The sequence below is a fragment of the Jaculus jaculus genome, chromosome 12 (genome assembly GCF_020740685.1).
Source record: "Jaculus jaculus isolate mJacJac1 chromosome 12, mJacJac1.mat.Y.cur, whole genome shotgun sequence".
Lineage (NCBI taxonomy): Eukaryota > Metazoa > Chordata > Mammalia > Rodentia > Dipodidae > Jaculus > Jaculus jaculus.
In genome coordinates this window covers 79,632,699-79,776,877 of record NC_059113.1, presented here as the reverse complement: position 1 = coordinate 79,776,877, position 144,179 = coordinate 79,632,699, and the positions used below count along the sequence as shown (strand labels likewise).

Here is a 144,179-nt window from a genome sequence, read left to right as displayed (position 1 = left end):
AAGGATTTAGAACCTTGAAAGGAGAGCCAGTGGAATTTACATTTAAGCAATCTTCCAAAGGCCTTGAATCAGTGCAGGTAACAGGACCTGGTGGTTTGATTCAGGTGTCCGCCATAAATTAGGTATTCTGAATGCTAGGTTCCCAGCTGATGGATATTTGGGAATTAATGCCTCCTGGAGGGAGTGTATTGTTGGGGGCGGGCTTATGGGCTTTATAGCCAGTTTCCCCATGCCAGTGTTTGGCATACACTTCTTTTGCTGTGCTCTACCTTATGAGGGCCAGGGGGTGATGTCCACCCTCTGCTCATGTCATTGTTTTCCCCTGCCATCGTGGAACTTCCCCTCGAGCCTGCAAGCCAAAATAAATCTCTTTTTCCCAGAAGCTGTTCTTCGTGGGTGATTTCTACCAGCAATGTGAACCGAACTGCAACATAAGCCTAGTATAAACACTTATCCAGACATCAGCAGATACAACCCTTGGGCTCATGACTACCCCTGTTTTAAGTTTTCAGAATCAGGGATGTATTCCCTCCCTTGGAGCAGGCCTCCAGTCCAGTTGGAGGGAAGTTGGTTTCCACCATGACAGACATGCCACTCTTGCACCCATTGGCTCATTTGGCCTGGCTGGCCAATTATAAGCCTTGCAGTGTCCCCTGTTGAGTATCTTCACTGGTGGTATCTCTTTCTTCCATTGAACTGCATGTAAAATGGCTTCTTCCAGCTTTCTGTCAGCTGGTCTACATGGAGGAGGTTATCAGCTCAGTTCCAGCAGGATTTCTCAGTGGCCTTGCAACACAAGTATGTGGAGTCTTCAGCAATAGGGTCTTACCATTGATTCCTGGTGGGAAACCAAGGGCCTCGGCCATGGTCTACAATGTTTTGGAGATATCAGGGACATCCCTGGCCAACAACTCACTGGAAGGTATCCCATCCTTGGCACTGAAAATTTTCTAGCAATGATCTATGGCTCTTGAGTGTTCCATTGTCCAAAACCAGAGGATTGCATATGATTTATTTATATCCTCTTAGATTTTCATTAGCCCTCCCTCCACCTTTCCTTTACTCAATCTCCTCCCTTGACCTCACTTTGGGACTTTTCACTCCCGGTAATCTATTCTTCTACTTACATATATACAATACCAACCTATTAAGTACCCTCCTCCCTTCCTTTACCTTCCCTTTTTATCTCTTTTTTAGCTTACTGGCCTCTGCTACTAAGTTTTTTCCTTCTCAAACAGAAGCCCAATCATTTGTAGCTAGGACCCACATATGAGAGAGAACATGCAGCACTTAGCTTTCTGGGCCTGGTTTACCTCACTTAGTATAATCCTTTCCAGATCCATCCATTTTTCTTCAAATTTAATAACTTCATTTTTCTTTACCACTGAGTAAAACTCTATTGTGTAAATGTGCCACGTCTTCATTATCCACTCATCAGTTGAGGGACATCTAGGCGGGTTTCATTTCCCAGCTATTATAAATTGAGCAGCAATAAAAATGGTTGAGCACAAACTTCTAAGGAAATAGGATGAGTCCTTAGGATATATGCCTAGGAGTGCTGTAGCTGGGTCATATGGTAGATCAATCTTTACCTATTTTAGGAACCTCCACACTGATTTCCACAATGGCTGGGCCAGATTGCTTTCCCACCAACAGTGTAGAAGGGTTCCTCTTTTTCCACATCCCCGGCAGCATTTATGAACATTTGTTTTCATGATGGTAGCCAATCTGACAGGAGTGAGATGGAATCTCAATGTCGTTTTAATCTGCACTTTGCTTATGACTATGGTTGTAAAACATTTTTTAGATGCTTATATGCCGTCTGTATTTCTTCCTTTGAGAACTCTCTATTTAGCTCCATAGCCCATTTTTAAATTGGCTTGTTTGATTTCTTATTTAACTCTATGAGCTTTGAGTTTATGAGTTCTTTGTATATCCTAGGTATTAATCCCCTATCAGATATATAGCTGGCAAAGATTTTTTTTTTTTCCCGTTCTGTAGGTTGCCTTTATTCACAGTGTTCTTTGCAGTGCAAAATCTTTGTAATTTCATGAGGTCCCAGTGTGGTTTTATTGCCTGAGAAATTGGGGTTGTATTTAGAAAGTCTTTGCCAAGACCAATATGTTGAAGGGTTTCCCCTACTTTTTCCTCTAGCAGTGTCAGAGTTTCAGGTCTGATGTTAAGGTCTTTAATCCATTTGGACTTCAGTCTTGTGCATGGAGAAAAAGAAGAATTTTTGTGAATCCAAATGAATTTTTGGATTGCTTTTTATATTTCAATGAAGACTGCCTTTGGAATTTTGGTGGGGATTGCATTAAATGTGTAGATTGCTTTTAGTAAGATTGCCATTTTCACAATACTGATTCTTCCAATCCAGGAATAGGGAATGTATTTCTACTTCGTAGTATCTTCTGCAATATCTTGCTTGAGTGTTTTAAAGTTGTCATTGTAGAGATCCTTTACTTCCTTGGCTAGGTTTAGCCTCAGGTACTTTATTTTCTATAATGCAATTGTGAATGGGAGTGATTCTCTGATTTCATCCTCTTTGTGTTTGTTGTTACCATATAGGAAGACTACTGGTTCCTGTGTATTTATTTTATCCTGCTACACAGTTGCAGGTGCTTATCAGCTCTAAAAGTTTTCTAGTAGAGTCTTTAGGGTCCTTTATATATAGAATCATGTCATCTGTAAATAATGATTACTTGATCTCTTCCTTTCCAGGTTTTTTTTTATTCCCCTTTTATGTATGTCTCTTGCCTTATTGGTATGGCTAAGGCTTCCAGAACTATATTAAATAAAAGTGGGGACAATGGACACCCTTGTCTTGTTCCTGATTTTAGTGGAAAAGTTCCAGTTTTTCCCCATTTAGTAATATGTTGGCTGTAGGCTTGTCATAAATAGCCTTTATTATATTGAGATATGTTCCTTCTATTCCTAGTCTTTGTAGGACTTTTATCATGAAGGGATGTTGGATTTTGTCAAATGCTTTCTCTGTGTCTAATGAGATGATCATGTGATTTTTGTCCTTCAATCCATTTATATAATGTATTACATTTATTGATTTGCATATATTGAACCATCCCTGCATCTCTAGGAAAAGTCTTCTTGGTCAGGGTAAATGATCCTTAGCATATATTCTTGATTTCTTTTTGCCAATATTTTGATGAGATTTTGCTATCTATGTTCATGAGGGAGATTGGTCTGTTATTTTCTTTTTTTGTTCTTTCTTTGCCTGGTTTTGGTATCAGGGTGATGCTGGGTTATAGAAGGAGTTTGGTAGAATTCCTTCTTTTTCTATTTTATGAAAAAGCTTAAGAAGCAATGGTGTTAGCTCTTCCTTAAAAGTCTGGTAAAATTCAGCAGTGAATCCATCTGGGCCTGGGCTTTTTTTAGTTGGGAGATTTTTGATGACTGTTCAGATCTACATGCTTGTTTTAGGTCTATTTAAGTGATTAATCTCTTTTTGATTTAATTTCTGTAGGTCATATAAATCAAGGAAATCACCCATTTCTTTCAGATTTTCATACTTTGTGGAGTATATGCTTTTATAGTATGTCCCTATGATTTTTTTTTTAATTTCTCTGGCATCTGTTGTGATGTTAACTTTTCCATCTCTAATTGTATTAATTTGTGTCTCTTCTCTCTTTCTCTTGGTCAGATTCACTAAGGGTTTATCAATCTTGTTTATCCTTTCAAAGAACCAGATCTTTGTTTCATTGATTCTTTGGATTGTTTTATAGTTTCTATTTCATTAATTTCTGTCCTAATCTTTATTGTTTCTTCCCTTCTGCTTATTTTGGGTTTACCTTGTTCTTCTTTTTCCAAAGCTTTAAGGTTAAGCATTAGGTTATTTAGTTGTGACCTTTATAATTTCTTAATATAAGCACATAAAGCTATAAATTTGCCTCTTAGTACTGACTTCATTGTGTTCCAGAGATTTTGGTATGTTGTATTCCCATTATCTTTTGACTCTAAAATTTTTTTGTTTTCCCTCTTGATTTCTTCATTAACCCATTCATCACTTATTAATGTGTTGTTTAATTGCCATGATTTTGTGTATGCTCTATAGCCTTTTTTGCTATAGATCTGTAATTTGATTCCACTGTGGTCAGATAGAATGCAAGGAATTATTTCAATTTTCCTGTATTTGTTAAGATTTGCTTTGTGTCCTAATATATGGTCTATTTTAAAAATGGTTCCATGTGCTGCTGAAAAGAATGTGTATTCTGCAGCATTTGAATGAAATGTCCTGTATATATCTGTTAGGTCCATTCTTTCTATGACCTCATTTGTCCAGATGCCTCTTTGTTTACTTTTTCCTGGGATGACCTGTCAATTGATGAGAGTGGGGTGTTGAAGTCACCCACTACCACTGTGTTTGGTGTTATCTGGGATCTTAGTTCTAATATCATTTGTTTGATGAATACGGGAGCCCCCATGTTAGGTGCATGTATGTTTAGGATTGTAATGCACTCCTGTTGGAGGGTGCCTTTAATCAATATAAAGTATCCTTCCTTACCTTTCTTAACTAATGTTGGACTGGTCTGCCTTGTCAGATATTAGGATACCAACCCCTGCTTGTTTTGTAGGTCCATTTGCTTGAAACACTGTTTTCCAACCTTTCACCCTAAGATAGTGTCCATCCCTTGTAGAAAGATAGGTTTCTTGGAGGTAACTAATTGGGATCCCACTTTTTAACCCAGTCTGCAAACCTATGCCTTTTTGTTGGGTCATTGAAGCCATTGATGAAGAGATATAATTGAAAACTATGTATTCATTTTTGCCATTTTTTTGTAGTTATTCTGGTTTTACCTTTGCTGTGTTGTGTTAACTAGTATTTGAGTATTGTCTGTTTTTTCCCAGTTCCTTATATGTGTGCCTTCTTTTTCTCAGCATGGAGGATTCTTTCAAGTATTTTTTTTTTTTTATTTGAGAGCGACAGACACAGAGAGAAAGACAGATAGAGGGAGAGAGAGAGAATGGGCGTGCCAGGGCTTCCAGCCTCTGCAAACGAACTCCAGACACGTGAGCCCCCTTGTGCATCTGGCTAACGTGGGACCTGGGGAACCGAGCCTCGAACCAAGGTCCTTAGGCTTCACAGGCAAGCGCTTAAGCGCTAAGCCATCTCTCCAGCCCCTCAAGTATTTTCTGTAGAGCTGGATTTTTGTCATGGAATGTCCTTATTTCTCCATTTATTTGAATGGATAGCTTTGTAGGATAAAGTAATCTTGGTTGACAGTTGTTATCTTTCAGAACTTGGAATACATCACTTCAAGCCCTTCTGGCTTTTAAAGTATGTGTGGAGTAGTCTGCTGTAATCATGATAGGGTTGCCTTTGTAATTAACTTGATTTTTCTTTCTGACTTCTTCCAATATTTTTTCTTTGGTTTCTATGTTTGGTAGTTTGATTATAATATGGCGAGGAGAGGTTCTTTCCATGTTTTGTCTGGCTGGTGTTCTAAAGGATTCCTGTATCTGCATTGGCACCTCTTTCCCAATTTGGGGGAAGTTTTCTTCTGTGATTTTGTTGAAGGTACCAACTAGGCCTTCGGAGTGAAAATCTTCTCCTTCTTCTATACCCTGAATTCTTTTATTTGATCTTTTCATAGTGTCCCAAATATCTTGAAATTCCTACTCAGAGTTTTCTATAAGTTTGTCTTTCTCTTTGTTGGACTGTATTAGATCTGCCACCTGGTATTCCAGCTTAGATATTCTGTACTCTCCTTCATCCTTTCTATTGGTGAGACTTTCCACAGAGTTTTTATCTCATTTACTGTGTTCTTTATTGCTTGTCATTGTAACTGGTTTTTCTTTATTATATCTATTTCCTTATTTATGTCTAGTATTGACCTCTTTATTTCATTAAATTGGCATCCTGTGTCTTCTTTGCTTCCTTTGATTTCTTTTTTGAGTTATTTCAGTATATTTATAATCATTCCTTTGGAATCTTTCTCAGACATTTCCAGCTTGTTCTCACTGGAGGTCATTTCTGATGCATTAATAATTTCAGTGGATTTATATTGTCCTGATTTTTTGTTTCTTGTGTTATAATGTATATATTTTTGCATCTTTGATTATTTTATGTTTTAATTTTCCAATTAGCTGGGTATTATGAGTTGTATCAATCAACCTGATGTCATATATCTTCAGGGTAGGAGCTTAAGGTGCTAGGTGTGGCTCTGAAGACTTTCACAGTATTTAGAAAAGTGACTCTAGGTGTTGTGTATGCCTGCTATGAGAGTATTCAAGTAGGCTAAGTGGAACAAAATACAGGCAGATTCTAAAATTTAACTAAACAATGTACATTTTCAATGAAAAACAGTACAGAGTATTTATCCAAGAGTAGGTATTATGATAACCAGATCTTCTGTCTGTCCCTTAGGTTGTGTGGTGCCTCACCCACTCCCCTAAGCCTGACAACAAGGCAGTTAATATTTCTGGTCTGTAGAGGGTTCCAAGTCAGCTTGTGACCAGGTGGGACCCTTCCCTAATGTATAACAGAAGAGCAAACAAAGCTACTATAATTCAAGAAGCAATAAATAACAAGCCCAAAATACAGCTTATTTAAGAATGGCAAATCTGACCATCCATCTGATTTAACATATAATTTATTCTGATATGGAAGGTGCAATTGGCACTTCTGGTTCAAGCATATATACCAGGTTTATTAGGCAGGTATTGACCTGGTGTAATCCCCATTACCTTTTGGGATGATTTTGGTCTCAGCTGTGTTCTTGATTGGGTCCCTCCTTGGTGCTCTGTTAGTTCAAGTAGGTGTGGCCGGGTCTCTGGACAACTGCTCTGTTCCCGAGGGCTGGGCACTGACAGTGGGGAAGGGGAGGGAGCTGATGCTGCTCTAGTTCTCCCGCTGTTCCATGCATTCTTCTACCTTGAGATCTGCTCCTCTGTTGTTCACTGCCATTCTCCCTTCACATTTCTTAAGTTTGCGGAGAGCTCCAGTATGAGTGGAAAATCCCCTTGCCTGGCTTTTCCTGTGGCTCAAGCTGAGTCTGGCAGCTGGCTTGCATGCTGCCACTGCCGTAATCTTGTATGCAGATCCATCCCACTAGAGCAGCTTCTGGCAGCCTGTGCTGGCCCTGGATTCTCTGGATCTCTCCTACTTCTCTGCTGCTGTTTCAATTTCCTATACACCTCACTTTTTAGTAAAAGTGTGTATTTTACTTGTTTTTTTTTTTTTTTTTTTTTTTTTTTTTGGCTTTTTCCTCCCTAGGCTGTTTTGGTGTGGTACCTATGACACCACCTTAACCGGAAGATCTCATGCTGTTTATATTACTATGACCCTGTAGTATAGCTTTATATCAGGAATAATGATGCCTCCATAGGTGTTTCTTTTGCTGAGGATATGTTTGGAAAATCAAAGCCTTCTGCCATTCCTTATGAATTTTGATATCATTTTTTTCTAGCTCTGTGAAGAATAATGTTGGGATTTTTATTGGCATTTCATTAAATCTATATATTACCTTTGGCACGATTGCCATTGTCACACCATTAATTCTGACTATCCAGAAGCATGGGAGGTGTTTCCACTTTCTCAAGTCCTTCTCAGTTTCTTTCTTGAGTGTTCTTATATTTTCATAGTATCAGTCTTTCACATCCTTGGTTAATATTGTTCCAAGGTATTTTATTGATTAATTGATTGATAGTGAATGTGGGACAATGTCACCTATTTCTTTTTCTGTATATTTGTCTTTTGCATTTAAAAAAGCTACTGATTTTTGTGCATTGATTTTGTATCCCACTGCTTTGCTGAAGGAGTTAATCACCTTGAAGAGTTTTGAGATGGAAGTTCTCAGGTCTCTATGTATAGAGTCATGTCATCTGAAAATATGGCTAACTTAACTTCTTCCTTTCCAATTTGTATCCTTTTATTTCTTTCTCCTGTCTTATTGCTTGAGATAAGGCTTCCAGGACTATGTTAGAAAGCAGAAGTGAGAGTGGACACCCCTGCCTTGTTCCTGATCTAAATGTAAATTCTTGCAGTCTCTCCCCATTAAAAATATTATTTGACCTTAGGAGCTCAAATGATCATTATGTTTAGTTATGAACTGTCCATGCCCATTCTCATCTACGTTTTGGTCATGAAGTGATGTTGTATTTTGTCAAGGGCATTTTATGCATCTATTGAAATGATCATGTGGTTTTTGTGTTTAAGTGTGTTCAGGGGGTATATGTATTACATTGACAGATTTCCATATGTTGAACCATCCCCTGTGTTCCTACTAGATCAAGGTGGATAATGGGATTTTGTTCAGGATCTTTGCATCTGTGTTCACCAGGGAAATTGGACTATAGTTTCCTTTTCTTATAGCATATCTGCCTGGTTTTGGTGTTAGGGTGATACTAGCTTCATAGAACAACTTGTGGAGCTTTCACTGTTCTCTTATTGTGTGGTACAGTTTGAGAAAAAATTGGTTAAGTTCTTCTATGAAGGTTTCATAGAATTTGTCTGAGAAGCCATCTGGTCATGGACTTTTCTTTTGGGGGAGGTTTCTGGTTACCTTTTCAATCTCTACAGGTGTGATAGGTTTGTTTAGGAGATTAATGTACTCTGAGTTTAGCTTTGGTAGTTGGTATGTGTGTAGGAATTAATCCATCTCTTCCATATTTTCCATTTTTGTGGTATGAAGGTTTTTGAAATATGTCCTGATGACTCTCCCAATGTCATCTATGTCAGTTGTGATTTCTCCTTTTGCACTTCTAATGTTAACTTGCAGTATCTCCCCCCCCCCCCTCTCTCTCTCCCCCCATCTTGCTCTTGTGTGATCAAGCTGGCCAGGGGTTTATCAATCTTGTTTATTTTTTCAAAGAACCAATTATTTGCTTCATCAATTTTCTTAATCGTTTTCCTAGTTTCGAATTAATTGATTTCTGCTCTGATCTTATTTATTTCTTTCTGTCTGGAGCTTATTGGGTTGGCCTCTTCTTGCTTTTCCAGTGCCTTTAGGTGGATGGTTAGGTTATTGATTTAGAATCTCTGTGTCTTTGCTTTGAAGACATTTAGAGCTATGAATTTTTCCCCGAGGAATGCCTTCATTATGTCCCATAAGTTTTATTCAATGTGTTCTCATTGTCATTCATTTCTAAAATTTTGCAATTTCATTTTTTATTTTGTTTACTACTCATTTTTTGTTGAAAAGTTTGTTGTTCAGTTTCCAGGAGCTGATGGCATTCCTGGTGCAACTTATGTTGTTACTTTATAACAATACAACATTGTGATAACATGCAGGGAATTTTGTTGATCTTCCTAAATATGTGGAGGCAGGCTTTATGACCCAGTATATGATCAATTTTAGAGAAGATTTCTTAGGCTGCTGATAAGAATATGTAGTCTGTGGATTTGGGGTAGAATGTTCTGTAGATGTCTATTTGGTAAATTGATCTATGATTTTGTCAAGCTCTCTCACTTTCCTGTTAATTTTCTGTTTGAATGTTAGATCTATTGCTGATAGTGGAGTATTGAAATCCATGACTATGATGATGTTGGTGGTTATTTCTATTTTGTTTTAAAGTAGGTTTTGTTTTATTAATTGTGGTGCACCTGTGTTTGCTGCATAAGGATTGATGATTCTGATATCCTCTTGATGGATCATTCCCTTGATAAGTAGGAAGTGGCCTTTGTCTTTTTGATTACTTTTTGTTTGAAGTCTATTTTATCTAATATTAGCATAGCTATGCCTGCTTGTTTCTTATTTCCATTTGCATGGACTATAATTTTCCACCCTTTCACCAGAGAAGGTGTCTGTATTTAGTGGTGAGGTGGGATTCTTGAGAGACAGAAGATTGAGGGGTCTAATTTTCTGATCCACCCTGTAATATTATGTCTCTAGATGGGTGAATTAAGGTCATTAATATTTAGGGTAATGAGGTTTGATTTAATCCCTGCCATATTGTGGTGGTTTGTGTGGTTTGGTGTCTTCTTGGACTTTGCAGCTTTTTGTGCCTTCTCTGAGTTTGGCTTCTATGATCTGCTTCTTGTAGGAACTTGAGGATGTTTATTTGATTCTTCTGTGTGGAGAATTCCATGAAGTACTGTCTGCAGGTTTGGCTTTCTGTCCAGATAGTTGTAAAGCTGGAAAATTCTTACTGTGGAAAGTTTTTAATTTTTTTTCTTTTTTTCTTTTCCTTTCTTTTCCCATCTGGTATGAAGGATACTTTTGCTGGGTAGAGAAGTTGGGGTGAGAAGCCATAGGTTCTTAGACTTTTCAATGTTTTATTTCAGGCTCTTCTGGCTTTCAGGGTTTCCATTCAGAAGTCTGAAGTAATTCTGATAGGGTTTCCTTTATATGTAATGTGTTGTTTCTCCCTACCTGCTTTTAAAACTTTCTCTTTGGTATCAGTGTTTAGAGTCTTAATGATAAAAAGTCTTGGAGAATTTTTTATTTGGTCCAGTCTGTTTGGAGTTCAGTTAGCTTTTTGTATCTTTTTGTTGTTGCTGTTGTTTTTGCTTTTTGAGGTAGGGTCTCACTTAGCCCGGGCTGAACTGTAATTCACTCTGTAGTTTCAGGCTGGCCTCAAACTCACAGTGGTCCTCCCACCTCTGCCTCCCAGATGCTGGGATTAAAAGCATGCACCACCACGCCTGGCTTAGCTTCTTGTATCTTGATGGGACGTTCTTTTGATAGAGTGGGAAATTTTTCTTTGATAATTTTGTTGAATAACCCTTTTGTACTTTGGTCTGTCTATCACAGTGTAGGAATTTCATTTAATTTATGAAGAATCTGTAGTGTATCCTTGAATTATCTTCAGTGATTATTCCCTTTTTTGTTTGAACTAGGCTTCTGATGGCAATTGGGCTTGCCTGCTCAGAGGGAAGGAGCCCATGAGGCTCTGGGGGCTTGGAGACCTGCTGCATGGGCTTGTTGTTCCATGATTTAGGGTATGGGACTACATGGTTAGGTGGCCTGAGGGGACAGGGGTAGGAGGGAACTGGGTGGAGGAGCAGACTGGTATTGTGGCTGGGCTGTAGAGTGGGGGAGGATGGGAATGTGTGGTGATTCCACAATGCTTACTGGTGAATGAAGAGATGGGATAGTAGGTCCCCTGGGTAACTGTAGCAGGGGTTAGATGGGACTACTGAGTCCTGTGACAGGGCAGGCTAGGGATATGGGACTGCTGTGTGTCACATGGCATGCAGGGGTGTAAGTTGAGGTCCCCTGTTTTGGGAGAGCCTAGGAAGGGAAAACCCTAGAGTGCTGGCCTGGGTCCATGCACAGAGAGGGAGTGGCAGGTGGAGGACCCTGGTGGTGGCAGGGGAGTCCACGTATGGACATGCATGGTGGGATTGGGCTCATGTGTGGAGGTCCCCTGGGGAATGTTAGCCTGCTGGCCTAGGTCTGCATATGGGGGTTGGGCAGAGTTCTCCTGTGGAGCTCTATGGTGACAGGAATGTGTGTGTGGGAGGTCACACTAGCCTGCTAGCCTGTTTCCACGCAGGGGTATTGGAAGCATTCACAAGCCTGGAGGCACACATAGAGCTCTGCTGGTCTGCTGGCCTGTGATTAGTTCAGGAGGATCCTCCAGCTGGGACTATAGCTAGGATATGGGCTACCAGAGAGTGTGGGAATGAGCGGATACTAATAATACAAAAAAAATTACAATACTCCTACTGAAGCACAATGTTATAAATTTATAGTTATTCAGAGATGTGTATTTATTGTTTGTAAATTATGTCCCAACAAAGTTACAATTAAAATGCATAATAATTGTTGATTTAAAAGTGGACATGGGAGTTTTCTGAATTCACAAAACTTACAATGAATTGGCCAGACTGATAGATATACTAACTAATGCTAATCCATATTTATTTTTATTTACATTGGTCATCCAACACCTATAGTTATTTCATCTATCTATCTATCTTCTATCTATATATCATCTATCTCCCATGTATTTTCTTTCATCTGTCTATATAACAACAACATATATCTACTTTATCTACTATCTATCATCAATTAATTTTATGTATCATCTGTCTTTCTTTCTGCAATCCATAATCTACCCATAGTCATCAATGATCTACCCTCCTTTAACTCTATTCTCCTTTTCTTTTCCCTCTCTTCCCTTCTCTTTCTTTTCCTTTCTTTATATTCTCTTCTGATTCTCTCCCTGCAGATGCGCAGTGAAGCACAGAGATATCTCAGAGATCATAACACATAGACACTCATGCTTACATACTATTTGTTTTCTTGCTGCATCCGGTGGTGTTTTTTTTTTTTGTTTTGTTTTGTTTTTAATTATCACAGTTGCTTTTCCCATGGGAAGTAAAGTCTTAAGTCCCAATGAGCCTTTAGTCACATTGTTTTCATTAAGGAATTATCATCTAAGCTTGTTTTATGTATTTCTATTTAAAGATATCTCATATAACACAGTTTGTTAGTTCATTAATATTGAACTAATGATTGAACATTTCCCCAGATGAAAAGGCTATAGCATATAGTTGCTTTGTCAAGCATATCACATCTGTGTATCTATGATTGCATGTTAGCAGTATATTTTACTTTTTTGTTTATTTTTATTTATTTATTTAAGAGCAAGAGAGAGAGAGAAAGAGGCAGGGAGAGAAAGAGAGAGAGAGAGAGAGAGAGAGAGAGAGAGAGAAAGGGAGTGATTGGGCGCAGGAGGGCCTCCAGCTACTACAAATGAACTCCAGATATGTGCATCCCCTTGTGCTTCTTGCTAACATGGGTCATGGGGAATCAAGCCTCGAATGGGGGTCCTTAGGCTTCATAGGCAAGTGCTTTACTGCTGAGCCATCTCTTCAGCCCAGCAGTACATTTTAGATTCATTCAATTAGTGAATTCATCAATAAGAGAAACTATGGTCATCTTAAACCTTTTGTTATCAGAAAGGACTCATAATATATGACTCACATGATTTATGTTAAATACTATTCATAGTGTCCTGTGGTATGTAAGGCTTAATATTATTATATACTTCATTTGTACACATATGTACAATTATTGGATTCAGGATGTTTTTGGAATCACTTGAATGTATCTCTACAAAGATGTTTTATTGAACATATGCAGTAGCACTACACTCTGATTTTCAATACAACACAATTTAGTCAATATTTATCATTAAAATAGATTAAGATAAAATTATACAAAGCAGAAGAGCAGTAGAGTTGGCAGGTTGTTTATAATCAAGATGGCTAAAAAAACAACTGTGAAATAATTATGTTATTTCATTTTTCTTTTGGTTTAGGATTGGTTTCATGTGACAGCATTCCCCTGTGTAGGCCAGGCAGACCCCAAATGCCTAATTCTCCTGCAACTGCCTCCTGAATTTGGGATTACAGACATGTCTTATAATGTACAGCATGAAATTTATTTAAAGAGTATCTTATTTGTTTACAAAGATAGAGAGAGAGAAATAGGCCCAGTGTACCTAGCTGCTGTAAACAAATTCCAGATGCATGTGCCGCTTGGTATATCTGGCTTTATGTTGGTACTAGGGACATTAGGCTCTTCTGGCAAGGACCTTAACTGCTGAACTATCAGCCATGACAAGATCATATAAATTATACCTATTGTCATCAGATAACTACCAAGTTGTGAAGACATATTTAACCAAGATGACAGAAGTTAAGAAAGCCAAGAAGGAAGAAAACTTGGTAATAGGCACTACTGATCAACTCAGAAATATTTTAATCCAAAAAGTATACCTTAACTCTGGAAAAATAAGTAAAATATTCCAATAAACTTTATAGATATTTCAAGTGCATCATTAAGCATTGGACAAAATCAAAATTTAATTTTGAATTTCTGTTTTCCATTTATTTGACCAAGGGAGAGAGACAGATGTAAAGAAAGAGAGAGAGAAAGAGATTATGAGAGTGCCACAATCTCCTTCCACTGTAAATGAACTCCAGAAATATGCACCACTTTTACATCTGGCTTTGAGTGGATACTGAGAAATTGAACCCAGGCCACATGTCTTTGTTAGCATGTACCTTTAACCACTGAGTTATCTCTCCAACCCCAAATCAAATTTTAATGAACTCAAAAATAGGAGAGAAGCTATATTAAAAAAAAAGTTTAGAATGGTAAATATGAATAAAATTACTCTAGGAAAAGGAAATACTAGTGTGTAGCACTATTTGATGCAGATCTATTCAAAGATGAAAAAAATGTTGGTGTGAGGAGAGACTAGAGAAAATGACATCAATATTCCAACCTGACATTCACCTTAATATTCTTTATTTCATAATAACATTATTCCAGATCGAAAACTCTTTCTACTTATTTATATAAAATATCTAATAATGCAAATCATTAGCCATTGAGGAAATGACTTCAAAAGCTATGCCCAGATACATATACACTAGATATAATAAATTAGTAAAAACTAACTGTATTTTTATGTTCTACTCAATAATTGGAAAGCAAAACTTTCTATCAATAAAAAGAAGAGCATGTAGAAAAATAATTAACTGAAAAACTGCAAATTAGATTTTGTTTCAAAAATAAAATTATGAATCCAGTGATTTGTTTCATAGGTTTCTAAAATAAAGATGTAACAAGAAGTGCTGGGCTGGAAGGTGATGTAGGCTAGTACACAGCCTGAGACTCAGTAAGACAATTGTAAATGATAAGAAAAAAAAAAGAATATATACCAAATGTCACATATTAGAGCAGATAAATTAAAATCAGGATTACAAGCAAAATGTGATCAGGAAGTACTTGTTGAAGAAATGACGATGTATCATCTCTGAAGCTTATGACAAATTCTACAGAATATATCATGCTAATTGCACAACAATGCATTTGCATAATTTTTTATTAAATAGTTTCTCAAAGTGAATTAAATGTATAAATTTACCAATCAAGATTAGATTAAGGAGAGAATATGAGGGTGGGTGTGGCAGTGTGGACTGAGTAGGCCTGAACCCTGCTTTTTGGCCCCTCCCAGCATCCTACTCTGGGTTCCCTCCACCTGATTGTGTGTGGGTGGGTATGGCAGTGTGGAGTGAGTAGGTCAGACTCCTGTTGCCTGTCTCCTCCAAGTTCCCTGGTCCATGTTCCCTGGTCAGGATTGTGTATGGGCAGTCGCAGCACAGAATGAGTAGGCCATATCCCTGTTTCCTGACTTTTCTAAGTCCCCTGGTATAGGTAGGTCCCATTGTGCCATGCTTGGGGAGGGTTGGTCCCTTTGTGATCTGTGGAATCAGGCATTGTGATCTAGTATCCTGACTGGTCACTGGGCAGAATCCCTGTTCACCAGAGTAAGAGAGTGTGTGGGCCAAAGGACAAAACTTGCATCCTCCTAAATAAAATAAAGAATCTCCCTGAAATGAGTAAACAAAAATGCAAAAAAGCCAATGAAAGTCAGAAAACTGAGAGATCATCACCAAGGATGCCCAGTCCTACAAAGGAATCCTCCAAAGAAATCAAGAGAAATTTATTCCCAAAATAAAAACACAACAACCAATGGTACCCTAATCCAAAAAAAATTGCTGAACTGGAAGCAAACCATCAAAGAACCAAGAATTGTATCACTGAAAAAATAAACAGACTAATACAAATTAAAACAACTTTGAGATCCCACATTATCCCAGTAAGGATAGCAAACATCAAAAAATCAAGTGAAAATAAATGCTGGCAAGGATGTGGAGAAGTAGCAAATCTCATCCACTGTTGGTGGGAATGTAAGATGGTACAACCACTTTGGAAAGCAATATGGAGACTCCTGCAAAAGCTGACTATAGAGATACCAACAGTCCCTGTTATATCTACACAATGGAATTTATACAGCAGTAATAAAACATGACATAATGAAATTTGAGTTAAAATGATTGAACCTGGAACAGATCATTCTCAGTGAACTTACCCAATCACAGAAAAAAAAAAAAAAACTCACCACATAGTCTCACTCATCTACAGCATCTAGCCTGTATCTACTCAAGATGCCTTACATACCCAGCAAGCATCTTGTGGACTAGACAACAGGTTGGGTGGGGAGGGAGAGGAGGGCAACAGAGGGGGTGGGAAACACAAATCTAGACCTATTTGACAATTGTACCATAAAATTCTACATCCTAAAAGGCAGACCAAATGGCTGAACCTTCACCAGGCCCTTGGAGGAAATACCTGAGTCACAAGGCACTGGAGAGGGTATGATGAAGACTGACCTTAATTTTCTACAGCTTCTCTCCCTCCACCTGTCTCTCTCTCTTTCTTCTCTCTCACTCTTTTATGTTAGTTATCATTTTCTTCCTTTTCTTAGTTGTCACTGACCTGTAACTCCGAGTACCAGCATGTGGCTATCATCCACAATGAACTTTTGATCAGAGAAACCTACAAGGTTTCCTACAAGAAAGACAGATTTCTGTAAAGTACTCGATGACCCACCAAAGGTTAGTGGTAAGACCCTACTTCTGAAGACACCTTATGCAGTTGACACGTAAAATGGAATGGCATGGCTAGAAGCTGGAAGAGAGTCAGTCCCCAGACAGCCAGCACGTCTAGTGCCAGAAGGCGCTATATGGGCAAAATAGGGAAAATGACCAATATCTGTCCAAGCAACTCATGGTCTAACCCACTTAGCAGCAAATAACCTGTCCTGATTCTCACACAAGTGCAATAGTGGCACACAGCCATGGTAGGAAACCACCGGATTTTGATTCAGCTAACTGATCCCCTCACTGGTACTATGCCCATAGCTGGAGCAGGGAAACAAGTCAGAACCAAATACAATCATAATCCAACTCTCCAATATCTAGCTACCATCAATCATGGGATACAAGAGGGCCTACACCTATTAAATTCTCTCTCTATATAAGGGTTATCTCATTTGTCTGGTGCTAACTTACTCTCTGTTAGAGAATCTGCTTCTCTTTTTCAGATAGATGTACATCCTAAGGAGAGAGCCACATCATCATACCTCAAAAGGGCTCTGGCTGAAACTAAGAACAATTGGTGAAACAAGCAACAGTGCTGTTTTCTTGATGAACCAGGTACTTGCACAAGGTTGAAGGATATCAACACAGAGAGAAATCAACTCCTACCAAATCAGAGATCCAGAGACCCAGAGGCCCCCAACACCTCATCAATGAAGCAAACCAAAAATGAACTCAACATGGCTCAGGGAAATGTTGCAGAAGAGGGGCAGAAAGAATGTCAGAGCCACATGTTAGGTCATGATATGCAGAGACATTTATCTTACCCATAACTGTGGGCTAACTCCAGAATGCATGACCCATATACCTCAACAAGGAGGTGTCAAGAGGAGGGGGTAGGTAATGGATAAGCCTAATAATGGTACCAAATTGACTGTATTCATGGAGTACAAATCTAACTAATTTTTAAAAAGGAAGGAAAGAATGTAGGAAGGAAGGAAGGGCCAGGGGGAGGGGGGGTGGAGAGGAGGAAGGAAGGAAGTAAATAAGGAAGGAAAGAGGAAGGAAGGAGAAGGAGGGAGGGAGGAAGACACTGCATGAGAGAGTACCCATGAGAGCTGGTGTGAACAGTGGGAGAGCATGCTCTGAGCAATGGCTGGCTTTCCTCAGGAATGCAAGTTGTGTGCTCTTCCTTCACATCTTTCTTGTTTTCATGGGACACCAACAACTGTATTCCAAACATAAGGCATGAATCAGAACTAAAACACCGTTTCTTCAATTGACAATGGAAAACCTATAGCGTTTACATGAGTTATTTTTATCTAGATTACAAGGATAGTCTATGAATAAAACACACACATTTGGAGAGGGGGAGAATATTCATCTTAGAGCTCTGTGCCAACCCCAAGGCCATTGGAACTGTCTTCATGACTCCTCATAATCAAATACATAGTACCAGCCAACTAGAGGTGTTTAGTTGTGTGTTCCCACCTACCTGACGTGACATGTATGTTCAGCTGCTTTCAGTTAATAAATGGAAATAGATTAATTTAAACCCATGAAAAGAAAATGAACAGATTCATCTCCTAGGGCATTCAGTTTCTGACAGTAGGATTAACATAATTGATGAAAATGTGAGAACCCTCCAAAGTGATATGAATAAGTTGAAGGTGAGTCAAGAAATGGAAGATATCAACAACCAGTTAATTAAGATCAAACATCTGGACCATGGGTATACCAGAAGGAGAGGAAATCCAGACCAGAGGCATGGAGAACACATTCAACAACATTATTGAATAAAATTTTCCCAAGCTCTCAAAATAGAGGTCCATCCAGATACGAGAAGCATACAGAACACCAAACTGAGAGAACACACTTTTAAACAATGAATGAGGCATGAAGAAATCAAAGAAGAAATTGTCAAATTCCTAGAATTGAATGATAATGAAAACACAACCTACCAAAACTCATGATACACAAGGAAGGCTGTCCTAAGGGGAAATCTCATAGCCCTGAAGGCCTTCATTACAAAGACAGAGAGATTCCAAATTAATAACCTGATTTTACACTTCAAGGCACTGGAAAAAACAAGAAGATGCCAACTCAAAGAGCTCAGATTAGAAAGAAATAACCAAGATTGAAGCAGAAATTAACAAATTGGAAACTAAGAAAACAATTTTAAAAATGATGAAATGGAGAGATGGTTCTTTCAAAAAATAATCCAGATGATTGACAAATTCCTGAAAAATTTGCCCAAGCAAAAAGAAAAAAAGAAAAAATAGAGAGAAGCCTCAAATTAACAAAAACCAGAAAGCAAAAAGGTGAGATCACAACAGCCTTCAGTGCAATTGGTTGAATCATCAGGACATACTTCCCAAACCTCTACTGCACAAAATTGAATAATCTGGAAGAAACAGAGGAATTCCTAGATACATACCAACTACCAAAACTAAATTTAGAGCAGATTAATCTCCTAAACAATACTATCATATACATGGAGATTGAAAAGTTACTCAAAAACTTCCTCCAGAAAAGTCCAGTACTGGATGGCTTCTGAGGTGACTCCTATCTAACCTTTATTGAGGAACTGAATCCAATTTTTCTCAAAGTGTTAATCAGAGACCAGGGCATCCTCCCTGACTCCTTTTATGAAGGTAGCATCACCCTAATACCAAAACCACTCAGAGATGCAACAAGGAAAGTAAACTATACAACTATATTCCTAATGAATTTAGATGCAAAGATCCTGAACAAAATCCTCACAAACTGAATTCAACAACACATCAAAAGCATTTTCCACCTTGATCAAGTAGGCTTCATACCAGGGATGCTTGGATGGTTTAACATATGGAAATCAGTCAACATACTATGTCACATAAATAAACTGAACCATAAAAACCACATGATGATCCCAATTGATGCATAAAAGGCCTTTGACAAAATACAACACCACTTCATGATCAAAGCACTGGAAAGAATAGGCATGGAATGTTTATATCTCAATACAAAAAGGCTAAATACAATGGTCCTTAAGCCCAAATCATACTTAATAGGGAAAACTCAAGAAATACCCACTAAGATTGGAAACAAGACAGGGATGCTCACTCCTACCACTTCTGTTAAACATAGTACTAGATATACTAGCCCAAGCAATAAGACAGAAGAAATAAAAGGGATTCAAATTGGAAAGGAATAAGTCTAATTTGTCCTATTTGCAGATGACATGATCCTATTATTATAAGTGACCCAAAAGTCTCCATCTCAAAATTTATAAAGATGATAAATTCCTTTGGCAAAATGTCAGTATACAAAATCCATGCACAAAAATCAGTAGGTTTTCTATATGCAAAGGACAAATATACAGAGAAAGAAATCAGTGAGGATGTTCCATTTTCTATAGCAACAAAAGAAGTAAATACCTTGGAATAACACTAACCAAGGATGCGAAAGACCTATATAATGAAAACATTAAAAAAAAAAAAAAGTTAAGAAAGAAATTGAGGAGGACTTGAGAATATGGGAAGTCCTCCCATGTTCCTGGATAGGTAGAATTAATATTGTAAAAATGCAAATTGTACCAAAACAATATACAGATTCAATGAAATACTAATAAAAATACAACATCATGTAACATAGTGGGAAGAGGGAAGGGTTTCCCTTCACCCAGAGTTTCCTTATAAAAAGTCCCCTTCTGAGAGGGGCTGCTGCTCTGGGGAAAGGGCTTACTCTGGAGGAAGTCCTTCCTCCTTTAGTTAATCCTTCCTGGAAGTAAGAGACCCACATGAATGGGTTTTCTGTGGATTACTAAAGAGTTCAAGTTGACAACACCTTAACCATCACACCCAGTAAGGATAGCAAACATTAAAAAATCAAATGATCTCTCAGCCATAATGTTTTTATGTCTACCAGTCCTGCACTTCATGGATTTTCATGTACAACAGCAACTCCGAAGGTAGCAAAATTGAATAGAAAACGATCCATGTCAGAAAGTGACAGTGAGAAAGTTCAGCCACTTCCAATTTCTACCATTATCCAAGGCCCCATGCTGGGGGCATCTGCTCCTGTGACAGTGAAGCAGGAGAGCAAAATTTCTCCTCAACCTATAGCAACTGTTCCTAAAGGAGGCACGACACCCAAACTCAGCAAAACTGTACTTTTATCTGCTAAAAGTATGAAGAAGAGTCATGAACATGGATCCAAGAAGTCTCACTCTAAAACAAAGCCAGGTATTCTTAAAAAGGACAAAGCGGTAAAGGAAAAGATGCCTAGTCACCATTTTATGTCAGGAAGTCCTACTAAGACTGTGTACAAAAAAACCCCAGGAAAAGAAACGGTGTAAATGTGGGTGTGCTACTCAAACTCCAAGTGTTCTTACATGTCATGGCTGATGCTGCCTTACTACTCTAACTGAAAAGCCTGCTTAGATTGTATATGTCGTGGCTGCCAAAACTCCTATATGGCCAAAGGGGAGAAGAAGCTGGAGGCATTTGCCGTGCCAGAAAAGGCCTTGGAGCATACCAGGCTCATTTTGGGCATTAATGTGACTAGCATTGCTGTGCATAACACCAGTGCAAGCACCAGTGTAATTAATGTCACAGGGTCCCCAGTAACAACATTTTAGCTGCCAGTACACATGTTGACAAAAGTTTGGATGAAGCTATAGACACGAGATTTGACTGTTAAATCAGTGGGTCTTTAAACATACCTCTGGTAGGTAAATAGCTACAGTTCTACGGCAGCTATGGTTCTGTGGGTTTAACTTGCCAGAACTCCTGCATATAGATCACTTGTATTAAGTGTTTTCATAGCTAAGTTATATGTGTTAGTGTTGGGGAAATAGTTTGCAGATAATGGAGGAGTAACCCTACAATTATATGTTCTTAGTTCTTACAGAACCTCATAGATGGACAACAAATGCTGATGCAACTGATTTATACAGAATGAACTTTGGCAAGGAAAATAACATTAATCTCATTGTCTAAGGTCATGCTTTGTGCATAATCAAAGTTTATGATTTAAGTGCAAAGGAGTGGTATCTTGTCAGTCCATAAAGATTGTGCAATTTTTTGTGGAATAAAGTAGCCATTAGTTTATTCAGGAGACAGTGCTGCTTTTAGATGCCACATTGTTGTTTCAACTGTAGAGAAGCTGATGTGTCCAGCTCAACCTTTGTGCTCACAATACCATTTCTGATCATGAAAATTGGCTACTGATGTATGTAGCAGTTCTTAAATCAGGAGTATATGAAAGAAATCTCCATCATTAGAATGTTTAAGAAATCTGTTTTTTTAAAAGGTAAGCAAACTGAAATTCTGTCAGACTACAAGTGTTTAGCTATTTATGCTCTAAATTTATGAATTCAGCCCTTTTTAGTTGTCTGACTCATTTTTAGGGGAAAAATCCTAAATTGTTCCTTCCCTGAGCAGTGTTCTAATTGGATAACTAAAGTGAAGAACAGCTTAATTCTGAAGGTAATTAAGTTTAGATTATATAGCACATGACAGAGCTTTTAAAAAATTATAAAAAGATTTTACTTAGAAATTGAGATTAATAATTTCTGGAATAATGCTCCCAAACTTACCTAGATTTATGCATTATATTTACTGTTATTGGTCACTTTGATTTTTATATCCTCTATTTGATACAGACTTTTTGTTGAATATGCTTCTATTATTTTTAGGGTGCTATTCATTATGAAGACTTCTTTATTGCAGTCTAACGAAGACGTCTTTTTATGAAGCCTGTGTGTTTAGGTAGGTTTACAGCTTGGAGGGTTTGCTTTAGAATGCTCTTTTCCATGTAAAGGACAAACTGTGTTTCAGTTTTAATGTATTTATCCCTGTTAATTTTTATGGGGAAGACATTCTGTTGAAGGGAAGTCTAGTTGGTTGAAAGAGCACAGCCCAAGTCAAACAAGGACTGACTTGATGCAAAGAGATAATTTAGAAGAGTTGCTGCTTTAACAGTGCTTATTTAAAAAAAAAATACTGCTGGAAAAGTTAAAATTGCTACTATGTTCACCATCTCTAGTGAGATCTGATGTGCTGAAGTTATGTTTTGATTCGGCACACAGCATGTTCAATGATGGTTACTCACTTCATACAAGACATGGAGAAGAATCCTTTGGACACAGAGCAGATGCCACCTCCTGTTTTGTAGTGTATCCTGGTGTCATTTTCTGTGAATGTGGTCAGGTAGAGTTGTTTTTGTTGTTGTCATTGGTCTTTAAAAAAATTTTTATTTTGGTCTCTTTTGGTGGGGTGGGGGTGGGGGTGGGCCAAAGCCATAGGAAGAAAAATGTGATGTGTGTGTCCAGTATGTAGTATTTTGTTTTTGTTTTGCAAGAAGAGTTGAACTATTTTTGATAACAAGAGTAAATGGTAGAAAATGCTTCTTAGTTGTCTTGTCTTTATTTGCTTACCAAGTTTTGAAATCTTATTTAATCCCTTTAAGTGTTAGCCATGTATTATGAAACATGTATTTACCTAAAGTTTGTAACAGTTTGTGTTGAACACAGATGCCCTGCTATACAAACTTGTAAATCTGTGTTTTATTCACTAATGAACACTGAAAAAATGACTAGAAATAAGGTTGTACACAATGATGATTAGGATATAGTTTGAAAATATCCCTAACTTTCCTAAAATTATGATCTTAAGATTCATAGATTACTTCATTGCTTCCCAAATTTGATAATCTTACCTTTGTGTTCTTTTGATGCATGGGAGGTTGGCAATGTAGACAAAAGTGGAAGTCAGTATGTGAGGACCTTGATTGTTATGTAATATTGGCAATGATGAATTCAGGTTGTTTTTAGCACAAGTTTCTCTTTTATACTGGTATTCTCACTACCACATTTTTGGAAACCTGTACTACACCTTAAATCTATCAATAAATGATAGTTTTCTTAAAAAAAATCAAATGAAAACAAATGTTGGAGAGGATGTGGAGAAACAGGAACACTTATTTACTATCTGTGGGAATGTAAGCTGGTACACTCACTATGGAAATCAATATGGTGACTCCTGAAAAGGATGAATATAGAGTTACCAACAGACCCTGATATTCCCTTACTGGAACTTTACCTTAAAAGCTCCCCATGCCAGTTCAGAAATATTTACTCAACCATGTTTCTAGCTGCTCAGTTCCTAGTAGCTAAGAACTGGAATCAACCCAGATGCCCATGATTGGACAAATAGGTAACCAAGATGTGATATTACTACCTGATGGAATTCTACTCAGCAGTAAGAAAATATTACACAGTGAAATTTGTAGAAAAATAGTTGAACATGGAACATATCATTCTAAGTGAATTCACACAATCACAGAAAGACATTTTCTCACTCATCTGTGGTTTATCAACTGGATCAGCCTGAGTTGCTGACATACCTGAATGGCATCTCAAGGCTTGGACAATTGGGAAGACAGGGCTTGGGGAAGGGGAATGGAGTTGGGGAGAACACAGAACTGAATCAAAATTGAAGTGGTACCATATATTCCTATATCCTGGAACTTATATCAGAAGAAGGGACCCTCAAAAGAACCTTGGGGGGGGGGCATCTGAATCAAAGGGCCCTGGAGAGGGTAGGATTGAGTCCAACCTTAAGTTTCTCCCATTTCTCTTTCTTCTCTGTCTTTTTTGTTCCCCCTTGGTGCTGGCCTGCAACTCCCTTCACTACCAGGATGTGGTTTACATGTGCAATGAGCTGTTGATCAGGGACACCTACTAGAACTCCCAAAACAATTAAGACAGACTTGTGTTAGAGCATGTGATTACCCACCAGAGGTTAATGGTAAGTCTCTACAGCTGAACAAACCATACACTATGGGCACAAACCATGGAGAGACCTGGTTGTAATCCACAGGACAACAAGTCCCCAAACAATTAGCCCATCTAGTGCTGGAAGGCACTACATGAGCTACCAGGGGAAAGTGGTCACATCTGTTCAAGCAACTCAAAGACTACTTGGCTCTGAAGCAAACAATCTGATGTGATGCTCACACAAATGCAAAAGTGACACAAAGACATGGTGGGTAACCAACTGCTGTTGGATTGGCTAACAGAACCACTCAGTGGAAAGTAAACCATATCTGGAACAAGGAAACAAGTCAGAATCATATCCAGATAATGATTCTGTTTCCCATTGTCAAGCTCCCACTAATCTCAGACTATAAGAGGGTTTACACCCTTTAAATTATCTCTAAATTAATAATGGTGATCCCATTTAACTAGTATTGACTTCACTCATGGTTGGAGAATCTGCTTCTCTTTTTCAGATGGAAGTGGGACCAGAGGAGATAAATGACCCAACACAACCACCATGGCCCAGGTTAAACCACAGAGGAATTGAGTAAATGAGCAAATGTACCGCTTTCTTAGTGAATCTGATATCAGCACAAGGGTGAAGGAGATAGACACTGAGGACACTCAACACCTACCAAACAACAGATCCAGAGGCTCCTAAGTGCTCATTACTGAAGTCAATTTAAATGCTCCCAGCATGGTTCAGGGAATTTTTCAGAAGAGGGGATGGAAAGATTGCTTGAACCACAAGTTGGGACATTCTGCACAGAGACATTGTCTCTCCCTCATAACTGACTGCTGTCCCCAAAATCCATGACCCACAAATCCCATGGGGTTGACCTGCATCCCCAATGAGGGAGGCCTCTTCAAAAATGGGCTGGGAGTAGGGAAAATATTATTCCAACATGTGTTGTTTATATAAGAAGTATGCCCATATCTAATAAAAATAATTTTTTAAATAAAGATTAGATATAGTCCTCAGGAAGGGAACTGAGGGTACATGAAATAGATATATAAAATGAGTTTTATTTTATATAATTTAATAAGCTATATGCATTACTTATGCAGTTATTTGAGGTGGTTTATTCATATGAGCTTAGGTTACATGTGAGTAATGCAATAAGCATATGCATGTATGCAGGCAAGAGGCAATCTCAGATGCTGTTTTTTGTTTGTTTTTAGCATAGTCTTGCTTTATTTGAGACAGGGTCTTTCACTCACCAAGTAGATTATACTAGCTATTCACAGTTCCTATCTCTGCCTCTTCATATTTCAAGCTTCTCCCACCACACATCATCTCTTTAAAAAAAATGGGTTCCCTCCTCATATTTCAAGCTTCTCCCACCACACATCACCTCTTTAAAAAAATGGGTTCCCTCCTCATATTTCAAGCTTCTCCCACCACACATTGCCTCTTTAAAAAAAATGGGTTCCCTCCTCATATTTCAAGCTTCTCCCACCACACATCACCTCTTTAAGAAAATGGGTTCCCAGGATCAAGCCCAAGTCCTCATGCTTTCAAGATAAGAACTTTTCCCAAGTGAGCTATATCACCAGGCCTGTTATGAAGTTCTTAAGGGGTATCTCTTATGTCAATATTATTAAGCCCACATAATCTATGCCATTATTCCAGCTTCTAAAGTTATGTCACTAAAATTAACACCTTGACAAAATCTTATCTCTAGAAAAATTCTAGTAAAGCTGCAAAACAACTGACCTTATCTCTGATTCCACAAATCAATAGCCATCTTAACAAATAATATTTTGTGTGGCTCCTGGAGAAACAACTGTTGCTTTGCTAAGCTTGGAGACTTGATTGAATCATGAAATCATAGGTTCTTAAAAATGTAGAGTAAGAAAGTTACTCCAAGATCCTTTGAGTTCTATCTTCACAGCTCAACCTTCTCTCATTCACTTCATCCTCTGTGGCAAGAAAATTCATTTTTTTTCTCTCAATTTGTTTCTGAAAGTACCAGAAAAATACATAATAAATAGTAATGATAGATAGAGTGCATGAAAACTCACTTTAGAAAAAAAAAACAATGTGAATTATTCCACATGTCAATTGAGGACTAGGCTTTTAAACCTAAATTCAAACATAATTATAGTAATGAAAACATTTTAGTTAATGATATCAAATAAGATATTGACCCTTGTTAAGTGAAATAATAGCAGAAGTTAAATAAAAAATCAGTAAAACTATCAGGTTTAGGTTACATAAGACAACTGAAAATGGAAAATTTATGACATTTTAAATTTAAATTACTTTATATCTTTTTGAGACTGTTAACTCCCATATATTTTCATATATTAATGAGATAAAAATTGAATAAATATATATGGAATAGACCCTATGATTGTTCTTTATGTACAGTTATTTTGTATTTACAAATGACAAATTCAGTTTTATAAGGTAGGTCATCTTAGAATTTCAGGTCATTTTTAATTCATGCAGAGTCATGTATTAACCACTTAAGATGTGGATAAGTGGGATTTAAGATTCTTCCTTTCTCATTTATAGGTAATTGCTTTAATAACTTACTTTCTAGCTTGTGTTCATAAAAGCAACTTTCTAAATTAGTCATCTACTGGAGATCCTCATGTGAATACAATGTCAAATTTAGTATTAATTGAAGGGTATTTTTTATCAAAAGAAGAAATCCCAATGGTGCTTATGTCCCATGCATGACTGCTGATATATATTTATCATTCATATCTACAATAGCTATAAGTTGAAATACTTGACAGAATAATATTCGTCTCTTTAATAACCATCTAGAATATGTCAAATAATTTCTATAAACGGTCAATACTATAAGTACTTAAAATTATATATTTATATTGAAATATACATTATATTGACATTCAAATGGTAATTTGTACTTGTAATCCCCTTTTATTCAAAGTGTTTTCACTTGTTTGGAGAATCTTTTCTATTCTACAGATGGAGGAGAATGAGGGGGCAGCAATGATACATCAATACATCAAGAAGAGAGAGCAGACTGTCTGCCAGGAGATGGGGTACTTCTACTTCGTCTACTCAGGAGCAGAAGTCACTATAGAGGTAGTGATGAAACAGATATTGCTCTCACAGAAAGCCTGAAAACCAGTTCCATGGAAATGGCAATAAACACTTTAATCACTCAAATCTCATTAGAATAGAGATCCAGATTCTACAGAGAAAACAACACTAAATCAGATGTCTATCTTGTCTATCGATGCTCAAAGAGCATCATGGAAGAGGGGCCTAAAACATTTAAAGTTCCTCAGGATGGGTGTATATAGCCTGAGACACCATGTTTCTCTCCTCCCTGTAGATAGTGACTGAAGCTTCTTGGTCCCCACAATGAATACCAATAACCCCAGTGAAGACTGTCAGCAGAATTTGGGTAGAGACAAAGGAGTCTATGTGTGAAAACTCTTTAATAAAAAATCAATAAATTAAAAATTAATAGTTTATCATGCTAAGATTGAAATTTAAATTATATTTTATACTCATTTAGTGATTTTCTATAGACATATAAACTAAATTAAAATTATGAATCCTCAACAAAGTATTTGACTAAATTTGAAATATAACTTAGAACTCTAGCTGTAATAAGACTGAGATTTGAGATTCCGTGTCATGAATACTCTCCTTGCTGCAATCAAAGTTTCATAAACTACTAGGACACAGATTTGATACTCCCTGAATTGCTTCCTTTTAGTGCCAACAGGATGTTTGGAAATTATTTGTTTTTCAGACATGTTCAGACAAGTATTACAAGGTGGGCTTGAACTTATGATCTTCCAGCTTCTGCCTCCTGAGTATTATCAAAATTTCTCATATTGAGCAAATGGAGGCAAACATGGCCTCAATACTCTCATCCAATATGTTCCCAGTTTCTGTCTCTGACTCCATATATAAGTATCTCCTCACTATTTTATTTTAATAAGCACAATTCATGTATTTTGCTCTACACTTTATTACAAACTTGATATTATGAAATTGAAAATAATACAGATATAGGAATTTTCATATACATAAATAATACATCTTCAGTGCTAATCTTAATGCACTGCTACAATTTTTATAATTACATCATATAATGCCAAAATAACATTTACACTAGGGAAATATATTGACACAACTAGACTGATGATATAAAGAAGAAATTGTGTAATTTTATGCAATATTTTGACTTGATATACACTAAACATCTGGTGAAATGGCTATGTATATTTTATTTTATTTTTTTTCTATAATAGTCAGGGCTTTATCCAGGAAAAAAAAAAAAAAAACCATTGAATATAACTTCAATGACCAAGAAAAAAAGTTAACTGTAAAATAAACACCAAGCTCATACTTATGAAAATGTTAATGCTTTAATTAATTTCATTTATGGATGATATGTCACTAAAGAGATGAGTTGGATTTTATTTCTCCCAAAATTTGTATGTATTTCTTTGCATACAAATAAAGCCACTGCCACATTTACTTCAGTTTTAGTACTGTGCTTCCCAATAGTACTTAGCTTCATAAGAATATGAGTCATGGAAGTTTAAAACTGTTTTATGCTAAGAATATTAAAACATTTTCCCTATTCTACATATCTATTTTTGGAAGAATACATTTGAAATAATTTAAAATTTGCTTTTTAGACTACATATTAATTATGTACTTATTTGAAGAAATAGACTCCTGAAATTCAGAAGAAAAATGTCAGATAATAATTTATCTTATATTGATTGGATTCTAGTATGAATTATATAGATACTGTATAAGAATAAGAAATAGGTTCCATCTCTAGGTCTCTATAATGTATCTTACCATAAAACAGTAGTATTTAGAGATGTTCAATTAGAAAACAATATCATACACCAATTGGTAACAGATATAATTAGTGGTGGGTTATTGAAATGGATACTATATAAAGATGAATATATTTGCAAGAATAAACTGTGAGAATAAGAATAATAAAGTAAGCTTTCTCAAAAATGAAAGCAATGTAGAATTCATATTATATAAACTAAAAACTATACCTTAAAAGCATCTGAACTAAAAGTTTTAGTTTTACATACATAATTATGTCATAGAAGATATCAAAATGAAAACATAGAGTTGAAAAAGACTGTCTCAGGGAAGTGCTTTCTCTGATTAATTCCTATTTCCACACTTTGGAATTCTTTCAGTTTCTGTAACCTATGCATTCCTTCTTCCATATCCCATAAACTGCTGGATAATGAATCTGTCAATAATGTCCAATCCTAACTTACTAGTGATATTTCAGGTTGATTCTTAAAAGAGGAGGTTTCTCCTATAAACTAGGTATTTACTTTTAAGTGACATCTTTCTTATTTGAAGACATTCTTCCCAGGTATTTTGCTTTTCTGACGTGGAGTGACAAGGTAGCTTGTAATAGTGATAACTGTCTGGAAGGTTACTACTTCCTATCTCATTCTGAATGAGATTTATAAGCTTCAACCATCATTCACATTTTCTTAATTATTGCTTCATTGTCATCATCATCGCTGTTAGTTGTGGCAGCAGCAGCAGTAGTGGTAGTAATTATACTAGTATTTATGGAACTGAATATTGAACCCTGAACTTTGCACAACTGGATTCAATGTTTTCATACTTATGGATCCTATAAGCCTCTTATTTAACAATTTTAGGGACCACAGGTACATTTCCATATTTCTGCATTTCTAAGAAGAAAAATATTAGCAATATTTAATAGTATAATACAATTATAGATGATCAAGGAACAAATGTCATTCAGAAGACTGAGCTTGCTCTTTTAAATAGCAATATAATCACTTTTGTTGCAATAAGATTAGGTAATATACAGACATGATTAAGAACTTTCTACCTGCTCCTGTTTCTTGAAATAGAATATTTTTGGTAATAAATAATAATTTAATACACCAACCAAACTGACATTTATACCTATTAAATGCAATCAGGTTAAAGTACATAATACAAGTATAACAATGTAAAAAACAAAGATATTTTATGCAGAATTATATTCCTAAAATTAAATAAGCTGACTTCCAGTTGGTTTGGTGTACAACTTACAGTGAAGCTCTATTATAATGATTTCCTCAATTCACTTGGATGATATGCTGGTGTCTACTCTCCATTACTATAAAATATACCACATCCAAATCATCTTACCTTCTGATATTGTGTTAGTAGGCTCTGGATAACAGACATTAACAAATATAGATTACATAGATCTTGGTCCAAGACCCATTCCACCATGTAAAATTACACTTTACTTTGTAGCAAGGACAAGTATAAAAAGTTTTCACTATCCATGTGTACGTACATACCAAACCAGAAACTATTTAAACATTTACAAGAGTAGAATTAATAAATGAGCTGCTACGTACTCATATAATGGCATACACAATAACCTAAGTATGATGTAACTCACAGAAATCACTTGCTATACTGTCAAACAATTTGCAAATATTCATTGTTTCTTTAAGTAATTGAACACATAAAATTTCAGGTATATACTGTTAGATTAATATTATTTTTTCCAGATTACATGTGGTACACTAATGAAAAGTTGAAAGATCATTTGGGAATGTAGAGACAGCTCAGAAGTTAAAGTGTAGCTTTTCTTATAGGAAGATTTCCAGATAGAAATAATTCTAGGATTTCTTTTTCTTTTTTCTTTTTTTTAAATGATTTAAAAAATATTTAAGTTTTTATTTATTTGACACAGAGAATTACAAAGAAGGAGAAAGAGAGAGAGAGAGAGAGAGAATGGCTATGTCAGGGCCTCTAGCAACAGCAAACAAACTCCAGACACATTGCCATCTTGTGCATCTCGCTTATATGGGGGCTAGAAAATGGAACCTAGGTCCCTGGGCTTCACTGGCAAGTGCCTCAACTGCTAAGCTATCTCTCCAGCCCCTTCATAAATGAATTCTTACCTAGCATGTTTTTAGTTTAAAAATAAAATTGCTGGGTGTGGTGGTGCACGCCTTTAATTCCAGCACTTGGGAGGCAGAGGTAGTAGGATCACCATGAGTTTGAGGCCATCCTGAGATTACATAGTGAATTCCAGGTCAGCCTGTGCTACAGTGAGACCCTACCTTGAAAGAAAAAAAATAAATTAAAAAATAAAATAAAATAGCTAAAAATTAATGAAATTTTTAATATTTTAATACACTTCAATACTTCCAGTTATTTCTCAGAATCTTAATTACATAAATTAATATCTGAAAAAAATATCTTGACATGATAATTTTATTGATTAATGGTATATTCAATACACTGTTATTCAGAGCTTTAGAGTTGCTTGTAACCTCTCTTATAGTTAAAACAAAGAAGCCTTCTTTGGGGTGGAATCCTTCTGCTTCCCTCTAAGCTAAACTTCCTCACAGCTCATTATGACTCAGCTCTGATTGTGACCCCTAAATTATTTCACAATTTCTTCAAGCATAAACCTCAGGACCTTTGCACTTGGCATTCTCTCTGCAGGTATCTCTAGATCTGTTCCTCAGTCCTTCACACTATTTTGGGGAATTCTCATTAGATGCTTCAGGATTTCATTATGTTTCTGGAATTTATAAAATTCTGCATCCTAAAAGGCAGACCAAATGGTTGAACCTTCACCAGGCCCTTGAGGGAACACCTGAGCCACAAGACACTGGAGAAGGAGTGATGAAGACTGACCTCAATTTATAGGTATTAACATTATGCCCAAACACAACGATTATATAAATATGCGAGTTTGTGTTTGTCGCTCAGAACCCCTCATGATTTCACAAGTAGTAGTTAAACATAGTATATACTCACCTTGTCGTTTATAAATTTAGTTGCTATTCTGATTAATTTTCAGATGTCCTAAAAAGTAAATAGTTCATAAGGAAGGGCATAGGAAACTGGAGAGTCACTCTTTACTCTCTGTTCTCTGTAGCCATAAGGAAAGAGGTCTTTTTGCTGTTAGCTTGTTGGGAGGTTGGACAAAAGCATGTGATAAAGTGCTATATCAGCTTACTGTACTACCATAAGTCTAATAAGTAAGGTTATCAAAAAAATGGAATTAGACATTTCATGAATATGCATGTTGTGACAATTGGGCAGTAGAATAGCACATGCTGTTCTCAAAAATTACATTTTTGTTCATCTTATGGTACATCCTCCCCAGTGTGGAGTGGGTACCTATATGTTGACTATAGTCACTTGCAGACAATTTGCCCCTATTTTTCAATTATTTTTCAATCTTTTATGACGTAATAGTCCATTTAGCAGCACTGTGCTTATATTGCAGACATTGCATAGGTATCATAGTGAATGTGTCAGGCAGATACATATGACCCTGGTGACGCACAATCAAGAACATGATAAAGAGCTTGCTACTAGGAACTCTTCCAACATACCAGCTGTAGACATATATAGACCTGTAGAAATAGCAAAACACTGGGCCTGTAGCATAGTCTAAGCCATTAAGGCATTTGCCTGTGAAGCCTAAGGATACAGGTTTCATTCTCTAGACTCACATAAGCCAAATGCACAAAGTGATTCATACATGTAGAGTTCATTTTAAGTGGCTAGAGGGTTTGGTGTGCCCATTCTCTCTCTCTCGCTCTCCCTCCCCTCTCTCTCTCTCTCCTTTCCTCCCTCTCTCTCTCTCTCTCTCCCTGCATCTTTCTTTCTCTTTCACCAAAAATAACTAAATATATTTAAAAAATAAATAACAAAGCATTAACTGAATGGAATAAGAATGTACCCAAAGTAACTTCATGCCCATCAATAATACTTGCAGGTACTTTGTATCCCAAGATATTAAAGAGAGTCGATTGTTTTCATCAGTATGAAATTGTCTTTTATTTTCAGTGACTGCTAGTGAATGAAGTCTTAGAAATGAATCAATTTATACCAAAGTAAAAATGAGTATTTCTCTGTGTAATTTCCATGTAGAAAACTATAATTCATATTCCCTGAGGCATTTCTAATATTAAACAGATAAAGGAATATATTTTCCTGCCAAGGGATTACAAATGTATGGGTGATGTCTATACAATCTGTGTCTATCTCAGTTTGAACTTTCATGTCTTAATTTCATGTAATCTCTAAACAATTACACTTCAATTATGTAAATTTATCTACAGATACATAGGAAGAAGAAACTAACAAGCTAATGAGAACACATAAGGAAATAAAGATTGACATATACATTTAAATATAAGTTATGACATGATATTAAGCATAAATAAAAAGAATATGTTTTAATATATATGTGATTAAAGGGGAGGAGTAGCTGTTAAATGATCTCTACTATGTAGTCTGTGATTATCTAAATTTACCATGTGGAATCCATGTTTTGCAGAACAATGGCTTGCAGTAATCCACTCATACTCTGTGTGCATGTGCTGGATGGAAATGATCTTTTGTTGTGAGAAGAAATGGATACTGATGTGTTCATTTCACAGAAAGTTTGAAGTGTCATTCTTGACTTACTTCTTTACTATAGATACATAATGTAACAGACTATTCTTGAGGTGAAAGATAAAACTAAATGAAATTCAGTTGCATAAAAGAAATGATTGCTTCATTCAACCATATAAACTTAAAACATAAAGTCCAGTGACAGGCTTTGAAAAAAATTGTTTATTAATAGTCATTATAAAGGGATACTGTCCAATTCCAGAAACATATACAAGTAAAGTAAAAATAAAAATCATAAGATGTTATGTTAACATTTATGTAGTCATTTCTGATGTAAATTTTCACCCTTTAGGTCTTTAGGAGTAGGAATTTGAATTTATAACATAGATACTATTTTTAACTGTAAACTAGAAAATCATATCGTTAACATTCTTTGTGAGTCTGTAGAGAAATCAATACAATCATACATATTTCTCACAGTTCAAACTACTATAACCACTACAATGTGGGATTTGACACTGATCATTTCTTTCTTATTGTTTTAAATATTTTATCTATTTATTTGTAATGAGAGAGAGAGATAGAGAACAGAGACAGAAAGATAGAGAGAATGGGCATTCCAGGGCTTGCAGCCCCTGGAAATGAACTCCAGATGCATATACAATTATGCATTTGGTTTTATGTGGGTACTGCAGAATCAAACTCAGTTTGTTAGACTTTTCAGGTTTTGCAGACTATTTCTGCAAACACCTTTCATTTGTCTAAGCAGTTCCATCCATAGTAATTTATTATGTGTATTATATATCAAATTATATTTGTCTAAGTTTATTGAGCAAATAGCAGCTGTTTCATAGCTTCTTGTACCAGGAAACCATACATGCCCTCACTGTTGTAGTCAGATTCCCAGTAAATTCCATGATTTCCTTGAAGAAATGAGGCATCAGTGGGATCTTATGAGGGAAGGGGGTTCAAATGGGGCACAATTCCTTTCTCTGTCATATGTTCACATGGGTGTTGGTAGGATTTAATTCCTGGTACCTTGTATGATTTCTTGACTCCCTATGTGTGAGAGTGCCCTGTTTTTTCAACGTGAAGGCAAGAAACATGGAAAAATCCTATGTCATCTAACCATGGAAGTGGCAAGATGTCACGTTAGTCACATTGCATTGGTTACAAACAAGTGCTAACTCTCCATTTTAGTCCATGGTTGTAAAGAGCTCGGATGTGGTCTTTAGTTCATTAAAAAAAAAGAAAGAAAGAAAGAAAGAAAGAAAGAAAGAAAGAAAGAAAGAAAGAAAGAAAGAAAGAAAGAAAGGAAGGAAGAAAGAAAAAAGAAAAAGAAATAAAAGAAAAATCTGCATAAACTGAAATTTGACACCTTATTTGTAACCACTAAAGTTTAAAAGAAGTGAGAGTGGGTGAAATTAGAACATTTCATTTAATATAACCTCTTTACAGATAATTGGAGATTTGAACCAAATAAATATTTGTAGAATAGTTATATAGCATTAAGTAAATAAAAGTTAAATGAGTGACTTTTCCCACATGAATGTTAGACATGTATTGAGACTGACTCATGGTTGACTCCCCAGTTCCCATCTAAGCCAGACACACAGTGCCAAGAATGCAAGGTCGCACATGTGCACAAGGGGACACGCATGTCTGGAGTTCGATTGCAGTGGATAGAGGCCTTGGCACACCAATTCTCTTCCTCCTTCTCCCTCTCTCTCTCTCTCATACACACACACACACACACACACTGGCATTTAAAAATAAAAGGCATGATGAAGAATGGAATTTCAAAGGGGGAAGTGTGGAAGGGGGAGGTATTACCATGGGATATTTTTTATAATTGTGGAAAATGTTAATAAAAATTGTGAAAATAAAAAAAAACAGGAAAAAAATAAAAATAAAAGGCAATCTGTTGGGCTTGCCTAAAAAAAAAAAAAAAGAAAGAAAGAAAGAAAGAAAGAGAAAGAAAGAAAAAAGAAAAAAGAAAAAAGAAAAAAAATTCTTTGCCAAGATTCAACGAGAAAGGTTCTTGTTCTTGTTAATTCTCTTAATTCTCTTACATTCAAATGCTGCTCTGGTCCACTTACCTGTCTTTATACTGGCTTTGTACTTGCATATTAGGCTAGTCCTTCTCTCTATGGGATCTGTCTTCATTCCATTAGTTAATCAGGTTTAAGTCACTGTAACAGATCCACAGCCATAACAACTTCTAAAGAAGAAAGCTTTATTTATTTTACTAGCAGTGTTGGAGGCTTCAACCTGATCAGCTAGCCCTGTTGGATTTTTGGACTTTGTTGGCATATCATTAATATATTCTATTATACTTTAACTATTAATGTTGCTTAAGATTAATAAACTTGTGGTACATTTTAAGACAGAGTATGGAAAATATCTACTCTTAGGTAATAATGATGTTTAAAAGAATTTATGTGGCATGCTCAGTAGTCAGTTAAATATTAAAATACAAGCTAAAACTGGGCATGGTGGCACACAACTTTAATCCCAGCATTCATTAGGCAGAGGTAGGAGGATAGCCATGAGTTCAAGGCTATCCTGAGAAGTCATACTGAATTTCATGTCAGCCTGGGCTAGAGCTAGATCCTACTTTGAAAAACAATATAAAACAACAACAACAAAAAAACCTTCAAGCTAAAAGACAATGAAAAATTTTATATGTTAATTATAATTTCTTAGTTTGAAATTAACTGTATGCAACCTTTCATATAGACATAAATATAAAACATCCATATTTCTAATAGTATATACACTGGAGATTTAAAAAAAATTATGTTGAGAATAATTATTTGTTCTTGAAATATTTAAATAAAATAAAGCTTAAATTGTCAAATCAAGACAATATAATATTAAAATATAGAATTCTCAGATGCTTTATATAGTCCAAAGAATATCCCATCTTGTGAAAATGAAAGCACCATAATATTTTATATTGTAGAAACTATGAGCTATGATTCAGGTTACCAGAATAAAGGATCAATAACTAACTCAGCAATGATACAGTTATAGAAATTTACCCTGCTTAACATTTTGTTTCCAAATTGCCATCTTTAATCAAAATAATGGAAAGTGAGGCAGCTCTAAAATTTTCAAGTCAAGTAAACTCATGTAATAATAAGCTCAATTAACAGACAAATAAAATTTTGATAATATTTTCTGTATCCTAATATCAACCTGAAAGCTACATTTATTTTAAAAATATTAAGACAACCATAGTGTTTTATAATTTGCCTTTCAGAAAATTATTCTACCAGCTTTTGTAAAACTAATCATCATACCATTGTGTCAGATGCCATCATAAGTACATTGGTTTGAAAGAATATTTTATAAGAAAATATACCAAAAAATAAGGATGAGGAGGTGGCCCAGTGGATAAATGTACTTCCGATGTATGAGACATTATCTGAAATTGGATATCTGGAGCCCATGTGAGACACAGGATAAGATAGCAGTAGCAGCAGTCATGCATATCTCAGGCAGTAGGGTTGGCAGTGTAGACAGAGGATCTTAAGATGCTCCCTGACCAGCTAGCCTGGGGTCAGCAAAGGTGAACAAGATACTCTTCCTTAAACAAGGGAGAAGATGAAGACCCACATGTCAGCTTGTTCTCTGGCATCTTCATGGACATTGTGGAACCTGAAATTTATTCTCCTACCCAAATACTCATCATATACATATATATACAAAGATTTTAAAAATATTTAAAAAAAATTTGAGTCACAAATAAAATGTAAAAACATTGTAGAATTTTACATAACTCATGACCTGGATTCAAAATTACATATTCATGAAAATTACATACACATGACAATTTTATTACAGACTGGCATGTCATTTGTATAATTGTAGAGCATCTTCCTGATGCCTGCAGAGTTTCAATATTCTTCAACCCTTACCAAGATACACAAAGAGCACAATTGAAAATGAAGCAATATATTTTTATTTTATCTGGGTCAGTGTTAAACCCTATTTACATGCACACAAATCATCCTCGATAATGTAGCTTATGATTTTCTATGGTAAGTTTTATAAGTTGTTTGTTAATATGCAAATTTTTCACTGTGAACTATCTACTTTAGGAAAAAATAGTAACTACTATAAATTTGTTTCAAGTGTTTTATTTTGAATTTACACACACACACACACACACACACACACACACACATACCAGACAATTATCTTAGAAATGTCAGATTTTTATTTTGTTTTACTTTGATTTGATCAATGATCAGCAATAATATTAATATGATATAATATAAAGTCTTCAGTGTTGTATATTAAACAAATTGTTCTTTTAATTAATTTCATTATGCCAGACCAGATCTTATATTTTAAAATAAGCCAATGTGACATAAATACAATTTTTAAGCATTATTTTTAAGATAATGTCAGCAGCATTTTCTGAAATACCCCATTGTCTATAATAACGAAGATTAACAGAGATTATTGTCACAAACCAGAGGTACTGTAGGTGTTTTAATTTTGAAATGATTTAATTTAACTCACCCTGCTGAGAGGTATGCTAAAGCATCTTTATGGGGGATAGGTAAACTTTAATAATATGAATGACAGCCATCCTATGTTTTACTGTTGAAATAATTCTGAAAATCTCCTCATATAAAACTAAATTTTTTTCCACCATGAGGATTCACACACATGTACACACACACACATATGCACACACAATGTGTATATGAGTTTTAGAGTATTCTGGTGGTTTACTTGGAATGTTATCATGACTGAATTAAGAAGCAGTTAGGGTATTAAAAAGTTACATTTGATGGGCTGGAGAGATGGCTTAGCGGTTAAGCGCTTGCCTGTGAAGCCTAAGGACCCCGGTTCGAGGCTCGGTTCCCCAGGTCCCACGTTAGCCAGATGCACAAGGGGGCGCACACGTCTGGAGTTCGTTTGCAGAGGCTGGAAGCCCTGGCGTTTTCCCATTCTCTCTCTCCCTCTATCTGTAAATAACTGTAAATAAATATCTGTAAATAAATAAATAAAATTATTTTTTTTTAAGAAAGTTACATTTGAGCTATCTGTGGGAGGGTTTCCAGAGAGAATTAACTAAGGGGGTGATCTACTCTGTATGTGGACAGCATCATCTTATGGGCTGGAAGAACAAATTCATTTGCAAAAGTAAAATAGGAGAAACTAATGTGATTTCCAGCTTTCTGCTTCTAGTTCCTGTCAGAAATGAAGGGATATCCACCCTCCTCCTCTTTGACCTCTAATGTCCTTAGCACCTGCTGCTGCCATGCTTTCCCCAACATACCAGATACGTCTTAAAAGCATGAACCAGGGAATTCCTCATAAGATGGTGGTGTGGTGGCCATGTCAAAGCACACTGGGGTAAATAAGTGCCAAAACAGAATATGCTTTTGTACCAAAAATGAAGTTGTATTAGGAATTATCAATTTTCAGAAGAGAAGGAAGAGAGGCTCCTAGTTTCTTGCAACTACAGAAGCAGGCAGAATCAGCTGCCACAGCAAGGCTGGATCCTTTGTCTACCAGGCTCTTCCTGAGCTGCAAGAGAATCCAGGTGAAGGGATTTTCCACTCACATCAGCCTCCTCACAAACTCAGGAAACCTGAAAGTGAAGACAGTATGGGAAACTGAGCAGCTAGTGCGGAAAAGGATCATGGGGTGCAACGTCAGGCTCCCCCCACAGCGTCCCCTTCCCCAGTCACCAGAGGTAGCTGCTATTGAAGACCTGGGGAATGGAGATCAACTAAACAGCATCCAGTACAAGTGATCAGAGCTGTGGACCCGCAGACCCAGACAGCCTAGCCAAGCCCACATTGCAGTAAAGAGGGACCCCAGTGGCCACACAACATAGCTGAGACCAAAAGCATCCCAAGAGATAACAGGACATGTCATAATACTTGGGATATAGGCCTACATGGAAGTGCTACTCAACACTCCCATACCAGGGCAAGTTATGTGTTAGATTTCATTGATTGTCTGCATTGCCATTCTTAAATATGTTGTATTGTGGGATTGTCTTTTACTGCTTCCTGTTTATAGTGCTTTTGTCATCTTCTTCTGTCATTCTTGAGGGCAGTGTCTCACTCAGCCCCAGTCTGACTTGTAATCTTTTACAGACCAGAAATTTTAGTATCCTAGCTAACAAGGTTAAGGGTGTGGGGCAACCTGCATCCTTAGGGACTTTTACTTTGTTAGATTATTATTATTTTTTTTTGATACCCAGTCTTACATAAATACTCTTTTCTGGTTTTGATTGAATGTATACATTGTTCAGCTGAATTTTAGAACCTGACTCTATTTTGCTCCACCCAGCCTACTAGTATACTTGAATATCAGGCAAACCCAACACCTAAGGTCATTTCTGTTGTTACTCTGGAAGTAATATAAGAGCCACACCTGGCACCTTAACCTCCTGCCTCAGATAAATAACATCATGTTTACACATCTAAGAATACTGCAGATAATTGTAGAACCCAAGCATCAAGTTAACACAAGATGCAAAAACTTCTACAGCATAATACAAGAAACAGAAAAGAATCAAAACAAAATAACACCAACCAAAAGGATAAATCCATCAAAAATGACCTCCAGTGAGACAGATTTGGATGAATGTCCTGTGAAAGATTTTAAAAGAATGATTATAACTATTTTAAAGAAATCAAGGAAGTAAACAAATTCCTAAAGGAGAACACAGGAAATGAACTAAATGAAATAAGAAGGACAATACAAGACATAAGGAAGGAAATAGAACTGCTGAAGAAAAAACAACTAGAAATGTTAGGAATGAAAAACAGATTAAGTACAAAAGAAAACAAAACTCTGTAGAAAGTCTCACAAATAGAATGGGTGAAGGAGAGAGCAGAGTAGCTTAACAATATCACCAGGTGGCAGATCTAATACAGCCCAACAAAGAGAAAGACAAGTTAATAGGAAGATATGAATGGGGGTACTATGAAAAAATCAAAATAAGAATTCAGGTTGTAGGGCTGAAGAGATGGCTTAGCAGTTAAGGTGCTTCCCTTCAAAGCCAAAGGACCCAGATTTTATTCACCAGAACCCACATAAAACAGGTGAACAAAGTGGCACATGTGTGTGGAGTTCATTTTCAATGGCTGGATACCCTAGTATGGCCATTCTCTCTCTCCTCCTCTCTCTCCCTTTCTATGCCGATGCAGAAAATGCATTTGACAAAATTGAACATCCCTTCATGGTAAAAGTCCAACAGACACTGGGAATATAAGGAACATATCTTAACTAAACAAACCTACAGTCAACATAATACTGATTGGGGAAAACCCTGATGCTTTTTCAATAAAATAAGGAACAAGAGTGTCTGCTGGCCCCACTTTTATTTAACATAGTAGTCAAAGTCTTAGCTATAATAATAAGGCAGGATGCACATATAAAGGGACACAAATTGGAAAGGAAGACATCAAATTATCATAACTTAGAGATTATATGTTTCTACACATAAAGTACACTAAAGAGTCTACCAGCAAACTATTAGGCTGATAAACACTTTTAGTAACATAGCAGGATACAAAATTAACACAGATAAATCACTAGACTTTCTATATACTAACAACAAACATGCTGAAGAGGAAATCAGACAATCATTAACATTCACAATTGCCTCAATAAATAAACAAATAAATAAAGTACCTTGGAATAAACCTAACCAAGGAAGTGAAGTATCTGTACAATAAACAACAACCACACTGTAGCTGAACTGGACTCCCACTCAAAGGGAGGGAGTACATGCCTGGTTCAGAAAATGCAGTCAGAACCTTATGATGGGGGAGGAGATGAGCCCTAGGGGTGTAACACCAGCTCTTTTCTGGATAAATTCATATATTATGCTCACAAACTGCCATGTAAGCACTTTTCTTAATGTTTATACCCATATATTAATGACAGTCTTGTTTTTAGCTAAAGAAGCTTCTCTTTTCAGATGGTGGTGACCACTGGGATGACCCAAAAGGTACCATACTGCTGAGAAGTGACAAAGGAGTACTCAGCACTAAAATATCTCTAACATAGCTTCCAGTGCTCAGGGTCCAATGCAGAAGAGGTGGCAGAAAGAATATAAGAGCCAAAGGAAATATAGTACTTCTAACAGTGCAATCCTTCAGACAGAAATTGGTCTCAATATCCATGACCTTGCAGTGCCTAGCACTACCTTCACAAGACCCTCAGAATAGGAGGAAAAGATGATGACATCAAAAGGGGAAATAGGAAGAAGAATGGATTTATGAAGAGGAAAGTAGAAGTGGGGGAGGGGAGGGAATTATCATGCTTTATTTTCCATAATTATGGAAGTTATCAACAAAAATAATTTCAAAAACTATAAAAAATGAAGCAAAAAAAAAAAAAAAGAATCCCTCCCTGAATAAAGCTGTGACTTGGGAGGTATTTGGTCACAGAAATGAGAAAATCACCTACCACTAATTATAATAGCCAATATGCCATTTAGAAATAGCTTGCTATATAAGGGGATAGCTAAATTCCATGTGCCATTAATATAAAATGATTTCAATGTGATGGAATATTAATATCCTAAAATTGTTGGCCTTATAAGTCCATGTCATTCATCTATTCCTCTAAATCATCCACCTGTATGTATTGACAACAGTATGCTGTAATCAACTGTCAAATTTAACATGGATTCATATGGAACCTGGCAAGTTAACTGACATATTTTCCTCACCATGTGTTCAGTATCTACATTGCCTCTGTAAAAGACCCAAATAATATGGGCACTTGAATTCTCTGTTAGTATCCATCACACCCAGCATGGAAGACAAAACTCTTCCTCTTATATTTTCTCATCCTTTTTGTATGATATACATGGCAAGGAAGTTGCCATCTTACAAATACCAAGTTCATCAATATGATTTTAACAACAATGATACTGTACATCAATTACCATCCAGTTCCAGAACTGTATTAATTTTTCAAAGTATAAACTCTATAACTTAGCTATTAATAATTGCTCCTGTTATCGAGAACCTATCATTCTGCTTTCACTCTATGCAATTTTTGGCGATTTTCCAGGGAGTCAAACAATATCTGTATTTTCTGAAAGAATATTCACTGGTAATTCAAAGTTACTATATTTTGTAGCAAACTACAAATGTCCCTTCATTTTTAATTTTTTTTTATTTTTATAATTAACAATTTCCATAACTGTAAACAATATCCCAATGATAATTCCCTTTCTTCCCCTACTTTCCCCTTTGAAACTCCACTCTCCATCATATCCCCTCCTCCTCTCAATAAGTCTCCCTTTTATTTTGATGTCATCACCTTTTCCTCCTATTATGATCTTGTGTAGGCAGTGTCAGGTGCTATGAGGTTATAGATAGATATCCAGGCCATTTTGTTTCTGTAGGAGCACCGTGTAAGGAGTCCTACCCTACCTTTGGCTCTTACATTCTTTCCACCACCTCTTTGACAATGGGCCCTGAGCCTTGGAAGGTGCAATAGAGATGTTGCAGTGCTGAGCACTCCTTTGTCACTTCTTGTCCCTTCCTTTTTAAAGGGGACTAGCATTACATGATAATAACATACAATTATCTCTCCATTTATTGCTTAGCATCTGAGTTATTTCCATATTTTAGTGTTGTACATTGCTCTTTGAAATTAAGAATAAAGTATCTACTTATAATTATATTTTTAAATATTTTGGCCAGTTGCCAAGAAATTGAATTCTAGTTTAATTATTTCTTGTGTAATACATAACCTTTAGCTTATTTTTCATTGCCTCAATCAGATTCTAACCCTTTGGCCTTCCTGAGAAGGCATTCTACTCCACCATGGCAATAATAAGCAACTACATCAGAGATGGTAAGTCCAGAGTCACTGGTATTAATTATAAAGGTGTCACATAATGCTACAATAGCAACTCCAGGCATAAAAGATACATGGAAATGGTGGATCTAAAGTTTCAATAAATCATTCAATACTTAATTAAAATTAAGTTTAAAAAATTGAAACCAAAAAGGAAAAGGTTATCTACTAGTTTGAATAGATGTCCCAGTCCAGCTGAGCTGAAAAGCAAGAGAGAATTTATATCCCTAGCCAACAGTGTTTAGTGGAATAGCTTATATAGTTCTACTACAGTTAATATATTTGGGTATCTATTGTAAACCACAGTTCACCATCCAATGGCTTGGTCACTCTGTTAGGGTCATCATGTACAGTCTCATTACACATCTCAGCAGTGGCTCCTGGAACCAAGTGTATTTTGTGACCCACTACACACTTTTTTTTTAAATGCTTTTAAAATCAATACCAGGTGTGTAGGAAACTACCATATTTTTAAAATGTGGATTATCTTTTCTCAATTTTCCTCTTTGGTAATAAATATAATATATCTTTTAATTTCATTTGGTCATTTAAAATCTGTTTTGATTAAATTATAAAAGATTAGATTATTCAAAATTATAAAATATATCTGCATTTCTCAGTGAAGTATTTTGATATTGTGACTTTTAGTTTCTGACATGTTCTGTAATATAGCCACTGGCATACACAATCATAGCATTTTATAAAAGACTCTCTCAAAGAGAAAATTTCTCCTTAAAAAATACATGAACACATACATGTAAGTATAATATTGCAATATACAACAACATAATTTCCTTTTGAAATACTACCCATTCTGGTGAACATTTTTCTCATCAAGATTATTAACCAGAATGCTAGCACAATTTATTAAATATCAGATGTGTCAGTTATTTTAGATGAGGCCAAATAAAATAAAGTCACTATTAATCACTATTTGTAATTGTATATATATATATGTATATGTATAAATATGGTAAGAGAGAGACTGTTAATCTCTGGTTATGACAACAGACTTGAACTACAGATGTTTGATGTTTGCTTCACAGTTATTAGTTTACATTGTTCCAAGTCTCTCCTTGCTATGCCTTACAACAGTTAAAAATGTTTACTCTGTGCCTTTATATGTTGAAAGCATATAACTTGTTTTGATCATATAGAACTCACAGATAAGAGACTATCTTAAATCTCAGATGAGACTTTAGCCTGTAGAGCTATATTGAATTGATAAAAGCACTGAGGACCTTTAAATTTGGAATCAATACAATATACAATGTGAGATGGTTATGTACCTAATGGGGACCAGGGGCAGAATGTGGTAGTTTGAATAGATACCCTCTGATAGATACAGGAATTTCATTGAAGTTTGTATCTTAGATCTCTAGGTGCCTTACTGGAGGAAGTATCTCTGTGGGTGGATCCTAGTGTCCAGCCCAAAGGTGTTTCTTGGTTGGATCTGAATTCCAGTCTAAGATATGCAAAGTGTTTGAGTTTGGCCTTGATTTCCTGGAATATGTGATGTTGTAATGCTAGTAGTGGCTTTTCTCTCTCCCTCCACCTGTGAAAGTGGACCAGCGTCTTCTACCATTATGGAACAACCCCCCTGCCCATCTGTTAGCTTCAATCAATCCCTTCCTCCATAGCTGTGCCTGGTTTAGAAGTTCATCCAAGCAAACTGAGGCTGACCAACACACTAGGTCTCGTAAGAATAGTGGATTCTTGATCATTTGGATAACATATAGTTTTTAGAATTGATTCAATAACACAGAGTCATTTACCCTTCTAAACAAAGTACAATTATTTTGAATATCTGGTTTGATGCAAAATAATAATAATAATAATAATAATAAACTCCTATCTGATGTTTGCTATCCTTATTGGGGTAAGGTGAAATCTCATAGTTGCTTTAATTTGCATTTCTCTGATGATTAAGGATGATGAATATTTTCTTAAGTGTGTGTTTGCCATTTGTGTTTCTTTCTATGTGAACTGCCTGCTCAGCTCTTTGCCCCATTTTGTGAGTGGGGTGTTTGACTTCTTACTGTTTACATTTTTGAGTTCTTTGTAGATTCTAGAGATTAGGCCTTTATCACTTGGATAACATGCAAATATTTTCTCCCATTCTGTAGGTAACCTATTGGCTTTGCGTATTGTATGCTTGTCTGTAAAGAAACTGTTCAGCTTCATGTGATCCCATTGGTTGGGTGACTGTTTAAGATCGTGAGCTACTGGGTGTTGTGCAGGAAGTCTTTTTCTCTTCCTACATCATGGAAAGTACTTCCTAAATTTTCTTCCAGTAGTATTTGAGGTTTTGGTCTTATATTGAGGTCTTTGATCCATTTGGATTTGAGTCTAGTGCACAGTGAAATGTGTGCATCAAGTTTCAGTTTCCTGCATGTGGTTATCCAGTTTGTCCAGCACCATTTGTTGAAGATGCTATCTTTTTTCCAGCCTATATTGCTCAGGCCTTTGTCAAATATCAAGTAGCTATAGTTGCTTGACCCAAAATCTGGGTCCTCAAGTCTATTCCATTGGTCTATACTCCTGTTTTTATGCCAGTACCATGCTGTTTTTATTACTATGGCTTTGTAATATAGCTTTAGATCAGGTATGGTGATGCCACCAGAGGTATTTCTTTTGCTGAGGATATGTTTGGATATGTGAGGCCTTCTGTTTTTCCATATGAAATTTGAGATCATTTTTTCTATGTCTGTGAAGAACACTGTAGGGATTTTAATTGGAATTGCATTAAATCTATATATTGCCTTTGGTAGGATTGTCATCTTCACAATGTTAATTCTGCCTATCCAGGAGCATGGGAGGTCTTTCCATTTTCTCAAGTCCTCCTCAATTTCTTTTTTGAGTGTTTTTATGTTTTCGTTGTATAGATCTTTCACTTCCTTGGTTAACATTATTCCAAGGTATTTTATTTTCTTTTTGTTGCTATTGAAAATGGGACTATATGCCTTATTTCTTTCTCTGAATCTTTGTCATTTGCATACAGAAATGCTACCAATTTTTGTGCACTGATTTTGTATCCAGCTACTTTGCTATAGGAGCTAATCACCTTCAAGAGTTTTGTGATGGAGTCTCTTGGGTCTCTTACATATACAATCATGTCATCAGTGAATAGAACTAACTTAACTTCTTCCTTTCCAAATTGTATCCCATTTATATCCTTCTTCTGTCTTATTGCTTGAGCTAGGACTTCCAGTACTATATTGAAAAGCAGAGGTGAGAGAGGACAACCCTGTCTTGTTCCTGATTTTAATGGGAATTTCTCCTGTCTTCGGAGCTTTGTATATTGCCGTTATTATGTTAAGATATGAACCAACCATGCCAATTCTCTCCAATATTTTGATCATGAAGTGATGTTGTATCTTGTCAAAGGCCTTTTCTGCATCTATCGAAATGGTCATGTGGTTTTTATGTTTAATCTTGTTTATGTAGTGTATTGCATTGACAGATTTCCACATGTTGAACCACCCTTGTGTTCCTGGGATGAATCCCAATTGGTCAAGGCTTATAATGCTTTTGATGTGTTGTTGGATTCAGTTTGCCAGGATTTTGTTCAAGATCTTTGCATCTAAGTTCATTAGGGAATTAGGCTGGTAGTTTTCTTTTCTTGTGGCATCTCTGCCTGCTTTTGGAATTAGGGTGATACTAGCTTCATAAAAGGAGTTGAGTAGTTTTCCCTATTCTTCAATTGTGTGGCACAGTTTTAGGAAGATTGGTTTGAGTTCTTTCATGAAGGTTTAATAGAATTCAGCTGAGAAGCCATCTGGTCCTGGACTCTTCTTTTTTTAGAGGTTTTTTATTACTTTTTACTTTTTCAACCTCCATGAGTGTGATGGGTTCATTGAAGTGATTAATCTATTCTGAGTTTAGCTTTGATAGATGGTATGTATCCAGGAATTTATCCATCTCCTCCACATTATCTAGTATTGTGGAGTAGAGATTTTTGAAATAAGTCCTTATGATTCTCCCAATTTCACTTATGTCTGTTGTGATCTCCCTTTTTTCATTTTGAATTTTGTTTATTTGAAGTTTCCTTTTTTTTTGCTTAACCAAATTGGCCAGGGGTTTGTCAATCTTGTTTATTTTTCCAAAGAACCAGCTCTTTGTTTTGTCAATTATCTTAATTGTTTCCTTGGTTTCCAATTCATTAATTTCTGCTCTAATTTTAATTATTTCTTTCCTTCTGGAGCAAGGATAGCAAACATTAAAAATCAAATGAAAATAAATGTTGGCAAGGATGTGGAAAACTCTGAACACTCATCCACTGTTGGTGGGAATGTAGGATGATACAACCACTTTGGGAAGCAATATGGAGGCTCCTGAAAAAGCTGACTATAGAGATACCAACAGACCCAGTTATTCCATTACTGGGCATCCACACTAAAACCTTCAAACCACAGGCCAGAGAGATTTGTTCAACCATGTTTGTAGCGGCCCCATTCATAATAGCTAAGAGGTGGAATCAATCCAGATGTCCATCACTAGATGAATGGATAACAAAGATGTGGTAAATCTACAAAATGGAATTCTACACAGCAGTAAGAAAAAATGACACAAAGAAATTTGAGGAAAAATGGTTGAACCTTGACAGATCATTCTCAGTGTACTTACCCAATCACATTAAAAAATTTGCCACATAGTCTCACTCATCTAACCTAACCTGAATCTACCCAAGATAACTTACATACCCAGCAAGTATCTCACAGAGTAGACACTAGGATGAAGGATGAAGGAGGGAAGGTCATCAAGGGGTGGGAAACACTAATCTAGACCCAAATGGCAATCATACCATAAAACTCTACTTCCTTAAAGTCAGACCAAATGGCTGCACCTTCATCAAGCCCTTACGGGAAACACCTGAACCAAAAGACACGGGAGAGGGTAGGATCAAGTCTAACCTAAATCTTCTACATCTTCCTTCCCTCCCTCTCCCCTCCCTCTCTCTCTCCCCACTCTCTAACTCTTGCATATTAGTTATCTTTTCTCATTTTCTTAGTGGGCAATGACCTGTAATTCCCAGTACCTGCATGGGGCTATCATCCACAATGAGCTTTTGATCAGAGAAACCTACAAGGTTTCCTAAAAGACATATTTCTGTCAGAGTACTTGATGACCCAAGGTCAGTGGTAGGACCCTATTGCTAGAGACACCATTTGCAGCTGACACGTAAAATGGATTGGCATGACTGGAAGCCAGGAGAGAGTCAGTCCCCAGACCGTCAGCATGTCTAGTGCCAAAAGGTGCTACATGGGCGACTGGGGGAAATGACCAATATCTGTCCAAGCAACTCGTAGTCTAACCTACTTAGCAGCAAATAACCTGTTGTGATAACCACACAAGTGCAATAGTGGCACACAGACTTGGTGGGGTACCAACTGTTCTTGATTTGGCTAACTGATCCCCTCAGTGGTACAAGACCCATAGCTGGAGCTGGGATACAAGTCAGAACCATATCCAAACATAAGCCCACTCTCCAATATCAAGCTACCATCAGTCATGGGCTACAAGAGGGCCTACACCTATTAAACTCTCTATTAAAAAAAGTAAGGTTTATCTCATTTGTCCTGGTGCTAACTTACTCTCAGTTGGAGAATCTGCTTATCTTTTTCAGATAGAAGCAGATCCTAAAGAGAGCCACCCCATCATACCTCAAAAGGGCCCTGACTGAAACTAAGGAAAATTGGCGAAACAAGCAAGGGTGCTGTTTTCCTGATGAACCAGATACCAGCACAAGGGGGAAGGAGACCAACACAGAGAAAAATCAACTCCTACCAAATCAGAGCCAGAGCCTCAGAGGCCCCCAACACCTCAGCCCTGAAGCAGACCAAAAATGAACCCAACATGGCTCAGGGAAATTTTGTGGAAGAGGGTGTGGTAAGATTGTTAGAGCCACATGTTGGGTTTGATATGCAGAGACATTTACTGTACCAATAACTGTGGGCTAACCCCACAATGCACGACTCATATACCTCAACAAGCAGGGGCCAATGAGGAGGGGATAGGCCATGAATGAGCCTAATAATGGTACCAAACTGCCTGTATTTGCTGAATACAAAACTAATAAAAAAATAAAAAATAAATAAAATAAATTTTAAAAAGATGTGGATAACCTTGTTCATAGTGAAGTTGACCCTGTGTTTGTGTCTGTGTTTAAATTTGAACTCAGCCAATTGCCAAATATGAGACCTCTGCAAGTAAACTAACCCCACAAACTTCAATATCCTCAAACATAAAATAGAAATCAAATTCTAATACAGTACTGTGAATATTACATGTGTTAATTCAAATTAGAATATTCTTAGAATACTGCTGGTATATGGAAAAATGCTTTGTTGCTTGCTGTTTAAATCTACCCACAAAGGTCGAAGAAGTAAAATGAATTGGTCTGTCTCATATGCATAGTAGGCTCCATATTCTGATAGACTGGACCATTCTTTGTTTTCTTTCCATTGGCCATATGTTTGTGAATTAAAATTGTCTTCAGGTTAAAAAAAAAAAATAACTCCCATCTGCTGTCTAGCAATTAAAGCAAATCTGAATGGCCTGCTGGTATTTAACACATGTGGTTATGTTAGTGCCTAGCTCATGTGTGGATGTATGTGTGTGTGTTTGTGTGTGTGTGTGTGTGTCCATTCACTTGCCCACAATAAAGTTATTTGTTCAAAAACCAATTGGAAATTTGTTTTTTTTTCTCAAAATTGAAAACAAAGTGGAATTACAAATAGTGACTTTATTTTATTCAACCTCATCTAAAGTAACTGACATGTCAGATATTTAATAAATTGTGTTAGCATTCGAGTTAATAATCTTGATGAGAAAAATGTTTCACCAGAAAGGCCAGTATTTCAAAAGGAAATTATAATATTGTATTATGCAATATTATATCTACATGTGTTCATGTACTAATTAAAGAGAAATATTGTCTCTGATATTCTTTTGTAAGATGTTGTGATTGTGTATGCCAGTAACTATATTACAGAACATGGCAGATACTAAAAATCACAATATCAAAATACTTCACTGACAAATGCAGATATATCTTATAATTTTGGAAAATGTAATATTTTATAATTTAATAAAAACAGATTTAAAAATGACAAAATGAAAAGATATATTTATTACCAAAGAGGAAACTTGAAAAAAGATAATCCACCTTTTATATTTTATGGCTTCTTGTTTTGCAAATAACTCTATCTCTTCCCCTCTATTGTTACAATTTTCTGCAGTCCTCTTCTCACATGAATGCTTAGTGGTCCCATTGTTCTGTTTGCCCACCATTTTGCCATATAATTTCCTATAAATTATAAGGTGACGATGTTACAATATGAGTCATAATTCTTTCTACATAAAGAAAAAATGAATATATTTGAACATAAGTTCTTTGAATGTGTTTTAGCTTGTGTATATGACCAAGTATAAATTGCCCTGTGGTCCTCAATATCAAACAGTTTTCCCATAATTATTTTATCTAATTTCCCCACTGTTAAAACTTCTGAAAATATCTTAAGAGAAACTTAATGTGATAAATAAAAGCATTCTGGGCAATTTAATTCTGACTTTGTACAGTCTTGAATGAAAGTTTCAGATATATTAGAGAAAGAACCTTTTATCAGTAACACAAATGCTATTTCTGTCTTTTAGAGCTTTCTACAAAATGATCCTACTTTTATTTTATAAACTATTAGCATTAGAAAGTCATACAGATGTCCCTGTCACAAAAACATAATTCACAGCATACAGAGAAAGTCAAATTCATTTTATTTATGGAAAAGCCCTTTTTCCCCCTTCTTGTAGTTCTCACATAATAGTTTTTTTTTTCAAAATAACTATGTTTAATCTTGTTTTTCTGTCATTTATAATAGTAGTGTACTCATTCTTTGTTCTTAAAATAAATTGTTATTGTGTTTTGTAAGAGAACAACACATTATATATTCAAGAATTTAATAAAACTTTACAGAAATGCAACCTCTTTGGAGGGTCATGGCCTTATCCCAACAGTTTACTATGGTGCCATCACAAAGAAATGGAATTTGATGTTACAAGACACAAATGAAGTTGAATCAGAGCTTCTTCTTACCTTAAATCCTACCTTCTTATAATCTAAATGAACATCAGCACATAAAATCTATTATCAATTTCCCATGGTTAATTGTATTGTTAATTCGTTAATCAGAAGCATACATTTTCTTCATTACATTGCTGCTAAGCATTAATTTATAGTATGAACCCAGTATGAAGTAGCATGAACAAAACTTAATGAACCCCATCTCCTTTGTGGAAAGATAGTAAAGTGGATGACTGGTGTGGAAAAATAAGGTCACCCAAGGTCTTCACTGGTCATCATGTGTGTGAAATTTTCTGTTCATATTACAAGATGCCACCCTGGTGATAAGCAACAAATGTTAAGTATGTTTATTAAAAATATATGAAGTCATATTCTTATTTTCCTATTGTAAATGACAGTACTGTATTCAAATATAGTGTTGGTAAAGGAAGATATTTAGCAAGCATCAGCCTTCCAACAAATTTGACTAAGAATCCCTCAGAAAATAGTTCAAATGTATGTCATTAAAGGCATTTATATCTTTTACCTTACAAAAATGTCAAGCCATATCACCTTTGACCTTATAAATGCTTCATTTCTGTTTACAGTGTATACATGTACTATGATAACGTGGGCACTTGTTTTCTATAATTTATAAAATAGTAGTGTGTATTTTGCTTTATCAAGGTCATTTTTCCCCTCAACTGCACATTATATTACATTTCAATGCTCATTTTATTATCAGATTGCTTTATATATGTTACTGATCTTATAATGTAATTTTGTTTTGCCTAAGCGATTTAATTTCCTTGTTAGAATTATTAAAATGTAAATCCCATTAGTGTACATTAAAAAAAAACAACAATATGTACTCAAAATGTCAAATCCCAGTTCCATAAATTTCTTTATATATCCTAAATTATTATTATAGTATTCTATTAACTTGTTCAATATGCCTACCTGATGTCAATTTACTACATAGTTTCATTGTATTATGTAATTTTTTAGATGAGAAGTTATAAAAGTTATGCTCTTTTATTATCCCTGTGTATCCATGTTTCAGAGTACACATCAATATCACTTTTATATTTCCAAAAGTGCAAATAATAGTAGAAGTATTTTATATTGTGTAAAATTTAATGATCAAATAATATTCGAAAAAGCACAAAGTAAAGAGTTATTATAAGGGTTTTAAATCAAAATGAAATTTAAAGACCTAAGAAATATAGCTAGAAAAATGAAGTTCTGATATAAAATATACATCAATATTTGCCATCAGATATGCTTAGCCAAATTGTCAATGGTAAATATAATATGATAACTGAATAATGCAAATTATGGTCAACATATTTCAATGGAAATTTTGTTTCCTTGCAAAATCATAGTAAACAGTTCCACGTTTGCACTCAGGTTGGGCGTCTAAGGGAACAAAAATAATACTTTGAGCACAGAAAAGTGTTTTGGCTACAAAACTATATTTCATGATGCTGTAAGGATGTACACATGCCCCACATTTGCTCAAACACAGCAAACTAAGTACACAACACAAATAGTAAATAGCAATGTAAGTTGTGGCTTAATTCTCCCTAATTCATTGATTTTAGTTTATTGAATTAAACATATATAACATATTGTTGCAAAATTTTTCTACTAAGAGAAAGGGTGAAAGAATTGTGATGAATAAATGGACATATGGAACACCGTCATTATGTATTTAATTTTCTCCTATGTAAAATTGCACTAGCAAGAAATATGCATTATATCAGTAGTTTTGGCATAGAAACATACTTTAAGTGCATGATAAATTAATAATTTTCATGGAATATCATATGGGAGCTTGCCTTGGAGCCATGAAAACACGTGAATGAGGAAGAAGTCTTTGGCACACACCTGTGGTGACAGACAGGAATTCTAAGGGTTAGGACAGATGAATGCTTGTACCCAAAAGCCAGGGCCCAGTTTTAGCAAGAGAGTGAGGTCCTACATTTTAAAGTAGAGAAATATACAGGGCTGGAAGGATGGCTTAGCAGTGAAGGTGCTTGCTTGTGAAGCATAGGAACCTGTGTAAGTATCTCCAGATCCCACGTAAGCCTGATGCGCAAGGTGGCAGCAAGCGTGCATGGACGCACACACACGCGAGCTGGCGCTTGTCTGGAATCCAACTGCAGAGGCTGGAGTCCCCAGCACATCAATTCTCTCTCTTTTTTTTCTCTCTCTCTCACTCTATTATAAAAACTTACAATGAAAGGGCTGAAGAGATTGTTTAGTAGTTAAGGCGTTTGCCTACGAAGCCAAAGGACCTTGGTTTGATTCCCCAGGATCCACTTAAGCCAGATGAACAAAGGGGCACAAGCGTCTGGAGTTCCTTTGCAGTGGCTTGATCCCCTGAGACTTCCATTTTATCTCTCTCTCTCTCTCCCTCTCTCTCTGTCCTCCTTCCCCCACTTCTCTATCTTTCCTTGCCTATTTATGTATCTCTCTCTCAAATTAATAAATAAAAATGTCTAAATAAAAAATAAAAGAAAAACTAAAAAATAAAAAAATATGCAAAGGTGATAGAGTACAACTCAGTGAGACTGTAGCTTAGGATTTACAAGGCAGATAACAAATAATTCAGTCCCCAGTACTCTCTGGCTTCAAGCATGTACACATATCAATTAGGGTGACTTAAAATATTAGTTTTATAATTTTATTAGGCATATATAAGTAACTACATGTGCTATCATGAATATCATATATATCTATTCTAGAAATGTTTTCCTGGTGGAATATGCATGAATATTCTTTGGAATAAAATCTCTAACAACAACATTGTAAAGATATTAAAAATATATAAAAAATATGCCTGACCTACATATAAAATCTAAACACCCATTATCTATGCAGACCTAAAACTATATCATGTGTAATTTATAAGAAATGAACATTGTCCTTAAGAATATTTATACTTAATGTGCAGATGAGTTTCATATTCATTTTATTGTCATTTCTCTTAGTGTTTTCACTTTCTTTCCTGGGAGGCATAGCAACATGACTAGCTTTGTTTCTTCGTGGTACCTGTATGCATATTTTCACTAATGGATTCCTTACCATATTACTGTTATACCCTGTAGCATTTTGTTTTTATATTTACACTATATGTATCTATAGATCCATATTTCTTTTGAGTAATTCCTGAGCATTCCCTTTATTCATTAGGAAATTTTTTTATTACAATGTACTTAAAATTAGATCACTGTTGAGAATTTGACAAGTTCTTCTCCATGTGAACTTCATATCCCATATATGGACTCTAATGCTTTCAGTTTTCATTTTCTTATCATTCATTCTCTATTTCTCTCCAAATGCATTCACTTCATTTCTAGCTCTTTTTAGAAGCTCATCAAAACTCACTTGCTATATATAAGCATTCACTTACTATCATGGTTACTGAGTATATATATTCTTTATGCATTTACTCTTCACTAACTATCTAAAAGCTTCTCTCAGCCCTTTACTGTAGTGTGCTTTTAGTTTGAACAGAAGCATCACTCTGTACTGACTGGCTTTCAGTAGCCTGTAGCTTAATACCTTCACAATATAAATTGGAAAAAAGATTTGTTTATTTTAGTGATGTGCTTAACTTCTACCTTAGAAAAATTTCTTCTCAGAGGCTTTATATAAAGAACAAATGAGAAGTGATTCTCCTTCTCATACAATTGTGCATACAGGGGTGCAGAAGCATAGTGCTAGGTAATCGTTATAGGGAAAGTAATAAAGGTAGAGCTTACTTGCTTTACATCTTTATCTCCATGGTCATTTACATTATTGTGTAGTTGAACATGAAATCTGGGGCAACACATAAATGACAATGGTTGTAACATTATAATACAATCTCAGCCCCAAATTATGGCTTTCATATCAATATCAGCCTCTACCACTTTGAAGATGTTTTTGCAGTCAGCTTCTCTGTTTATCTGTAATTCATTTTCAAGTGAAATGAACTTAAACATCATTACTTCAACAAAATTTTCATAAGATTAGAATTATATAATTGAAATATTTAAAGTACTATTACACTGTTTTGAGATTTATGTATAATTATTATGTTCAATTTATATGACGTACTACATTGCTTCCAGTAGAATAGAGCATCATCATGTTCTTTATATTATAAGGCTCAAGAACTTAAATAACTTTGTACCCCTTGCTTACACTTACACTTTTTAAGAACACTGTGAAAAAAAAAAATACGGAATTAACATGCCTAAAAGGAATGCTGAGTACTGTTAATGGTTTTGCATTTAGTACAAAATATAAATTGTTAAAATCTTCTCACTTATATTTGCTATTTTTAAAATTCTGCTTGAAGCTAGCTAACTTAAAGCCAAGTGACACATAAAGTGTGATACTTCCTTTCTAATTTACTAGACACACTGAACCTTACAGATGTTGAAACCCAGTTTGACTGATTATTTTATCAGGTTGGGGCCCTACTGTGTTTAGAGTACTTGCTTTTATTCAAAAATTTATACTAAATCTTATTGTGCCATACCATGGTATTTGTAGCCCAGGCCCTTAGCACTTGACTGGGCTGTGCCAGTTCTAGTCTTGGGAACCGAAGAGCGCCTTGTAGGGAATGTGAGGAGCTCAGCGGCTCCTCCCATCACCTTCCGTCATGTGTACTCGTATGTGAAGCCCTGCTTTGAAGTTAAGACGACTGAGGAATATTTGTATTTACTCTGTTAAAATAATTTTTGCACAATTATCCTGTTAAATATGCCACAAAAGTCCCATACTGTTAATTCCTCGTGAAACATATGGTAAAGAAGAGATATTCTAGTTTCAAAGATAACTAATGCTTCATGCAAAGCCACATGCACTATATTGCTCTAAAAATAAGAATAAGAGATTTGGGGATTCTTATTTCATACTTATACCCTATGAAGTGACGTCATTAATACGTGGAATCCTGGAGCATATTAAAAATCTATCCATATGAGGCTGGAGATATTGCTCAGAGGTAAAGGCACTTGCCTAGAAAATCTAATGACCTGTGTTCAAATCCCCAGTACCCAGGTAAAGTCCGATGCTCAAAGTGGCACATGTATCTGCAGTTTGTTTCCAGAAGATGGAGACCCTATTATGCCCATACTCTCCCTGCCTCTTTTTTTATTTCTCTCTCTTGCCCTTTCTCTATCTTTGATTGCAAATAAATAAAAATAAATTTTAAAAATCTATCAATAAGATATAGTTGCTTTGGGTTTTGTCCAATATTTAGTTGTCACAGGCAAAATGTTAAATCATTGCTTAAATATTTAAATATTTATTTTAAAATTGTCAAAAGAAAAAGGCTTTGCTAATATTATCTTCACTCATTTCTGATACTCAAAAATATAAATATAGAATAGGGTAAGAGTCTGTCTAATTTCCTGATTCCTTTCTTTTTTAAAAAATTTATTTATTTATTTATTTGAGAGTGACAGACACAGAGAGAAAGACAGATAGAGGGAAAGAGAGAGAATGGGCGCGCCAGGGCTTCCAGCCTCTGCAAACGAACTCCAGACGTGTGCACCCCCTTGTGCATCTGGCTAACGTGGGACCTGGGGAACCGAGCCTCGAAACGGGGTCCTTAGGCTTCACAGGCAAGCGCTTAACCACTAAGCCATCTCTCCAGCCCCCTGATTCCTTTCTTTACACAATTAAAGTATGATTGATAGATCTGAGTGTATAATCATAACTTACTCTTGATCATCATGGCCATGGACTGATGGATACTGTATATGAGAGAAAAAAATTAATTAGAAATGGTTTCTTGTAACAAATCTGACCAAATTCAACCAAGAGGAGTTGATTTTTAGAAAGTAACATAGCCTATTTTTAAAATATGTTTAAATACAAACTTGATATTTACATGTATTTTCTGTCTTCCATTGTTGCAAATTATAAAGAAATACAATGTAGAATTAATAATTCTTCATTTCCATAGGAAATGATAAAGTGTTTGTATATAACTAGAATAGTACAGTATAAATAATTATAACCTAGCAAAATTATATGGCACTAAATACATCTTCAAACTGTCTTTGATTACTTATAATTAATGGGAGACAATGTTTAGAGATTAGCTTGCCAGTTACTTGGCAGAAAGAATAAATGGAGGTTCTCAGAAAGCTTATTCTGGCACAGAATTTTCTGGGACTCCCTGTTTTAGAATTCACTGATTGTTGATCCATATTGATTTTACTGACAGAATCTCTAACCATATGGCACATGACAGCTACATTCATGTCTGCATATGTTTCATATATTAAAAGCAGGTTTATTGCAAAGCCTTCTGTATAACTGTTTTAGAAAAATTGACTTATTGCCTAAGTCAAAATGTCCTCACAGGCCACAATTATGTAACATAAGTGAACACTGTTTCCTGACTAATTTTTCTTTATTTTCACTAACATTATCTTCATTTCATGCCATGTTTAATCAATGATGGTTTAAGAAATTTAAAATGGAAAAATCGAACCATACCCAAACATAAGCCCACTCTCCAATATCAAGCTACCATCAATCATGGGGTACAAGAGGGCCTACACCTATCAAACTCTCTATCAAAAAAGTAATTGTTATCTCAATTTTCCGGGTGCTAACTCACTCTCCGTTGGAGAAACTGCTTCTCTTTTTCAGATAGATGCAGATCCTAAGGAGAGAGCTGCCCCAACATACCTCAAAACGGCCCTGACTGAAACTAAGGACAATTGGCGAAACAAGCAAGGGTGATGTTTTTCTGATGAACCGGATACCAGGACAAAGGGGAAGGAGACCAACACAGAGAAAAATCAACTCCTACCAAATCAGAGAACCAGAGCCTCAGAGGCCCCAACACCTCATCACTGAAGCAGACCAAAAATGAACCCAACATGGCTCAGGGAAATTTTGCGGAAGAGGGGGTGGAAAGAATGTCAGAGTCACATGTTGGGTCATGATATGCAGAGACATTTATAGTACCAATAACTGTGGGCTAACTCCACAATGCATGGCCTATTTACATCAACAAGGAGAGTCCAATGGGAGGGGGTAGATCATGGATGAGCCTAAACAATGGTACCAAACTGCCTGTATTTGCTGAAAAAAAAAAACTAATAAATTAAATTAAAAAAAAAGAAATTTAAACTGATTTTGCAACTATAATTTTGGAAAGCTGAAAAGTGAAATATAGTTCATCTGAAACTATTGGTATTAATAAACATTTTATCTTCCTTAATTTTTAAATGGATAAAGAGATACAATCTCATGTAGGTGTACATATATGTAGTTTTGATCCTTGTTCTTTTAAATGTAGTACAGATTGGTCTTGATCTCACAATACTCCTCTTTTGAGTACTATAACTACAAGTGTGCACAACTGTACACGGATCTTCCTTAAGTTTTAAGCATATCTTTTATAAGTCAGTCAATTCATCCCTGACAGAAATCACTTTTTGGAAATAACACATAAGTATGACTAGCAACACCTATATTAAAATATTCCACTTTTCATCTGACAGCTGCACAGGGCCTGATAATGGTGTTTGCATGGTCTCAAATTTGGTGATTTTTGGGAGGAATTGACATCTATAACATTCATTGTTCATACATAATACTCAATGTAAGTCAAATAATTTTAGTTGGACAAATGACGTTGACATGGCAGAAAAGTAACTATTTTTGGATAGAGAATTTACATGAAAACATGTAGGTATATTACTTCTGGAGTTTGGTTGCAGTGGCTAAAGGCCCTAGTGTGCTCATTCTCTCTATCTAACTCTCTCTCAAACAAATAAATTTTAAAAAAAGTTCAAAAAACTATAGAACTCAAATGAGTATTATTAACATTACTTTCTAATTTTGAATCATCTTCTTAAAACTGCTAGATATAAGAATGAATATATTGGGAAAATTATACAAATTTGTCCTATAAATAATTGCATAAAGTATATTCCAATGTTTTATATATTTTTTTCTATTACACTCTGGTCAGCATTCTGTTCTTTTAATTCCTGCATATCTAAGAGTATGTTAAATTGGCCATTATAGACTAGACAATTAGCAAAGATAAGTATTCTCTGAAAAATGAATAATACTTTTGAAATGAATGCAGTAGAAAGCTCAATTGATAGGATAACCATTTGACTAGATAGGACAGAGGAAACAATATAGTTATAAACATATTTATTATGTTGATATATACATATATATAATACATATATACATAATATATATTATATAATATATATCAATTATATATTATATATAATTAATTATAATTATAAATTATAATTATATACATATATAAAATATATAATTAATTATAATTATAAATTATAAATATAATTATATATAACATAAAATAATTATATAATATAATATAATACATAATATATGTATATGTAATATATATTATATACATATATGCATAAAATATATGTATATATAATATAATGTATGCATATTATATATACATATGTAGAGATATATAATAGAAGTTAGGCCCTGTCTAATACAATAACCAATTACAGGAGGCATTAGGATTTGCCCACAAACATGACAAGAAAATAACCACTTCACATTATACATGGTTGGAGTGGTTAGTATAGAAAAATCAAATAAAATTCTTAGGTGCACTAGAAAATACAATATCAGTAAAATATCTATCTGATAGACTTCTCAAGAAAATTCAGAAAGAATTGGAACATTGTGAATAGGAAACAAAACAGCTTACAATCTATAATACTATATCCTGCAAAGGTATCCAGTAAGAACACAATTCACTGGAAAAGACTGAAAGTGAAGAGATAGAACATGATTTTATGATTGAAAGTGAAGAATTAGAAAATGACTGTAGGAGATGTGAAACTTGAAACTAAGTGTGAATAGCTATCCTCATATATAAAGTAACAGACGTATACACAATATAAGTCAGAAAGAATTATTTTCCTTCATGTTAGTAAAGGGATTACCATACCTAGAAAATATAACAAGTATAAAAGATATGGCTACTGAAAATGATTTAAATGTAAATAACTTTCCCATTAATAAGGAAAATTTCATGCTCAACTATACCATAGATAATAATCTACAGAATGTTGCTTTCATTAGCAAATAATACAAATTCTTCAAAGTTGTAAATGGCACTTTACCTAGTATAATTTACATTGGTATATATAGCATACTATAAAATTAAAACATTTAAAAATATTTTTAAGTACCATATTGTGGAAAAAATTAGAAATCAATAGCAAAAGGCAATACAGAAATATATAAAAATCTACATGAACACTAGGGTAATCTGTTGGTCATTGAAGAAATAGGGACAGAGAATTTACAAATTAGTAGAATCAAATAATGTAAACAATGTACTGGGTGGAAACTGGAATATTGGAAGAGGAAAATTTATAAGTATGAATGCCTATAATACAAAGATCAGAAAGATCACAAATAAAGAACCAGACAATGAATAACACACTTAGAAAGTCAAGTACAGGCCACATTTAAATTTATTTCACAGACGTCCAGGTAAGATGGCTATATAGGAGTCATGCCAAATCAGCCTAGGGAGGGATTTAAGCAAAACTACAGCAAAATAAAGTTTTCTTCTGAAATAATGATGGTGCAAAGGCTTTTATCCTCCATAGCAGAGAAGCAAGAAAGAACAAGATCACAAAGGAGAAAACCATACAGAAACCGATGGAGGTGCTTGTGGTCCATGCAGATCTATGTGTCTGCCCAGCCCTGCACCTAGCTGCAGGAGCAAAGTCCAAGATTTTCCAACCACATCAACTCTGAAGGGAAGACAGCAGAAATCAGCTAAGGAACTACTAAAGGGACACAGGTGGGACCAGCTGAGCAGTTTCAGTACAACTCTGGGCATCCTGCACTCTCCCATCCTCCAACCATCAGAACCACAAACCTCCGGAGAGTACATTCAGCCCCCAGCAGCACAGCATCCAGCACAGCTGATCAGAGCACCAGCTCCACAGCACAGACAGATTGAGATGGGCACTCAGAATTGGTGAGATTGGAAGACACCCCAAAAAGTAATGAAGCCAACTGACCACAAAACACACACACACACACACACACACACACAAAAAAAAAAAAAAAAAAAAAAACACAAAAAAAAAAAACCCAAAAAAAACAGGTACAGGGGTACAGGTACATAGGTCTGCACTGAAAGTTCTAATCTCCCCTTTTATGTCAGGGCAGGTTATGGATTACATATTCATTGTTGGCTTTACCCTTTTCAATTAAGTGTATGTAGAGGCTGACTATTGTTGCCTTTGATGCTTTCAGATTCATAGGGCCTTTGTCATTTTCTTCTATCATTATTGTGAGTAGGGTCTGATTCAGACCCAGGCTGACCTAGAGCCATTTCAGAAGAGAAATCTCAATCTTCCAACTAAAAGGACTAAGGGCATAGAGCAACACACACCCTTAGGGATTTTGGCCGCATAAGAACATCTGTTTGTTTCAATTCCCACACTTGCATACATTGTGCTATATTTTATTGAATGTGAATATTGCTAAATTGAATTTTAGAATTTTGCCAGTAAATTGCTGTACTCAGACCACTAGGATACTTGAATAGTAGAAAAACTCAACACCTAGTAACACAACTAAGGTTGGATTGGAGGATAAGAGCTGTATTTGGCACATTAAACTCCTACTCTGAAGATACATAAAGTTGGATTTACAAGTGTAAAAGCACTGCAGATAATTTAAAAACCCAAGCATCAAATCAACTCAGGATGCAAAATCTGCAACATTATAATACAAAGAATGCAAAGAATAAAGGCATTACAACCCAGCTAAAAATGATAAATCCATCAGAAATGACCATGAATGAGACTGTTTTAGATGAAATGCATGACAAAGATTTCAAAAAATAAAATATTTTATCTTACTTAAAGAAATAAAAGAAGAAATCAGAGGAATCAAAGAAGAAAGCAAAGGAAATAAAGAAGAAAACAAACTGCTGAGGGAATTCCAAGAGAACACAAAAAACCAGATTAATGAAATAAGGAAGTCATTACAGAAAATGAGTAAGGAAATAGAAATACTGAAAAAAATCCAAGTAGAAATTATAGCACTGAAAACATAGTTAGTCAAATAAAAAACTCTGTGAAAAGTCTCACAAGTAGAATGGATGAAGGAGTGAACTGAATATCTAAACTTGAAGACAAGGTGGCATATCTAATACAGTCCAACAAAAAGAATGATAAGATAAAAAAGGAAGATATTAATGGGAATTTCAAGATACTTGGGACACTATGAGAAGGTCAAAGATGAGAAATCAGGGTATACTAAGGGGGTAAAAGTATAAATCCAAAGGCATATTAGGCAATTTCAACAAAATCCTAGTAATTTTTTTCCCCCAAATTGGGAAAGAAATGCCAGTACAGGTACAGAAAGCTTTTAGAACAGCAAACAGACAAAATCTGTATAGAATCTCTCCTTACCATGTCATAATTAAACTACTATACACACAAATGAAAGAAAATACATTGAAAGCAATTAGAGAAAATATAAGTCATCTATAAAGGCAAGCCCATCTGGATCACAGAAGATTACTCAGCACAAACTTTAGAAACCAGAAGTGCTTGGAATGATGTGTTCCAAGTTCTGAAAGATAAAAACTGTCAACCAAGATTACTTCACTGAGCATGGTGGTGCATTCCTTTAATCCCAGCACTCAGGAGGCAGAGGTAGGAGGGTTTCTGTGAGTTTGAGGCCACCCTGAGACTCCAAAGTGAATTCCATGTCAGCCTGGTCTAGAGTGAGACCCCACCTTGGAAAACAAAACAAAACAAAACAAAACAAAAAAAGATTATTTTATCCCACATATACACATATCTATCTACCCAAATTGAAGGAGAAATAATATGATATTACAAAACAAAAACAGGCTAAAGGAATTTGTGATGAGCCAGCTCTCCAGAAAATACTTGAAAGAATTATCCATGCTGAAGAGAAAGCAAACCACACACATAAGGAAGCAGAAAATAAAATAAACTGCCCTCAAATACCAGTTAAAACAAGACATTAAAAGGAAATCAGGGGCTGGAGAGATGGCTTAGTGGTTAAGCACTTGCCTGTGAAGCCTAAGGACCTTGGTTCAAGACTCAGTTCCCCAGGACCCACTTAGCCACATGCACAAGGGGGCACACACATCTGGAGTTTATTTGCAGTGGCTGGAAGCCCTGGAGCATCCATTTTCTCTCTCTCTGCCTCTTTCTCTCTCTTTTGCTCTCAAATAAAAAATAAGAATAAACAAAAAGAAAAATTAAAAGGAAATCAGGAAGCACTACAAAACAAGAAGAATGGCAAGAATTAACATACATTTTAAAAATAACTTTTTAATATCAATGGCCTCAATGCCCCAGCCAAAAGACACAGGCTTTCAGAATGGATGAAAAAGCTGGATCCTGCTGTTTGTTGACTCCAGAAAACTCATCTCTTGATAAAAGACACACACTGTCTTAGGGTGAAAGGAAGTAAAACAGTATTTCAAGCATATGGCCCTAAGAAACAAGTGGGGGGTTAATATCCTAATATCTGACAGGATAGACTTCAACACAATATTAGTAAGGAAATATAAAATGTTTCATTTATACAGATTAAAGGAACACTCCAGTAGGAGGACATGACAATCTTAAACATATATGCACCCAACATAGGAGCTCCCGATTTCATCAAACAAGCACTATTAGATGTAAGGTCACAAATAACAACAAACACAATTGTAGTGAATAACTTTAGTACCCCACTCTCATAAATTATCAGGTCATCCTGGCATAAAAATAAACAGAGAGGCATCTGGATTAAATGAAGTCATGGAACAAATGGACCTGACAGATATCTAAAGGACAGTCTGCCCAAATGCTGCAGAACATACATTTTTTCTCAGCACCACATGGAACACTCTGCAAAATAGACCATGTATTAGGACATAAAGCAAATCTTAACAAATACAAGAAAATTGAAACAATCCCTTGTATGCTATCTGATCACAATGGGATTAAACTACAAATTAGCAGCAAGAAAAGCTACGGAGCATACACAAATTCATGGAGACTAATCAGTGCACTATTGAATGATGAATGGGTCATTGAAGAAATCAAAAAGTAAATCAATAAATTAAGTTGATATGAGAATACAGCATACCAAAATCTTTGGGACACAATGGAGGCAGTCCTGAGAGGGAAATTTATAGCTCTAAGTGCCTACATTAAGAAATTAGAGAGTTCACAAATATACAAATTAATGCTTTAGAATGAGCCCTTGGCAAAAGAACAAAGCAAACCAAAAATCAGTAGAAGGGAATAAATAATGAAGACTAGGGCAGAAATCAATAAAATAGAAACAAACAAACAACAACAAAAATCCAAATAATCAATTAAACAAGAGTTGGTTCTTTGAAAGGATAAACAAGATTGATAAACCCTTAGCAAATCTGATCAGAAGAAAGAGAGAAGAGACAAAAGTTAGTAAAATTGTAGATGAAAGAAACACCATTACAACAGGTACCAAAGAAATTCCAAAAATCGTGACGATACACTTTAAGAATATATATGCCTCTAAGTTTGAAAACGTGAAAGAAATGAATGATTTCCTTGATTCATTTGACCCTCCAAAATTAAATTAAGATGAGATAAACCATTTAAATAGACCTGTAACATGTACAGAGATCCATGCAGTTTTAAAACGCTTCCCAACTAAAAAAGTCTAGGCCCAGATGAACTCACTGTTGAATTTTACCAGACCTTCATGGGAGAACTAACACCACTGCTTCTTAAACTTTACCATAAAATAGAAAAGGAAGGAATTCTACTAACTCCTTATATGAAGCTAGCATCACCCAGATACCAAAACCAGACAAAGGCTGAAGAATAAAGAAAATTACAGACCAATCTCCCTGATGAACATAGATGTAAAAAATCTGAACAAAATATTGGCAAACAGAATGCAAGAATATATCTGATGACCATGGCCACTGGGTTGATCCAAAAGGCAACATAGTGCTGAGAAGAAGTGACAGAGGGGTGTCCAGCATGGAAAAATCTCTATCACACCTTCCAAGGCTCAGTGTCTATTGTGAAAGAGATGGTGGAAAGAATGTAAGAGTCACAGGAAGGGTTCCACTTCTTACAATGCAACTGTACAGACAGAAATTGACTTGAAAACCATGACCTCACAAGACCCTCGTAATAGGAGAAAAAAAAAAAAAAACAAAAAACGATGACATCAAAATAAAAGAGGGACTAATGAAGAGATGGAGGGGTTATGATAAAGAGTGGAGTTGTGAAGGGGAAAGCAGGGGAGGGGAGGGAATAATTATTATTTATTGTCTGTAAGTATAGACACAGTAAATAATAAAAGTATACATGAAATTAGTTTGTGAAAAAATAAAATTATCAGCATAAAATCATTAATTTCTCCATTGACATCAAGTTTTTAAATAAATGTTTCTATGCATTTCATTAGCAGACAGCACTTTGATATGCTATGTTTGTATTTTTGTTAAACTTAGTGTAGCAAAGATATTAAAATGACAAATGATGAATTTATTTTGACAAATTCTAAGGTTTTGATAAAGGTCCCCAACCCACCCTGTCTGGAGGGACATTGGTGGGTACTAAAAAATCAACTGTTGCCAGGCATGGTGGTGCATGCCTTTAATCCCAGCACTTGGGAGGCAGAGGTAGGAGGATCGCCATGAGTTTGAGGCCACCCTGAGATGACAGAGTTAATTCCAGGTCAGCCTGGACCAGAGTGAGACCTTACCTCAAAAAACCAAAAAAAAAAAAAAAAAAAAAAAAAATCAACTGTGGCTGCACCACTGATTGGCAAATTTTCTTATTTTCTTTAACATATATTTAAATTCAAGCAGTAATATTTGCATGGTGAAAACTGTATAGGGCAGAACTAATTCATAGTATAAAATTTCTGAAGTGGTAATGAACTTTGATATTGTATATATCCTTTTCTTATTATTTCTTAGTTGTTCCCATCTTGAACCTATGAAAAAAATCACAAATATAAAGTGACAAGATATTCTACCCAATTATGTAATGAAAATATAGAGTAATATATATGTATATACATAATGGTGAATATTTGTGTGTATGTGTGTGTGTGTTTGCATGTGTGTGATTTCTCAATGCAGACTGTATATGTTTAGGGATAAACAAAAATTATTTATATATTGTGTGTATATATATATATATATATATATATATATATATATATATATAATACATATATATCTGCATTGAATAAATAAATATAAAAATAGTGAGCAAATATTTCTCTTTTAAACTTCATGAATGCCAGCCATACTTAGAAATGGAAGTAATTTAACAATATCATACATTCTAATATTCAATGTTAGCTTGCATTTCCTGTATGTGTTCATTACTTCAAAATGTATACCCCGCCATGGGCAAGGGCTTAATGTTAAGTATTTTGATTTATTATAAATATTATTATATTTCTCCATTTCAATTTTTACTGAAATATCAAGTAAGTTATACTTCATAAGATAACATTTTAAAATTAAAGTACACTATTCAAATTATGAAGGGAATAAATAAAATGTAGGTACAGAAATATGACATCATGTTCACCTTTGGGCCACCTCGAATCTAATCAAATTGTTGAAAATAAGAGAGAATGAAATGTTAAACACTAAGTGAGACATCTCTATCAAGACTCAGAAACAAATGTTAAAGAAGTGGCTGAAAGAATGTAAGAATCAAAAGAAGGGGAGAAATACTTTGAAATACTGTCTTCCAGGCACAAGAGATCATGGTATTCATGACCTCAAAGTGGCTGATGAAACTTACACAAGATCTGCATAACAGGAGGAAAAATGATGACATCAAACTACAAGGAGGTACAAGCTGGAAAGAAAAAGGGATAAAGTTGGTGGGGTAAAGGAAGGGGTAACAGGAGGGTGGTGTGACAGGATCATGGACTTTGTATATAGTCCTTAAGCATGCAGGTTTTCAATTAAAAGTTTAAAAATGCCATCAACTCTCTAATAAAGGCTGTTTTATATAATTCTTTGATTTCTACAATCTCCTCTATGTATGGCATATTTGATTAAATTGATATCACTACACATTTTCTGCTAGATAGCATTGTTTTTCTTTTGTAAAACCATGTCAATAATCACTACAAAATTTATTTTATTGTTTTAAAGAAATGAGTTAGCTTATTTATTATTGGCATTTGGAGGAAAACTATAAATATTCCAAGTTCACCTTAAACGTGTGATCCTCCTGCCACCATCTCCTCAGTGTAGTACTTAATTTGATTGATTATTGTATGCTTCCATTTATTTCTTATCATTCTAGTATGAAATTAACTATTTTAAGAATCTGAGAGATGATAGTAATTATAAACTTTATGACTATAAAGTCAGATTTATCTATGCTATCCAAAGTACATACATAAATATGTGTGCAATCTCTTTAAGATAATGTGTTTGTAAAAAAATTAAGTTAAGAATCTCTGGATCCCTAGCTCCTGAGGGTGCATGGAATAGTCCAGATCTTGCTGTCCCCCACGTCCTCCTAGTACCCTGTTTTCAGTAGGTTTCCCTGCTGCTGACCTGGGGATGCCTACACTCTGTGAGTTTGCTGCAGAAGTAGGCCCCTTACTCCACCTCCCTGATTGAAGGGCCCTTGGGTTCCCAACTCCCGCATCCCATGCTCAGGTGGGTACTCACACAAAGTGAGAGGAACAGAGCTCCTGGTTGATTCCCCACCTCCAATTTCCTTGGTCCTAGTAACCTTACTGTTGTTATGGGGTGGCCTGATACCTGTGTGTGCTGTGGAAGCAGGCCTTTTGCTTTGGTTTCCTAATTCACTGATGCCTGTGTACCCCAACCCCAAGCCCCTGAGTCAGAGGATGCATGGGCACTATAGAAGCTGGTCTCTTGCCCCCAGATCTCCAGCTTACTGGATCCTTGTTCCCCAAACCCCAATCCCCATGTGCTGAAGAGTAAGTGCAAAGGAGAGAGTAGGTCATAGCTCCCAGATCCCTACTTTCCAGCTCCCCAGGTACCTTTGATGTACCTCCACAATCTGTGCAGCTGCAGTTATAATCCCATTATATATCAATCTGGTTCACATTTTAAACAGAACACCCTCTGAAGTTCCTAGAAGGAAAAATATTTGCTGCCCCCTCAATAGAATAAAATGTTTCTCCCACATGGGTAGATCCTAATACAAAATAATCAGCAAAAGTCAGAAAACAGAAATCTCCACCCAGCATGCCTAGTCCACAATGGAAGCCTCCAATGAAATCATAGAGAAATCAACAGAAATTCTCCTAAAATTAAAACACAATAAGCAATGTGACCCCGGTCAAAAGAATTGCTGAACTGGAAGCAAGCCACCGCCCCCCCCCAAAAAAAAAACAATTGCCTCAATGAAATTGAGCAAAATCATCTCATAGAGCAGTCAGTCTTTGACAGTAGGCTTAACTTAGTTGGACCAAATGTTAGAAGCCTCAAAAGAGATCTAAATGAACTGAAAGTGAGTCACTAAATGGAAGCTCTCAATAACCAATTGATTTAGCTAAATAAAAACTTGATCAAAGCAAGAATGAATTCCAGGAAACATGAAAAATCAGAACTCAAACTGAAATCATACCTTAAAAAAGAGATGGACATGCTGCAAAATAGCACAACAGAAAACCAAAATCAATTAGATCTTATAAAAACATCTCTGGAACCCCTCATTAACAAAGTTACTCATGTGGAAGACAGAACCTCTGACTTGGAAGATAACAAAGAAGAAATTGAATATGAGGCCAAAACAATTGTTAAGTTTAAAAATCATGTGAATAGAATATGAGGGAACTGTGTGATACCCTAAAATGACCAAACAACCAGATCATGGGTATAACTTCAGAAAGTGAGGAAATCCAGGCCAGAGTGATAGAGAAGATATTCAACAAAAATTATTGAGGAAAATTTCCCATCTCTTAAAAGAGAGGTCCATGAAGATACAAGAAGATCACAGAACACCAAACAGACAGGATCAAAGAAGAAATTCTCCAAGGAACATTATAGTTAAAACTCTTAACAATGGAAACAAAGAGAGTTAAAAGCAGCAAGAGAGAAAAATCTCAGTACAAACCAAGTCAATTCCATCAGAATTACTTGTCCATGGAAATTCTAAAAGACAGAACAGCCTGGAGTAGAACACTTCAAAGTCTAAAAAACTATGGCTTCTGTGGTGGATGGATTCAGGTTTCCTCAATAAACTTAGATGTTCCGCATGCTAGGTCCCAAGCTGATGGCAATTTGGTAATTAAAATTTCCTGGAGTCAGTGTATTGTTGGCATTAGGCTTATGGGTGTTATAGTATGCTTCCTCTTGCAAGAAGTGTTTGGCACATCTCCTGTTGCTCTTGTCCTCTGATGATAGTCAGGAGGTGATATCTATCATTTGCTCATGCCATCATTTCCCCCTGTTACCACGGAGCTTCCTCTCAAGTAAGCCAAAATACCACCCCCCATCCAAGCTGCTCTTGGTCAGGTGTTTTATTTTTCTTCTAGTTTTTGAGGTATGGTTTCCCTCTAGCTAAGAATGACCTGGAATTTTCAGCATAGCCTCAAACTCATGGAAATTCTCCTACCTTTGCCTTCCAAGTGCTAGGATTATATGCACCACCTTGCCCCACTGACCAGCTGTTTTCTCTAAGCAATGTGATCCTGAATACTAAAGTTGGTACAGAGGAGTACGTCATTACTTCTAGAAACCTGACTGCATTGCTTTTGGCCTTTTGGAATTGCTTTTCAGAGAGACACCTTGAAATACTATAAGTGCAGGATTTAATTAATTAATTTAATTAATTGACTATTCTGGTCAGAGTTGAAAGACCTGAATGCAGTAAGAACTATGGACTGTGAGATTTGGCTTATGAGGCTGAGAAAATGCTTTGCCCGGACTGCGCTAAAAGCAGTTTGTGTGAGAGGCTTGCTATTAGATCCATATCCTGAGAAGTTGTGCAAGGTTGTATTATATAGAAACAAACTGGTGTTTTCAGAGGGATACAACATAGAAATGAAATCTTTGGCATAAATCTGCTGCCCATTCAGCTGCAATTATTTGAGTGATTACAACCATTGAGATTGAACCAGTGGATCTTCATTGGGACTGAGATTGAAAAGATAATCAAAAACCTCCCCAAAAACAAAAGGCCAGGACCAGATGGCTTGTAGGCCAAATTTTATCAAACTTTCATTAACCAACTGAAATCAATTTTTCTCAAAGTGTTTTTCATAATTAGTGACCAGAGAATCCTCCTCAACTTCTTTTATGAAGCTAGTGTCACCCTAATATACAAATCAGACAGAGGTATAAAAAGAATAGAAAATTATAGACCTATATCCCGGATGAATTTACATGTAAAGATCATGAAAAACATCCTCACAAACCTAATTCAACAACACATCAAAAGCATTATCCATATTGTTCAAGTAGGTTTTATCCCAGGTATGTGAAGCTGGTTCAACATACAGAAATCAGTCACAGTAATAAACCTCATAAATAAACTTAAGCATAAGAACCATATGATCATCTCAATTAATGCAGAGAAGACATATGACAAAATACAACACCACTTCATGATCAAAACACTGAAAAAAATAAGCATGGAGGGTTTATATCTCAACACAATAAAGACTATATATAAAGTACATAAGCTCAAATAATACTTAATGAGGAAAGACTCAAGGAGTTCCCATTGAGACTGGGAACAAGACAGGGGTGCTCACTGTTACTAATGCCCTTCAACATAGTACTGTATGCACTAGTCCAAGGAGTAAAACAGAGAAAGAATAAAAGGGATAGAAATTGAAAAGGGAGAAGTCAAGTTAGCCTATTTGCAGATGAAATGATCCTATACATAAGCAACCTGAAAGTCTCCATCTCAAAACTGCTAAAGTTGTTTATGACTTCAGTAATGTATTAGGATACAAAGTCATCACACAAAAAGAAATAGCCTTTGTATATGCCAAAGACAAATATACAAAGGAAGAAAACAGCAAGGCTGTTCCATTTTCAGTAACAACAAAAATTTTAAATACTTTGGAATAACCCAATCTAAGGATGTGAAAGAAAGAAATCAAGCAGTACATGAACAGATGGAAAGAACCCCCATGCTCCTGGATAGGTAGAATGAAGATTTTGAAAATGGCAATGCTACCAAAAGCAATATACAGATTTAATGGGATGCCAATAAAAATTACAGCATCATTCTTCAAAAAATAGAAAAAAGGTGATTACAGAATGCAAATAGAATGGTGGCAGGCCTTGGATACTGAAACATATTTTCAGTGAAAGGAACAACTCTGGAGGTATCTGCACATGACCTATGGCTGTATTACAAAATGATAGTTACAAAAGGGGCCTGACTGAAACTAAGGAAAATTGGCAAAACAAGCAGGGTGCTGTTTTCCTGATGAACCGGATACCAGCACAAAGGGGAAGGAGACCAACACAGAGAAAAATCAACTCTTACCAAATCAGACAGCTAGAGCCTCAGAGGCCCCCAACACCTCAGCACTGAAGCAGACCAAAAATGAACCCAACATGGCTCAGGGAAATTTTGCTGAAGAGGGGGCAGAAAGAATGTCAGAGTCACATGTTGGGTCATGATATGCAGAGACATTTATCATACCAATAACTGTGGGCTAACTCCACAATGCATGACCCATTTACATCAACAAGGAGGGTCCATTGGGAGGGGGTAGATCATGGATGAGCCTAAACAATGGTACCAAACTGCCTGTATTTGCTGAAAAGAAAATTAATAAATTAAATTTTTGAAAAAAGAGTGCTTGATCACTGAGAATGATGAACTGAAGAAGTTTTAGAGCTGTGGAGGATGATAGAATTGTAAAATAGTCACCAAAATCCAAACCCCATTACATGGACATTCTGCTTACACCATCTCCTTGGACATGGGGAAGTTGTAAGACCAGTCACAACTAAGTTACTTCAAATAATTTGGTTAATAGAATGTTCAGATGAGGCCTTTACTCAGTTCAGTGTGTTAATCACATGAGATTATTCCTGTGAGACTGATTCATTTTGGTAAATCCTATTAATATTAGCCCATCTGTACATTAAGACTGCTGCCAAATAAAATTCTACAACAATATGTATAAAGACTTTACACACATGCACACACACAAACATTTTATGTACTTCATTTATCAGACAATACTACACTTAACAACCATCTCATTATTGCATTTCTTTGAGACCTGAAGCACAGGCTCAGCTAAGCAACCTCAGGCTATTGGTGCCTCAAATTATAAAACAATATATGGAGGCTATTCATTTACTATGATTACTAATATATTCTTTGTAAACAGTTCAAAGCAACAACAAAGACAAAAATGAAAGTTATTTTGGTTATTTGCTTACCTGTAATTGCTTTAATGAAATTAAACATTGTCTCGTTAAGCATTTTTTCATATTCCTTTTATTGAACATCATGGGCTTCATTGAAAATGAGGTACAAACTTTTGTGTGTTTGTTTACTTTCTTTAAGATGAATGTATCTTAGTAAAGCACTCTACCACTGAGCAATACCCTCAACCCATTTGTAAAATGACTTTTTTTGTTGTTTGTTTGCTTTGGTAACAGTAAATTGAGAACTCTAATCTCTAATGGTGCCTCCTCTTACTCCTGGAACCTGGTGGTGATTGTGGGCTCAAGCGACTGCCCTTTTCTGTGCCAAGGAGATTACATTTTATGCTATGTGTGGAGTTTTATTCTGCTGTAGGAAAAAATGAAATCATGGTAGTTACAAAAATGTAAATAGGCATGGAAATTATTTTAAAGAAAATAAGCCAGATTTAGAAAGAAAAATACTGCATGTTTTCTCTCATATATGGATAAGTACATTTTAATTTTACACATGTGTATATATGAGAGGATAACAAAATAGAATACATGTGACATAAAAGTAGAGGAGGGAAAGGGGCATAGCAGGAGCAGGACTGGGTAATCTGACAAGGAGTGGTGAAGGTCAAAACAAGAGGAGTAAATTATATACAAATATGTCATAATGAAACCTACTACTTTAAAAATATAATGAATTAATTATATCTAATTTCTCCAGCCCAGGTTTTTTATTATATATAAAATATTTTTATACATTTATAATAACATCTTCATATTTATATGAGGTAATATTTAAGTAATCCTTAAGCAAATGAAGAGTTAATATTTTAATTTGAAATTTTCCAAAACTAACAAAGAAATCTAGTTGTATCTTCTCATTACTAATAGGCTAGAATTTTATTCTTAATTTCAACAAGCAGTATGCTAACTGTGTCTTTTGGTTAAATTTAATTTTCTATGAGATCAAATTGATAGAACAAGCATGCAATATTTGAATACTTCAAAATATTATTTCTAATTTCATACCTACTGGATTTGCTTAATGGTTTGCTTTTATTATTTTTTTAAAAAGACATCATGGAAAGACTTTACTAACTATCAATACTCAAACAGAACACTGGAGATAGCAACTTCTATCTTGAAGACATACCGGTGAAAACATAACAGAAGAGAACGTATACTTTTCTGATGTTCATATTTTTCTAATAGTCTTAGAGTTTTATAATTCAAGTTATATTGAATGAATACTAAATTAAAAGTAAAGTATATAACAGTAAAGTTCACACGGACATTTCAACTAATTTTGACAGAAGTTACAGAACTCAAAATAGTCAAATCTACTCATACTATTTCAATCAATGTTATTAAACTGCATGCAAAGAATACACACACACATGCACACACACACACACACACACATGACCATGTATATATAACATATATGTTCTGTGTATATATAGCATATATATTCTATCCATTTTTATTAGTCTAACAGGATGCACCAAATCTCTTGAGAAAAGCTACTGTTAATTAACATAATTTTATTTCCATATAATATTCAATTTATCTGTAGTTATCCATGAATTTTTAAATATTTAGGAAAAAAGCAAAACTAATTAAATATTTACATATTTTTGAGTCTAGTGCTAAATGTACATCTACTGTTTGGGCATATGATTAAGTACTCATGCACATATACATTAAACATGAACAAATTATAACACACATATTTAAATATATGCATGCATCTGTACATTATACATATTTACTAATTACTTTCTATTATTTTTTCCTTCTGTTAATGCAATGATTAAGTTTATTTCATTTTAAAAATAATTAATATAAAAAAATTCCCAAGCTGAAAGGAAGTTTAAAATGTGTAATTATAACTAAACTCAATTAACAATAATGAACCCTGAAACAGAAGATACTCCTGTTGCTAAATGTCTCTCCAAAATTTATATTATTCTACTGTGATCTTTCACATATGAGCATACTTACATTACATTAACATGACTATGTGATAATTCTCTTCACCAAATTATGTATGAAAAGGTTAAAGCCATGTGCTTAATTAACTTGTCCAGTGTCTGACATTTAAAAGAGGTTTACAGAGATGGGCAAGGATGCAAAGCATTAGCAATGTCTATGCATTTGAAACAATTACCCAAAAAGGCATTTTGGTTAGAATGTAATAAGCCATGAATATATAAATATATCCATGGATGTATGCGTGGGGGATGTTTTCTAATAACCAAGTAAGGTAAGATTTATCTTCACATCTAAAAATGTATTGTTAAACAATGTGTTTTTTCAACACAAAAACACAAGATCTAGAATAACAAGCCTGAAAGAAATGAAAATACAGAAAAAGGGAGAAATGAGCATAAAAAAGGAAGAAATGCATACCTATTATGGAACATATTACAAAAACAATGAATATGAGGAAGACTAAAAGTCTTGTGAGGAATAGATAGAATGCTCAGTAAGAAAAATCCTCGCTATACAAACATGACAACCCCAGATCAGATTCCCAGAACCCACATAAAAATGGTGGGTATGGTGGTGCTTTCCTATAACCCTAGCACTGGGGAGGCAGAATATGGAGGTTTTCATACTCACTAGATAGTCTACATCTAAGTTCAGTGAGAAATACTTACTTAAAGAATGTGACACAGGGGCTGGAGAGATGGCTTAGCGGTTAAGCGCTTGCCTGTGAAGCCTAAGGACCCCGGCTCGAGGCTCGGTTCCCCAGGTCCCACGTTAGCCAGATGCACAAGGGGGCGCACGTGTCTGGAGTTCATTTGCAGAGGCTGGAAGCCCTGGCGCGCCCATTCTCTTTCTCTCTCCCTCTATCTGTCTTTTTCTCTGTGTCTGTCACTCTCAAATAAATAAATAAATAAAATTAAAAAAAAAAAAAAAAAGAATGTGACACAGAAAAATTGCAGAAGACCCCAAATGGATCACTGGCCTTCACATACAATTGTGTATGCAAGAATACACACACACACACACACACACACACATTCAAACACAGGTATATACTTGCATCAACACTCTCCCTCAACACAAATAAGAAATAAATAAAATAAAGAAATAAATAAAATAAAGCTGATTCTACTTACAGCTACTAAAATGTGGGGCAAAAGAATTTAATATTGCAATGATTTCTGTACATGTTTCAAGATAATTGTTTAATTTCTAGAAAAACTAAGTGGAGTTGTCAAACAGTGATATTTGGTCTATTTCCTGATTTTTTTAATGTTGGCTAAGAAATTCAGAAATATAACCTATTCAATGATCAACCCCCATACCCTCTCCCCTCAAAAAAAAAAAAAAAATGAGAATGATATATCCAGCCTAATCATTGTAAAAGAACCAGAAACATGAAATAGATGGTACTACTAAAACCAGGTCATGTGCATCAATGGGAAACAAAAATAAAGAATCAAACCAATATTTTTAAATAGTGTTGATTATATACATGTATAGATTTTAGCTTTAAAAAAGTGTTCCTTCAAATTCATTTAAATAACCATAAATACATTTAATGTATTGAAGAAAATGTATATTCATATATATGTTTTTTCAAGCTAATCAAATCCTAAAGGAAGGTTGAAAAAGAAGCCAATTATTTTTAAAAAGGAAAAAAATGTATTAAAACAAAATAAGAATATTCTATTGTGCATAAATAAATCAATACAAATTGCAAAATCTGATGTAATATTGGCATAATTAATTAGAGTGTATAGGATAGAAGAATACCTAAATTTCAACTTCCCTAGATAGAAAATAATTATATGGATGGTTTTAATACACCTTATACACATACACTATTGTCCATTGCTTTCCAATATTCATTTTATTTCTTCCCTTCAATAGTAGCTTCACAGTACACAACCTGCATGCCTTTCCTGAGGAGCACATACTCACCAGGGCTGTCCCAGCTGCTCTCTGCAAAGTGAACTCCACCTTGCCGAGTTCATTGATGCTTTCTGAATTCATTCTTTTCTGCGGGCTTGTCTGTTTCATACTTTAGTCTCATGTTGTTTAATGTCACCTACCTAAGTAAATAAAGCACAGGTAGAAAATATGGTTGTTGTTGGAGATCATAAAAGTTGTATTTTCATTTTCTATGGCTCTTAAAGTGAATACTTTTAACATTTCAACAATTTTTTATGCTCAAACTTGAATTTATTAGTTCATTCATTGTTTTAAAGATTTTTTAAAGCTTTTTATTTTATTTGTTAGAGAAAGAGGGAGAAAAAGAATGGGCACACTAGGGCCTTCAGCTGCTGCAAAATTCCAGATGCATGTGCCACCTTGTGCATCTGGCTTATGTGAGTCCTGGGGAATGAAAACTAGGTCCTTTGGCTTTGCAGGCAAGCACCTTAACTGCTAAACCATCTCACCAGCTCATCATTCATTGTTTTAACTGTATGCATATATGGCCACTTTATAATATGTTCATATACTAAAGTACCCAGTAAAATTATTTTTAAAAAACCTGCTTACATATTAATGAAATGTTGAATATAAAGTAACACTAAATTATTAAAGCTAATATCTATAATTCATACAACCAATACTATTTTAATATATTGGTTTGAGTCTTTGTTTTGTTTTTCAGCAAACACTGGCACGTAACTTTCTTTGTGTAAGTGTGACATTTAAAGTGAGGTTAAAAAATGTCACTAGATTTTGTGAAGAGATGAAGTCAGGATGATTGTGAGCGCATCTCCTGCCTGCCCAGTTTGCTTCATGTAAGAGCCTGGAGTGGGAGATTCAGGGTCAAATCTCATATCCTTCACTCTGATTACAAATCACTTGAAATATTTGTTAGTCAACTTTGCTTGAGTGAGATTTTTTTGATCTTTAGCTACATTTTTCAGCTTTGTGAGGAACCTTATCTTCAAAGAAAATGGCCAGCAATGTTACCAACAAGACAGACCCTTGCTCTATGAATTCCCATGTATTCATTGGGAATCTCAACACTGTTGTGGTCAAAAAGTCTGATGTAGAGGCAATCTTCTCAATGTATGGCAAAATTGTTGGCTGTTCTGTTCAATGGGGCTTTGTCTTTTTCCAGTATGTTAATGAGAGAAATGCCTGAGCTGCTGTAGCAGGAGAGGATGGGAGAATGATCGCTGGCCAGGTTTTAGAACTTAATCTGGCTGCAGAGCCAAAGGAGAAAGGAGGAAAAGCATGTGTGAAATGATCTGCAGCGGAGATGTATGGCTCCTCCTTTGACTTGGATTATGACTTTCAATGTGATTATTACGACAGGATGTACAGTTATTCAGCACGTGTTCCTCCTTCTCCTATTTCTCTGCTGTGGTACCATCTAAACACCAGCCTGTATCCAGAAACCCTTCATGAAGGGACAAAAGTGGCTTTCATTCTAAGAGTGGGCAGCGGGGATCTTCTTCTAAGTCTGGAAAGTTAAAAGGAGATGACCTTCAAGTCATTAAGAAGGAACTTATCCAGATAAAGCAAAATGAGGATTTTCTACTGGAAAGCTTGTTAAAAATAGAAAAGGAACAGAGCAAACAAGCAGACTTGTCCTTATCAACCCCAGCAGAGGTAAATAAGGAAAAGACCAAAGAGGAGCAGACTAGCACCTCTGTGAAGAAAGATGGGAATAGTATGAAGATGGAGTCTGAAGCAGGTGGAGATGACTCTACTGAAGAAGGAGACATTCCAGATGATGATGATAATGATAATGAAGAAGGGAAAAGACCTACTGGAATTGATCAAAGATGATGAAAAAGAGGCTGAGGAACAAGAGGATGACAGAGACAGCACCAATGAAGAGGATCACTCTTTTTTTTTTTTTTATTTAGTTTTGTACTCAGCAAAAACAGTCAATTTGGTACCATTGTTAAGCTCATCCATGTCCTACCCCCTCCCCGTGGCCCCTCCTTGTTGAGGTCATGCATTCTGGAGTTAGCCCACAGTTATGGGTGGGATAAATGTCTCCGCATATCATGACCCAACATCTGGCTCTGACATTCTTTCTGCCCCCTCTTCTGCAAAATTTCCCTGAGCCATCTTGGGCTCATTTTAGGTCTGCTTCAGTGATGAGGTGTTGGGACCTCTGGGTCTCTGGATATCTGATTTGGTAGTAGTTGATTGTTCTTTGTGTTGATCTCCTTCACCCTTGTGTTGGTACCTGGTTAACCAAGAAAACAGCACTCTTGCTTGTTTTGCCAATTGTTCTTAATTGCAGCCTGGGCCCTTTTCAGGTATGATGGTGTGGCTCTCTCTTAGGATCTACATCTATCTGAAAAAGAGAAGCACATTCTCCAACAGAGAGTAAGTTAGCACCAGACAAATGAGATAACCCTTACTTTCTTATAGAGAATTTAAAAGGTGTAGGTCCTCTGATAGCCCATGATTGGTAGTAGCTTATAAATGGAGAGTGGGCTTATGTTTGGACATGGTTCTGACTTGTTTCCCAGATCCAGGTATGTGTCTGATACCACTGAGGGAATCAATTAGCTGAATCAAGAACAGTTGGTTTCCCACCATGGCTGTGTGCCACTATTGCACTTGTGTGAGCATCACGACAGGTTACTTGCTGCTAAGTAGGTTAGACCATGAGTTGCTTGGACAGATATTGGTCATTTTCCCCCAGTTGCCCATGTAGCACCTTCTGGCACTAGACGCACTGACTGTCTGGGGACTGACTCTCTTCCAGCTTCCAACCATGCCATTCTATTTTATGTGTCAACTGCATAAGGTGTCTTCAGCAGTAGGGTCTTACCACTAACCTTTGGTGGGTCATCAAGTACTCTGACAGAAATCTGTCTTTGTTTTAGGAAACCTTGTAGGTCTCTCAGATCAAAAGCTCATTGTGGATGATAGCCACATGGTGGTACTGGGAGTTACAGGTCAGTGCCCACTAAGAAAAGGAAGAAAAATATAACTAATATAAAAGAGTTAGAGAGAATAGAGAAAAAGAGGGAGAGAGACAGAAGCTGTAGAATATTAAGGTCAGTCCTCATCATACCTTCTCCTGTGTCTTGTGGCTCAGGTGTTCCCTCTCAGGGCCTGCTGAAGGTTCAGCCCCTTGGTCTGCCTTTTAGGATGTAGAATTTTATGGTACCATTGCTGTTTGGGTCTAGATTTGTGTTTCACCCCTTCAGTTGCACTGCTGAAGATACTCAATGTTTTCTCCCTGGGTCTTACTTCTGCTGCTGTGGCTCATCATTTTTCCTCTGGTTTGTTTGAGCATGTTATTTTTTTATTTTATTTTATTTATTTATTTATTTTTATTTTTTTGGTTTTTCGTGGTAGGGTCTCACTCTGGTTCAGGCTGACCTGGAATTAACTCTGTAGTCTCAGGGTGGCCTTGGACTCACAGCAATTATCCTACCTCTGCCTCCCGAGTGCTGGGATTAAAGGCGTGTGCTACCACGCCCAGCATGTTTGTGCATGTTTTTAAGGGTTTCCAATGTTTTGTCATTTAGTTGTCTTTCAACAAACACTGGCCCTTTACTTCCTTTCCATAAGTATGACATTGAGTTTAGAAACCCAACTTATACCAGTGTTGAATACATGAGCCATTAATGAAGATTTCTGTTTTCAAGTTCATGGTCATTTCCCACTTAAGCAAATCTTGATGAATCTCATTGCATGTGAGGTTCCTTCTCCATTATCCATTCATGTGAATGTTCTCTGTGGTCTGTTTCCTGTGCTTGTACTATTCACTGACATCACCATTAACTCTAGGCTTATTTTCAAATCTCTTGAAAGCTTAAAATATTTCTTATTAATTTTAATTTTTTTAATTTTATTTTGTACTGAGTTATAATTTTGAATGGATGCCTGAGAAATAGCAATGATTTCAAAATAAATTTAAAGATGTGCTATTCAAACATACATAGTATCATATTTCTTCTTCTTTTCCTCCTCTTCCTCATTCTTCATATTTGCCTTTTTAATACTCCAGATGAAACTTCCAGGGCCTACTTCATACACATATTTGCTTCTATCCATTCTGAAACTCAATTTACCTACCTCTGCAATTTCAATGTTAGTAAAAATACCTAGAAGTGTTAACAAATGTTGATATCCTCATGTCATCATTATTTTTTTCACATGCAGAAAATATACTTTGCCAAGAAATTTATTACACTAATTTCTCTTGATTAACTTGCTTTAAACCAATTCACCAAAAACAGATATGTGATATAGATTGGTAAATTTATTTTAGAGTTATAAAAGTCATATGACAAACCTTCCTATTATGGGTTTCCCTAGATTACACTGTATATGAAAGGATACTTACAAACTTGGCATCTGATGACAGAACAGAGACAGATGACCTTAGGTGGATAATCATTCATTATTTTATAAAGCAAGGTATCTAGCCTAGATTGGCCCTGAACACCTGATTTAGAGGATGACTTGAACTGTTGAATCTTTAATCTCCATCCCAAACAAAGCCTTCATGCATGCCAGGTAAGCTCTCTACCAATTGAGTTACAACTGATCACATATTAGGACATGACTAAATTACTCTTTGTTTGATTTATTAAAGGGAATGCATGCAATTGGTATGTCATTTTGTATTTTCTCACAGATGTTTTAGATCATTTTTTTTACCCAAATCTTTAGTGCATGTATTTATTAGAAACCATATTATATTGACAATTTTTTTATTTTATCTTATTTTATTTATTGACAACTTCCATGATTGTAAAGAATATCCCATGGTAATTGCCTCCCTTCCCCACTTTCCCCATTGAAACTCCACTCCCCACCATATCCCTTCCCTCTCTCAATCAATCTGTCTTTAATTTTGATGTCATCATGTTTTCTTCCTATTATGATGGTCTTGTGTATGTAGTGTCAGGCACTGTGAGGTCACAGATATCCAGGCCATTTTGTGTCTAGAGGAGCACATTGTAAGGAATCCTACCCTTCCTTTGGCTATTACATTTTTTTTTTCTGCCACCTCTTCCACAATGGACCCTGAGCCTTGGAAGGTGTGATAGAGATAATTCAGTGCTGAGCACTCCTCTGTCACTTCTTCTCAGTACAATGGTGCCTTCTGAGTCATCCCAAGGTCCCTGCCATCTGAAGAAGGAATGTTCTCTAACAAAAAGTGAGAGTGTCATTAATATTTGGCTATGAACATTAAGTGAAGTGCTTACTGGGAAGTTTGGTGAGCATAGTACATACATTTAGCCAGACACCAGCAGACATTACAACCCTACGGCTCATAACAACCCCTGTTGTAAGTTTTCATTATCAGGATGTTTTCCCTCCCATGGAGCAGGCCTTCATACCAAATAGAGGGTGGGTGGTTTCCCCATAACAGAAGTGCCACTATTGTACTCATTGGCTCATTTGGCCTGGATGGCAAAATATATGGCTTGCAGTATCCACTGTTGAGTATCTTCACTGGTGATTTCTCTATCTCCCATTGAACTGCATGCAGCATGGCTTTTTCCAGCTTTCTGTCAGCTGGTTTACATGGAGGAGGTTTTCAGCTCAGCTCTAGCAGGATTTCTCAGTGACTTAGCAGCCTGCATGGAGTCTTTAGCAATAGGGTCTTACCATATATTCCTGGTGGGAAACCAAGGGCCTTGGCAATGGCCCATAATGTCTTTGGGGCATGAGGGACCTTCCTGGCCAACAATTCACTTGAAGGTATCCCATACTGGTGCTGAAAATTTTCTAGTAACAATCTATGACTCCTGAGTGTTCCATTGTACAAAAAAGTAGGTTTCCATATGACTTATTTATATCCTCTTAGATTTTGATTAGACCTCCCTCCATCTTTCCTTTACTCAATCTCTTCCTGTGACCTCATTTAGGCCATTTTACCCCATTACTCTGTTCTTCTACTTACATATATACAATATCCAGGCTCACATGAAATTCACTTTGAATTCCCATAATGGCCTTGAACTCACAGTGATTTTCCTACCTCTTTCTTATGAGTGCTAGGATTAAAACTGTGACACCAGCCTTTCTTGAGTTTCTTACACAAAGCACTGCAACTTGAAAACTTTTTTCGGTGATAAATGTGATAATCTTAGTTATTTATGAATAAATATATCATCTGAGTCCTATTTCTTCTGAGTTATGTATTGATTATTAAATTACCACCTATGTTTCTGTAACCTAACAAGTTTCTTCACATGAAAATAATAACCCAGTCTTAATGACTGATTAGTAATATGTTCAAAAGTAGGAGAGCCGGGTGTGGTGATACTAGCTTTTAATCCCAGCACTTGGAAGGCAGAGGTAGGAGGATTGCCATGAGTTCAAGGCCACCCTGAGACTACATAGTGAATTGCAGGACAACCTGAGCTAGAATAAGACCCTACCTTGAAAAAAAAAAAACTGGAGTTGGGGGTAAAAGGACCATGTATATGGAACATCTAGAAAATCTTGACCAATAATATCTATCACTTGCTTTGGTGTTACTTTTTTATTAGTTCCATAAGTTTTTCATAGAGACAAATATTTTAAAATGTGTATTTTCTCTGTGTTGGTCTCCTTCCCCATTGTGCTGGTATCCAGTTAATCAGGAAAACAGCACCCTTGTTTGGCCAATTTTTCTTAATTTCAGCCAAGGCCCTTTTGAGGTATGATGGGTGGCTCTCTCCTTAGGATCTGCATCTATCTGAAAAAGAGAAGCAGATTCTCCAATGGAGAGTAAGTTAACACCAGGACAAATGAGATAACCCTTACTTTTTATATCGAGAGCTTAATAGGTGTAGGCCCTCTTGCAGCCCATGATTGATGGTAGCTTGATATGGGAGAGTGGGCTTATGTTTGGATATGGTTCTGACTTGTTTCCCAGCTCCAGCTATGGGTCTTATACCACTGAGGGGATCAGTTAGCCAAATCAAGAGCAGTTAGTTCCCCACCATGGCTGTGTGCCACTATTGCACTTATGTGGGCATCACAACAGATTATTTGCTGCTAAGTAGGTTAGACCATGAGTTCCCCAGTCTCTCATGTAGCACCTTCTGGCACTAGACACGCTGACAGTCTGGGGACTGACTCTCTCCTGGCTTCCAGCCGTGCTGTTCCATTTTTCGTGTCAGCTGCATATGTTGTCTTCAGCAATAGGATCTTAACACTAACTTAGGGGGAAGGAGACCAACACAGAGAAAAATCAACTCCTACCAAATCAGAGAGCCAGAGCCTCAGAGGCACCCAACACTTCATCACTGAAGCAGACCAAAAATGAACCCGACATGGCTCAGGGAAATTTTGCAGAAGAGGGGCTGGAAAGAATGTCAGAGCCACATGTTGGGTCTTGATATGCAGAGACATTTATCATACCAATAACTGTGGGCTAACTCCACAATACACGACCCATATATCTCAACAAGGAGGGGCCAATGTGGAGGGGGTAGGACATGAATGAGCCTAATAACGATACCAAACTGCCTGTATTTGCTGAATACAAAACTAATTTAAAAAAGTCAAAAACAATAAAATGTGTATTTTGTAGTCAATATTAACTTCAATGTGACATTGGAAAGTCTGAGAGTAAAATATCAGTTTTTATTCAAATAAACATGAATTCTTATCAAAATAAGTTATGAATTTGTTAGTAAGTTTTAATCTCTTGTTTCCATTTTTTCACATTGATGAGGAATATAAGTGACACTTAATGCTTTAAATTTTAGAAAATATTAAATAGGAAAGAACATCATGTGGTTCGTGCAAAGTCTCTGCATTAAAGGTTTCAGATATATCTTGTTTTATTCAAATACATAGTAAACCCAAAATGAGGGTGTTCTCTTTTGCATTTTTTGAGAGAGCTACAGGATAATTAAAGGTAATTGGCATGCTGTTATTCTTAAAAGGTTCCTTTTTCTGTTCTAAGAATACCAGGTAACAATTGAATAGATAAAAAGCAAACTATAAGTGGCCAAATAGTTCTTTTGTAAAATAATGGACCCCTCTACACAAGATATTTCAGACCCAGGGAAAGAAGAGGAGGTGCTTGTGCCTGGCTGGCTGGATGACAGTGGTGGCAGCTGGGGCAGACTTTTAAACTCACACTGTTAGAAAATATTTTCGTGGATTAAGAGGGGTTCCAGGGTGGATGTTACTTGAATGAAGCTGGCTGGCAGAACGTAACATTTTAAAGTAGGTAACTAGTTAATAAATGTAATTGAAAGCTAAAAAGGGATGCTTTAAGAATTATCAGTGGCAGATTGATGTAGTTAGCATTATTGACCCACTCTGGGAGTCTCTCTCTCTCTCCCTCCTGACCATTCTCTACCAAATTCTATATGTTCTTCCTGAAGCAGATCGATTTGAGCTTATGAGAGAGACTTTGATTTGCCACTGAGACCCTCGATGAACCTTAGACAAACTGCTTCCTCCCTGTCAGTATGGTGATAATCTCTCCTCTTTTATCATTAGTTTATTAGCTCTAAAAATCTGCCTCCTTACCTGATCCGCATTAATCTGTCATCAAAAAATAATACAAACTCCTTATATATATATTCACTATGTAAATGCAAGTTTTTCAGCTTTATAAATGCCCAGTGTTGTTAGAGATAGATTATTTGTATCTTTATTTTATTTATATTTGAAGTACAAAAATTACATTTTATTCCTTTTTTTGGTTTTGTTTTTTGAGGTTTTTGAGGTAGAGGTTTCACTCTAGCCCAGGCTGACCTGGAATTCACAATGTAGTCTCAGGATGGCCTCGAGGTCTTGGCAATCTTCCTACCTCTGCCTCCTGAGTTCTGGGATTAAAGGTATGCACCACCATGCCTGTCTTTTTTTTCCCCCATTTTTATACAGTAAAACCATAACTTTTTAAAATATCTTGTCTTCAAAACCTAACATTAAACTTATTTTTGATGTATTTCTAATGTAATCATGAATTTGCTGAAGACAAGTTAATACATTTCTTTTCAATTATATGGTATGCCATAAACATAGGAATCCTTTTGTTTATGTTTTTTTTTATGGTAAAAGAAGTGTGTGTTTAGAATGAGTAAGCGGAATTCAGATTCAATGATCCCAATTACTCAGGACACAGCTGGCATAGGCCTAGTTCTCTCCATCAGGCCTGACCAGGATGTTGACTTTGACCTCATCGCTGTCCTACAATTTCCTCACAGCCTGTTGGATCTGGCATTTATTGGTCTTCACATCCACAAATAACTCAAATTCACTGTTGTCTGCTGTCTTGTGCATGGCTGCCTTTGCTGTCATGGGGACTTGAGGTTGAGATAGTGGTATTCCAGCTACCTCCTGAGTTGTCATGCCCTGCTAGCTGGAAGGTGAATGTCTTGAGTGTCTACATTGTGTAGCTGGGTCACCCCTCAGCACTGCATTCTATACCTTCAAAGTCTTTACTTCAGCTTCAGTTTTGGGAGGAGCAGGAGCTTTCTTATTCACATTCAGCACCATCATGCCAAAACAAAACAACAACAACAAAAATCCCCAAACCCACAAATGCTATATATTTTTTGATATAATCTAGAAGCCAATGTGGGAGAATGAAGTTTTCAGTGTATGAATCTAAATACATATTGATGAGAACAAATATATTATTTTCAAATAATATTATATTAGATATTAATCTAATATTTCCAAGTAACATTTTACATAAATGACCTTCTTTGTATAATTATCTACATAGGACACATAGAAAACGAATCATAAAATGGATGTGGAGAACCTTAGGGACTGGAGTTGCTGGTTTCCCATCATCTATGAAAAGATGCTAATGAAATAATTTGTGGGAAAGAGAAATGGCTTAGCAGTTAAGGTTCTTGCCTGTGAAGCCTAAGGAATGAGATTTGACTCCCCAGGAACCACATAAGCCAGATGTATATGGTGGCACATGCACCTAGATTTCATTTTCAGTGGCTGGGGGCCCTGGTGCACCCATTCTCTCTCCTCTCTCCTTTCTCCTCTCTCCTCTCTCCTCTCTCCTCTCTCCTCTCTCCTCTCTCCTCTCTCCTCTCTCCTCTCTCCTCTCTCCTCTCTCCTCTCTCCTCTCTCCTCTCTCCTCTCTCCTCTCTCCTCTCTCCTCTCTCCTCTCTCCTCTCTCTCTCTCTCTCTCTCTCTCTCTCTCTCTCTCTCTCTCTCTCTCAATAAAATTACTTTTAAAAAAGAAATTATTGCTATTGAGACAAGTTGTAATATAAGAACATCAACATGTCGTATAGCTGAGGGAACCCTAAATAAACCATCATTCAGCTTGTGTTAGTATATTATGCAAAGATTTTATGATAGAGTCAGTGCTTCTGTGAGCTGCCCATTGAAACAGATCTTGAGGTATACTTATCAGCACTGTCTGTAGACACTGTTTGGTTCATGTGATGGCAACACTCTCAGATCAATGGCTCTTCCAAAAGAATGACAGAGAAACTTGTTAAAATGAAGAAGGGGAGAAAAACTTCATAGCCTTTCTCAATATGTAAGGTACAAGGATTACATACCTATGTAACGTTTGGTTTTGAGATTTTTCTCCCAAAAGTATATGGGTGTGAAGAGTAAAGATTATAGGAGCTGATAATAAAATAATGATAGAATTTTGGCAATTTGTTTTTGTTTTCATAATGCTTATTTTGAATGCATTTGCTAGAAATACAAGGATTCCTATATTGTTACTTATTAATCATCAACTAATTATATGTATTATATTCTATACATTTTATACAAAAGTCAAATAAGGCACATAATTTCTATAAATTGCTGAAGACTACCCATAAAATAAGTATGAGAATGATAACATCCCAAATATTGAACATAGATAACATCGCAAATATTCTGTTTCAGGAATCTGCACTTGAACTTCTTAGACTGTACGCATAGAGAGTACAGCAGCGGGGCACAGGAGTGAAGAAATATGACATGCATGACCACAGTTATGGAGAAAGTATATTATTATGTGAAGCCTTTCTTTTTTGCAATCAGCATTTAAGTAGTTCTTTTACAGAGGGACCCTTAATTTTGTCTTCATGGTTAATATTAATTTGGAAATTAAGTAGATTGACTCAGTAACCATTTCTGGAGTAACTTGAAATAGCTTACTTATTGCCAATAAAATATAACAACATCTAATAGTTAATTTATAACTGTTGAGGGTGGATATGTTCAATGTTAGTACATTATGATAATTGAGGCTTAAATCCAATCATGTAACAATCTAGATTTATTAGCATATAATTACAATAAATTATCAGTAAGTACTTTGTGATAGACATATTCCTATGAAACAGTACACAAACAAATAACATATCCATACTCACAAGATTATTCATGATTATTTTTAATTCAGTTTATCTCATTCCCACATCTTCCCTGTTCTACATATGCACTGTATTTATTTATGGCATTATGTAGTGGTTTGACCTTTCAGTAATTTTATGAAAGTTGAGTCATGTTGCATGCACTCTTTGATCCTGAATTCAGATATTTAGCATGGTATATAGAATGAACATATGGAAGAAGTACGGAAACTTGTAGATGCTTGTGTCCTGACTTATTTTCCTGGAAACGTTAGTGACTCTTTTTGCATTTTTTATTAAGTAGAAATTTTTTATGGACACATCATGTGTTGGTGCCATCATTTCCCTATTCCCTGCCCTACTCCATTGAGGACCCATGTTAGTAGGATTGCTGGTATTCACCATGGGATTATGGATTATGAGCTGTGAGAGCAGCAGCCAGTCATTGGGGTGGGGGTGTGGCAATGACTCTTCCCTCCCTTCCTCTTATATTCTTTCCTTCCCCTGTTCCACAAAATTTTGTGAGCCTGAGTTGGCATGGTTTATGTCTACTTTAGTATTGAGATCTCAGCAGCTTCTGGGTTTCTGCTTTTGTACATTTTGAGTACCCTCAGTGTCTGTCTCCATCACTCTGGTGCAGGTTGTCAGGCTCACCATTGAAGCAGCATACCTGATCTTTTGGCTAAATTCTCTGTGGTTTCACCTGGGCCCTAGCTGGTTTGTCAGGAGTGGCTCATCTTCTGCCAAGAAGTCAGCTATCTATTCCTGTCTTATTGACAGATTTTTGTTGTCCTCAGTTCTCACTGCCTTCTGAAAATAGAAAAAATTCTCCAATAGAGAGTGAGATCAGGATAGGTTTAAGGGGATAAACATCAGTAATTTAGAGAGGTTTTCATGGGTGTCGCATCAAATTTGGCCAAAGATTAGTGGAATCTTCTCATTGGAGTTCATAATCCTTCTGGATTGGTTCCCAGCTGTAGGTCTGGGTTCATTTCCACTGAGCAGATCCCTTAGCCAATCAGAAAGACATTTACCCAACTAGGCTGTGTGCAACTACAGTACACTGTGCACATAGGGTCAGGATATCTGTTTTCATGTAGCAAGGTACCTTGATTCCTTACAATGCTGTTGCCCATTTTCCCCCAGCAGATCATGTAGTGCTTTTCAGAACTATCCAGGCTAATTAACTTTTGACTAGAATGTTTTGACTTTCAGCCACAGCTTATGTCCAGTGATTAGCAGGGCATCAATACAAAATAGAGTGGCAGGACAGAGAGATATGATGGATAAACTTAGGTAAGGAGGAGATAGCACTGGAGAACTAGAAACATTGTCATAACTAGATACCTAGTACAATAGAACATGAACAAGGAAATCCTCAATAGACAAACACAAGAGAGGTGAGTTTACAATAAGTTGTGTGTAGAGAGCACTGACATTTGTGAACCAAGAATATATATCATTTATACATACGTGTGTGTGTGTGTGTGTGTGTGTGTGTGTGTGTGTGTGTAAACTTTTTAGCACACCAGTTCTCTTACAGTCTTAGGATTGCCCCCCTCCCTGGCCTTCCTCTCTTAATAAACTGTGTATTTTTCTATTGCCTTACTCTGTATCTTTGGGGGAATTCCTTCTCCTGGGACACAAGACCCCTGGAAACTTCAGAAGGTTAATCCTGGACATGTAGCTATTATACTGTGATGTCAAACCTGTTCCCTGGCATGCTAACATTGTCCCTTCCTGTTCTATCCTAGATTCACTTACTGGAAAACATGCACTGATGAAATCCTAAAACTCATCATGCCATTTCTGGGCAGTTTTCACAACATAAACAGTGCAGAGAAAGCTTCCTGCTCTTTTCTGGAAAGTAGTAGTCACATCTTTGATCTTAATGTATCACCTTCATTTCATACTAAGACTTCTCCCATCAGAAGATGCAATTTAGCTTCCATTTATGTTGTCTAAGATTTCTTCCTGTGTCTCTCTAAGCCCAGTAATATTAAAATACTAAAAAAGTTGTTAATACCACATGCATTTTAAATTACTTTAACATACTTATTATCATACTAAATATAAGTTAATTTAATATATGTAAGAACAGATGCAATGTAATTAATTTAATAGAACAAGAAATGCAAAATTAAAAAATTGAAAGAAGGAAAATAATTTTTATTTACAATATATTTTGTATGCAAAAGTCATATTTCATCTACTTAAAATATAAACAATTATGAAGCTAATTAAAGAATTTTGTATAATATAAAGTTAATATACAAAATTCCACTAAAATAAAAAAGTAATTGAATTTTTGTGTACTAGAAAACTACTTTTTATACTTTAAATGCATTTTCAATGGTACTAAAATATAAAATGCTACACAATAAATATAATAAATTTCTTACAAGATTAAAATATAATGACTTACTATATATGTGCATTGGAAAATGACAATTATATTGAACTTAATCATTTTAGATTTATTACAACATGTAGCTCAGATATTTTTGACAGAGATTATAATTGGGTAGTAAATTTTCACCAGCATTTTTTCAGGAAATCTATAACTTGTTTCTAAAATCCCATTGAAAGACACAAATAATCTAAGATCATCCAGTATTTTTTTTTCAAATTGGCAAATTCATGAAATATAAAAGCAAAGGGACATGGACATAATGAGGAAAGGTTGGAAAGCTATACCTGAACATCTATGCCAGTTAAAGTTTTCACAAAATAAACAATGCAGACATTAATATTTTTATAAGTTTTGCTGAGGCAATTGCATCCAGACACACACACACACATACACACACACACACACAGATAGATAGATGATAGATAGATAGATAGATAGATATAGATATAGATATAGATATAGATATAGATATAGATATAGATATAGATATATGAGTGGATGTATATATATATATATATATGTATATGTGTGTATGTATATGTATGTATGTATGTATGCATATATATATATATATATATATATATATGACATATACATACACATATATACCTCCACTCTTCTTACCTAACCTCTCCTCTTACCTAATTTACTAAAATTATTTCAGTGTTTTTAAAGTACCTTTTACAGGTTTTTTGGTTCATTAGTTTAAGTTAATTGAGGTAAATAACTTTTTGTTTACTTTACAAGCTGACAGTTTATGAAACAATACAAATTTGTTTTCTTCAAAATGTAATACTAATCCCATATTAAATACTGAACATAATTTCTCAGATATATGAAAACAAAAGTAGAAAAAAAAACTCATGCCACCATCACAACAAAACTTTTTCCCCATTTTTATAATCTCTGGGTTCCATAACAACATTTTAAAATCACAGTCGTTGGGCCGTTATTTTAAAATAATTTTAAACATTAATTAATTCTCATACCAATGCTAAGCATATCATTTCTCAGCAATAAAAATAAAATATCAACATTTAAGAACATATTAGCTTCCCTACACATTTTATAATAGTCATGTTTCACTTTTTCCTATTGGAAAAGACCCCAACAGAGTAATGTTTTATAGGAAACAAATTACAAATATTCATTCACATTGAATTATTTGAGTTTCTCAATTTTATATTCCAGGAGAACATTCTGACTCAATTTGGATTTTCTACCACTTATGATTTCACATGTTTTAGTCAGGTTTGTTGGGTGATGTGAATATCATTTTTTTAAATAATTTGGCTTTGACAAGGATGTGACTCTTTGTTATGTTTTCAAAAAGATATGTAAAACTTTTTTTCTTTTTGATTTATGTGCTATCTTATCAGCCCTATTTTCAGCTAATGCAGCTATAAAAAATATTTACAAAATATTAATTATACAACTGATTGAACATTATTTATATTCTATTAAAAAGGTTTATGAGTTTCCAAAGATGTGCCAGTGCATAGAATGTATACATGAAGACAACCAGGAAAATAAAACTTACTTCATATGCTCTGTAGAATTGAAATATCAATAAAGCATGGTAATGTTTGCACAGGATGATACAACCTGGGCATGTAAATTTTTAATGAGAAAATAATCTCAAATGAAAGATCATTTCCCTAAAGCAATATTTGCATTTATATCAGATTCAGTTCAGTTCAACAAACATCTACTAAATACTATAAGTTATAGGTAGAAAATGCTAAAATAAAACATTTTTATCTTAAATTTGTGGAGCAGTATAAACAAAAACATACTAAACATGCTAGACATGTAATTTGTAATTTCAGTGTAATATAGTAAATGAACAATAATGCACTTTCAAGTTTTCAGGCATTAAGTATTTCTTTAGAACTAGTATTTTAGAAAGGGATTTACTTTCTCAATGGGCACCAAAAAGATCTAATTGCAATGGTGGGTAAAAATATATTGATTGTAACTTTCTTCAGAGGTATTGTGTTTAGCATAAAAATGCTACCAAACAGAATCATTTACATGAGAATAAGGATGTATGAGTTTGTAATCTACTATATATATCTATGTATATATATATATATATATATACATATACATATATATATATACACACACACAAATATAGCATGAAAATTGGTGATAAACTTAGCTATTAGAATATTTTGAACAAGAAAGTGAATCTTTAAAAGATGTCTTTGTTGGCACTTAAACATCAGTTAAAGCACATTCACAATTGTGGTTGGACAGCCAGGGCAATTGTGACATTGGAACTATAAAAACATATTCAAGCTAGTTTCTCAACGTATATCAATTATAGTATTGTCTTAAACATCTAACTTTTTTCAGCATTTAGGAAATTTGAAAGGTAATCCGATTCTTTATACCCACAATATGTGGCACCATATATTTTGTTATAAAATTAGATATAGTTTACCAAATTCCTAGATTAGCATTTATACCTCTGTCAAGAGTATCTTCAGTGTGGCTATCATTTTCTACTTAATATGAGGTCTTCTTGATGACAGATAGGTTTGACATATGGCTTGATTTAATTAACTGCATGTAAAACAACAGTTGTTAGTCATGATACTGAACTAACTGGCTGTTAAACATCTCTGTTGATTAAGAATTTCATCACAGGACAACCCATCACAAAAGCATAGGCCCCAACACTGAAGTAGATGTACTGAAATTTTGAGATCTTGTGACTGGGAGACATATTTACCTATCAATGAGTTATAGAATTTACATTTTCAGATACACTTTTTAAAAGAAGATTAAGCATACCAGCGCTCTTTTGTTCCTGAAGTTTAAGGAAAAGCCCTCCGTCTGGGGCACTATGAAGGGATGATATGTGAGCTATTATGATAAAATCTTACCAGTGAGACTTTCCTCAAAAAGCCTAGACAGACAATGCAGAACTGAGAGCTGGTAAAGATCCATTATATATATCTTGTATCATTTAAACTAAACCACGTAATTGGGTATATACCTGACTTAACTTTATGGATAAATGTATGAATCCATTAAATAGTGTTTTTTAATCCACTTCTTTGAAGAGACTAAGACATAATGTGTATGCACATAGTGTCACATCCAAAAACAAAACAAGTACAGAATTGTCACAGCTATCTTACTCATAAATCAAATTTGATAGCATCTTATCTTTTTCTGTTCTTTCCAAAGTATTCTTTTTTTGTTTGCTTGCAGAAAATCATATTTATTTTTTCATATTTATTTATTATTTGTAACTATAGTTATTTTAATTATCTACATCAAATAATAATTATACCTGGAAAATAAAAACAAAACCACCTTTCAGTCACTAGGTAGGAAAAGAAATATGCGAATGCATGAACAAAGACTATCCTACAAAGGCTGCCCCTCCTGGGTCCTGAGAGTCAAAGCCACCAGTCACCAAGAACTTCCTATCTTGGAAGCATGTGTAAAAGAAATAAATAAAATTCTAAGAGAACTCACTGCTTTAGAAAATTCCCAGGAAAAAGCCCTTCATAATGAACAGAATTCAAAGAGAGAAAGACTGCAATTGTAAAGTTTGCATTCTAAGCAATTAATGATATCATAGGTACATGATACCAATTTTACCCTAGTTGGGCCATGTGCTGTAGTGTTATAGAGCTAAAACATGCTGCTGAAAATGAGGAAAAATCAGGCTGAGTTTCCAAACGAAAGTTTTACCACCATAAATTATGAAGTATACACAAATATAAATAAAACATGTATATTTTTTTCTTTGTGAACATGGTATTTAAGAGGTCAAATATTAGAATAGTCTGTTTTGTTGCAGAAGTATGAACAGGTGTTTACTTTTGTGAACCATTAAGGACATGCCAGCTAAAAACACTTTATGTTCTCCAGTAAGGATAGTTGTCATCAAAAACACGAGAAATGTAAAATAAAAATGTAGACAAGGAGTTGGGTAATGGAAACTCACGTATATTGATGCTGGGAAGGAGGATTGGTACAGCCCTCCTGGAAAACAGAGTAGACATTCCTAATGAATCTAAAGGTAGAATGTCTACATACCCAAGGAATCCCTGCCATGAACACTGGCACAGTGCCAATGAAATCATTGCCTCATAAGGAAATGGGGCTTAAATTCACAACACACAAGATCTGAAAATAACTTCATGTCTACTGTTGGTTGAAGGGGTAAATAAAGTGCGACATAGGACATTATACAGCCTTAAAGATGTAGACCATGAGATAGGTCTTGGAATAAAGCATTTGCAATGCAAATGTGAAAACTTGATATCAAACCCAAGCACCTATCTAAATGCTTGATATACATGGTGTTCTGCCTGTAATCTCAGCATTTGAAGGTCTGGAATGCTGTGTCCGAGAGCAAGGTAGCTTGCTAGAGTAGTCACATCAGTAAGCACTGAGTTCAGAGGAGAGAAGAGGCCTCAGTAACAAATTAGGGTAGACTTCTGATCATCACATGCACCAGGCCCCACCAAAGCCTGCCTAATACACAGAGAGATGCATGCCACAAAAAATAAAACTGAATACATATACAAATTCAGTGTATATGGATACACTGAGGAGACATTGTGGTAGTTAAATAATGCAGTCATAAAAAATACTGCATGTTTTGACACAGGTTTTCAGTATATTTTAAATCATATTCAAGTACACAGAGATAGGGAAAGGTACAGTAATGACTGTGTAAGGAGAGAAAGGAAATATATGTTACAAGTCACAAAATAGTGGATTTGTAGGATATATTCATAGGAATAACATAAAACATGGATAATAAGAATAATCCAACTGTATTGCATTAGTGATAAAGTGTAAGCATGGTTTTAGTTGCACCTGTCCAATAGCATCTTATGGCAGACCTCAAAAACAGAAAATATGTTTATCTTTCAAACAAGTATATAAGGGATGGAAGGATGAGTTAGCAGTTAAGAAGCTTGCCTGGAAAGCCAAAGGACCCAGGTTCAATTCCCCAGTACATGTAAGCCAGATGCACAAGGTGACACATGCAACTGGAGTTCATTTGCAAAGGCTGGAGGCCCTGGCATGCACACAGTATATAAGGGATGGAGGGATGGTTTAGCAACTAAGAAGCTTACCTGGAAAGCCAAAGGACCCAGGTTCAATTTCCCAATACATCTGGAGTTTGCTTGCAGTGGCTGGAAGCATTTATACACCCATTCTGTCTATCTGTCTTTTCTTATCTCTCTCTCCCTTCCTCCCTCTCTATCTCACTGAAATAAATAAGTAAATAAAGTATTTTAAAAATTCAATAAGACAAGTATTTAATAGAGGTTATCTCTAATTTTTCCTTTCTGAAATTATCAAAACCTTCATTCTAACATAAAAAAAAGACAGATTTCTGTCAGACTACTTGATGACCCACCAAAGGTTAGTGGTAAGACCCTACTGCTGAAGACACTGTATGTGGTCTACACATAAAATGGAATGACATGGCTGGAAGCTGGAAGAGAGTCAGTCCCCAGACAGTCAGTGCATCTAGTGCCAGAAGGTGCTACATGGGCGACTGGGGGAAAATGACCAATATCTGTTCAAGTATCTAACCTACTTAGCAGCAAATATCCTGTTGTGATGCCCACACAAGTGCAATAGTTGCACACAGCCACCGTTGGGAACCAACTGCTCTTGATTCGGCTAACTGATCCCCTCAGTGGTATGGGACACATAGCTGGAGCTGGGAAACAAGTCAGAGCTATATCCAAACATAAGCCCGCTCTCCATTATCAAACTACCATCAATCATGGGCTATAAGAGGGCCAACACCTATTAAATTCTATATAAAAAATTAAGGGTTATCTCATTTGTCCTGGTGCTAACTTACTCTATATTGGAGAATCTGTTTCTCTTTTCCAGATAGATGCAGATCCTAAGGAGAGAGCCACCCCCATCATACCTCAAAAGGCCCTGGCTGAAACTAAGAAAAATTGGCAAAACAAGCAAGGGTGCTGGTTTCCTGGTGAATCAGATACCAGCACAAAGAGTAAAGGAGATCAACACAGAGAAAAATCAACTCCTACCAAATCAGAGAGCCAGAGACCCAGAGGCCCCCAGTGCCTCATCACTGAAGCAGACCAAAAATGAACCCAACATGGCTCAGGGAAATTTTGTGGAAGAGGGGCGGAAAGAATGTCAGAGCCACATGTTGGGTCATGATATGCAGAGACATTTATCCTACCCATAACTGAGGACTAACTCCAGAATGCATGACCCATATACCTCAGCAAGGAGGGGCCAAAGAGAGGGGGTAAGTCACGGATGAGCCTAATAATGGTACCAAGCTGACTGTTTTTGCTGGATACAAAACTAATTAATAAAAATAAATAAATAAATAAAAATTTAAATATATATACAATTTGATAGTCGTGGCATATTATTAACTTTTATAAATTAACCATTAAAATATTTGACTGCACTAAAAAAACTATCATAAAATATTCATTGACAGAATAATTACAGGTAGATATTAATAGCAAGGAAAATAATTTTGTCAAAGCTTTTAAGGAAAGGAAGTAGATGTCACAAATGAAATTTTATCCATTATTCTTAGAGGTTGTTTATATTTTTATTGACCTGGTAAATATCACACAATCAAAACAATCAGTATTCTGTTTCCACTCCATTCAAGTTGAGATTTGATGTTGTTTTAAATAGTACACAGCTTAGAAGTTTTAAGAATAAAAACAATTAGTAATGTGTGAAAAGAGTTAAATAAGAGGTAATATGACTATGGAGGATTGGCAAGAACTGAGTAAAGACTTTTTTGTGATTTGGTCATTTCTTCTCCATTTTAAAGCAGCATGGATCTCATTGTATGAGGGACACATATAAGACAGATGTCAATTGCCATGATTCATACATCCTATGTTCAGCTATATTTAATATTATCACCCATACCACAATGTATTTCTGCTTCACCATATTATTTCCATACTCTATGCAACATTATTTTTAAAGGATAACAACAATTAAGGATAGAGCCATGTCATTGGCTCATAGTGTTACCATGTCCCCTCATACTCATACATTGGGAAAAAAAAAAGTGATTTGTTTTGGAGTTACATAGACTGCAGTTGAGGAAGGTATTCTGTGATTTGGATGGCACAATGTCTCATATTATTTTGAAACATCACAGAGCCGTTTTCTTTGAGAAATATTTTCATCAAATATATGATACACATAATGCTCTGGATATAACATTTTGGCTGACATATCATTATCAAATTTTATTTTAGAGATGGTCCTTTAATATCTTATTCAAACTTTGCTGGGAAACCAACAAGGAGAGAAAGGAAGACTTAAGAAAATGCCAAAGTTCTACTTTAAAAAAATTAATTTCTTTATTAACAACTTCTATGATTATAAAAAATACCCCATGGTAATACCCTTCCTTCCCCCACTTACCTCTTTGAAACGCCACTCTTCATCATACCCCCTCCTCATCTCAATCAGCCTCTCTTACTTTTGATGTCTTGATATTTTCCTTTTCTTATGATGGTCTTATGCAGGTAGTGTCAGGCACTGTGAGATCATGGATATCCGGGCCATTTTGTCTGGAGGGAGCATGTTGTATAGAGACCTGCCCTTCCTTTAGCTCTTACATTCTGTCCACCACCTCTTCTGCATTAGAGCCTGGGCCTTGGAAGGTGTGATACAGATATTGCAGTACTGAGCACTGTGGTCATTTCTTTCCATCACCATGATAGCTTCTGAGTTGTCACAAGGTCACTGCCATCTGAAAAGAGAAGATTCTCTACAAAAAGTGAGAGTAGCATTAATATAAGTGTATGAACATTAACAGAAGTGCTTACTGGGCAGTTTGATAAGCATAGTACATACGTTTGGCTAGGCAACAGCAGACATTACACTCCTAGGGCTCATGACTACCCCTGTTTTAAGTTTTCAGTATCAGGGATGTATTTCCTTCCCATGGAGTTGGACTCCAGTCCAATTAGAGGGAAAATGGTTTCCCCCATAACAGACATGCCTCTATTATACCCGTTGGCTCATTTGGCCTGGCTGGCCAATTATGAGGCTTGCAGTGTCCATTGATGAGTACCTACACTGGTGATTTCTCTTTCTCCCATTGAACTGCAGAATGGCTTCTTCTAGCTTTCTGTCAGCTGGTCGACATGGAGGAGGTTATCAGCTCAGATCCCAAAGTTCTACTTTTTAAAGTAAATATTTTCATATAATCATAGTTAGGAAAAGAAATACAGATCAACATGAGATTTCAGATAATTGCATATGATATGGATGATTAAGTAGACAATGTGATGTGAAACTCAGATATTCAGAATCAGTAGCATCTGCAGGCAGAGGTGCTACTGCTGAGATATATGAAAAATAATCACGCATTGAAAAATATGAATATCAAAAGCCAGTCAAATTTACCATGGATTATAGACATATAGAAATGTTTCAAAAGGGCTGGAAAGATGGCTTAATGGATAAGGCACTTTCCTGGGAAGGCTAAGAACCTAGGCTCAACTCACAAAACCCACATAAGCCAGATGCACATGGTGACATATGGGCCTAGAGTTCATTTACAGTGGTAGGAGGCCCTGGAGCACTAATTCTGTCTGTCTCAATAAATAAATAAATAAAAATAAAATATTGAAAAAAAAATGTGAGCTGGACAGATGACTTAGTGGTTAAAGCACTTACCTGCAAAGCCAAAGGACCCAGGTTCAATTCCTCAGTACCCACATAAAGCCAGATGCACAAAATGACACTGCTTCAATAGGAAGAAAAATGAAGATTCATAGTGTTGTATAGATCTAAAGTTATGTCAGCAAGACCAAGATAGGAAGGAAGGCATGCCCCTTTCATTACATATCAGCAAAACAGGTAAGCCAAAGGGAAAATCTAAGTGCATGTGGAGGTCAAGGGACAGATATTGGTGTAGGTCCTTGCCTTCCACCTTATTTGAAGTGGAGTCTCTTATTAACTACTGTGTTCATTGTAGGTACACAGAGATTTGCTACTGTGAGTAGCTTTGTGCAGATCTGAACCTAGATAATCACAATTGTACTGAAAGTTCCTTATCCACTGAAGCAAGCAAATGCTTTGAATAGCTTAAGCTAGTGTTGGAAGAGGTAATGGATGGTGATAATATTTGGATATCTTCAAAACTATGCAAAATATATTGTAAGCAAAAGAAAGAAATTCAAAGGGGTCTGCACATGGAAAGTAATGGTACAAAATTGATGCTACTTTATGAAGGAATTGGGAAGTAAACTGAAAGAATCCCAGTTATGATGAGATGTTGATTTTAATGAAGTTTTCAATGATCAGTAGCACTTATCATGACACTGAAGGTATGAAGAAAGAGGTTATAAATTTGAAGGTTATTTTATGAATAGTATTAAGGAATAAGATCACAATCACTTAAAATGTATGTAGACATAAAGGAAGGATTGATTTTTTGCATGTTTCAATATAGAGAGGGCATTAAAAAGAGAAAGGTTCTAAGAATTAACTTCTAAGGAGCCTGCAGCATAAAATAAGACAAGAGTGATTTTGTGGGGGGCACAGTCAGGACATTAATTATGCAAAATGTTTTAAGAAATGGAAAATAAGAAAAAGTAGGAACTGGTTAAATGGAAGGTTCTGGTAAGTAGGGGAAACTAACTTTACTGAAACATTTGATAACTGGATTAAAGCATATATGAGAGAAACTAATCACAGGCTGTGGTAGTGAATATGAAATGCTGCTTTGAGAGAGAGCAGATGCTTAGATCAATGCAACAGTGTCACAAGATTTTGTACTTCAAAGAAGGAGGACAGTTTATGACTAAAGAATAGGAGAATAAATTAAGGAGTTTGAATAGGATTAAGCCAAAAGAGGATCTGATCCAACATAACTTATCTCATTTATTATAATTAATATTATATAATATTTATAATATAATATTATAACTAATCTACTGTGGAAAAAAATTCAATTGATGTGGAAGGCCTGGATACATAGCTATGCTAACAAGTTCTCTTTGTAATGTTTTAATGATTTCACTGAAATCAGGGGAAATGCCCACAGAAACAAGGAGGAAGGGGAGCAAGAGTGGCTAAAGACGAAACAGAAAAAACCACTTACTAAGTGCTGAGTTATAGTAGGTTCTGGTTGCTGCCTGGTTCGACCTCTCCTTGTTCAGTGGAGCAAAATGTTCCAGACTAGGGTCCCCCAGCTACTCCCCTCCCCCACCCTGCACAGTGGTCAGAAGAAGGAAATGACTAAGGCAAAAAAGAAGTAGCCATTGGCAAAGATCTAGACAACCTTGCCACATAGCCAACTGCCACATATGCTTTTGTAAAGATCCCTCTTGCTTGATGGCCCCACCTTGCTGCTATGACATCTGCCCTGCTGCTTTTATTTATCATGAGCAAATAGGTTACACACGTCACTTAGCCCCTGCATCTGTGCATTATTCTTTTCACCTCTTTTATTTTTTCCTCTAAGTGGATCACATTTCTAATAATATAATCCACAGAATGTAATATTTTGAGATTCATGTTTCTGTTCTGCAAAATTTCTGGATGTCCAAATTTTGAATATCAATGACTTGTATCTTTGGGTTGCTGAGTAGTGTATTATTGGGGACAAATGAAGTATGGTTGCTTACACCTTAATAGACATCTGGAACTTTTCCAGTTTGGAACAATTACAAATAAAGCTGCTATGAATGTAAAAACCAGTAATATATGTGAGTGTAAACAAATTATTTGTTCATTGTAATTCAACTTGACAAAATTACATATTTTTCTTTCTGGACTACATAGAATTCCCAGTTTTCATTACAAATTGATCCCATTTCTATGCTTCCTTACTAAGATTTTTCATGTTTTCCAAATAAAGTCTTGTTATTATCTACATTATATCATATTGTTCATGATTGAAAGCAATTTATATGGTTCTGGTAACTCCAATTCAGCCTACAAAATTAATTAATAATTAATTTTATTAATTTTTATTTAATCTTTCACTTCTAAATATATATCATACCTTTTATCATATATCAGGGCAAAGTCTGTACAAAACATAACTGATACATAACTATGGCTATCATTATTTGAAAACTTAGCACAGTAAAATTATGTGTGCTCACTAAAATACAAAATATCACTTTATGTAATTTAGCTGAGATACCAAAAGGAAAGTCCTGTGCTACCTGTGTGCATGTGCCACCTAGTGTGCATGCACCAACTTGTACATCTAGCTTATGTGGGTTATGGGGACTTGAACCTGGATCCTTAGGCTTCTCAGGCAAGCACCTTAACAGCCAAACCATCTCTCTGGCCCAGAAAGTCAATATTATTGAGATGCCCTGTGATCTAGAGGTTATGTTTCTCCTAGGCACAACTGAGAGAAAACCCAACCTCATTTTTTTTTTTTTTTGTTAAGCTAAGTTCTTTGCATTTGTGAAACGTTTAGCAGAAAAGCTAGTTAATAATGTTGTGATTTTGTAGTACTTGGGAAGCCCTCTTTGATAAGGACACTCAGTAGCCAGATCTTTAGTAGTTTTGAATATGTCATTCTTTTTTGACATAAACAACTATTTATATTTATGTTCAAATGTTCTGTAAACCAAAGCAGGAATCCAATGCTTCAAAGATATCTGAATATAAAAAAAAAGCTATCTGAATGGTGGGATAATGTTTATGATAATTTCAATCAGTAGTGGTAAAATAGAATAACAATGTCTGTTGAGTATAGTTCTCTACTAGAGAGTAGATTACATGTCTTTGAGCAGACTAACATTCATGAGATATTTTGGAAAATAAGGATTTAAAATTTTCATTAAGTTAAATTTTGTGAAATGAAAAGATATTAACACTAAATCTTATTTCATTCTGACATATGCTTCAACTGGCCCACTAGGAAGACTTCCATGACAAAATCTAGATGATAATAAGTGGCCCAGTGGAATGAGATGGTTTATACTATTATTTACACATTTACCATTCCCTTGATGCCTAAAAGATCAGAACAAAAGTCTAGCATGTTCTCTCACATCATGTGCATTATAACCTTCATGAGTGGAAAGGATATGTTTTGTAATAATATTGCTTACAATTACACTGAGGTGTTTGGATTTTAGATTTTGAATAAAAATTAGTATGCATTTAAATCAGTTTAACACTGCAGACTTTATTTGATGCTTTAAAATACTATTAAGTTTCTATTTCAAATTTCATATTTACAATATAATCCTTAGCAATGTTACTCATTGGCTATTTACATCAAAATTAACTACAAATACTAGATGAAAATCCATATTTACAGAGCCCTGGTCTCAGGCCCAACTCACATGGTAAATCTTATATACATTTAGTTGACTTTGGTGACACTGCCTAAAATTCCATAGTATCTATAAGGGCCATAGTGAAGATAAGGTATATTTGACACAGTGTCATACCATTTAAACTCAGATTAATGAAAACAGAGTTTAGGATTCTTGCCATAGCACATGTCTGTATATTTTTTGAAAATATGCTAAGTTCTCTTACTCATAGTTTCATTTTTGAATAAAAAGTCACAATAGCATGTCCAAGGAGGATTTTGAGACTATCAAATATGGACACACATACAAAATTAATGATATATAAGGCATTTAAAATACAATGCAATATTAGCAACCAACTTTTACTATTAGTTGACTTAAAATGATAATGGATGGAATATTTTTGAGCATTAATAGTGGAACATTCCACTTATACCATAATGTGTACCCATAAAAATGCTGAGAAATTTTCTACTATTTTATTGAAGTATTCTTCATGTGGGATATTTCTTTGTAAATCTCATTAAATAATAGATCCTCTTACAGATTTCCCTGACATTATCCACTCTTTGTAATTGCTAAGTAATATTAATAAAATAATTATGCAAATCTTTTAATAACCAAATAGAATTTTTCCCTGAACAATTGCCTAGGTCTTATTGCTACTGCTGTCAGAATAAATATTTAATGCCATCCCTTAAATACTATGCAAAATCAAATAAGCTTGCTTTAACTAGTATTTCATATAATACTTATCAAGTTAAGAAGACATAAAGAAGAAGAAAAGGAACATTTCAAGATGAAAACACTGAATGTTCTCTATAGTTCTTGGTAAAACTTAGGGTGCAGACTCAAGAAAACATTTTCCCCCTTCAGCATCAGCTCATTTAAGAAGCAATTTATTTCTGAAATAGGCCCCTGGGGCAGGCTGGTGGTGACTGTGATGGGGGATATCTCACTGGCCACTCAAGGAAATTGCTATGGACTTTTAATCTTATTTTGATTAAGTTCTGTGTAGATTGTGTCTGCCAGGCAGCACTGAGATTACAGTTTCTGAGATCTTTCCTCTGCTCTTGGGCCGAGATTCAATTTTTTTCCTGCTTTTTCAAGGTTAACTTGAAACAATATTACCCATTTCTTATAAATAGTAGATGTTTAGGTTTTGAATTGTCCTAGAAGCTGTAATGCTAATAAAGATACTGAATTTTACAAATCACAAGCTTATAAAAGTCTTTCTTTGAAAAAGTTTCATGAACAAAGGAAAGGAAAGGGACAAATATAATAACCCCAGGCATTTGGAGCTGAAAAATTGAGAGTTTTATAAGGAAACATAATATAGTTCAAAAATTATTAATAAAGATAAATGATTCATTGTAAGTGAACATATATGCAGTATGATATTTCTTTTCAGAAAGTCTAGACAAAGTGGGATGATGGTCTCTATTCTGAAGCCATAACAGAACATGCAACAAGACATTGTCTTTCACTTTGTCTTAGATTATCACTGTTAACTGTTTACCCCTAAATCTATACCCTATTCCCTCTTCAGAATAAAAACAAAGTGTAAATGTCTCCTTTTCTGCCAACCAGTACAGATTAATCAGTGATATCTCTGCCAGTCTCCAGGACAAAGGTATATATAAGTGGTTGCCTTGGTTAGCTAAGCAGGAAATCCAGGGTCAAAGAGTCTAGGACAAATCACCCAGACTAACAAAAGCTTCATGGGAAGGAAAAACACTTTATCTGTGCTTATCAGACTCAGGTGATAGCTGGCTGTTATTGACATACAAATTTCTTCTCCTTCCTGCATTTCTTCTGGTTGTATTCAAGTGGACAAAAACCTTTCAATCACCCTTTTAAATGTAGTAACTGCAGTTCTTGCACATGTTACAAAAGCAATCATACCTCGTCCACAGTTGTTCCAAGTTTGGGGAAGCAAAAAGTGATGTGTAACTCTTTAAGAAAAATATAATGCTCTTCTTCAAACCTTCAATAATTAATATCACACTGAACCTTGTTTATGTGTTTATCAACTATAAACTTATCTAAAAGAGTATGTTATAAATAAATGTAATAGCAAAAAAGTATAAATTTACCTCACTCATTCTTATATACTTATGAAATTCTCAATTACATATTGATCTTTTAAGAACACCTTCCAAGTTAGTTTTAAAAGTTAGTTTTAAGGAAATATATTAACATGAGCTTAACTGATTAACCATGGGCCTTTCCATCAAGACTGGATAAAAAGCAATATGGACTTATGCAAGAACTTTCTAATTTTAGTCAGTGAAGAATTAAAGAATGGAAAAGTACCCTTTTCATGTTAAAATTTTCTAAAATATATTTTATACCATTTTACAAATCAATTTAAAATATTAGATGACATTACTATAAGCATATTATTAACACCTTAAGAGAGGTTAAGTCTTAAGTATTTAAATAGCCATTGTTTATTCAAGAGCTGAATATTGGAAGAGAATTTCTATATTAGACAGTGAGATATCTGAGGTATTAACTGATCTCAAGTTCTATCACTTTCTCCTTGATTCCTAGTCATAAGGAATTGATATTTTTCCCTGCATTATTTAATTTAGATGTATATTTAAAGCACATTTTGTATTTTCATTTATTTTAAAATTCAATTTTATGATACTTATTAGAACTGTATTCTGTATACATTAAAATACATTATTCATTTCTGTTTAATTTTTTTCAGCTTAATATTCTATATATTATGACATTGGTTTTTCAAGGTAGGGTCTCACTCTAGTCCAGGCTGACCTGGAATTCATTATGTAGTCTCAGGGTAGCCTCAAACCAATGGCAATGCTACTACCTCAGCCTTCCAAGTGCTAGGATTAAAAGCATGCACCACCATACCCAGCATTAAAGATATTTTTATATAAACAAAAGATATAAATGTACTTTGACCATATTCGGTTCACACCCTCTTACTCCTTCTCCCCTTCTATGATCCCCATGTCTTCTACTTGCGTATCATGTATTTGTATAAAATTTACATGCTTATGTAGAACCTAGAATTCTCAAGTGAGAGTTTGTTGGCATTTCCAAGGGTCCTTGGTATGCCTATCCTCATTTTCTGTCTTTCTCTTCATAAATAAATAAATAAATATGTGTTAAACAAGTTCTCTCCATACAAACCAATGATAAGTTAACAGAGTGAATGGCAAGTGCAAAATTTACTATGTTTCAGTGGAAGAAATAAGAACTATTTTATTATTTTGTGTTTCTTTTGGAGTGCCTCATTCTGAAATAAAGCCATTAGTTGAGTGTTTATCTAGGATTGAAAGTCCCTCAAATATGTTATTTTGGAATTCTCTTCTCCTTACTCTGGGAGTATAGGCCATACATGGTGTTGCAGTCAGGTTCGCATTGCTGGTAGAAATCACCCAACCAAGATCAGCTTCTGGGAAAAAGAGGTTTATTTTGGCTTTCAGGCTCGAGGGGGAAGCTCCGTGATAGCAGGGGGAAACGATGGCATGAGCAGAGGGTGGACATCATTCCCTGGCCAAAATAAGGTGGACAACAGGAACAGGACAGTATGCCAAACACTGCCATGGGGAAACTGGCTATAAAGCCCATAAGCCCACCCCGACAATACACTCCCTCCAGGAGGCTTTAGTTTTCAATTGCCATCAGCTGGGAACCTAGCATCCAGAAAACCTAAGTTTATGGTGAATACCTGAATCAAACTACCACATTCTGCCCCTGACCCCCATAAACTGATATCCATACATGATGTAACATACAATGCATTCAGTCCAACTTTAAAAGTCCCCATAGTTTTTATCAATCCCAATGATGTGCAAACATCTCTATAGTCCAAGGTCTTTTAACTGAGCCATTATACAAAAAAAAAAAAAAAAAAGCCTCAAAAAACCCACATTGGCACAGAACAAACATTCACATTGCAAAAGATGGCACTGGGCATAGCAACAAAATATTCAACAAATACAAGACTTAAAAGAACCAGGGCAAACATCAAACTCTGTAGCTTCAAGTCCAACAACCATAGCCAGTGACAAATCTCCAGTCCAATAATTCTAACCAGCAACAAGTTTCTGGCAGTCCAATTCTGCCCCTCCAGCTAGGCTACTCACAGTCCTGGAAAACTTCATCAGGACCATCAGCTCATTAGCAGCCATCTCATGGCCCCAGCATCTCCACTGGGTCTCCACTGCAATCCATGGTTCATCTTCATGGCCCCATGGGGGTCTCCATACAGGCATCCAGCAAACCTGCTTCACATTGCCCATGGCCATTTCCAAAACACAAGACCATTTTGCAAACTCAATGACCCTCTCTTTCCTGCATTTCTTATACTTCACAATACCAGGTAGGGTGGCAATTTGTTAATCCTGGGGGGAACAAAATAGACTTTGAAGAACAGGACACTCCTTGAGCACTCAGGCCCCTTCAATAGAGTCTACATTTTTCCTGTTGTCCCAGTACAGGTCAGCTGGCCCAATCTCAAAGGTTGTAATCTCTAAAACAAAACAATTTGCAAGTGGATGGGCAGCAGTTTAGGCCCAAAGATTTCTTTCTTTCTTTTTTTTTTTTTTTTTGCAAAGCAGCCCTGCACAGGACTGCTTCTCAGGACCCAGGCATAATAGCAAGCTTCCCACACAAACTGCTAGCACAGCTCTTTCTCACTCTCATAAGCCAAACCTCTAAACAGTCTATAGTTCTTACTGCATTCAGGCCTTTCAACTCTGGCCAGAAGAGTCCATAAAGCTGTACTTACAGCACTGCAAGGCATCTCTTAGGCCAAGGTTTCAAATCCCTCCACATTCCTCTTGAAAATCAGCTCCCAAAGGCCAAAGCCACACAGTCAGGTGCCAAGCAGCAACCCCACCCTCAGTACCACTTTACTGTTGCAGTCAGGTTTGCATTGCTGGTAAAAATCACCAAACCAAAATCAGCTTCTGGGAAAAAGAGGTTTATTTTGGCTTTCAGGCTTGAGGGGGAAGCTCCATGATGGCAGGGGGAAACAATGGCATGAGCAGAGGGTGGACATCACCCCTGGCCAACATAAGGTGGACAACAGGTACAGGAGAATGTGCCAAATACTGGCATGGGAAACTGGCTATAACACCCACAAGTCCCACCCCCAACAATACACTCCCTCCAGGAGGCTTTAATTTCCAATTGCCATCAGCTGGGGAACCTAGCATCTAGAACACCTAAGTTTATGGGGGATACCTGAATCAAGCCACCACATATGGCTATCATAAAATCAGGCTATCCTAGAACTAGAAGAAAACCTTGCAATTCTATTTTTGTTTTAATTCTTTTTTTTTAATTATTTATTTATTTATTTGAGAGCGACAGACACAGAGAGAAAGACAGATAGAGGGAGAGAGGGAGAGAATGGGCGCGCCAGGGCTTCCAGCCTCTGCAAACGAACTCCAGACGCGTGCGCCCCCTTGTGCATCTGGCTAACGTGGGACCTGGGGAACCGAGCCTCGAACCGGGGTCCTTAGGCTTCACAGGCAAGCACTTAACTGCTAAGCCATCTCTCCAGCCCTTGTTTTAATTCTTGACTCATTGTATTCTACTTTCATAGGCTTCTCAATTCTGATGCATTCTTAAAAGTTATTTATTTACTTGAGATAAAGCAAGAGAAAAAGGCAGGTAGAGTTAGAGGATAGGTGAGCTGAGATCTCTAGCCACTGCTCACAAACTCCAAATGTGCCACCTTGTGCATCTGGCTTCTGTGGATACTGGGTAATTGAACTTGGGTCCTTAGACTTTGCAGGCAAGCATCGTATCTGCTATGCCTTCTCTCCATCCCTCATGCATTCCTTTTATATAAATGTACGAATGTTGGACTCTGAATATTCCCTTGTTTCTGTTTTTTGATGATCCCTTTAGCTAGCTATATATTGTAGTTTAAAATAGCTAATTAAGTCTAAAGTGATTTCTTTGTGTCTCTACAAAGGAATTTTTTTTCAATTCGTTTTCTGGAATCATTTTGTCACTTTATTACCCCTCAGAAAATCACTGGCATGAAATGATTTATGTTAATTTGTTAGTTTGATTTTTCAAGGTTCAAGTCCATATTATTTACATTAGAAGTACACATACACACACACCAGATAAATATACATACAAGTACATAATTTATTTCTATCAACTGCTACAGGGTTCACTAGCAATATCATCTTCATAGCTCAATACTACTAAAGGCATTAATTATTTGCATTCAGTTAGGTTGATTAGCATAACACCTTGTATTTGATGAAATTTGATAAAATGCAAACTAAGTTGTTCTGTCCACCTTCCTGTCATCTAGAAAAGTCAAAAAACTGGTCACTCTGTATCAGCTGCTTTTGTACATGAACAGGCTGTGTTCCTTATTTGGCTGCAGATTTGGGTATAAGCATACAACTTAATTTCTACTGTTTTTAATACTTTCACTTGCTACTGAAATATTTTTCAGGTTAGCTTTATAGCCAGGTAACCTAATCCTCAATCTAAACTCCAAGTTATATTTTTTCAGATATCAAAATATTCTTTACTATGCTTAGAAAAATGTTTAAAAATGCAATGCTTTTGCAAACATGACTATCCAACAGTCTCAGAAATAGCCATTAAGTAATCAGAATTTGGTTCAAATGTAAGATGAGATGAAAGTCAATTATTTCCATCATTAACAACTTAATCAGAAAGAATGCCATATAAAGGCTGATTGTTTCAAAAATCATTGTCTCTATTATTAGTAAAAATCAACTTACAAAGGTAGAAATTTCATTTATACATGATCAAGTAAAGTTTAAACAATGTGTTGTACCTTCTGCATTCATTAGTGTTTTATTTTCTTTTTAAGAAATGTTGAAAACTAAAGGAAAATATATTCCTATCATGTTATAAACATGTACAACATATATAGCTTTAAAAGCTATGTCATACAAAGATTGCATTTTATTTGATTTGCAAGTTTAATTATAATTGACTTATGCAGTCTCTCAGCATGTTTCATTTACACAAGAGAAAACTCTTTAATTACAAGTATTTTAATTTACCTTGGTAATTTCATAAGAAATATGATCAATTACTTTGAGCAATCAGTTTTACAGGGAATCATAGTGCTTTATTTAAGCCACAACAAGAAAGAAAGCAGATAAGCTAATGCATAAAACATAAAGAACATAGAGAAAAGTCAGTTAGTAAAATGAAATCAACATTGGAATATTTCTTTCCACAGTTGGTTTAAAATTTGTCCATTTTTGCTGAGTAACTAATAATTATATTTTAAGTTCAATTGACTCTTGACACAGCAATGGGATTTTAAGCAAATACCGTTTTAAAAAAAATAAATGGTATTTTTAGAGGGTTGACATTTAGAAAATGCAAGTTTTGTGATATTTTGTGATGTGTTTTAGAATCATAAATGCTAAAGGAAGTAAGTGAAAAATTGCAGTTAATGGATTAAAAGAGGAACATTTTAAGTACTTGAAGGCCCAAGGCACAATTCTATTATAAGTAGTCCTCTTTCTATCAAAAATATAGTTACCTAAATTTAACACTACTTCAGCTTGATAACGTGCATTTATCTTTAAGGTCTAACCCATGCTCATAAACCCTGATTTCTTGGCAGAAATACATGGCAAGACTATAAATACTGTGAATTTCTTGAGGTTCAAGTAAGTATTTTATGTGTGTTTCTGTGTGGGTATATCAGTGTGGTATACTGTGTGTGTGTGTGTGTGTGTGTGTGTGTGTGTGTGTGTGTGTTCTTTTTGAACATGCATGTAGAAAACAGAAGGTAACATTGGCTGTAATTTTTCAGGAAAGCCATAATACTGTCTTGAAGATAGGGCCTGTGATTGATGTGCATATACGGACCCCATAGCGTGAGGAGCTTTTTGTTGTTGTTGATTTTTTCATTCTATGTTTATTTTTATAATTAAATAGAAACTTTTTATGGACACATCATATCTTGGTAACATCATTTCCCTCCTTCCTGCCCCCACAGCGCTAAGAACCATCCTTGTGGAGATCACTGCTATTCACCATGGGGTTGAGGGTTATGAGTTATGAGAACAGCAGTTAGTCATTGTGGGGAAGGGCAATGTCCCTGGATATTCTTTCCTATCCTATGGCTCTTACATTCTTTCTTCCCCTTCTTCTGCAAACGTCCCTGTGGCTTGGTGGGTGTGCTATAAATCTATATTATTGTTGAGTTCTCACCAGATTCTGGATTTCTGCTTTGGCACATTTTGAGTATTCTCAGTGTGTCTCCGTCACCCTGGCACAGGTTGTCAGGCTCACCATGGAAGCAGCGCTCTTGCTCATCTCATCAATACCTCTCAGGTTTCACCTGGGCCCTAGTTGATGTGTGAGGCATTGTTCTCCTCATGCCAGGGGATCAGCAATCTTTTCTCATCTGGTTCAAAGATTTTAGTTGTCCTCAATTCTCACTGCCTTCTGCAAAAGAAAAAGAAAGAAAAAAAGAAACCAGATTCTGCAGGGAGAGTGAGATCAGCATAGGTTAAAGGGGATAAACATTGTTAACTTAGAGGGATTAAAAAAAATTATGTGTATTTTTGTTTATTTATTTGACAGTGACAGACAGAGAGAGGAAGAGGAAGAGGCAGAGATAGAGAGAGAGAATGGGCATGCCAGGGCCTCCAGCCCCTGCAAAGGAACTCCAGACTCGTGTGCCCTCTTGTGCATCTGGCTAACATGGATCCTGGAGAATCCAGCCTGGAACCAGGGTCCTTAGGCTTCACAGGCAAGCGCCTAACCACTAAGCCATCTCTCCAGCCCAACTTAGAGGAATTTTGATGGTGTAGCCTCTGTTTTGGCCACAAACTAGTGGGAGCTTATCATCAGAGTCCATAATATTTGTTTGACTCAATTCCCAGTTCCAGCTATGGGTTCCTTTCCACTAAGCTGATCTCATAGCCAGTAAGAGAGCCATTGTTTACCCACCTTGGCTGGATGCCACCATTGTGCAAGTGTCTTCATCTGAGGATGGATTAATCTTGTAACTGAAGTCTCCAGTAGCCTACTAGAAGATGTGTCACTGGAGGAAGATATTAAGTATAGCCCTAATGTGTGCAAACACAAGTTTGAGCTCTGGCTATTTGTGTTTGCTCCAATTGTTTCTTCCTCCTATGGATCTATGGAAGTGAGGTACATTGTTCTGACACTGAGGGGTTTTCCCCATGAAATTTGTAAGCCTGAAGTAACTCCTTTCTGCTATAAGCTGCTTCAGACTGATGTTTATCCAGCAAGGTGAAAGTATCTATAACAGAACCTCTTTGTCCTGGTGCTCACCAATTAGCCTAAAGTTACTGGCCCAAAGATGTGCCTGACTCCACCACCCTATTGCTGGGACTACAAGTGTGCACAACCATGCCCAGGCTTTGTACATAATGATATGAATGCAATGTCACAAATGTACTTATTCAAATAGAAGAGGGTTTCTGTATTTTCTTACCCATTTAGAAATAAACTTAAAATTGTAAATTTTAGCCATTGAAATTGTGTCACTTACTTTCTTGTTGCTGGTACAAAAACACCCAAACAAGAAGTTATTTAGTGAAGGAAAACTTTAATTTTGGCTCAAAATTCCAGGGTTAAAGCCCATCATATTTGGGAAAGTATGGCAGAAATAGGAAGCCAGCATCATGTTCTCACAACAGCAAACAGGAAGGAAGCAAGGAACAGTGAAAGCTGAATGTACATTGTTATAGAATGTCATTGTTATAGAATCCAGGAACCCAGCCCAAGGAATGGTTCCAAACACAGTTAGGGTGCGTCCCCTCACCTCAACTAATGTAATCTAGAACACCCCTCTCACACATGATTAGAGAGTTGTTTCCATAGTCATTCTAAATCCGATCCAGTTGCTAACCATTAATCAACCCTATAAGCCTTATAATAGAAATTAGAATAAATAATATGTTGTTGTGATTGAACAAAGATTAATGTTGATAACATATTTTTTAATTCAGCTTATGTGATGTTATTTTTCTTTAACTTTAGGTAAATAATATTAAGATGGTATCACTTTCTGGGTATTTACATAAAGGACACAGTTTCTGAAGTTAATAGAGCAAAGTTGAAATGTTATTTACTGACAGTGTTTTGGTTTCCTTCACAAAGAATTGATGGGTAGCTTTGAGAATTCACAAATCATATTTTATTTTAATGGAAAATATATGTTTAAGTTGTTTTAAGTCCTCCTTTATCTTTATTCATATTTGAAGTATTTTCACTAATTATTCACCCAAATTTTAATATTTCTGTGTAGAATGATACTATTAATTGCATTCTGATCTTCCAAAGCATTTTTAAGGAGTTATGCTAAGAAAACATTAAGAAACAAATAGTACTAAGGTTTCAAAATGCCAAAGTTCCATTCTAATAAATTAACTGAAACTTTATATTAAGAATAAACAAAACAGTCTATGAGCTCTCTTGAAGATAAAATAGGGGGACATCACCAGACCAGAAAATTGAGGAATTTTGGAATAGATGATGCATATTATATCCAATTTCCAATGAAACTCATAACTTTCTGTTATTGAACTTGAATCAAGAAGCCTGCTGCTTGCTAATCTGAAAGTGGACACATTTCTTGAAAACAGCGGTAATGTCAGTGTCTGGGGAGAGATCACTAGTAGGAAGAGCATTTAGTAAACATCAGTCTAGAAATATCCACAATATAGCATTTAGCAAGTCATAACTACATAGTTAGAAATTCAAGTTTTGTTTTGTAGAGATCAATGAATAAGTAAACTGAGAAACAGGCTTCTACATATTACAGAGGCGGCAGCAAGTCAAAGGAGAAGTAATCAATTTAAAGGAAAATAAAACAGCAGCCTAGAATAGAAATCCTTTAACCAATTCAAAGTTTCCTAAGACTTTTACCTGTTTTTTATTATATGTTATTTTTCTCTTTTTTTGTACAGACCATGCAATAGTGTTTGTATAGATGTTCATCTTTTGCAGGTTTGGTCTCTTTGGAGATGGTCAAGCTTATATAGGAAATGGTGGACCTTTTGTAGGATGTGCTTAGGTCACTGGCATACTGTCTTTGCATGATGTTGGAAAGCCATTATTAGTCTGGGACAGGTTCCTCAAATGGAGTTACCAAGGACAGCAGAAGGACAACAGAGACATAAAGAGTAGGTTATCCACATTCCTCAAGAAACCACCCAGTCATTATCCCTTCCTTTCCAAACAGTACCCCAGGTCATGATGTCCTGTCCCCTCATCTCAAATTGCCTGCTGACTGATTTGGGCTCATACCCTAGCTATTTGAAATGGTTAATGCAAAGAACAAAGGAGTTCTTTTCTCTTCCTTACCTTCCGCCAACTGAAGAATCCCTATAAGGCCCACTATCTGACATCTCAGGTTGGCTATGCTTGGCTCTTTAGAGTCAGCTCATGTTTTTCCCAAATAAAAGCTTTCATCTCTGCTTCAGAGTAGTTTCCAAGGTCCTGGACACTCCCAAACCTTATATCTGGAGCTCATGACTTAGATAGGAGATTTCCAGTTGCCCTCTTGGGCAGCCAGACCTCCTTTTCCCTGACCAGACCACTGAGCTCCCATTTGACCATCTGAAGGTTTCAGACCATCTCGGCCTGGTACCAGCTTTCTTCATACCCACCACAATTCTGCCTCACTATTCTTTCCTTCTCCTCCCTCATTCTTTGTGAGTATCCCTCTTAGGTTAGCTTGTTCTCAGGTTTAATCTCTCCTTGTGGAATCTGTGCTGGCATGCCAAGATACACCCCTCAGTTGCTTTTGGATCTCATCTAAGGACTCAAGAAAGATGCATTGTCAACACCTCAGATCTCTTGATCTCTGGTCTGCAGTGCCCTAAGGGGTGCCTTTTGATTTGGCTGTACCATTTCAGGACACTCTCTTCCTTCCTTTCTCTCCTGAGGTCTCATCTTTCACTGCCAGCTGCTTTTGCCATTGGGAGCACAGTTTCCCACCTTGCCCATTAACAAGCTAAAAAGCTGACATTTTCAACCTATACACCTTCTGCCCATGTGGGAAGTGCAGGCACCATTCACCCTATTGGGCCAGGGGGTCATTCTGGTGTTTGTGTAAACCCAGATTAAACCCTGCTTACTTTCTCTCACCCTTGTTCTGCTCTTTCTCTGTCTCCTTAAAAACATAAAGCCTCTATGACTCTTGGACAACATCTTATCTTTCTCTGCAACTCTACCTGGCCACAATATAAGCTGGACAACAGGTCCAAATGGCCTGAAAATGATACTTTCGATTTCCAAATGCTCAATGATTAAAAATAAATAAATAAAACGTCTGCCAATATATAGGCACATGGTCCAAAACACATGCTCAAGCATTTTTTACTGTGCGTGCATGACCTTCTCTCTGCTCTACCTGCTCCTCTCACCAGGTACTTCTAGCCAAGGTCTCAAGAATGTGCTCTCAGGCTGGAGAGATGGCTTAGCGGTTAAGCGCTTGCCTGTGAAGCCTAAGGACCCCGGTTCGAGGCTCGGTTCCCCAGGTCCCACGTTAGCCAGATGCACAAAGGGGCGCACGCATCTGGAGTTCGTTTGCAGAGGCTGGAAGCCCTGGCGTGCCCATTCTCTCTCTCTCCCTCTATCTGTCTTTCTCTCTGTGTCTGTCGCTCTCAAATAAATAAATTAAAAAAAAAAGAAAGAAAAAGAAAAAAAGAATGTGCTCTCATTCAACCACTCCCCCATACTCATTCTCACCCTCTGTTTTTGACCTGGATGCTATAGATGACCTTGCCCCAACAGCTTCTCTAGCTCCTTCAGCTCCCTCAGCCAGTCCTGCCTCCCTGCCTGGTAACAAGGTTTGATTTTGATCTCCAGAGTTGTAAATAGAATAGAAATTTTAAAGGGGAATACATATCTGCTGAATAAATAAATGTATGAGTGAATGTGTGAAGGAGAAATGTTTGTCTGGAGTCTATATGTAAAATGTATTTAAAATGAGTGTGTGTGTATGAGTATGTGTGTGGCTCAAAGCTCTACGGCTGCAGGATGATTTCTGTTCTGAGCAGTGCCATTTCATTGTGGGAGATGTTCTCCACCAAGCCCACTGTACTAGACAGCATAGCCAGTTTTTAAAGTTGAGTGTTCCCCAGAAGGAACACTAAAAGTAATTAAGAACACAGGCAAAAAAAAAAAAAAAAAAGCAAGATTCTCCTACTCTTAAAAATTTATAAAATTGCAGGATCAGAAAGCTGCCTTGTAGCCCTGAGGGAAGTCCAAAACTCTCCGTGGATTTTATGGGTAGAGGGAGGCTATTTCTTGGCTTCCCTACCTTGCAGATCCAGGGGGCTGCAAGCACAGGGAATCTCAGGATCCTGGCCCCAACATGAAGATGGGTGAATGCTGCCAATTCACTGTTAACAGATGGGGACTTCTTATAAGAAATGTGTAACTATTTTATAGTTACTTTATATTTTTATGTTTCTATGAAACTACTAACAAACAACAGCCTCAAAATTTATGCTTAAATTTAGAAGTATTCAATACAGATTTTATTTAAAAAATTCTAAAATTTCTAATAATGATCAAATCTGCTTTCATATAAAAAAAAAAAAAAAAGCTACAGGAAAGTTATAAAAAACAAAGTTCCAAAATCAGTAAATGATAAAATCAACATGTTTGTTCTGGGTAAATAGGATAAGTCAAATTTGATCTACTCTTTCATGAAAAAGTTATTTCAAAAGGCATTTTGAGAAAAAAAAAATCTTAAATGGTCATAATAAAAGTATTATGGAAGGATAATAAAAAGGTTTTTCTTTTGGTAGTTATGACAGGAGCTGACTGAAAAAGATAAACTGGAGAGGAGTGGTCATAAAAGACTGAATTTAGAATATTCAACCAAGTTAAGTAGGTTCCTCTATTTGTCAAGCTTTTAACTAAATCTTAAGGTTAAAATTGACTCATTAATATTGAATTCACTCCTAACGTTATTATACCTAAAATCCTGCCTCAGAAAAATATCTCTCTTTTTTTCCCTACTTTATAAGCTAAATAGATCACATTTGGAAACATTAAACAGTATTTATATCTACCACACACTTAAAAACTATTTACTTCATGGTGAGCAATAAAAAAAAAATCTAAGCAAAGTTATGTTATGATTTAAGATGTATTTCCTTTTTTTTAATTTTTTATTAACATTTTCCATGATTATAAAATATATCCCATGGTAATTCCCTCCCTTCCCACCCCCACACTTTCCCATTTGAAATTCCATTCTCCATCATATTATCTCCCCATTACAATCATTGTAATTACATATATACAATATCGACCTATTAAGTATCTTCCTCCCTTCCTTTCTCTACCCTTTATGTCTCCTTTTTACTATATTGGCCTCTGCTACTGAGTATTTTCATTCTCACGCAGAAGCCCAGTCATCTGTAGCTATGATCCACATATGAGAGAGAACATGTGGCGCTTGGCTTTCTGGGCCTGGGTTACCTCACTTAGTATAATCCCTTCCAGGTCCATCCATTTATCTGCAAATTTCATAACTTCATTTTTCTTTACCGCTGACTAGAACCCCATTGTATAAATGTGCCACATCTTCATTATCCACTCATCAGTTGAGGGACATCTAGGCTGGTTCCATTTCCCAGCTATTATAAATTGAGCAGCAATAAACATGGTTGAGCATGTACTTCTAAGGAAATGAGATGAGTCCTTTGGATATATGCCTAGGCGTGCTATAGCTGGGTCATATGGTAGATCAATCTCTAGCTGTTTTAGGAACCTCCACACTGTTTTCCACAATGGCTGGACCAGATTGCATTCCCACCAGCAGTGTAGAAGGGTTCCTTTTTTTCCACATCCCCGCCAACATTTATGATCATTTGTTTTCATGATGGTGGCCAATCTGACAGGACTGAGATGGAATCTCAATGTAGTTTTAATCTGCATTTCCCTGATGACTAGTGATGTAGAACATTTTTTTAGATGCTTATATGCCACTCGTATTTCTTCCTTTGAGAATGCTCTATTTAGCTCCATAGCCTGTTTCTTGATAGGCTTGTTTGATTCCTTATTATTTAACTTTTTTTTTAAAATTTTTTTTTGTTCATTTTTTATTTATTTATTTGAGAGCAACAGACATAGAGAGAAAGACAGATAGAGGGAGAGAGAGAATGGGCGCGCCAGGGCTTCCAGCCACTGCAAATGAACTCCAGACGTGTGCGCCCCCTTGTGCATCTGGCTAACGTGGGACCTGGGGAACCGAGCCTTGAACCGGGGTCCTTAGGCTTCACAGGCAAGCGCTTAACCGCTAAGCCATCTCTCCAGCACATTATTTAACTTTTTGAGTTCTTTGTATATCCTAGATATTAATCCTCTATCAGATATATAGCTGGTGAAGATTTTTTCCCATGCCTCTTTGCTTTTTTCACTGTGTTCTTTGCAGTGCAAAATCTTTGTAATTTCATGAGGTCCCAGTGATTAATCTGTGGTTTTATTGCCTGAGCAATTGGGGTTGTATTCAGAAAGTCTTTGCCAAGACCAATATGTTGAAGGGTTTCCCCTACTTTTTCCTCTAGCAGCTACAGAGTTTCAGGTTTGATGTTAAGGTCTTTAATCAATTTGGACCTAATTCTTGTGCATGGTGAGAGAGAAGAATCTATTTTCATCCTTCTGCAGATATATATCCAGTTTTCAAAACACCATTTGCTGAAGAGGCTGTCTCTTCTCCAATGAGTATTTTTGGCATTTTTATCAAATATCAGGTGGCTATAGCTACTTGGGCTTACATCTGGGTCCTCTATTCTGTTCCACTGATCTACATGTCTGTTTTTGTGCCAGTACCATGCTGTTTTTGTTACTATGGATCTGTAGTATAGGTTAAAATCAGGTATGGTGACACCTCCAGCCTCATTTTTGTTGCTCAGTATTATTTTATATATTCGAGAATTTTTGTGATTCCAAATGAATTTTTGGATTGTTTTTTCTATTTCCATGAAGAAAGCCTTTGGAATTTTGATAGGGATTGCATTAAATGTGTAGATGGCTTTAGGTAAGATTGCCATTTTCACAATATTGATTCTTCCAATCCAGTAACAAGGGATGTTTCTCCACTTTCTAGTGTCTTCTGCAATTTCTCGCTTGAGTGTTTTAAAGTTCGCCTTGTAGAGATTCTTTACTTCCTTGGTTAGGTTTATTCCAAGGTTCTTTAATTTTTTTGATGCAACTGTGAATGGGAGTGATTCTCTGATTTCATCCTCTGTGTGTTTGTTGTTAGCTTATATGAAGGCTACTGATTTCTGTGTATTTCTTTTGTATCCTGCTACATTGCTGTAGGTTTTGATCAGCTCTGACAGTTTACTAGTAGAGTCTTTAGGGTCCTTTATGTATAGAATCATGTCATCTGCAAATAATGATAACTTGATCTCTTCCTTTCCAATTTGTATCCCTTTTATGTGTGTCTCTTGCCTTATTGCTATGGCTAAGACTTCCAAAACTATATTAAATAAAAGTGGGGACAGTAGACACCCTTGTCTTGTTCCTGATTTTAGTGGGAAAGCTTCCAGTTTTTCCCCATTTAGTAATATGTTGGCTGTAGGCTTGTCATAAATAGCCTTTATTATATTCAGATATGTTCCTTCTATTCCCAGTCTCTGTAGGACTTTTATCATGAAGGGATGTTGGATTTTGTCAAATATTTTCTCTGAGTCTAATGAGATGATCATGTGATTTTTGTCCTTCAACCCGTTTATGTAATGAATTTCATTTATACATTTGCGTATGTTCAACCATCCCTGCATCTCTGTGATAAAGTCTACTTGGTCAGGGTGAATGATCTTTTTGATATACTCTTGTATTCTGTTTGCCAATATTTTGTTGAGAATTTTTGCATCTATGTTCATGAGGGAGATTGGTCTGTAATTTTCTTTTTTTGTTCTATCTTTGCCTGGTTTTGGTATCAGGGTGATGCTGGCCTCATAGAAGGAGTTTGGTAGAATTCCTTCTTTTTCTATTTCCTGGAAAAGCTTAAGAAGCAATGGTGTTAGCTCTTCCTTAAAAGACTGGTAAAATTCAGCAGTGAATCCATCGGGCCTGGGCTTTTTTTAGTTGGGAGATTATAGATAACTGTTTGGATCTCCATGTTTGTTATAGATCTATTTAAGTGATTAATCGCATTTTGATTTAATTTAGGTAGGTCATATAGACCAAGGAAATCATCCATTTCTTTCAGATTTTCATACTTTGTGGAGTATATGCTTTTATAGTATGTCCCTATGATATTTTTAATTTCTCTGGAATCTGTTGTGATGTTACCTTGTTCATCTCTGATTTTATTAATTTGTGTCTCTTCTCTCTTTCTTTTGGTCAGATTTGCTAAGAGTTTATCAATCTTGTTTATCCTTTCAAAGAACCAACTCTTTGTTTCATTAATTCTTTGGATTGTTCTTTTTGTTTCTATTTCATTAATTTCTGCCCTAATCTTTATTATTTCTTCCCGTCTACTGATTTTTGGTTTGCCCTGTTCTTCTTTTTCCAAGGCTTTAAGGCGAAGCATTAGGTCGTTTACTTGTGACCTTTCTAATTTCTTAATATAGGCACTTAAGGCTATAAATTTACCTCTTAGAACTGCCTTCATTGTGTCCCAAAGATTTTGGTATTTTGTGTTCTCATTATCATTTTACTCTATAAAGTTTTTGATTTCCTTTTTGATTTCTTCATTGACCCATTCATCATTTAGTATTGTATTGTTTAGTTTCCATTATTTTGTGTATGCTCTATAGCCTTTCTTGCAACTGATTTTTAGTTTAATTCCATTGTGGTCAGAGAGAATGCAAGGAATTATTTCAATTTTCCTGAATGTGGTAAGATTTGCTTTGTGTCCTAATATATCGTCTATTTTAGAGAATGTTCCATGTGCTGCTGAAAAGAATGTATATTCTGCAGCCTTTGGAAGGAATATCCTGTATATATCTGTGAAGTCCATTCCTTCTATGACCTCATTTAGTCCAGATGCCTCTCTGTTTACTTTTTCCTGGGATGACCTGTCAATTGATGAGAGTGGGGTGTTAAAGTCACCCACCACCACTGTGTTTGGTGTTATCTGTGACCTTAGTTCTAATAGTGTTTGTTTGACGAATTTGGGAGCCCCCATGTTAGGTGCATATATGTTTAGGATTGTAATGTCCTCCATTTCATTTATACATTTGCGTATGTTCAACCATCCTTATCTTTCTTGACTAACGTTGGACTAAAGTCTACCCTGTCCGATATTAGGATAGCAACCCTTGCTTGTTTTCTAGGCCCATTTGCATGAAACACCGTCTTCCAAACTTTCACCCTAAGATAATGTCTATCCTTTGTAGAAAGGTGAGTTTCTTGGAGACAAATTGTAGGATCCTGCTTTTTAACCCAGTCTGCATATCTATGTCTTTTCGTTGGGGCATTGAGGCCGTTGATATTAAGAGATATTATTGAAAGGTGTGTATTTATGTTTGCCTTTTTTTTTTTTTTTTTTTTTTTTTTGGTGGTTCTGGTTCTACCTGTGCTCTCTTCTGTTAACTAGTATTTGAGTATTGCTTGTTTTTTCTAGGTTCTTTATATGTGTGCTTTTCCTTTTCTTCAGCATGGAGGATTCTATGAAGTATTTTCTGTAGAGTTGGTTTTGACTTCAAATACTCCTTTAACCTGCTTTTCTCATGGAATGTCCTTATTTCTCCATCTATTTGAATGGATAACTTTGCAGGATAAAGTAACCTTGGTTGACAGTTGTTATCTTTCAGAACTTGGAATATATCACCCCAAGCCCTTCTGGCTTCAAATGTTTGTGTTGAATAATCAGCTGTAATCCTGATGGGCTTACTTTTGTAGGTAACTTGATTTTTGTCTCTAACTGCTTTCAATATTTTTTCTTTGGTGTGTGTGTTTGGAAGTATGATTATAATATAGCGAGGAGAGGTTCTTTCTGGGTTTTGTCTGGCTGGGGTTCTAAAGGCTTCCTGTATCTGTATTGGCACCTCTTTCCCAATTTGGTGGAAATTTTCTTCTATGATTTTGTTGAAGACACCTACTATGCCTTGTGAGTGAAATTCTTCTCCTTCTACTATGCCCTGAATTCTAATATTTGATCTTTCCATAGTGTCCCAAATATCTTGAAATTCCCACTCATACTTTTCTATAAGTTTGTCTTTCTCTTTGTTGGACTGTATTATATCTGCCACCTGGTCTTCTAGCTTAGATATTCTGTCCTCTCCATCCATTCTACTGGTGAGGTTTTCTACAGAGTTTTTTATTTCATTAACTGTGTTCTTCATTGCTAGTAATTCGGACTGGTTTTTCTTTATTATTACTATTTCCCTATTTATGTCTTGTATTGCCTTCTTTATTTCATGAAATTGGTGTCCTGCATCTTCTTTGATTCCTTTGATTTCCTCTCTAAGTTCCTCTGTGACTCCTTTGATTTGTTCTCTGACTTCTTTGAACATATTTACAATCATTTTTTTGAAATCTTTTTCAGGCATTTCCTCTATCTCGTTCTCACTGGAGGTCATTTCTGATGCATTAATACTTTTAGGTGGATTTATATTGTCTTGCTTTTTAGTGTTTCTTGTGTTATAATGTATATATTTTTGCATCTTGGATTAAGTTAGTGCTTGGATTTTCTAGCTAGCTAGCTGGGTATTCGTAGCTGTATCAATTGATTTGATGTTATATATTTTCAGGGTAGGAGCTTAAGGTGTTAGATGTGGCTCTTAAGACTCTGAGAGTATCTACAAAGGTGCTCCTAGGGGTTGAGTTTCCCTGCTATGGGAGTATTCAAGTAGGCTGAGTGGAATAAAACACAGGTAGATTCTAAAAGTTAACTAAACACTGTACCCATTCAGTCAAAAACAGCCCAAGTATCTATGCCAGAGTAGTTATTATAACAACCAGATCCTCTATCAACAAAGAGTGTAATATTTCTGGTCTGTTGAGGGATCCAAGTCAGCTTGTGACCAAGTGAGACCCTTCCCTGGTGCAAACCCAGTTACCTTGGATGAGTTTGGTCTCAGTCAAGTTGCTGCTTTGGTCGTCGGGCTGCTGTTCTGATTTCTGGAGCTGGGCACTGGCTTTTCCTGTGGGGCAAACCAAGCCTGGCAACTGTGGCCCTGCAGATCAGCACCCCTGCTGCTGGAACTGTTGCTGCTTCTGGGTCTGCTGTTGTTGCCACTCCTGGGTCTGCTGCTGCTGGGGCCGCTGGTACCAGTTCTGGAGCTTCTAATGTTGCTGCCGAACTCTGCTCCTGCTTGGGTCCTGCTGCCGGCTCAAGTTTGCATGGCCAGGTCCCGGGACGCTGCTCTGTTCGCTGGAGCTGGGCTCAGGAGGTGGGGGAGGAGAGGGAGCCACAGCTGCTCTGGTTCTCTCGCTGCTCCACGTGTTCTTCTACCTTGCATTCTGCTCCTCCCCTGCTCACTGCTGCTCTCCCTTCACGTTTTCTGAGTTGTGGAGAGCACGGTGTGAGGGGAACCTCCCTCACCTGGCTTTTCCTATGGCTGGAGCTGAGCGTGGAAGCTTTCTGGTGCACCCCGCCGCCGCGGTTGGCGGAGCTGCCGGAGCCGCTTTTGCCGGCCTGTGCGGGCTCTGGATGCTCTGGATCTCTCCTACTACTCCACTGCCGCTTCAGTTTCCTACACACCTCACTTTTTAGTAAAAGCGTGTATTTTGCTGAGATTTTTTGGTCTTTTTTCCCCCCAGGCTGCTTCAGTGTGGTACCTATGCCGCCATCTTAACCAGAAGTGAGATGTATTTCTTTTTGACTCAGCAATTAAAGGTGCTTATTTACAAAGCCAGATAGACATAGTGTAACAAGCATTGGCAATTGTTTGCAGGGGCATGTAACCCTGACATGCCTATTCCTTCTCTTCCATGACACTTATCTCCTTTTCATTAGATCATGGCAGTTATTCCAGTCCCTCTATTCTTTGAGTATGTTAGTTATGATTTATAGATTGGATAGACATTTTATTTAGCTTTTAAAAGTGATAAATCTCCTCTATATGACATATTAAAATATTCCAATTCTGGTAAGCTTCAAATAATAGTACGTTTTTTTTATGTATTTATATTTAAGCCAAAAATGTTACTATGTAATATAGATTTCTTATTTTCAATTCTGGTGGGAGGTATTTTGTTCTTAGTTAATCTCTGTAACCTCATGTGCCTGAAATAACTGTACTTTTTGTTTGTTTGTTTATTGTTTTCAAGGTAGGGTCTTACTGTAGCTCAGGCTGGCCTGCAATTCACTACATAGTCTCAAGGTGGCCTTGAACTCATGGTGATCCTCCCTCTGCCTCCCAAGTGCTGTGATTAATAGTGTGCACCACCATGCCCTGCTAACTGTACTTTTTATTAATATCAGACTTTTCTAGATATCAGAATATTGTAATTTGGTTTATACATAGTCTATGATGTTTGGCTATCAATAAGCATATATCACCATGCCAGGCTAAAACTCTGTAATTTTTAAGGAGTTTTTGGCCTTGTTCATGCTGGTTTTACTGCATAATTATTACTGTAGGTTATAATCTAAGTCTTATAAACAGTGACTTATTGTGATTTCGTCCTTAGGAAAACTGAAAAATCTCCCCATGTCCTAGAAAAATCCACTGTAAACAAATAATGTTAATATAGTTTGTCTAAACTTCATGTAACAGTAATAAATATTTCTTTAGTTAAACCTGTTCAATGGTAAAAGGTTCTTATTTAAAAATTTACTTTGTGTCTGTCATATTGTCTCCAATGTAGGTTAAAATTGGACCTGTTTAACTCAGCAATAAGCAGATTTTATTTTATTCTTGAGCAATGTATGATCAGTCTCAGTCAAGGTTTCACTTAATTTAATTGTCTCACTTATGGTATCTTATGCTCATTGCTTATAAATATCTTGATACTTAAGACATGTGTCATGCCCTAGAAAAATAATCTTAACTTGCTGTTATGCTTCCAGTTTTGGGGGGGAGGGTTAATTGGTACTTAAATTTGTGTACAGACTAACAAATTTGTTTTCAACACAGATGTTAACAGATGTTAAGTTTTATATTGTTGTGTCTTTTTCCTTACATAGAATTTCTAGATTAAATCAGTTGTGCTAAAGTTATTGATAAAATATTGGTTTGGGGGCTACTAAAATGTTCTGCCTATACTTATAACTGACAGATACTTAAAAGATAGAATGTGTATGCTTCTATGTTCCAAATATAGCTTACACTTCCACCTGACAACAAAACTTAAATGCTAATCAAAATTATTTTAAACACTGTATCATTTTCTAACCAGATCTGTTTTGCTAACCAAACATGTTCTGCACCCTTTTAAGTAATCTGTTTAGCTAATCATATACCTACAGTCTCTCTGAGTGATTAATAACCATATATAAAAGCCAAAATCAATTGACAATATTAGAGTTAAAATGATAACCAATAGTTTGGTTCCTGCTCCCAGGCTAGAAGGCCACAGGAGATGATGGGACTCTTGAACTTCTAGCCCCTGGTAAGTTACCTGTCTTCTTGATCAGAGAGCACATGGAGACCCAGAAATGAATTGTACATCAGTGTATCCACAAGAGGAGAGTAACATTGAAGAAAAATCAGTCCTCCAGGCTTTTCAAAAGAGGTAGGGCCCCTTGGTCAGCATGGCCTTGACTTATCCTAGCAGACTACAATGCTGAGAGTCACAGAACTCCTCATAAGTACCCCAAAGCTTTTCCTACAGTGTGATTATTGACCTCCAAAATATACAATTAATTCTGGCAGCCTCAGTGGTCTTAATCACCCTGTAATAAAAATATAACTACAAAATATAACTAAAATATACACAAAGATTCAAACTAATAGACTCCCCTGCCTGATGCTGACTTACAATACTAAACTCTAACATTAACTCATGTCATGCCTGTCCCTGATTACTTCTGAATGTCACCTATCCTGGCTCCAACTCCTCCCACTTGCATTAGCCAGAATCAGAGCTATTGCTTTGGTCCCCTCCTTCCTTTGCCCTTACCCTATCTCATCCAGGGATAAGTACAGTGCCACCCCAATGAACACTCTCAACCAAACTCTCCTGTGTTCCTACTCTTTCCCTAATCCCAAAATGATTCTTTTCAATATACTGATGCCCCTCTACCTCCTCCATCTTGCCCCTAACCTTCTATCCCTTACCTCTGAATGCTCATCCTTACTTTATGTGTGGAATTTTGATGTTCTAGCTGTTGATAAGAGTAACAAGCTCCTTAATTCTCCCTTCTGTCTTCTCATGGGAGGGATACAGCCAATCTCCCTCACCTTCTCTATAACAGGTATCACCAGTAACTGCCCCAAAGCCAGCTCAATACCAGAATGGTACAAGAGAAATCTCTGTTTCATTCAGGACCAAGTTATAACAACATGCTACAGTGGCACTATCGAACTCACCACTCTGACACCTCTAGCCACCATAAAACTGCCTCATCATCACCTGCCCTGAAGGGAGACCCATAAACTGCATTATCCAGCCTCTCCCACAAGAACTCATTGTCTCTATAGTCAGCATGAAAAAAATTAACCTTTGTCTCTTATCATTAACAAAAGGCTAGAATGTTAGTTTGGGATAGTATCCCAAAATGGAGTCATCATGGACAGCGGATGGGCAATAGAGACATAAGGAAGTAGGTTATTCACATTCCTCAAGAAAACACCCAGCCATCTTTATCCTTTCCTTAACTAACAATGCCCCAGACATAGTTTCCTGCCCCCTTATCTCCTAAGTTGTCTGCTCACGGTTTGAGCCACACACCCTAACTATTTGAAATGGCTAATATAAATAACAAAGGAGTTATTTTCCCTTCTTCACTTCCCCCAACTGAAGGAAAAAATAGTATGTATATATATATATATATATATATATATATATATATATATATATATATATCGTGGCAACTCCTGTTTTTCTGAATAAAAGCTTTTATCTTTGCCTCAGAGTGGTTTGCATGGTCTTGGTTACTCCCGAACCTTATAGCCATGACATGTTTCATTATTTCTCAATATCAGATAAGAAACATTTATACAAACAACAATTTCTTAAATATTTAGAGGTATATTGATATTAAAAATAACTAGACTGATGTGATCTAGTGGGACTGAAGATTGCCAATATATTTGTATTTGGAAATTAAAACCATGAAATATATTTTACTATTTTTTAGTGCAGAGTACATGAATTACTTTCTCATTGCTGGAACAAAACACCTGCCCTGAGGTAACTTTTCAAAGGAAAGGTTTGATTTGGGCTTACATTTCAACAGGAACTTACGAAAGCATGGCAAGGGCAGGAAATCAGCATCAGAAAGAGAGAAAAGCAAGCTGGTCTGACATGTAGCACTTAAAAGCCTACCTACCATGCCATACTTCCTCCTACAGTGCTGACAAAGCATTTCTGAACAGAGCCACTTCTTGGTGATTGAGTATTAAACACATGAGTCTATTGGAGGATATTTGACATCCAAACTATCTTGGTTTATTCCCATTTCCCATAGACGAATGGCCATTTTGTGGTGCAGAATACAGTCAGTCTCACTTTAAAGGTATTTAGAGTTTTTACAAATCCCAGCACTGTCCAAAAGCCCCAAATCTCAGCTAGTGCTCAAGGCAGTCTCTTATCTGTGAGCACTATTAAAAAGAAAGAAAGAAAGAAAGAAAGAAAGAAAGAAAGAGAGAGAGAGAGAGAGAGAGAGAGAGAGAGAGAGAGAGAGAAAGAAAGAAAGAAAGAAAGAAAGAAAGAAAGAAAGAAAGAAAGAAAGAAAGAAAGAAAGAGAAAAAGGAACTGGCAGGAGGGTTGTAAGAGTGCTGCTTCCAAGGTGAGCCTGACAAGCTGCACCAAGGTGATGCAGAGAGATACTGAGGATACTCATAATGCACCAAAGCAGAAATCCAGAAACTATTGAGAACTCAACACTAATGTAGACTTAAAATACCCCTATCAAGGCTCAGGGAATTTGGGCTTTTGGTGCTTTATATATAGCCTTTATTGTGTGGAGATATAATCCCTCCATGCCTATACTTTCCACTGTTTTGATCATGAAGTGGTGTATTTTGAGAAAGGACTTCTTTGCATCAATTGAGATGATCATGTTGTACTTATGGTTAAGTTTAGTTATGTGGTACATTATGTTGACCAATTTCTGTATGTTGACCCATCTGTATCCCTGGGGAAAAGCCTACTTGATCAAGTTAGATAATGCTTTTGATGTATTGTTGAATTTGGTTTGTAGGGATTTGGGTCAGTGTCTTTGCATATAAGTTCATCAGGGATATAGTCCTATAGTTTGTTTTCTTGATTCATCTCTGTTTGGTTTTGGTACTAGGGTGATGCTAGCTTCATAAAAGGAGTTCGGGAAGATTCCCTGGTTTCTGATTATGAAAAAAAGTTCAAGAAAAATTAGTTTCAGTTCTTCATTGAAGGTTTTGAAGAATTTGGCTGAGAAGCCATCTGGTCCTGGGCTTTTGGTTTTGGAGAGTTTTTTTTGATTACCTTTTCAATCTCCATGGATGTGATAGGTTAGTTTAGGAGATTATTCTGCTCTGCTCTGAGTTTACTTTGGTTACTTGGCATGTGTCTAGCAATCCATCCTGTTCTTCTACAGTATCCAATTTTGTGGAATAGAGATTTTGGAAGTATGCTCTGTTAATTCTTCCAATTTTTTTGATGTCTGTTGTGACGTCTCTTTTTTCATTTATGATTTTGTTAGTTTGAGACATCTCTCTCTCTGTTTTTTTCAATAAAATGGCCAAGGGTTTATCAATCTTGTCTATTTTATCAATGAATCAGCTCTTCATTTCATTTCATCCACTTTTTAAATTGTTTTCCTACTGTCTAATTCATTAAGTTCTACTCTGATCTTGATTTTTTTTTCTGCCTGGGCTCTAAGGGTTGGATTCTTTTTTTTTTTTTTTTTTTTTTTTTTTTTTTTTTTTTTTGTTTGCTTTTTGTTGTTGTTTGGTTGGTTTTTGTTTTTGGTTTTATTTTCAGTGACATTAAGTGGACAGTTAGGTTATTAATTTGGGATCTCTCTGTCTTTTTTATGAGGGCATTTAACACTACAAATTTTTGCCTTAGGATTGACTTCATTGTATCCCATAAATTTGGTAACTTGTGCTTTCATTATCATTCAATTCTAGGAATTTTACAATTTCTTTTTTGATTTCTTCCATTCATTGTTTAAGAGTGTGTTGTTTAGTCTCTGGTAGGTACTGAAGTTCTTCATGAGTCTCTTGTTGTTGATTTCTAGATTTAAAACATTGTGATCAATTATGATGCAGGAAGTTACTTCAATTTTCCTGAATTTATGGAGGTACACTTTATGGCCTAATCTATGGTCTATTTTGGAGAAGGTTCTGTGGGCTGCTGAGAAGTGTGTTCTGTAGAATTGAGGTGGAAAGTTCTGTAGATGTCCATTAGATCTAGTTGATCTATGGTGTTATTGAGCTCTATTTTTTCCCTATTGTTTTTCTGCTTGGATGATCTACCTATTGATGATAGTGAAGTATTGAAGGCTCTGCCTAGGATGGTGTTGTGTTTATTTCTGTTTTGTTGTCAAGTAGGTATTGTTTTATAAACTGTTTTGAAGCTATATTTGGTACATATAGATTTATGATTATGATGTCCTCATGTTGGATGATTACCCTGATGAGTAAGAAGTGTCCTTCCTTGTTCATTTTGATTACTTTTGGTATGAAGTCTATTTTATCAGATTCTAATATAGTAACACCTGCTTGTTGTTTTGTTCCATTTGCTTGGAATATCATTTTCAATCCTTTCCCCCTGAGGAGGTGTCTATCTAAAGATGTGGTGAAACAGGTTTCTTGAAGACAACAGATAGAAGGGTCCATCTTTTTGATCCACCCTGATAACTTGTGTCTTTTGATGGGTGAGTTAAGACAATTAATATTTAAGGATGTTATTGGGAGTTATTCCCTGTCATGATGAGGTGCTTTAAGAGGTTTGTTGCTTCCTGGTGTTTAGTACATTTTGAGCCTGGTCTTCTTTTCGTTATTGTGATCTTCTTATTGACTCTTGAGATGGTTGTTTGACTCTACTGTGTGGGGTATTCCCTGAAATATTCTCTGTAGGTTGCCCTTGTGTTCATGTTATCATGGAGTTGAATTTTTTCATGAAAGTTTTCCTTTCACCATCTATTACAAAGGATACTTTTTCAGAGTAGAGTAGCTAGGGTTGGAAGCCATAGTATTTTAGACACTGAAGTGTTCCATTCCAGGCCCTTCTGGGTATCAGGGTTTCCATTGACAAATCTGAGGTAATTCTGATGTAATTGTTTTTGTATGTAATCAGTTGTTTCTCTCATGCTGCTTTTAGCACTCTCTCTTTGTTTTTATTGTTAAGAGTTTTAACTATGATGTGCCTTGGAGAGTTTTTCTTTGCACCTGTCTGTTTGGTATTCTATGTGGGCTTCCTGTGTCTGGATGGGCCTCTATTTTGAGAGATTGGGAAATTTTTCTTCAATAATTTTGTTGAATATATTCTCTATGCCTCTGGCCTGAATTTTCTCTCCTTCTGGTATATCCATGATCCATATGTTTGGTTCTGTTATGGTATCTCACAGTTCCCTCACATTCTGTTCACTTAACTTTTTGAACTTAGTGAAGTTTTTGGCCTCCCAAACAATTTCCTCTGTTTCATCATCCACGTCACAAGTTCTGTCTTCCACATGACTTGGTGAGTGGTTCTGGAAAGGATTTTATAATTTCTATTTGATTTTTGTTTTCTGCTGTGTTATTTTGAATTGTGTCGATCTTGTGTATGATTGCAGTTCAATTTCTGATTTTCTTGATGCTTCCATTCATTCTTGAATTTGATAATTCTTCTTTAAGGTTAATCAACTGGTTGCTGAGCTCTTCCATTTCTTGACTCACCTTCAATTCATTCATATCTCTTTTGAGGGTTCTTATGATTTTTGTTTCTTGGTTTTTTTTTTTTGTTGTTGTTATTGTTTTTTTAATCAAGTTAAGCCTATTGTCAAAAGCTGAACCCTCTAAGAGATGATTTGGTCCAATTTTGTTGATTTGATTAATGGTTTTTTGATGGTTTGCTTCCAGTTCAGCAATTACTTTGATCAGGGTCTCAGTGGTTGTTGTGTTTTCATTTTGAGACTGTATTTCTGTTGATTTTCCCTTGCTTTCATTGTGGGCTTTCATTGTGGCACTAGTTATCCTTGGAGGAGAGCTCTCAGTTTTCTGACTTTTGTTGGCTTTTTTGCATCTTGGTCTACCTGTATTGGGGAGAGCCTTTGTTCTATTGAGGAGGAAGCAAGGTTTTGTCCTTGTAGGATCCTCAGAAGATGTTCTGTTATAAACGTGAAGTGGCTTGGTATATAGGTGTATCATAGGGTTATAAACACAGATGTAGAGACTGTGGAGATTGCGGGTACATCAAAAGTAACTGGAGAACTTGGAGCTCTGGCCTATTCACTCCACTTGCACATACTCTTCCACACATGGGAATCACTGGCTGGGGAACCAGTTGCCAGGAAGCTGGAGAGCCAGAGGCAAGAGTCCTGCTCCTACAGTGGACTGTGCACCATCTGACTCAGGGAAACATGAATGTTGTTATCCAGGGGCCTGTCAGGCTACAAGAGCAACCGGCCTGTTTCCACAACCCACACAAAAGGAACAGACATCCTCAAGCCAGGCACACAGGGACCTACAAGGACTAGGAAACTAAGCAGAGCCCTGGGGAACAGGCATCTGGCCTACTCACTCTGTGTGCATTGTCTGGCACATGGTAATGGAGACCCAGGGACACTTTGATAATGAAGGTGGAGCAAGAGGTCTGCTTCTACAGCAAGCTCACAGGGTCCAAGCAGTGCAAAGCCATCTGCAGAGGCACCTACTGGGACCGGGAAACTAAGAGGTGCCCCAGGGATCATAGATCTGGCCTACTGACTCTGTGCCTGCCGTGAGCACCCTCAGGTGCAAGGTATCCAGGCTAACATAATCATTCAGAAATCGCTGAGACAGAGCTGGGCATGGTGTACACACCTTTAATCCCTGAGCTCAGTAGCCATAGGTAAGAGGATCACTGTGAGTTTGAGGCTAGATTGAAACTACATAGTTAACTCCAAGTCAGCCTGGGCAAAGAGTGAGACCCTACCTTGAAAAACCAAAAACAAACAAGCAAAAAATTAATAGTTGAGTCAATATCCTAGAAAAATATTTTGGGAATAAGCAAGAAATAATGTACATATATTTTCCTAATCCAAAAATTATATTTATTTTTTCAAGTATATACTGATATTTTATGTTATGCATAAAATGTTCTGTAACTTTATAGATTTATTACATATGAATTATATCAAAATACATAAATATATGTATATTAACATATATACATATATGCACATACTGTGGTAGAAATAAAACTAAAATTTGAACTTGTTGACTGAGTTACTATACGAGCAAATTGTTGAAGAGTTAAAACATTGTCAGCAGATGAAAAAAATCACAAAGAAAGAACTATCTAGAAAGGGCCCAAAAGAATGATAAGAAGAAAAGGCAGTTTAGGCTAAAAAAAGTAAAATGGAATTTATTGTTAGGGTTCTCTTACTGTAGACATGATTAATGTCTAAATTGTTACATTTTGTTTATTTATCTTTTTTGGTTATAAAACCTATAAGATGGTAATAAAATCTCAACTTTGTGTGAGAGTGTTTTTGGAGGGAAATCTAAAGTTCCTTGGCCCCTGTGTAACAAATGCCTCTACTTTTATTCATACTGGCATTGGAGTGATCTTTCTGGGGATTTTCTCCTGTATCTCTGGAGTCCTCAGAGATATTTTCCTTCACCATGACCCCAGTTGGTCAGGAAGATCTCCTGCTCCTTGGCCTCCCAACCTGTCAAAGGTCCCTGGAACTGGGAAGGGTATGCCCTGATATAATTGTGTGGTCCCCTTCCAGCAACCAAGGAGACAATGAAACCCAGGACCAGAATTCCTGAGTGAAATAGGATGAACCTGAGTCAGACATCCAGACCAGGTAAAAATTTCCCATAGAAATTAATTATGATTATGATTAGTCAGGTCTAGGAGGAGCTGGATTGGACTGATCCCCACCAAAGGAGGAATCCCTGAGCCTCAATGCTGCTCTCAGGTGATGTCCCTCCTTCCATCAGGTGGAACAATGATATTCTGTTCTCGGTAAGTAACTAGATAAGGACTGAAGTTGCTCTGGTTTCAACAACTAGCTCATTCAGTATTATCATGCTCAGGAAATAGAGATTTGTCTTTGTGCCATTCTGCAGCATTAATGCAGTGGAAAATTCAACACAGGGTAGTCCTCCACCAAGCCCACTGTTCTAGACTTCATGGTCAAAAACAAACCATTCTTCAAAAGGAAATATTCAGGAGATTATAATACTAAAATGCCACAAGGAAAATTAAAAGCCTCTATAAATTAGAAAGGCCAACTTTTAATATTGAATCCCCCCCCCCCAAAAAAAAACTGAAAGTAGCTAAGATTATAGACATGGGAAAATACAAGATTTTCCTACTCTTAAAAGTTACAAAATAACAAGATCATGGAGCTTCCCTGTAGCCCTGAGAGAAATACCAAACTGTCTCTGGGGAAAAAGAAAAAAATCCAAAACAAACAAACAACAACAAGAAAAAATAAACATCTCAGCTAGAGTCAGAACAAAAGCTTCAAGACCAGAGATCACCCCTACATAGCTGCTGCCTAATATACTCTCTAGTAATGAGGTACTGGCTGGCAGATATTAAAACTGGCAAAACTCAAGGCCACAGAAAGGTGGGGGGGACATAAAAGGTAATAGTGTCTGGGATACTGGAAAATGCTACCATTCCAAGGCCTGACACTGAGGAAAAGATTAAATGATGAAAAAGACAATCCAAAATAAAAGCCTCACTAGAAGATTTTACAAATACTTCTGTGCTAAATGAATGTTCTGGTCCCAATATGATGATGAGTGAATCCCAAATTATAAACTAAAACAACTTTAGATGTAGCTGGGCATGGTTACACATGCCTTTAATCCCAGCACTTGGGAGACAAAGGTACAAGAATCACAGTGAGGCAACCCTCAGACTTCATAGTGAATTTCAGGTGAGGCTGAGTTAGAGTTAGACCCTACCTCGAAAAACAAAAAGAAAACAAACAAACAAAAAATTTCAATGCTAGATATTAAATGTTTAATTTTTAAAAAGATGGTTACACAGACTGTAAGATAAAAAAATATATAAAAAGGTATGAATAAACTTAAAAGCCTTAAAGTTGAAGTTGGTTAACTAAGTGCTTGATCAGATTACAGACTACTTGAGATTAAGATGACTATTAGCCTAGAGTTTATATCAGACTAACAAAGGATGCCCTAGCTGATTGTTATCCTATTCAGACTGTAAATTTAAAACTTTAACTTACTGATCTTAATCTGGTCATAATAATATTTGCAAGGTTGTAAAAAACTGGCTTTAAATTTCTCAATCAAATTTGCTATGTTCCTATAATTGTCAACCTCTTAATATTTAATAAGGTTATTATATCTTTAAAAAATAAACACTGTAACTTTAAAGTGGTCCCTGTCTTGTTTGTACTGTTTTACTGGGTGATTATCATTGAGATTATTGTCTGTCTTATGACAGTTGATTTAGTCATTGTGACTTTGTTCTTAGGAGAACTAAAATACTCCTCCTTATTCCAGAAAAGCCTGCAATATATAAACAATAATAATAGTTTGTCTAAGCTTCATAAATTCTACCAGTCCTAAATCTTACGTTATATTAAACTTAAAAATGGTTCAATGATTAAAGGTACTTGATAAAGAAATCACTTTATGTCTAACATAAGGTTTCTAATATATGTTAAAATCAGACTAATTTAGCTCAATAATGACAAGGTTTGGCTTTATTCTTAAGATACATATAACCAGTCTCAGTCAAGGTTTTATTTAAGAAATTGTCCCATTTTTGGTATCTTAAGTTCATTGCTTAGAGATAACATTGATACTTAAGATGTGTTCCCTGCTCTTAAAAAAAAAAAAAAAAAAAGATATTAAACTCTACTGTTCTGCATCCAGATTGTGGGGGAATTTGTACTTATACAGATAAACAAACTAGCAAAAGTTATTTTTAAACATGAATGACAAGTTTTTATACTGTCTTGTCTTTTCCTGACATAGAGTTTCTAGATCAAATCAATTGATTTAAAGTTGTAGATAAAATGTTATTTTCAGATCTGCTAACATGTTCTGCCTATACTTATAACTAACAGCTATAAGGATAAAATGTGTATGTTTTCTCTATTCCAGATATAGCTTACACTGTCACCTGACAATTAAACTTAATGCTAATCAAAATGATTTTAAACTATTGTGTCATTTTCTGACTAGGTCTGCTTTGCTAACCAGGTATGTTCTACACCTTTTTAACTAAATTTGTCTTGATAGTCAGATATATGAAGTTTCTTTGACTGATTAATAACCACATGTGAAAGACAAGGCCAATTAAAAACATCAAAATTAAAAGGATAACCAATATTTTGGTTCCTGTTCCCAGATCAAAAGATCACAGAAGACAATGGGACATTTGCTAAATACTAGCCTCTAGTAAATTACCTGTCTTCTTAATCAGCAAGGACAAGGAGATCCAGAGTTGAACTCCATATCAGTATATCTACAAAAAAAGAGTCACATGGGGGGGGATCAGTTTTTTCGGCTTCCCCAAAGAGGGAGGGTCACTTGGTCAGCATGGCCTTGACTTATCCTAATGGATGACAATGGTATGAGTCATAAAATTCTTTACAGGTCCCTAACACCTCTCCCACAGAGCCATAAAAATGACCTCTAAGATATAATACCTAGTTAATTTTTGCTACCTACATGATCTTAGACACCCAACAAAATAACTACAAGATATTACAAAATAATCCAAGATTCAGAAGAATAAACTGCCCTGCTTCATAATATCTTACAGTTCTAAGCTATTATCTCATGCCTTCTGCCTCTGTTTAACCCTGATTAGTCAACCATTGTTTACCTTTAAATCAAAAATCCAAAATTGTCCTCACTAATAATGTTTATTTGAGAGTTCTTAATTCATATTAGTCTAATCTTTCCTTAATATATCTTATTAAAAAGAAAAAAAAAGATATATCACTAATGACAGATCTCAGAGCAAAGTTCTTAGATACATTGAGCATTGAGGACAAATGTAGAGCCTTTCCCTAAAATATATAAACAATTTAAAGTTCAGACTGTTTCTACTTGCTAATTCTGGTGGTGCCAGTTGTTTAATAGTATCCCTTTGCTTAAATTTATACAGGTAAGCCAGATTCTCCTGCCACTGATGATGCTCCCTTAAAATTTGCAACACAAGGGACTCACATACCCTTAGAAATTTGGCCCATATCCATTAGCCAAGATATAAACTTATCACACCATTCTAAAAAATAAAAAAGATAAAGAAAAAGCAAAAACAGTGTCCTCAGCCAACTGTAACAGGGAACATGTCACCAGGGAACCCAGTGGGTTCCTTGGAATTCAAGCTCTGAAGGACATCTGCCCCTGCCAAAAACACTGTGGCTCTGTTTCAATCACAATCCAAAAAGCTGACTGGTCCACAAAGGTGTGAACAAAAGTTCCCAGAAAACAACTCTATCTGCTGCACCTACTAATAGCAAGGCTGAAAGGACTAACAAAGCTACTGTGATCAGAGGGATGGCATGTTGCAAGTCAGAGCCAAATTACCTTGGGCTACCTTTATGTGTTTAGTAGCCAGTCATTGCCCACTACTGTGTCTGAGCTAACATCCTGGTGACTATCAGTTGATCAGGTAGAATCCTTTTTGAAATACAAAAACAGACCCCAGCTTCCATCAGGCCAAGGGGTAAGAATGTCATCAGATAGCATCTGAAGCCCATGGGGGAGATTCCCCACCCCTTCACTATAACCTGCCTACCTGATGGTCAGCCAGTATATTTGAAGAGTGCCTTAACTTATGAATTTCTTTTGTTCTGTAATTATAAAGCCTTCATGAAATTATTAATACATTGGAACATGGAATTTGGGGTAATCTAAATCTGTGTTCCCGGGCTATGGTCACTCATATTTGGCTCCAGAAAAAAATATCTATCTCCTTTGAGGTGAGAGCTGTGTCTTTTGCCTCAACACATGACTAAAGCCTGAATACCTCAACATAAGATGCTGAAAAAAATCAGATGCATGGGAAGGATCTTAGCCCTTTCCATTTGCTTGACTGATGAGTGTAAGGACCACTCTGAGGCAAAGATGGAAGTTTCTATTTGGGGAAAATCACAAGCTTTCCAGACTGACTCTCAAGAGTGGAGCAGTCAGCTTGAGGTTACAAATAGCTGGCTTTATAGGCTCTTCAGATGGGGGAAGGTGAGGAAGGGAAAGAATTTCTTTGTTGGGTCAGTTACTCTCTGTTCTTTACATTAGCCATAGGGTGAGACCAGAAGTAACCCAGTGAGAGATAGGGGGTTAGTAAATCTAGACGTGGAGCCTTGTTAGGCAGTGGGGGGATAATGGCTGACAATTTCTTGAGGAATGTGAATGACACCTCTGTTGCCCTCCTACTGTCTGCCCTCCTGCTGTCCTGGGTGACTCCATTTTGTCCTGACCTAACATTCCAGCCTTTTGCTAATGATAAGAGACAAAGTTTCCTGCTGACCATAAGGGAAAAAGAGTTGTTATGGGAGAGGCAGTCAATGGGTCTTTCTTCAGGGCAGGTGATGAGGACACCATGGGCTAGAGGTGGCAAAGTGGTGTGATACCATTCTTGTGTTGAGCTGGCTTCAGGGCAGTCATTAGCAGACACCTGTTATAGACAAGTTGAGGGAGATGGCCTCGGGTGCACCTCCAGAGAAGACAGAAAGAACAATGAAGGCACTTGTTACTCTTGTCAAAGTGCCAGGTGTAAAGGGAGAATGAGTATTCAGAGGCAAGAGATAGAGGGCTTGGGGCAAGACAGAGAAGGCAGAGGGGCATTTGAGGTCAGGGGAAGAGTAGGAACACAAGAGAGTTTAAGTTTGAGTGTCTGTTGGGGTGGCGGTATACTTATCCCTGGATGAGACAGGGTAAAGGCTAAGGGATGAGAGGTTCTAAAGAATAGCTCTGATTCTGGCCAAGGCAAGTGGGAGGAGCTGGGGTCAGGGCTGGAGAAGATAATCAGGGACAGGCAGAGGCAGAAGGCATAAATTAATATTAGAGTTTAGTTTTGTAAATCAGCATCAGACAGGGAAGACTACTAGCATGACTCATTGTTTATGTTGAAGTTATGTTTTTCTTGCTGGGTGATTAAGACCATGTAGACTGTCAGAATTAGCTGCATGCTTTGGAGATCCCTAATGGCTCTGTAGGAGAGACTTTTAGAAACCTTGGAGGAATTCTATGACTCTCATCTGCTAGGATAAGTCAAGGACATGCTGACTAAGTGGCCCTTCCTCTTTTGGGAAGCCTGGAGGACTGATTTTCCTCCAATGTGACTCTCCTGTTGGACATATGCTGATTTGAAATTCATTTCTGGGTTTCCACATCCTCTCTGATTAAGAGTATAGGTAACTTACCAGAGGCTAAAAATTCAATGTCCCATCATCATTTTGACCTTTTGGCCTTTTGACCTGGGAGCAGGAACCAAAATATTGGTTGTTCTTTTAACTCCAATATTTCCAATTGATTTTGGCTTCTACATATGGTTATTACTCACTCAGAGAGACTGTACATATCTGACTAGCAAAACAGATTAGTTAAAAAGGGTGTAGAACACTTATGGTTAGTAAAGCAGTTCTGGTTAGAGAATGACATAATAGTTTAAAATCATTCTGATTAATATTTCAGTTTAATTGTCAGGTGAGAGTGTAAGGTATATCTGGAACATAGAAAGCATACACATTCTACCTTTTAAATATCTGTCAGTTATAAGTATAGGCAGAACATTTTAATAGCTCAAAAGACAATATTTTATCAATAACTTTAAGGTAATTGATTTAATTTAGAAATTTTATGTTAGGAAAAGACAAAGCAGTATAAAAACTTAGCATCTGTTTTTGAAAACAATGCTGGCTAGTCTGTATATCAATACAAATACCAATTGCCCTGAAAGCGAGAGGTAGAACAGCATTTAAAATATTTTTTTCTAGGGTAGGAAACATGTATCAATATCTCTATTGTATCAATATCAGAAATGAGACAATTAAATGAAACCTTAACTGAGACTGATTATACATAGCTCAAAAATAAAATAAAACTTAGTTATAGTTGAGTTAAGCAAGCTTGATTCTAACATACATTATCGACAATATGACAGACACAAAGAAACTTTGTACCACTGAACAATTTTAAGGCTTAACTAAAGAAATATTACATTAAGTCACTTTTTATAAGACTTAAATTATAACCTCAGTGATAATTGTAAGGAAAGTGTAAGAGAAAAAAGCAATAGAGAACATCAGACATTATCTCTACAGACAATACTTGTATTGAGAGAAAACAGTGAGGGCCCTCAGGTTTCCCACAGTATGAAGGCTGAAGCACTAAGCCAGCTAGGGTGTCAGTTTATAAGGAGACTCCCAAAGAAAAGCCAGGCTGTATCAGGTGCAGTAGATAAGAAAAAAATATAGCTGTTTGTGTCCTTGTTCAGAATAGGCTTCTTCAGTCGGAAATGTCTAAGGGAGGATACTCAGATAGTCTCTTGTCCTTCAAGACCATTTAGGCTGATGGAGAGTACATCAATCAGAAAAGGTGTCAAACTTAATGGAGCTAAATGTCTCTGTTGCTGCTTTTATTGCCCTGAGCCTTGGGGATAGCCATTGACTCTTTAGTTCCCTTTTGGTTTTCAGGGAAGACCATTGACCCTTCAATAATCATCTAACAAAGCCAGCAAGAACCATCTTAAAATTACAGAGTTTTAGCCAGGCATAGTGATATATGCTTATTAATAGCCAAACATCATGGACTTTTATAAATCAAATTACAATATTTTAATATTTTGAAATCTGGAAATGTCTGATATTAACAAAAATTAGAGTTTACTTAAGGCACATGAGACTACCGAAAGCAAATTATGAACAAAAGATCTGCTGACAGAATTTAAAATAAACAAGAAATCTATATTATGTAGTAACATTTTGGCTTAAATATGAAGACATGAAAATTTTTATAATTTTCAAAGTCCATTAGAGGTGGAATACCCTTATATAATATATATTTTTATGAGGAGATTTAGCGCTTCTAAAAGCTAAATAAGATGTCTATCCAATCTATGTCAGTTTTTTGAAATTACTTTAGTTATATCTAACAAACTCAAAGAGTAGAGGAACTGCTATGATCTAATAAAAAAGGAGACAAATCTCATGAAAAGGAGAGCGAGTGAGCATCTCAGGGCCACTTGCCACTGCAAACAATTTCCAAAACAATGTTTTTAAGTGTATGCTCCACTATGTGTATCTGGCTTTACAAATATGCACCTTTAATTGCTGAGTCACAAAGAAATATTTTAAATCTCTTTCAAATTAATTTTACAGAACTATATTGAATTTGAAATATACACAAAATTTTATGACATAATCTATAATTATTCAAACCTAAACCAACTTTTTAATTTTGTCTGTGGTACTTTGGTAAACTTGCTCAGTAATGACATAAATTAAAATTAAAATATTAAGACTGATTGTTGTAGGAATTGAGGAATTACATCTCAAATAACAACATAAATTTGTTTAGAATTTTTTTCAATTGTGTGGCAGATAAATACTGTTGAATGTTTTAAATGTGGTCTATTTACCTTAAAAAAAAATAGGGGGAAAAAAAGAGTAAATAGTTCCTCTTGCGATTTTTTTTTTTTTTTTGAGACAGGGTTTTAGATATAATAATCTTAGGAAAGAATTCAATACTAATGAGTCAATTTTAACCTTAAGATTTAGTTAAAAGTTTGACAAATAGAGGAACATAATCAACTTGATTGGGTACTCTAATTTCAGTCTTTCATAACCATTATTATGACCAGATTACCATCAATGACTTAAAGTTAAATTTACAACCTGAATACCACTAGCATACTGCTACCAGCCAAGGCCATAATTTCTTAGTTTGATGTAATCCCCAGGCTAAGTCCTTTAATATCTCAAGAAGTTTGTAATGTGATTACATACTTTTTCTTTAAGTTTACTCATATTTTTAACTACATACTTCACTCTTACCTTCATCTACATACTTTTACTTTATAATCCATGTAACCACTCTGTAACACTCTTTTTCAACAAACATTTAACACCCAATATACAAAGTTTTCTCTTCAGTTTATCTTTTTTTGGTATTTCAAGGTAGGGTCTCACTCTAGCTCAGGTTGACCTGGAACTCACTATGTAGCTTCAGGGTGGCCTCGAACTCATGCTGATCCTCCTACCTCTGCCTCCTGAGTGCTGGGATTAAAGATGTGTGCCACCACGCCCAGCTGAAATAACTTTTTTAAAGAAAGAGTTTTTTAAAGATCAGATTTGACTTATGCTATTCTCCAGAATAAACATAGATTTTGGAACTTTGTTTCTTATAACTTTCCTGAAACACGTTTTTAAAAAAATATATGAAAGCAGATTTAAACATTATTAGAAATTTTAGAAAATATTTTACAAATTAATATTGTGTACTTTTAAATTTAAATATAAATCTTGAGGCTATTGTTTATTAGTAGTTCCATATAAGCATAGAAAGATAAAATAAACGTAAAACAGTTAAAAATTTCTTATAAGCATAAAATAGTTACAAATTTCTTATAAGAAGTCTCCATAGCAACTTGGCATTCATTCATCCTCATGCTGGGGCCAGTATCCTGGGATTCCCTGTGCTTATAGTTCCCTTGCTCTTCAAGACAGGGAAGCTAAGAAAGAACCCACTCCCTACCCCCTATTCCAGGGAGAGTTCCTCAGGGCTATAGGCTACTTTTCAAACCTGCCATATTACTCCGTTAAGAGTAGAAGAATCTTGTATTTTTTTTCTACGATTTTAATTACTTTTAGTGTTCCTTCTGGACGACACTCCACAATAAAAATTGGCTATACCGCTCTTCCGGTCAAGATGGCGACCGCCTAGCTGCACTACAAACAACAAGGGAAAAAAAAGGTAAGTATTCAAGGAAAATTAGGAACTTTTTGAAGAGGGAGGGCACAGATCCAGGTAAAAGAGGGAAGCACACACCCCCGCGACCCACGCCCTGCCACCCCGCCCGCCGCGAATCGCAGCATTGGGCACTGCCTGGCGCCCGTGCGCACCAAGCCCCATGCTCCCCGGTGCCCCACAACCCCTGTGCCCCACGCCCACGCACCCCCAGCCCCCCCCAGCGCGCCCCTCCCCCCAGCGCACCCCACGCTCCTTATCCACACGCAGAGGCGCAGCCTGAGCAAACCGAAGCTTCCTGCACCCCGGGCGCCCAGGTCTGCCCCGCGCCCCCACGAACCCCCGTGCACCCCAGAACCCCGTGCCCCACCCCCGCAAGCCTCGAGGCCCCCCCCCCGGCCGCCCCAACCCCGACGCGCCCCACGCTCCCTACCCACACGCGGCAGGCGCGCTCCAAGCGCAGCGTCGGGTGCCCGGGCGCCCAGGTGTGCCCCGAGCCCCCCCCCGCATGGCCCAAGACCCCCGTGCCGCACCCCCGCACTCCTCGAAACCCCCCCCATGCGCCCCACCTCCGCTGCGGGTCCAAAGTGCCCCACGGCGTCCTGCAGCCACCCGCAGCGTTCCGCCCTCCATCTTACCTCAGCGTGCTCCACACCCCCTGCAAGACCCGCGACCCCCTTGACCCACTCCCCCGAGCGACCCGCCCCCCCCCCGTGAGTCCAGAGCACCCCGCGGCTTCCCGCAGCGTCCTGCGCCCCCCGCGCCCACCCGAGTGCCCCGCGCTCCTAGCTGCCCCCATCCCCATGCGCCCTGCACCCCCACCCCCACACGCCCCGGAGCATCCAAGCCCTGAGCCCCGTGTGCCCTGAAGCACACCCTGCCCCCCCCCGCACACCACCCCGGCGCCTCCCCCCCGCCACACGCGGCCCGGGCGCCCCCGCGCGTCCCGAGAACGCCCCTGCGTGCCCAGGCATGCCCCGCGCACCCTGTGCCCCACCCCCACGCGTCCTGCACCCCAATGTGCCTCAGCGTATCCCGCCCCCCCTCCATGCCCCACGCCCCAGGCGCAACCCCCTCAACCCCCCAGCAAGCCCCGCCCCCCCACGCGTCCAGAGCACCCTGCGGCATCCCTTGGCATCCCGCACCCCGGTGTGCCCTGCGCCCCCTCCCCCTACACGCACCCTGCGCCCCCCCATGCACCCCGTGCAACCCCCATGTGCCCCGTGCCCCTAGCCTCCCGCGCCTCCCGCATGCTCCCCCGCATCCCCCTGCACACCCCGTGACCCCCCGCACGCCCCGCGCTCCTCCCTGTGCCCCCCGGGTGCCCTGCACACCCCCGCTCCCCGCAAACCCCCCCGCATGCGCACCCCCCCCAAACCAACAGCACACCCCTTGCCCCCTAACTGATCAGAGCGCCCCACACCCCCTGCCCCTCCAGGGCACCCTACCCCGTGTCCCCTGAGCCCTGCCAACTCCTGCACACCCCACCCTGATTGCCCGGTGCCCCGGTGCACCCCGACCCCCCCTGCCGCGTGCCCCACTCGCTCCATACACACCATCGCACCCCACGCCCCCTTCCGCCCACCCGCCCACGCACCCTCTGCACATCCCACATGGCTGTGCTCTGATCGGGCACCCACCAGTCACACCTGCCAGCCTGCTGCACTGAAACTGAGACCTCCTACTTCGCCCTTGTTCTCTGATCCTGCGAGTAGACCAGACATGTGGTGCTCGGTTCGCAGGCCTGTGGGGGCCACCCATGCCGTGAATAGGTGGCTGCCAGATCCCCTGCTGCTGTGCTCACATCACATGCCGCCGGTCAGCTTCTGCTGTGTCCTGATTCCGTACCCACATCATCTGCCTCTGCACTACAATTGCACGTGCAGCGGGCCCAGTCCCACAGCAAGAGCCACACAAGTCCATACTGAGTCACTAGCACCAGCGCAGCTGCCATCCCCTACCTGTACATTGCCACCCATCCCCCACTCCCCTGAGGTGGAAGAGCACAGACTGTTTACAGACCCCAGTGTACCCAGCCAGAATCTAGGCACCATCAGGGCTTGCTAACTCAGTCCCCTTTCAAGCTCAAAGGCAGGCAGCTTAGGTGCATTACTGGGTGAGAATTCAGGCAACTTTGGCACCCCTGT

At 36.6% G+C, this 144,179-nt stretch overlaps 2 pseudogenes; both read left to right on the top strand.

The window, feature by feature from the left end:
• LOC101615721 overlaps positions 1 to 21,043 on the top strand; it is a 21,137-nt pseudogene extending 94 nt beyond the window's left edge.
• Positions 21,044 to 77,838: 56,795 nt separating this feature from the next.
• On the top strand, positions 77,839 to 142,901 carry LOC101615434 (annotated as a pseudogene).
• Positions 142,902 to 144,179: the final 1,278 nt, after the last annotated feature.